At 35.9% G+C, this 144,179-nt stretch overlaps 9 protein-coding genes and 1 long non-coding RNA gene across 10 annotated transcripts; 6 read left to right on the top strand and 4 right to left on the bottom strand.

Annotated features, from left to right (window-relative positions):
• Positions 1-2,808: 2,808 nt before the first annotated feature.
• Positions 2,809-5,262, bottom strand: LOC141607757 (uncharacterized). Its single transcript, XR_012526945.1, has 3 exons — positions 4,960-5,262; positions 4,753-4,861; positions 2,809-2,938 (listed from the first exon to the last, which is right to left on the bottom strand). It is a non-coding gene; the product is annotated as an uncharacterized LOC141607757 (long non-coding RNA).
• Positions 5,263-5,860: 598 nt separating this feature from the next.
• Positions 5,861-6,373, top strand: LOC141607170 (uncharacterized). The gene has a single exon (XM_074426529.1). It carries the CDS (start codon positions 5,861-5,863, stop codon positions 6,371-6,373), a length of 513 nt encoding a protein of 170 aa, XP_074282630.1.
• Positions 6,374-15,398: 9,025 nt separating this feature from the next.
• LOC141607171 (putative mitochondrial protein AtMg01250) lies at positions 15,399-15,938 on the bottom strand. The gene has a single exon (XM_074426530.1). It carries the CDS (start codon positions 15,936-15,938, stop codon positions 15,399-15,401), a length of 540 nt encoding a protein of 179 aa, XP_074282631.1.
• A 1,135-nt stretch (positions 15,939-17,073) lies between these two features.
• LOC141607172 (uncharacterized) lies at positions 17,074-19,967 on the bottom strand. The gene is made up of 3 exons (XM_074426532.1): positions 19,424-19,967; positions 19,197-19,252; positions 17,074-19,050 (listed from the first exon to the last, which is right to left on the bottom strand). Exons 1-3 carry the CDS (start codon positions 19,965-19,967, stop codon positions 17,074-17,076), a joined length of 2,577 nt encoding a protein of 858 aa, XP_074282633.1.
• A 5,292-nt stretch (positions 19,968-25,259) lies between these two features.
• Positions 25,260-28,650, bottom strand: LOC141605252 (ATP synthase subunit delta', mitochondrial-like). The gene is made up of 2 exons (XM_074423948.1): positions 28,230-28,650; positions 25,260-25,829 (listed from the first exon to the last, which is right to left on the bottom strand). The coding sequence occupies exons 1-2, from the start codon at positions 28,464-28,466 to the stop codon at positions 25,485-25,487; spliced, it is 582 nt and encodes a 193-aa protein (XP_074280049.1). The 5' UTR covers positions 28,467-28,650; the 3' UTR covers positions 25,260-25,484.
• Positions 28,651-64,302: 35,652 nt separating this feature from the next.
• Positions 64,303-66,842, top strand: LOC141607173 (uncharacterized). The gene is made up of 4 exons (XM_074426533.1): positions 64,303-64,448; positions 64,531-64,598; positions 64,691-65,572; positions 65,680-66,842. The coding sequence occupies exons 1-4, from the start codon at positions 64,303-64,305 to the stop codon at positions 66,840-66,842; spliced, it is 2,259 nt and encodes a 752-aa protein (XP_074282634.1).
• Positions 66,843-66,868: 26 nt separating this feature from the next.
• LOC141607174 (uncharacterized) lies at positions 66,869-68,980 on the top strand. The gene has a single exon (XM_074426534.1). It carries the CDS (start codon positions 66,869-66,871, stop codon positions 68,978-68,980), a length of 2,112 nt encoding a protein of 703 aa, XP_074282635.1.
• Positions 68,981-75,826: 6,846 nt separating this feature from the next.
• On the top strand, positions 75,827-79,320 carry LOC141607175 (replication protein A 70 kDa DNA-binding subunit B-like). Its single transcript, XM_074426535.1, has 10 exons — positions 75,827-75,976; positions 76,341-76,608; positions 76,755-76,854; positions 76,941-77,068; positions 77,156-77,234; positions 77,315-77,426; positions 77,643-77,821; positions 77,941-78,064; positions 78,223-78,275; positions 79,257-79,320. The coding sequence occupies exons 1-10, from the start codon at positions 75,827-75,829 to the stop codon at positions 79,318-79,320; spliced, it is 1,257 nt and encodes a 418-aa protein (XP_074282636.1).
• Positions 79,321-80,500: 1,180 nt separating this feature from the next.
• Positions 80,501-84,547, top strand: LOC141605254 (putative disease resistance protein RGA1). The gene is made up of 2 exons (XM_074423950.1): positions 80,501-84,032; positions 84,123-84,547. The coding sequence occupies exon 1, from the start codon at positions 80,689-80,691 to the stop codon at positions 84,028-84,030; it is 3,342 nt and encodes a 1,113-aa protein (XP_074280051.1). The 5' UTR covers positions 80,501-80,688; the 3' UTR covers positions 84,031-84,032; positions 84,123-84,547.
• Positions 84,548-95,304: 10,757 nt separating this feature from the next.
• Positions 95,305-106,790, top strand: LOC141605253 (uncharacterized). Its single transcript, XM_074423949.1, has 2 exons — positions 95,305-95,737; positions 105,303-106,790. Exons 1-2 carry the CDS (start codon positions 95,513-95,515, stop codon positions 105,438-105,440), a joined length of 363 nt encoding a protein of 120 aa, XP_074280050.1. The 5' UTR covers positions 95,305-95,512; the 3' UTR covers positions 105,441-106,790.
• Positions 106,791-144,179: the final 37,389 nt, after the last annotated feature.

A 144,179-nucleotide genomic window follows, 5' to 3' on the forward strand; every position in this document is an offset into this window, starting at 1 on the left:
TATTGTCGACTTAGCTAAACGATAGGATTAGAACAATTAGTAATCTTCTTGACTCCTTGTGGGATCGACCCTCTATTTTGCACAACGATAAATCATGCACTTGCGAGGTACTATTTGATAACCATCAAGTTTTTGGCGCCATTGCCTTGCTACGGGGGGTGCCATGATTGATGTGAAGAATGGAAAGCTTTCTCTACAAGTGGGTGAAGAAAAGGTAGAATTATCTTTGAACAAGGCCATGAAGGAGCCTTCGGAAGAAAAGTCTTGTTACATGATTGACATGGTAGAGGAATGGGTTTATATGAAGAAATTTGATGAAGATAAGGGTTTGCAAGGATTCCTTGAGGGCAAGGTAAAAGATTGCAAAGAGCACCGGGAGTATGCTTTAGCCATGGAAGCAACAATTGAAGAAGACCCAGACAAAGAATTTGAGAGCTTGAGAGGAGATGGTAAAAAGGAAGAGAGATCCACGCCTTCTCAAGTGGAGTTGAGACCTCTTCCCTCTACTCTTAAACATGCTTTCCTTGGGCCTAATAACACTTACCCTATTATTGTCAATAGTGCACTCAATGACACCGAACTTCAAAAGTTACTTGATGTGTGAGAAAATATAAGGATGTCATTGGGTACTCAATTGATGATATCAAGGGGATTAGCCCTTCTTTTTGCACTCACCGCATTCATTTGGAGGATGAGGGTGCATCTTCCATTGAGCCTCAACGCCGCCTTAATCCCGCAATGAAAGAAGTGGTTAGGAAGGAGTTGTTGAAGCTCTATGATGCGAGTATTATTTACCCTATCTCCGATAGTGCATGGGTGAGCCCGGTGCATGTTGTGCCAAAGAAGGGCGGGGTCACGGTAGTCACTAATGTCAAGAATGAGCTAATTCCAACAAGAATCACAACCGGGTGGAGAATGTGTATAGACTATAGACGCCTCAACAAGGCGACTTGGAAAGACCATTTTCCCCTCCCTTTCCTTGACCAAATGTTGGAAAGACTTGCCCAACACTCTCACTTTTGCTACCTTGATGGGTTTTCGGGGTTTTTCCAAATCCCGATTCACCCTAATGACCAAGAAAAGACCACCTTCACGTGCCCGTTTGGCACCTTTGCTTATAGGCGCATGCCCTTTGGGCTATGAAATGCGCCGACCACATTTCAAAGATGCATGCTAGCTATATTTTCCGAATATGTTGAGGATATAATGGAGGTGTTTATGGACGATTTTTCCGTCGTAGGCACCTCATTTGATGGATGTCTAGCTAATTTGAGTAAGGTCTTGAAAAGGTGTCAAGAAACCGGTCTAGTCTTAAATTGGGAGAAATGTCACTTCATGGTGACATCCGGGGTTGTTTTGGGTCATGTTGTGTCAAGTAAAGGCTTGGAAGTTGATCAAGCCAAGATTGAAGTGATTAAAATTTTACCCCCTCCCACGAATGTCAAAGGAGTTAGAAGTTTTCTTGGGCATGCCGGTTTTTACCGGAGATTTATCAAGGATTTTTCTTTGGTTGCCCGACCTTTAACATTGTTACTTGGCAAGGACGTGCCCTTTGAGTTTACTAATGAATGTTTGAATGCTTTTAATAGGTTGAAAGAAGCTCTCATCACCGCTCCAATTATGCAACCTCCCACTTGGGGATAACCTTTTGAGTTGATGTGCGATGCTAGTGATGTTGCGGTTGGAGCGGTGCTTGGACAAAGAAAGAATGGCAAACTTCATGCCATATATTATACAAGAAAAACCTTGGATGAAGCTCAAGCACACTAAACCACCACCGAAAAGGAGCTTTTGGCGGTCATATATGCTATGAACAAGTTCCGTTCCTACTTGGTGGGCTCTAAGGTAATTGTACACACCGATCATATGGCATTGAGGCACTTGCTAATTAAGAAGGAATCGAAACCACGCTTGATCCGGTGGATACTTTTGCTCCAAGAGTTTGATATTGAAATTAGAGACAAGAAAGGTGTGGAGAACGTAGTAGCCGACCATCTCTCACGGCTATTCCATGAAAATGTTAAGGATGGGTTACCAATTGATGACTCCTTGCCGGATGATTAATTGTTCGCTCTTGCTCTAATGGATGTTCCTTGGTACGCGGATTATGTCAACTACTTAGTATCCGGGGTCATCCCACATGACTATGACTCACATAAGAAGAAGAAATTATTTCATGATCTAAGGCAATATTTTTGGGATGAACCTTGCCTTTACAAATCATGTGCGGATGGGATAATTAGGAGGTGCATTCCAAGTGAAGAGGTGAAGCCGATAATATTTCATTGCCATGATATGCCAAGTGGAGGGCATGGGAGTTCAAGGAAGACCGCCGCAAGGGTGCTCCAATACGGTTTCTATTGGCCTACCCTATTTCATGATGTGGCAACTTATGTCAAAGGGTGTGATAAGTGCCAACAAAGCGGCAATATTTCAAGGAGGCATGAGATGACAATGAACTACATCCTATAGGTAGAGTTGTTTGATGTATGGGGTATTGATTACCAAGGCCCCTACCATTCCTCCTATGGATACGAGTACATACTTGTGGCGGTAGACTATGTGAGTAAGTGGGCAGAGGCTGTCACACCCTTAAATCTAGCCTAATTAATTACAGAAAAACTGGTAGGATATGTTTGTAATTGGTTCAACTAGCCAAAAACCTGTAATTTCAAAAATTTTCCTAAACCAATCACAACATTTCCAACATTCCCAAGAGGCGGGTGCCAAAACCTGCAAAGCTAACGAACTACTTTACATGCCATAGCTAAATAAGAAAATAGAATGATACAAACCAAAAATAGAAAAGGGAGACATATGTCCCTTCAAATAATATACAAGACCAAAAGTTAAAAGGTTTACTAATAGAATAGCCAAAACTAGGTCCAAGGTTCCTTGCTCACTAGCTCGTCTGTGACCCCAACAAAGCATCAACAACCTGTCAATCGCATTTTATACAAACACGAAAGCCACAATTCAGTGGGGAGTAACTTCGAGTCCTCCCAGCCACGAATCGTCAAAATTAATGTAACATGTAGTAAAACATGTAAACAAGATGATAATTAATCTAATTATCAATTATTCTAACATATGAGCCCTAAATTGACCAAACTAGACTATCATGTGAAACATATAACAAATTGTAATCCAAACTTTATCAATTGTAACCGGCTTACATCTCACCTATTACAATTCATAAAATCACCATACAAGAAAGGGCAATATATCAAAGACAGGCATAAGTTCTTAGTACGGTCAATAGTCACTTTGTAACTCGAGTCTATACCACGAGGTAGGGAAGGTAATCGAACCGGTATCTTGGCTCAGCGGTTAATATTAATAAAACATGGCCAAGACACAACACAACCCTAGCCTAAAATCTGCGCAGACCTAGATATGCGGATACGCACCACCGCACCCAAGACCCACAACCTTTTTTAAAACAAAGTGAAGTGAGTACCCTAAGGAGTCCACCAAAGGGTTGGCTAGTACTTAAGCTGACCACTTACTATCAAAATAAGTAACTGAGGTCATGCCCCAACTTGGATATAAATCCACTAGTCAGGAACACAAAGGCTATCAAGCAGTGAACATATACTCGTCAAAGACTATAAAGACCTATCTATGATGAAGGCCGAAATACTCACCTAGGACTTAGTCCCAGCTAGTCCCAGCTTGAATACTTTAGCCCACACCACACAAGACTCACCACACAAGTCAAGTAAGACACCCACTTAACCATAAGAGGACAAAAAGTCCAACTTACCAACCTAAATGCTAACATCCTATCATGTGAAAGGCTATATAAATGTCTATTCAGCAGATAATCCAACAGTATCCTCAATACTAATTACCAATTTTAACAATATTAACCATATTAAAGGCTTCGGGGAATCTAGGGCCGTTTTTACAATATAAGAAACTACTTAAATTCAACTAACTACACATGTGAAATAGAGATATAATAAATGGCCTAAAGCAAGAAAAAGGCCGATTATCTAATTCATTCAACCGAATTTTTACCCGCAACCCCACTGCGCGACAGTACGTTAAATTGCGGGTGACCAATCACTCAATTAACTGACATAGCATCAGTCAAAGGGACTAAGGCTCAGTTTTCGGCACAATCATCAAAACATGGCAATTATTGCTATAAAATTTACCTTGAGCCTAATCATTACAATTTCAACTTATAAACTATCCTAACATGTGATAATTATCAATATAAGCTAAATTTTACCAACCTCATTATCTATACTACTAACATTATTCATTTTAAGCCATTTTATTACCATTTCATTTTATAACCTATACTAACACATGCTAACTACCAATATAAGAATAATTTCTTCTACTAGTATGGTTCAATTTAAAAGTGTACCCAAATGTGACTTATACAACTCTAACATTAATTAACCCGAAATGACCAATATTGTACGAAAAACCGCGAAACAAGCACGGACCAACCCGGCCAACCCCAAGGCCGGCCGTGGGCTGCCGTGGGCCTGCCGGTTGCTGGCCGTCACCCCTACACCACCATTTTTTCCATTTTTGTTTAGTAAAAGACCGTCTGAACACTAATTAATCGTTCCCAATTCAACTTTGTTAATTTAAACTAACAAAAGGCATAAATTAAGCATGCATGCAACAAATTTTAACATGTGAAAACTACTACTCAAACAAAAATCACCAAACATACAAAAACAACAAAGCATGTGACGACCTTTCGTCGAGTAACTCGAAATATGTTACCTTAAGCTAGAAAAAGAGCAATTAGCACCTTAAACCCAAACCCTAACTAGCAACTATCCGCTTTCTTCGACAATATACGAGTCCCCAAACTCGTCTTCCAATTTTTCACCTAAATAAACAATAAAAACACAATATATAAGCATAAATACCGAATTTACCGAAATTTCGTCTTAAAACAACTTCAAGAAAACTGAAATTAAAACATACAAGGTGGTAGATCTCGACGAGAGGATTCCGAAAATGTAAACTTTGCGAAAATCCGAGTAGAAATGAGGGAGATGTGACGAAAATGAGCTTGATATTGTATAAGGATTAATGGTGTTTGTTTTTTTAGGAAAGTTGATGATGATGAACACAAGAAATCAGAAAAAAGAAAGGTAGGGGGAAGGGGGTGCCGCGTAAGGGAGAAAGGAAAGGAGGAAAGGAAGGAGCGGGATTTTTAGTCGGGATTTTTACGAGTCGGGTTTGACTCGTTTCGATAATAATTAAAACCGTAGGTCAAATGCAAAATCCGACAAGACCAAAGTTCTTAAACACGAGATTACAAGAAAATTGAATACTCATACGACCCATTTCCAAATTCGTTTACCCAACGTTCAAAAGAATTGTCATTTTCCCCCCGATACGCCCTTATTTCGAAATAAAAAGTTTTACACGGTTTAAACTATTTTTAAACATTTCGAAACTATCAAAATAAATACTTTTCTTCAAAATATAGTAAAATTATATTTCTTTGAATTATTTTTACTTTAAATACTTAAATATCAACTTTTATTTGATTAATAAATTATTTTCGAAATATATTAACGGTCCGAAATTACGGGGCGTTACAGAGGCTATTCCTACCAAGGCATGTGATGCCAAATCGGTTGGCAAGTTCTTGAAAAATACTATTTTTCCAAGATTTGGAGTACCAAGGGTGCTCATAAGTGATAGAGGTTTGCACTTTAATGAAAAGACCTTTGAGGCTTTGCTCAAGAAACACGGGGTTCAACATAGAAGAAGTCTTGCTTATCACCCCCAAGCAAATGGGCAAGTCGAGGTCTCTAACCGGGAAATCAAGTCTATTCTTGAGAAAACCGTGGCGAAATCGCGAGAAGATTGGTCAATGAAGCTAAATGATGCTCTATGGGCGTACCGTAGTGCCTACAAGACTCCTATTGGAACTTCGCCTTTTAGGTTGGTTTACGGTAAGCCTTGTCACCTCCCCGTTGAATTGGAGCACCGTGCCTTTTGGGCGGTAAAATTATTGAATTTTGACATGAAGAAAGCGGGAGAGAAAAGGCTTATTGACATGAATGAGTTTGAGGAATTTCGCCTCGATGCTTATGAGAGTTCAAGGATTTACAAGGAGAAGACAAAGAAGTTCCATGACAAGGTTATTTTAAGAAGGAAATTCAAGGTGGGAGACTTGGTTCTCCTTTATAACTCAAGATTCAAGTTATTTTTGGGGAAGCTAAAGTCAAAATGGTCGGGACCTTTCACGGTGGTCCGAGTTTTTCCCCATGGGGCGATTGAAATATCCGATGGAGATCAAGCTTTCAAGGTAAACGGACAAAGGCTCAAGCATTACATTGCCGGGGCACCCATCATGAAGAACATAAGCTCCATCGGTACTTAACTTCTCTATACTTGATTGTATTTCTTGACTACGTCGAGCCTACGACATAAAATAAGGGCGCTACATGGGAGGCAACCCATGGAATTTGTATATAGTATGCATTTTAAGTAGACAATGAGAGTTTTGGAACCATATTTTGTCCACTTTGGATTGGTGACAGAGGTCACATTTGAAGAGAACAAGCCTTATTTTCGTTTGACCCGAAATCCCGACATGATGCGTCGGCGTAATTGTGTAAAACACGAATCCCAAGGTCAACAAAAAATCTCGATTGCCGAGTTAATGAAATTGAACAAGTTGAAAGAAAGTTGTTGAAAAAGAGCTGAATGTTGGGTTCTGCCGGTAGGCCGGCAGCCGGTGCCCCTATCGGTACCGAGACCAAATTAATTTAAAGAAAATTTGAAGAGTGTTATGTTCTGCCGGTAGGCCGGCAGCCGGCTCACCGGCAGAGAACACATGATATTGCTAAAGACTTGATGAATGCTGATAGGGAGTGTGTTTTGCCGGCAGGCCGGCAGCCGGCCCACCGGCTGGACACACCTGAAGACTTGAGGAAATTTATTAACAGTGAAGAGGAGTGCTCTGCCGGTAGGCCGGCAGCCGGCTCACCGACAGGGCACACATATCAAAGATGTTGAGAAGCTGAGCAAAATGAGTGAAGTAGTGTTCTACCGGTGGACCGGCAGCCGGTTGGTCCACCGGTAGCGAGAACAAAATTTTTGGAGAAAAAAATCGAAAAATTTGAAAAATGGGGGGTGTGCTCAGCCGGCAGGCCGGCTGCCGGTCTTCATACCGGCACAACACACCTAACAGACCCGATAAACACAAAAAAAACCCCCAATTTCTTCATTTTTTCGACACATTTCTCCTTCATTTCTCCACCATCTCTCCTCAAAACTCCGTCTAACTCCCTCAAATCTCAACCTATCTTTAATTAAACTCCACCAAATCCCCTCTAATCTTCACAATGGCGGGAAGGAGAACAAGAGCCGATGTTGCAAGGGACCAAGCGGAGTTAATCGCGCGCGCCGCCAACGCCACCAACCCCGACCCATATTTTCCGACAGTGGAATTTGCCACCCAAACTCAAAAGGGTAAGTTTATTCTCTTTAAAAATCGTCCCCTAACCCCCACTAAGTTTCTACATCATCCGTCCTTATCGGCCCTTGGGTTAGCTAGAGAGACGGAAGCTCTTTTTACCGGGGTAGGAATGAGGGAAATGTACACCATGCATGAATATACTTACCCCCGGCTCACATGAGAATTTTTGAGTAGTTTACGGATTAGCAAGCACCGACAATCAAATTTGGTGGCTACCCTTAGTTTCCATCTTATGAACCGGGACCACACAATTTCATTGAGTGGGTTGGCTAATATGTTTGGGTTAGAAAATGCCGCATCACATAACCCACGCGCTACTTTTTATTATTCCCGAGTTTGGAAGGCAATTTCCGGTCTAGAGGATAAGGTTGGGGTAAAAAGGGCCGCCATTAGTTGCCACAACCCCGTCATTTGGGTGTGGCATAGATTTATGGGACACACTATTCTTACGGTGGATAAGCCGTGGGTATTTCGGACCAATGAACTTGAAATTTTGAGGTCCTATTTGTTTACAAAACCCACCGCCTTCAAGATTAATGTGGCTAACCACCTTGCAATTCATTTGTCAAAAATTGCCAATTCTCCGGGGCAAAAAGTCCCAATCCATGTGGGTGGCATCATCACCCGTATTGCTCGAAATTTGGACCATCCGGTATACCTTTCTACCATGAATTGGATACTCGGGGAGACTTATTTGACCAAGCATTACTTGACCACCAAGCTTGAGTGGCTTAAAGTGAACCCCTTTGACGGCCGAGAGTTTTGGCAAATCAACTCTAAGAATTCAATCCCACTCCCAAATGTCACGGCAATCAAAATTGAGAAAGACAAAGATGACTACCTCCTCCAAATTGAAGAGGAACCACCCACCGACCAACCTCCTCCTAACCCTCCACGTGTGTATTCACGGGATCGTAGAGTGGACACTCCTTCCTCCCTCCAATACACTATGCCACAAACTCACCAACCCCCACCATGTCAATTCCAACCCTGTGAGGGGTCCTCCTCGGGTCAACCTTCTTACCCTCCCTTACCACCTTCCCTTACCGAGTGGATGGAGAGGATGGACATTGCCACGGCCAAGGCCGCGAGTGAGAGAGATGTATTGGGGCGGAAATTGGACCGTATCTATTATGATCAATCCACCGTTTCCTACCCGGTCTACGATGACTTTTGTAGACAGGATTACGTCCCATTTGATGCCCCTCGCCCCTCCTACTTCACATGGCCCGACGGGAACTATTCTAGTGCGGATGGGAAGATCATTCACGGAGGTCTTAACCTCCAATCGGACTACTTCTCCGCTCCCATTTTCCCTCCTAGGCCCGAGTATCAACCAGAGAGGCATGACGCCCATTGGGTGGGGGGCATACGCCCTTACTTTGCTAGTGACGTGGGTGCTTCGGGGTCCGGTGGCGTTTTTATGGAGGATCCTTCGATGGGAGGTGGCGGTGGCGTGATGATGATGAGTGGAGACTTCACGGGAGGTCTCATGGGTACCGGCGGAAGTGGAGGTGATCACACCTTCAACCCCGATGACTTGATTCAAGGCTCCGAGTATGGTACCGAAGAGAATGATGATGATGATGATATGGACTCCTAGTCCCGAGGGCCGAGTTGGTGGCCCAACCTCCTCCTTATTCAATCCAAAATGACAAGTATGATCTCTCCCGTAATCCAAATTCTCTCATTCATGTTTAATTTTTCGCATGCATTTAGCTTAGAAATTCACATAGTTGAATTCATCTAGGTTTGCATTAGCTTTCAAATTTGTAATATAATGTCACATTTAGCCATTGCATTCACATAGTATACCTTGCATTGTAATTCAATTATTGCATATAGAATAGAGCATGCATTGCATTCTATTTTAAAATCACAAAAAATTTAAAAATGACTAAAAAAAACCAACAAAAACATGTTCTTTTATTTGTCTACATGCTCTCTCATGTCTATAAATAAGTATGGGGATGGCCTAAAAAAACAAAAAAAAAACCCCAAAAACATGCATTTTAATCTTTATTTCCCTCCACACATTTATTTCCATTTGGAAGTAATGTAAATCAATAAGTGTGGGGAGGAAATTCATATATTGAAAAATACCAAAAATATGTTATTTTTTATTTTCAAAAATAAAAAAAAATACAAAAACATGTTCCTTTCTTTCCTTATTCACTCCCTATGCTTTTGTCCATTGAGGGCAATATACATCTCAAGTGTGAGGAGGAAAATATCCACTCTTGTGAATATTTGTTTATATTTGTAAATACTTTTAAATTTGATAAAATTACAAAAAAATCCATAGAAAATTGAAAAATTTCAAAAATTTACAAAAACATTTGCATTGTGTATATATGTCTTATCTAACCTTTGGCATAGCGCATTGAACATTTGAGGCAAAAAGGGAGCTAGAAAACCGCTTGGTATAATCTTTCCTATCTCTTACTCCTTTTTACTGTTCTTTCTTTTTGGTATCTCGGATATTTTGAAGAAGAATGGGAATTTTGTTGCCTTGGGTGTCTCCTTGGGAGACCACGTGGATTGTTGGTATTGATGCGTGCTGCTAGGATTAGATATTGGTTGCATGTCTATTTTCACGTTCTTTTGATTCCCGCTTGCATTTCGTCACATGTGCATATGTGTTGTGTTTAGACTTAGTTGTACTTTGTTTGTAAATATTTTGCATAAACATGGTCGAGGAAGGGAATCAAGTACCCCCGTGATGAGTTATGTGTCCAACTGTGCCTCTCCTCTCCTCGTGGCTCGCACCCGTGGCCTCTTAGTTAGCCGAGGGAGGTGGGCTTGGCGATGAGTTTAGACCGACCTTGTGAGACCTAGGGCCGTAGACTAGACCTTAGGCTCGACTTAGCTACTCAAAGGTAAAGGTAAAGCCTCCTAGGATGGGTACATCTATACCCGCCCTCATCTAGGTTTGAGAGAGTAGGCCTCCTCGCAAGGCGTGTCACATCAAGACGCATAAGTGTGTCATTTCGTCCTTAGACCATGAAATTGTATTACATTTCTTTTATGCACATGATATGAAGCAAAAATCCGTTTGCATATGAACCTCACTTAGCCAAATAGCCTTGTTTTCTCCCCTCCATTATATCCCTTTTTGATTCACCCCTTTGAGCTTTAGCCTTTCCATTTGGCAACCCACCAAAATAGCTACATTCCATAACCACCCTTCCTTAATCAAGAATTGGTCGGTTTTGTAGTTATGTTGTAGGAGGTGATTTGGGTCATGATGGTGGATAGTATACTTGTCCACTCGGGTCAAAAGCTTGGTGTTTTCGGCATTGTATATAAATAAGAGGTTTTGAAAAAGAAATGAAAAACAAAATAGAAAAGTGAAAAAGTCATGAAAAATCGAAAACAATGAGTCACTTGTGTTGTATATATGTTGTCAAGAAAAGAAAAAGGCAAGCAACACCCCTCCTCATCATTAAACGGGGTAGAAAAAGCCGTTGCTAAATAAAAGGGCAAATTGATGTTTTTCCAAAATGAGTTGGGTTTACACAATTTTTGCATGACTTGGGAAACCGAGTCTTTGTTAGGGTGTAGACATTTCCATTTGTTGAAATAAGGGGAGTACTTTTGAATTTTTCCAATTTGAGTTGGGTTTATGCAATTTTTGCATAGTTTTAGTGATCCATGCTATGTTAGGGCATATACGTGTCTCATGTGTTGCAATAAGAAATGGGTTACAATGTGTCGATAATTCTTGATTTGAACTCCACATATCCAAACGGTGCTTGCACCAATCCCGTTTTGTCCTACTTCCTAGCCCTGTTACAACCTTTGGTTCATATCGTGTGCATTTCCATTGTTTGCATTTCATTGGACATAGGATGGTCTTACACATTAAATTGCGGGCACGTTTTCGCTAGTCGAGTTAGGAGAGTGATTTTGGATACAATTTATCACAAAAATCACCTTGTTCTTTCATTGAGGGACGAGTGAAAACCGTGAGGATGTCGTTGCCTAGGTCCCCGTAGTCATGGGTCTTTTGGTTGAATCTCGTGTCGGTTTTGTAATTTTCGGTGGACTTGCCTACTTCCCCTTACCCCGCTCTTGAATGTGTTTCTTGAGTATTGGTCACACTAGGGTTGCTTGAGCCATGCTTAGGGGGTTGGCACCTCCGTTGGAACTTCTGAGACGGTACTCCCGACCAGGACCGTGTTTTGTTGTTTGAAAATCCGGCCACTTAGATGGAGAAAGTGGACCACTTTGTTAGATGTATTCTATTGTTTGATTATGTGCTTCCATGATAGATGCATCAGAATTTTGTAGCAAGACCCAACTTGCCTTGCAATAGGGCACTCTTCCCTCATGGGTGTCAAATTGTGAGTTGAAGGGGCGTTGAGTACGCTAATACTCATTCGGATATTATTTTAGAATAATTGAGTGATGCTTATATTGTGCACGCACTCTCAATGGTTATTATAGTTGTCTCTTGTGCATTGCCTTTGGACTTACTCGAGGACGAGTAAGGTTTTAGTGTGGGGAGGTTTGATGTGCGATTAGTTTACACCTTTTTACTTCCCGTTTCCCATGCATTTTGACCTCGTTAGCACGTTTTTAGGTTACTCTCGCTCATGTTTTGACCCTCATTCCATGTACCTCGATATTACGACTCCCCGTGATATTTTGCAGGGAATTAGCCTTGAAAAAGGGAAGACGGAATGAAACCCGAGTGAAGGAGCTAACCCGTGTTAGCTTGAGAAGAAAAAGAAGTGAAAGATGCTGAGAAAAGTGTTCTGCCGGTAGACCGGCAGCCCGTCTAGCCACCGCAGAACACCCCCCCCCAATGCCAAGAAAAAAAAAGGAAGAAGGATGCTGAAGGCTGTGTTTTGCCAGCAGCCCGACAGCCGGTCCACCGGTAGAACACAGCAGCTAGAGTTGAATTGGAATTAGAGGAGAAAAAGAATTTGGCCTCGCTACCGGTAGACACACAGGTAGCCGGTCAACCGGTAGAACGCAACATATGAAGAGTTTAAAGACTGTGTTTCGCCGGCAGGCCGGCAGCCGGTCCACCGGCAGAACACACTTGCCAGCTATTTCCAAAATTTCCAATTTCAAATTTTTTTGACCTCGCTGCCGGTAGGCAGACCGGCAGCCGGTCCACCGGCAGGACGCAGCAGCTGACGGATTTTGGGCTTTTCTCCTCTTTTCTTCATAATCTTATGAATGAATATAAATACCCCCTCCCTTAACCATTTGTACACACAACCCTAGATCTAAATTAATTTCCTTTTCCAAGTTTGAGTCTTGTTAATTACATTGCTAACCTTTCCCTAATTAGAACAAGTTCTTCAATTATTACATCATACTTAGTAGTAAAAATTGGGTTGTAAGAAGATTGAAAGTTCCTGCTTCCTTATTGTTCAATCCAAATTCATTTGTTTCTATTGAGTTGGTATTATTTCTCTTCCTAATTTCATTAGTTTATATTTGCTTTTCCATAAAGTTTTGTTTAATTGTTTATGTTAAATTTCCATTCTTGTTGTTTGATTGTTGTTATTTTCTCTCTTGTTCATCTCTCCTTTGTTCATCTTTGTTATTTATACCCAAAGATTGAGTCTTTGATTTCCTTGTGTTAAAGATTGAATCTTTGAGTTACTTGTGTTAAAGGTTGTGTCTTTTAGTTCAATTCTCATCATTATTAGATTAAATTATCTTTCCTCATAATTATTGTTGATTTATTGCATGATTAGTAGTAGAATTTATTCCCCCACCCTGTTTATGCTTAAAGAAACCATCTTTGTTGCTCTTCTTGCTTTTAGAAACATGATTAGTGAGTAGTCTTTCACTAGGACTCGGTTTGACCCGATATGAGTAACTTCACTAATTGATTCTCATAAAGGTTAATTGTTTGGGGAAATTGGTGAGGGTAGTTTAGAGGAATTACATGGTTTAAGGATCGATTTTTGAGTAGTGTCGACTTGTAACCCTTGTCCACCAACGAGAGTTGGTTAGGTTGTAAATTGGGTACCCGGAATTTGTCCTTGTCACCAACCAAGGTTGAGACCGAAATGGAGAACCGAGGGAGGGTGCCTCTAGACTAGCGTTTGAAATCGACCCTCGAGAGAGGGAGTGGGATGACCCGGATTATGATGAGTACTTAATGACCTCGACCAAGTTTTTGACCACCTTGGGAATGTGCACGTTTTCGGGGTTGTTGGGTGTTGAGTTAGGGATTCCGACTTTCGAACCCGAGAGGGGGGTTGGTGGGTAGTGCTAGTGTCCTACTTCGAACCCAAGAGGGGGGTCTTAGGCGAATTAGAGCCATCTCCTCCTCACCTTGCTACCCTTATGATTAACTTAGGGAATTAATTGTGTGAAGTTATGAATTGTTTAGGGGAGAACCGAGTCTTAGGCCTTTAAATTATTTGATTTACAACTTATCATTTCTTTTTGCTCATTTGCCTATTTCTTGTTTAGTTTGAATTTCATTTTGTCTTTGGTAGTTTTAGTATAACAAATTCATCCCTTATTGTCGACTTAGCTAAACGATAGGATTAGAACAATTAGTAATCTTCTTGACTCCTTGTGGGATCGACCCTCTATTTTGCACAACGATAAATCGTGCACTTGTGAGGTACTATTTGATAACCATCACCCACGCGGCCACGCCTTCACCTACCTTCGCTCCTGCATCAACATTGATCTTCACAAACCCCGCCATAGCCAGCCTCCACCTCTCATTCGAATTAACAGCCGCACCTTCACACCCTCCCCCTCCTCGTCTCTTCTCCATCGCTAAACTCGTATTCATTTCATACCACACATCCATAACCCTCCCAACCACTCTTCCCGGGTCCACCACTACTCTATCAAAGACGACCGTGTTTCGGTGTTCCCACAAGGCCCAACATCTTAGCATGAATTTACCACACTCCTCGATATTAAAATCTCTCCTACGATACTCAATCCATTCCTGAACACTACCTCCGATACTCTCTTCTTCGCAGCGAGCTTAGCCCCATGTCATCCCACACCCATTTTGCCACCCCACAATCCCGAAATAATTGAATACAAGACTCATGGAATGAAGAACAGAAAAAATAGGTATCAGACTCACCTTTAACTCGATATGCATTGTTGTCCGTTGTCGCCAGCGCTTCACTACACAATTGCTAGAAGAAGAGCTTTACCCGAGGCCACACATGAATATTCCAGAGACGATTCCATAACCACCGCTCCCTCTCCCAATCCGAAGACCTACTCGTGTCATTAGCCTCACCCGCCAAAGCCGCATAAGCAGACTTCACCGAAACCCCCTCCTTCGTTAAATCTCAATACCACATATCACACGACCCATAAGCACTAAGACGTATATTCATGACCCGCTCCTTCTCTAAAGGCAAAAGCAAACTCTCCAATTTTTCCACGTCCCATCTACCACCATTTGGGACCATAAGCTCGACCACAGTCATGCCCTCGTTACCCACCCCACACGGAGATATAACCCGTACCATTTGTGTCTCGGAATCTAAGCTTGTCTCCACACTTTCGTGTCGTGCCCATCCCCAATTCTCCTTCGCATTCCGTGTCCCAAAACCCCTCGACCCTCCACAATACTACGCCAAGTATAGCTTGGACCATGACCTAGTCCAGCCTCCATAAATTCGGTATGTGGGTAATATCTCGCCTTCATCACCCGAGCCCATAGACAATTAGAAACAGTTGACAAACGCCAAGCTTGTTTTCCCCACTTTATTAAAGAGCTCAAAATGTCAAAACCCGAGCCTGCCCTCTCTCTTAGAACGACAAAGTTTTTTTCACGCTACCCAACAAACTCCACGTCGCCCCTCAACATGTCCCCACCAAAACCGCGTCACCATGGATCAGAGTTCATTGTAGAAGTTAGATGGAATTTTACACACATTCATCACATAGGTAGGTGAATTGGCTACAACCTTTATAAGAACCTCCCTACAGCCCTCGACAAAATTTTCCCACGCCAACCTTGTAATTTTTTGCTAAACTTATCATGGAGAATATCAATGATAATCTTCTTAGAATGCCCAATGATAGTCGGCAATCCAAGATAGCACTCATGGACCTCTACCACCGCCACTCTAAGCCGCTCAGCAACACTGCCCCTCACCCTATCCGACACACCCTTACTGAAGGAGACCGTGGTCTTGTCTAAATTCACTAGTTGCCCCGACGCCATTTCATAACTCCTAAAAATATCGTTAATGACATCCGCTTCAGCAACTTTTGAACGGACAAAGAGAATGCTATCATCAAAAAATAGGTGAGAAATAGTTGGAGCACTACTCGTCACGCATAGCCCATGGATGGTATTCCTCTCAACAGCTCTCCTTATCAAATTTGATAAAGCTTTTGCGCATAATATGAATAAATAAGGAGAAAGCGGATCACCTTGACGCAACTCTCTATTCGGTCTAAAAGTTTCAGACGTTGCACCATTAACCAACACAGAAAAAGCCATCGAAGAAACACAGGGAAATTATTAGCGATTCTAAAAGGATTGTCTCATCCTATAAGACGGCTCCATAGAAAATTTCAAGTGATTCTTAGCGACTAGTAGTTTGATCTAAGATTGTTATATAAATAACCGTTGTACAAAGAAAAAGGGATTGATTACCCTCTCCGCCCGGTTAATTGTTTCATTTGGTTTTGGCACAAAGATCAAAGAAAAAGGAAGGAGCCAATTATTAGATGATAAGTGGATCAAATTGAGTGTGATTGATCAAATTGCTCATCAAATGCATTCCAAAATATAATTGAACAACAATTGACTGAGACACCCAAAATAGAATAGGACAACAAATAACCGGGACAGAGGGAGTATATTACAAAATTAATAATATAAAAAAAATGCGGAAACGCCGGGTTCAAAACTTGATAGAGGATTCAAAGTGGCTCTAGGTTTGTGTGGTCTTGACTCTTAAGTCTGGACTTGGATGGAAAATATTGTGCAGAGTACTGAGCTGAATGGACTTTTGAGACATGTCACTCTCATATTAAAAATTTTCCCGCCAACTTAAACCCTAAATTGATACTAATACTTTAATAACACTTCCCATCATTGCCTTTTATACGGTCTCCTTCTTTCCAAAACATGTATGAAATCTTTTCCATTTTCTTTCTAACATTTTTTTAATATATTTTCTCATATAAAATCTCATCTAATTGAGATCATAATATTATTATTAAATCATTCATTACATTTTCCATTGTTTCTGAGTTTTAACTTTCTAATCTTCTTCATAAATAATTGGAGTTTCTACTTTTTAGTATGTATAGATCCCGCGCAATAAATCCGCAGTATTTATAGAGTTTTACTTTTTAGTGTGTATTATTTATTCATTCTAAATTTATACCATAATTTTTTATATTTCAACTCAGTATTTTGATATGAGAAAAAAATTTACAAAACTAATAAAAAAAAGTTGAGTATATCATGAAATCTGTATTTTAATGATTTTTTTTTATCATAAAGTGTTAATATTTGTACTCCGTATTGTTTTTTTGGTGAAAGGTTAGAAATTCTCATTAAGCACATAAACAAGCTATTACAAGACTACCAAATATGGTACAATTTAGAATTATGAATCAAACAATTAATATTTAATTGATTTGATCCACTCTTCATCACTACTTCTCTTAGTACATTTTAGCCAATAGATTGATCTAAACTTAAGCAGCCGGCAAATTTGTTGTATGACAACTTCAGGACGCAGTAGAACCCCATCCAGCCTTGCTTTATTGCGTTGTAGCCAAATAGCATAAAACAAAGCTTGAATCCAGGCGACAATAACCCTTTTCTTCACTTTTGCCCAAGGTTTGGAATGAACCCATTCCAGTAAATTAGTGTCAGGCAGATGCATACGAATTTTGCAGCTTAACAGATGTATCAGTTGCTTAGTATAGCAGCAATGTCTAAACACACGATTATGAGTCTCACAACCATTACCACAAAGGAAGCAGTTTGCATCAACAGTAACTCCCAAGAGAAGCAGTTTATCCTTGAGCCTCAGAGCATCTCGAGCTATCAACCATTTAATGAAATTATGTTTTAATATACACCAAGAGTTCCAAATCAGCTTATCCCACGTGACCAAAGGCTGTTTCTTCCTTATCCACTGATAACCACTCGAAGGAGAGTACCCATATGGCATAGGTAGCCACTGACCAGTGTTTGAAAAACCAGCAGCAAACTTTAATCTAACTTTGGAAATTGTCTTCCAGCTCCAAGAAGAGTCTGGTTTGGGGGTGTACTCAGTCCAGTTAGCTCCTTTCATATATACATGGTGTATCCATTGGACCCAAAAACTACCTGGTTTAGTATAGATCCACCAGGATAGTTTGCAGAAAGCAGCCAGATTCCATGCATAACTATCTCTTATGCCTAAGCTTCCTTCACATTTTGGCACACAAACTTTCTCCCAACTCACCAAAAGGACCCTAAGGTATTCAGTGGAGCCATCCCATAAGAAATTCCTGCAGAGGGCTTCTATTTTCTTCAAGACTCCTTTTGGCAATACAAAAATATTTGCCCAATAAGTATAGAGAGTAGAGAGTACAGAATTCACAAGAGTTAGCCTGCCAGAGTATGAAAGTTTTTTAGCAGCATAACCTCTAATTCTTTTATTCACCTTTTGAATCAGAATAGAGCAATTTTTAATAGACAATCTACCAACAGAAATGGGCACTCCCAAATACTTGAAGAGCAATGAACCTTCAAGAAATCCTGAAACTTGCAGGATATCAGCTTTAACACTAGAAGATACACCATTAAAGTAAATGTTAGACTTCAAAGTGTTCATTTGAAGTCCAGTAGCAACAGAAAAAGTGGCAAATGCTCTTAATAGGATCATGATAGATGTAATATCACCCTTAGAGAACATAAAAAAATCATTCGCAAATATGAGATGAGATAATCTAAGATGATTGCATAGAAGGTGAAACTTGAATGGCATAGTATCAGTCACATGAGTTAATATCCTACTCAAATATTTCATAGTGATGGTGAAAAGCAAAGAAGAGATGGGGTCTCTTTGTCTTAGTCCTTTTGCTCCATGAAAATAGCCAAAATTTTCTCCATTAAGGACAAGTGAGTAGGAAGTAGATTTAATACAAGTCATAACCAATTGAACAAATTTTGCTGGGAATTGTAAAGCATTAAGCATCTGTTCCACAAAATCCCAATGAATAGATTCATAAGCTTTCTTCAAATCAATTTTTATCAAGCTTCTAGGAGAGATAGCCTTCTTGTTATATAACCTCACAATATCTTGACATATCAGAATGTTTTCTACTATGCTCCTTCCTTTAATAAACCCCCCTTGACTCTTGTTAATAACTTTAGGCAGAACAGTAGATAATCTAGTGCACAAGATTTTAGAAATAGCCTTGTAGAGAATATTACAGCAAGATATAGGACGAAATTGAGTGACATTCTGAGGTATATTCACTTTGGGGATCAAGGTGATGAAAGTATGATTCAATTGCTGCAAAAGTTTACCATATTGAAAGAAATCCAGAATGGCTTCACTTACCTCATCACCAATTATTGGCCATGCATCTTTTAAAAAGCACTGGAAAACACATCAGGCCCAGGAGCCTTATGTCTGGGAATAAAAAAGATGGCTTCTTTAACTTCAGCTTTAGTAACAGGTGACAAAAGAATCTGGCAGTGAGCTGGTGAGCAGACATGCCCCAACTGGACCACAGAGGTGCATACCTTACTGACAGTCCCAGTAGTGACCAAAAGCTCCTTATAATATTGCAAAAGGCATTCTGAATTTGAGCTCCATCAGTATGAGGATTACCATGAGTATCTTCAATGAGAAAGATCTTATTCTTTGTATGTCTACCTTTCAAAATACTATGAAAGTACTTGGTATTATTATCACCATGATTAACCCAAGTAGCTTTGTTTTTTTTGCAAAAGGAAACTGTCACAAGCACTTTGAAGCTCTCTGTAAATATTGGCAGCAGTCCTTTCTTTCTCAATTAAATCAGGATCATTAGGAGAAATCTTAAGATGGTCTTGAATACTATCTAAGACTTTCCAAGCATGAACAACACTGTTTTCAATATCATCAAAATGGTGCTTATTAAGGTTCTTCAATGGATTCTTCACACTTTTCAATTTCATAACAACTCTGAACACTTTAGTTCCCTGCCAGTACTTATTCCACTGATGTTGAACACAGGTGTGAAAATCAGGAATTTGGCTCCACATATTGAAATACTTGAAGCTTCTTCTCCCTTTCATACAACTAGTAGCCTCTGTGACAATACATAGTGTATGATCAAAGAGACCTTCATTATAAAAATGAGCATAAGACTGATATCTTTGTTGGAGCCAAGCACTATTAACTAGTACTCTATCAAGCCTGGAATACACCCTAGTCTGAGGATCCTGCTTATTATTCCAAGTGTAGAAAGATCCAACAGTAGGGCTATCCAAGAGATGGCAATAATCAAGACAAGCTTGGAAATCTTCCATTTCTTCCTCAGTAGATTGACCTCCTACTCTCTCATTGTAACACCCCCATACTCCAAATGCCTTACCAGGACCACTTAAGACATGAGAATGCTACCATCTCGGTTACCCGAGGCAATATATATCAAATAGACAATAAAGAAACAAACTTTAGTAAATAAATTTAAAGTGATACATGTCCAAAACCAAAATTGTTAAAGAAAATACATCTGTTTCTCAAAACTGTCAAATCTCCATCATAACTCCACACACCTGACTACGCACTAAAGTGTGTAGTCCTGCCAGAATACTTATCGCAACAAGTATTCCACATCGCCAGTAGGGGACCGCAGCCGTTCCCACCTAAGCCCCGCTTATCTCATCCGAGCGATAATCCAAGTTCATAAATGTGCACATTCCCTCTGTGGCGGGTTCCACAGAGGGCGAATCAAGGCCGGGAAGCCACTCCCGCAAGTGACTCCACTCAGCCGATGGCGCACCTCGAGAATCACAGACAAACAATCAAAACCAACTATACAATCAACAATCACCAATTCCAATTCCAATATGATATGAATCAACAACAATAGACAACATTATGTAATCAATAATCGAGTAGGGAAACCCTACCTGGAATAAGCAACCACAAGACTGTCACGGCAGCTAATCAGTAATGTTCCTCTATGAATCCTCCTCCTACAACACATATTCATATAATTATCACCTAATAAACATAATACACCCAAAACCTCCAAATCTACCCAATTAGGGTTTTAAACAAACTCAACTAAACATTATAAAAATTGTAAAGGATCTTACCCTTGACAAGACGAACTCAACGACGTAAAGAACAAGACAATCCGACGATCCTAGCCCTTGGGATTTATTAACAACGCGAAGAATAATGTAACGTAACTCCTTTTTCTCTCTTTGAAAGGTTTTAGAATGTGAAAAGTGATTAAAAAGAATGACGGAATCCTTTTATACTAATCACGCGTTATTAACAAAACCCGACTAAAATAACCCGTAAGACTCACTTACTCGATCGAGTAAGTCGCTTACTCGATCGAGTGACCCTTACTCGATCGAGTACCCAACATACTCGATCGAGTACCCATCAAGTAGCCTACTGTTTCGTATAAAAACATACTTACTCGACAAAGTAAGCCTCACTCGATAGAGTACCCATAGACATAGAAAACCATAGTATTACACTCAGAGGGGTTCAAAACACAATTAAAGTCCCCATAGAGAATCCAAGGAGCAAGAATACTGTCTGAGCAGCTATTCAACTCATGCCATAATGACTTCCTATCAGTTGTATCATTGTGTGCATATATCATTGTGCAAAATAAATGGAAATTGGAACTAATTTCATTCACTTCCATGTGAATTAGTTGAGCACTATACTGGACAAAATGCACATGAAAAATAGAAGGATTCCACAGCACCAATACTCTCCCTAAAGGATGGTAAGATGTATTAGTAGATAATGACCACCCATCACACACATTTGAACTAACAGAATTTAGAGACAAAGGTTTTACCTTTGTCTTAAGGATACCAAATAAACCCACCTGATGAAAATGTAGAAACCATTTAACTTGTTTTTGTTTGGATGGGTTATTCAACCCCTAATATTCCAAAAGCCAATGTTATGCATTACTCCCAAAAGGGAGTAACACATTACCATTAGTACCAACTCCAACCCTTGGTGTTACACTGACCAAAGCATTGCCAATTCCAACTTTGGGTGCAACATTATTAAGAGCATCCTGAAAAGTATATTGGCTTAGAGAAGTAGACGTTTTCCCTGCTCTAATAATTTCTTGTCTTCTTAGTGTAATTGGTGGCCTAGCAAGAGTATTAACTTGTTTAGAATTACCATCTTTAGACCAAGTAGCCTGAAGTTTATGTTGTAACTCCTCAAGGGTTTTAGTCACTGCAGGAGTAATAGGAACAATCACAGTAGGAGACACTGATTTAGGACGTACAATAGTAGTAACAGCAGCAGAATTTGGTTTTTTTGGGATCCATTGCTAGGTTACAAGGACAGGTTGACCAGAAGGCTTAGGTTTAGGCTTCCTGTAGTTTTCAGTTTCATGTCCTGTACCCCCACAGACCTTGCATAAGATTGGTTTCCACTCACATTCAACCACAATCTTAACAAGTTTCCCATCCTCATCTAGGAACTTAACCACATCAGGAAGCTTTTGACCAAAAGGTACCTCAAGTAGGACACGAGCAAACCCCAATCTTGTTTTTTCCATAGTAGAGACATCACTACGAATGTACTTACCCACCAAGCCAACTATTTTTGGTAAACATTTACCCAAATATTTCAAGGGCAAATCTAATAGTTTAATCCAAACTGATACAGTCTTAACATTTTCTTTTGTCAACTCAACGCTTTCAGTCCAACTTCGCACAATAAGAGGTTTATTGTCAAACAAGTAGTGACCTTGTCTGAGAACAGCCTCTTTACTTTGTTAATTCGCAAAACGAACTAGAAAAATACCATTGGGCAGAAATGATACCTTATCAATGGAGAAATTCACCTAGATACGTCTGATAAAACCTTCAACCACATCTAAAGGTGGATTAGCACCTAAAATAAAGCAGTACACTGATGGCTTTCAGTAGTTAAGTTCCTCCTGGACATCCTCAGCAGTGAATGGTAGTAAATCTTTAGTCTCTTCGTCAATACTGGTTAAAACTTGCTTTTTCTTTCCTTGAACAATCCATTCTTCACCACTTTCATTGATGTCCACAGACTCAAGCTCAAATGGACTCAAGCCCACTATTTCATTCACATTCTTCACCTTATTGACGGCCGATTTCGATGGGCCAGTTTTTTTTGGGTTATTTAGGATAGAGGTAGACGAAGAAGGAATATTTTTTTGGTTCTGTGTTGATTTGGAAGCAGAATTTGATTTGGTCGAGGTAGATCTCGCCATTATTGAAGACGGCGCACAGAAAACCTAGAACTTTACCGTATTTTCAGAGCTTTTATTTTTCTCTCTCATCAATCTCATATAATGAAGTTGTCTCGTTCCTCATATTAGCACAAAAGCGGTCTTATACTCCGTATTTTATAATTGCGTTCCCACTTTTATTTTTATTTTTATTAAAACATTATAATTTAGAATTTAATGAAGAAACTACACTCTGTTAATAATTTTTTTATTCTTAAATACATTATCAAATGAATGAGTTTTGATTTATGCTACGACTCTCAAAATATGAGTTTACCCATTTTAATTTATCTTCTTATTTTTACTCTTAAGATCTATTTTTCCCGTTGACAATATAAATTACTGACCAAAGATCTATTTGGTTTTGCCCCGTCTCATTGCCTTGAAATGCAGTTAGCCTTCCTTATGATGGAGATATATGTCTTAATAATAAAACGGGTCAAATATCGTCCCACATGGTCATATAAGACAATTTTTTTTTTTTGCTTTCTCAATGTATTTTGCGTTTGTCTTATTCCTTCCACATGGGTATATACCCTTCTTAAATGAGAATTTACCTTTCAATATAATCATGGCTAGCATTTTGGAATGCAACATTTCAATACGTATGACACATAGGGTAAGGATTATGGTTTGCAGAATTTGCTTATTTTCATCTTTAATTATGTATAAACTATAAACATTTCAATATGTATCATTTATAAGTAGAATTTACTTGCATTTAAAATTATTAATAGGCTATAACATATAGGATAAAGATTATGGTTTGTAGAAGCTCAAATCAAAATTATGGAACACAGGTAGACCTGGCAAACAGATCGGGTCGTGTCGAGTTCGTGTTCGTGTCACATGTAAACGGGTCAAGAACCCTTCAACCCAAACCCGACCCAATTAAATTTTGTGTCGTGTTCGTGTCGACCCACTTACATAAATGGGTCATCAAGCCTCAACCCTAACCCGTTAATTTCGTGTCGGGTTCGTGTCGGGTTTTCGTGTTTTGTCTATATTTGGAAAGTGTAAGTATATTTATGCGATGGAAAATCAAGAAAAATTATGATTAATTTAGTAAATAGGTCATTCGTGTCGGGTTCGTGTTTAGAGAGCTCAACCCAAACCCGACCCAATTAAATCTCGTGTCGTGTTCGTGTCGACCCACTTACATAAATGGGTCATTAAGGCTCAACCCAAACCCATTAACTTCGTGTCGGGTTCGTGTCGTGTTTTCGTGTCGTGTCATTGTTTGCCGCCTCTAAACACAGGTACACGCATGATATGTGACAAAAGTTTGAACATATCTTCACAATACGATGGTAGCTATTAATCATTAATATACAATGTTTTAAGTATAACAAATTTTAAAACTTATTTTTATATTTTATCTATATATATATATCCGTGCAACTTTACACGGGTCCTAAGCTAGTTAATAATATAAAAAAAAAAAGAGTTTTTTGTCAAAAACTACCTAAAATTTACCTCATTTTCATAAATACTACCTAAAGTTTTTAATTTTGCGAGAAACTACCTAAATTTTCTTGACTTTTGTCGGACACTACCACATTGAAAAATCCGATCAAATTAGACAAAATTCTAACTCGAAACATTATTTTTGGCATTGAACATACATTATTTACTATACTTAACCACCGCCAACTGTTTTGATTAGCTACTAAAACATTTATTTCAATTTGTTTTACTACAATTTTGACTAGTTTGGCCGAGATTGTGGCTAATTTGGACAAAATTAGATTAATTCGATTGGCATTTTGACTTATTTGTCGGAATTTTTAGTTAATTTGGAAAAGAAAATTGTCGAATTTGCTCATTAATTGCAATTTGGTAGTTTTCGACAAAAGTAAAAAAATATTAGGTAGTTTCTCGCAAAATAAAAAACTTTAGGTAGTATTTATGAAAATGAGGTAAATTTTAGGTAGTTTTTGACAAAAAAACTCTAAAAATACGGAAACGTCGGGTTCAAAACTTGATAGAGGATTCAAAGTGGCTCTAGGTTTGTGTGGTCTTGACTCTTGAGTCTTGACTTGGTTGGAAAATATTATGCAGAGTATTGAGCTGAAGGGACTTTATTTCGCAATAGTAGTTGACAAACAATTTTACGTACCCAAAATGACCCAACCCGAACTAACATGTTCAGAAGCAAACCCGAATGACCCAGTTATTAAGTTTACGCACAGATTTCGAGTAATGAGATCAAGGCAGGACGCGCTCAGTGCATTGCAAGCAAAATTCTAGTTAAGACAGCTATTCCGCTGATGAAATGTAAAATTAAAGGACTGTAATAGCTTCAAGTAAAGAACGCACTGAATATATTTGCTTGAATAGCTAATTAGAGACAGGCCGAAATCATACTCTATCGAGAGAGAGCGTAATCAACAATATACAAGAATGTCATTTTTGGATTTATTTCTACATAGAGAGCATGATACTGCAGGAAAATTACCATTTGACATTTTTCAACAAAAGATCCATGATTTCGTGTTATCACAGAAACTTTTGCGGAAGGGGGATAGGATTGGAAATCTGTTAATAAGACGGGCTTGTTGCACTGTTAGCCAATGAGAGCAGAAGATAGAGCAGTGTGAACATATACACCTACTTGTGCTTCGACTTTCTCATACTCACTAGTGGATGAACTTAGCTTCTGTGAGAAGTCAGCAAGTCCCTTCTGAACAAGGTCTGGATCGATTCTTTCGATAGGCACAGATTCCTCTGCAATAAGATCGGTAACTGAATTTGGATGTGTTAAGGCAAAGCCACCGCTGATGAAGTACTTTGTGGTTTCATTCCCTTCGTGTAGAGAGAGAACCCCTGGGTTTAGCTCTGTCATGCTTGCCATATGGCCTGGGAGAATGCTCATTTGCCCGGTTGTCGCAGGCACAGTTATCATATCGACCTTTGAGAACAGTCAGAAACAAAGAAATGTGAAATTACTGGAACACTAACGAACACTAGCAATAGAAGCTGCAGGATTGCAATTAAGATCGTGGTTTAGTTATAACACATAGCAACTAAGATAGCTGGTATCTGCAATCTGCATGTACATGGGAATGTTACACTCAAAGACGGACAATGAAAGGTAGAACTGTCACTAATTTAGAGGTTCTATAGGCTTTAACATTATCTGCTAGCCAGCAAAAGACTAAAAGGCGATAGCTTCACTAAATGGCGAGGTCTAGCTTATCTACTGTAAATTCCGCTGCAGCTTAAATGCAGCAAAAATGAACAGCAAGTTGCACAACTAATACTCCGTATAAGTATTCAGCACATTAAAAAAATTGCAAATGCAATGATTTGTTAAGATAACCAAAATAACATAAGCATCTTGAAGCTGATAACTCAAATATCTCCCTCAATCAGCTGTCTAACATGATGTGACAAGTTGCGAATGATCTGAGGAAACTCAGAGTCACGAAAAAGGTAAGCAATGTAAAAGAGTTGGATACAAGATTGCATGTTCATTAACCAGACATATATACACAAAACATTTTCTTTGGTGCTCTGAGGTTTGAGCTAATCTACTCTGATGTCCCAAAATTTCACTAATTCAACTTTGATAACCTCAGGGTTAAATTGTATTCAATTCTGGTCAACTAAAGTTCAGTATATTGTATCGCAGAAAAGGAATTGCAAGCCACATCAACAATGAATTTGAATCACAATTTCAAGAGTTAGACTAGAACAAATTTGTTTCTAGAGGGCTAATGAGGTTTTGATGTTGAGGGCTTTTGAACCAAGATCATGAGTACGACCCTTCAATGACTTTACCACCTAGGTAGCTGACATCTGCACACTAGGACACAATGGTAAGATCCTACAGGTAGCTTTCATTTGAAGCACTTTGACGACTACATGAGCTAATACACCATGTCAAATGTTGCCGAGTGCAATGTAAAATTCAATAAGTTATACATTAAGCCTCAACATCATATGCTGACAACCATAACTAGCTTACAAACTAATTACAGTTTGCTTCTACCGTAAAGGTATACAGAGCTTCACAATTGGCATAAATTTTCGAACTCTAGAGGACTTGCGGAACAGGAATAATAAATCTAATCATTTGACCAACACATTGTAAACAACCTCAAAGGACGCAGATAGTTTTGTAAAAGCAGGTCACTAACGTTATAGTGAATGCGTATCAAAACTTATACGGAAGCACCAAACAACCTCAAGAATCTCATAATTTGCAAGTTGATAAGTTTTGTAACTGTTCCTATCTAAATTAGTCAATAATTTATCAAGGAAAATTAAACGCTTATCAACAGGCTCGACTATACACATTTCTCTATTTGAACAATGCATAAAGCTTTCAGCTTCCAAAAACAAAAGTTAATCATCCATTCATCCTCAAAATGAAATTTAACACCCCTACTCTTTCCACATTCCTTCGAGAATACACAAACATTTTCACCGAATGACGAATGTGTCTAGATTAAAATCCAGGAGAACCAGGAGTCCAGGACCCCCGAGATTTTCCACATACAAAGTTTGATGAAGGAGAAAAATAAGCACAAGGAGGCAGAATGAATATCTTCACCTCAAACACCCCAAATGATATCGAACAATCCAAACCAAAAAACCTTATGAGCATATCATGATAACATACATTCAAACCAGTCAATGAGAGCACGAGCGAGTATTGTACGAGACAGTCTCACAATTGAGACCATCTTTGTACATACCACAGGAAGATGTGCTCATCTACAAAATGTCAACCTAATAAGTTACCCCAGTCCCCAAACTCCATCATCATTCAGAAAACCTAGCAAAATAGTAACACCTGATTACTCATCCTTTCCAATCATTTGTTTACCCTTTTTTATTCTTTGAAAGGCGTAATTTAATCAAAGATAAACAAATGATTGGGGCGGAGGGAGGGAAGTATCATTTCATAAACTACCCACAAATGTCAACCTAATAAGTTACCCCAAACTCCATCATCATTCAGAAAACCTAGCAAAATAGTAACACCTGATTACTCATCCTTTCCAATCATTTGTTTACCCTTTTTTATTCTTTGAAAGGCGTAATTTAATCAAAGATAAACAAATGATTGGGACGGAGGGAGGGAAGTATCATTTCATAAACTACCCACAAATGAGCCAAAATTTCACCACAAAATTAAAACATCACATTATTAATCAAACACTAACCCAATGCAATTAAACCAAAAAAGAACCCAACTTTAAATTCCGCACTAACATAACATCAACAACATTGGAAACAGCATTATTCAATTGCCTGAAATCAAAAAAATTGAAGTAAAAGAAGACGATTAAGATTATGCTACCTGTTTAGTGGAAATATCGAAGGAATAACGAAGATAAAAATTGATAGTGAGCTTATTAGGAATCGAACCCGGGAAAGGAGGTTTAGGCTGCATGAAAGTAAGAGGAAGTTTAGGTGGGTCAGTATTTGGCGACACTTTACTCCACGCTTCTACAAACATTTGCGACGCAGTGGGGACGGTAGAGAACCGCCGGAAAGTTCCGGCGGTGTTGAGGAGACGGGTGGTGGTAATAGACATTGTTACGGTCGGAAGTCGCTCGGATTTGCAAGGTCGGAGAAAGAAGGAGACAAAGGGTACTACTACTAAACTACAAAATGTGTGTGTGTGTTGTTTGTGGTTTTGTTGTGGTATGTGTGGACTTATAGGTGGGATTTTGGTTTTTTGGTTGTTGTTGGGAAGTGGGTTTGTGAGTGATATGATATGATTGGGACTTGGGAATGCCATATGTGTGGGTGGATATCCTACAACACAAATTCTTATTGAAGACATGAAATATCCGTCACTCTTGAGTGACGGATACCATTTTACCTCACAAAGTACCCATTTTTTCTCTCTCTCTGTAACACTATTCATGTGGTCTCCTTTCTCCACTAACCCATTTTGTTACCATTTTAACTCACAAAATATCTGGCACAAATGGTAACCCGTCACAAGGGAGACCAATTGATCCTACAAATGGATAATGCATTCTAATTTTGGAGGTACATACCAATATACCATATGGCTAGACTTGGTAAATGGGTAATTCAGGTTGAATTTGGGTCGGTCACTTTTAAATCGGGTCATTTTCAGGTTAATAATTTATCAAGTCATTTTTCAGAAGTGTTATTTCGGATCAGGTTGTTCTACGTCAGCCTAGGTCATTTCGGGTCAATCATGTCAAGTTCGGGTTTAACTTTTCGAGTCATTTTGGGTCTCGGTTCAGTCTTTATCGGGTCGGATCAACTTTGATAGGCCTGCATATGGCCATATGTGTAAGTAACTAGATCGAGTTTATCGGCTCAGTTATAGTGAGCTTAAACTCGGTTACGGCTATAGTGCGGCTAGGACTCGATTTGATCTCGTGTTTGAATTTAAATTTGATTTAGTTAGGTTTAAGAAGAGTGTTCAATTAGACTTATTTTTAGCAGGCGACTTTAAATCGTTATGATTACTTATAAAGCAAGAGAGAAAGTTATAAAATTATTACGAAATATAATTTGGTGCACATTCTCGATTTTTAAAAATATCTACAAAAATATAAGTGCATTTATTACTTTAGAAAATGACTCAAGGTGTTGTAGCTATAGCTATATAAGGACAACATTTTATTTAAAAAGTACCAACATCAATTCTAAAGTCCCGTATTTTGTGTTTTGAGTCACTATCCATTGAAAAGGAAGGTCCAATTAGGTCTTTATGCAGTTGGTATTGTTTTGTATTATGGTAATTGAGTGGGATGTGTCGAGTGCGAAGCTCATATGCAAGTAATGCAACTAGAGATAGCCAACTAGTGTCTTAGCTCTTTCTGTTGGATGCTAAATCATGGGTCAAGCCTCAAGAGTCCTATGAGGTAACTAATATTTATCACGACTCGGCGTGATCGTCTACTTACATTAATTGTACGGAGTATAAAGCAAATCATTAATATTATACATATAAAAATAGTGATGTATTATTGGAGTCCAAGAACAAATAATCAATATATCTATCTATCTATATTAATAAAGGAAGCTTTTTTCGAGCGATTATAGAGTCTCCAACCTTTACGAACTACCTAAAATACATTAAAATAAATTATTAAATATAGAAAACTCAATAATAGTTGTTTGGTTGTTAGCAGATCACCGAATAAGCAATTGAGTACTACTACAATCCTATAATTAACATACTTATGGTTATTGCTACCTTTTGTGTGTAAACATACGTCAGACCAATCCCAAGACAATTTGAACACTTATACATAATACATATATATATATATATATATATATATATATAGCATCTTTTTATCATGGATATCAAACGTGATTCCATGATTCAAATAATTTCTTTTCGTTGTGTTCTTTTACTATGTTCGTTTAGCCACATGTTATAGAACTTGCTTTTATGAGTAATTAATTATTAATGGTTATTGTTATACGAGTACTTTTTATCGTATCGTATTCACTAACAAACGTTATTGTATGTATATGATGCATGTTGATGATACATTGTGTTGAGAATATTATGAAGAATGAAGCCTTTGTTCACCCATCGGCCTACCCCATAAACTAAACAAATGACGCATCATCGTGCCAAATTTGAAGCGCCAATTGCAACCAACACAATGGTCTTCTTCAGCCTCACTCCATTGGGTTCACTATGTTGCTCATTAGATTGATCCTCATGAAATTCATTTGCCTACAACTGGGTTGGTTAAGCCGCTAAAATTAGTGTGGATGGGATTTGAAGAGACAAGTGAAAGACTTTGTTATCATATAAGATGAATAAGATAAGGTAAAAGACCTATGATTTAAATTTGTTTATACGTACTTTGTAATATTAACATGTAGATCTTAATTCTTCATTTATATTGCCTTAAATTTGTTTTTATGATTGTTTTCTATTGACTCAAACTTTGCTTTGAAGGCTTGAGTAATTTTTTTGGTTACATGTTAATTTAATCAATAAGTTGAAATTGGGCGAGGATTCACATGTATTTTTTTTTTTTTTGAAATAAGGATTCACATATATTTGGTTTCTCTTTATCAGAATTTTGAAGATCTTCGATGAATCCTTCAACAATAAGGGCCATTTTGTTTAATATTTTTCCCATATACTAACCCGGTTAAGTAAGAAAATATGAAAGAGTTTGGTTAAGTGGATGTTTTTTTGGCAGCGGGTTGAGTGGATGCTGAAGCTGCAAAGAGCAAAATTGTACTATTTTTATTAGAGATAATCCATCCATATTCTCATTAAAAAATGATTTTTTGGGAGCTCTAGGTCTCATTGAAAATTGGGTATCCACGTAATAGTAGAGAGTCTATATTATTGAAATTTCTTAAGTTTTATTTTAATAAATCACACAAGAGCTGGACTTGGACTTGGAGATAAAAAATGATATATTAAAATATTCCAATAATTTACTTGATTTGGGTAACTTATTATCACAATTAACTAAATATTTGTTATTTTAGTTTAATTAAATGTACTAAGCCACATCCTAATAGGATTGATTGAAAGAGTAGTCGGCATTGTCTCTCTCTCTCAAAAAACTCTCTCTAAAAATCCTAGCCTCCATCAAAGTTTACGGGGCTCTCATCGATTATCAATTGATCGATGATAAGCCCCAAAATTGTTTCAAATTTTAATCAATAGTATGCATATTTATCTTCTATTCAATAAAAGTCTCCCTTTTGGTGGGAATCGTTTTTCCGTCCCTTATTTCAGGGTTTTTCCATTTATTCATGGGGTTAGTTTTATCAGTAATATAGTCAAGAGTAATTCGTTGATGGTTTGCAGCGTGTTCTTTCAAAGGGTAAAAGTTATTTGTCAACGATCTTTGGAACCAGTCAGACATAAATTTTATCTCATAAATCAAATGAAGGATCCCCTCAAAAGCTACATGAAGATAGCGATAATAGGACGAGCCGAATTGTCAGATGCTGTTTTGAAATCCATAGTTTATAAGAAAATTATTTTTCTTTGGTTTCCATTAGATTTGTTTTCGATTATACTTATTCTTTGTAAGTGTCGTATGGCGTTCTATTAATAAATTGTTCTTTTCTCTCAAAAAAAAAATGTACTAAGCCACCCAGTATCAAGTTAGCTATTAGGCTAAGTAGCTAATTAATAATAAGCTTTCTAATATAGCACTTCTATTACATCATTAATAGCTAACCGACTGCAATATAGGTGGGATAGTCAATTTTTTTTTAAATGAAACTCTTTAGTTGATAATATATACGTATATAGTGTGTATACTATTTACTTCAATAAAACAAAATCTCTAGGATTCCTTCCACTTGAACCTATGTATACAATCAGTAGGATAGGTTGCTAAAATTACAATCACCAATAATAAGAGAAAAAGGATTGTACATCAGATGTACTACATCATACTTAATGACTTTTTGAGTTTTTGTGTATTTTTTTCGAGTACTATAGAGTTTATAAATTACATTTTAGTTTTATGATGTCAAAAATCAAATTTTTTTTGAGCTTATATGTAATTTTTTTAGAGTTATAATGTAATTTTTTGAGATTAAAGTTTAAGTAAATAAACTCAAAAACTTTATAATAAAACTCGAAAATTTTAGATTAAAACTCAAAAATTTTATCTTATTGCTCAAAAACTATACCATCTGATGTACTACATCAGATGTATAATCCATTTACCGCAATAATAAGTTACTTATCATATACGTGATACCTCCATACCTATATATAGAGTCCTTGAAGGTGTGGACGCAATTTAAGGCACGCTTTTATTTTAGAAAATGAGCTTGATGAACTATGTTTCGATTTTAAATTTTATAAAAACTATTTGCAGAATACAAGGTCATCTTCTTAATAAATTGATAATACACCTTGATATCTAACAATCACGAAGTACTACGTTTTACACTAAAATATATTACAAATTGGCCCGTGCATCGCACGGGCATTAAATCTAGTCTATATTAATAAAGGAATCTTTTTTCGAGCGATTACAGAGAGTCCAGCTTTTACGAATTACCGAAATTTAAAATTAACTAAATAATTAATATTTATCTATAACAACCGCATAATTAGCAGAGTTATAATCTAATCTAAACACAATTATAGAGTTATAGTTGTTGTATTACACCTTGCCTGATCCCTATAAATAAATAAATTGTTCATACAAATAAATTCTTCATACGTACTCCTATCTCTATGTGTTATTTTTTATGTTTTCATTTATCAATTGTTTTTTATAATTAATATGCTATTTAGTATTTATGTTATACTTTGTGTATGCTCAAGTTTTACGGAATCTAAATTCATAAGTTGTTTTTTGGCAGGAAGTTGGGACCACAGGAGATCGATTAGATGCGCGGGATATAATTATCATTCGTTTGGTGCTATTATTGGTGATTAGCATTTGTAAAATAAGATGATTATTGTAGTTTTTATAAGATCATAGTACTTTAGTATAAATATAACATAGGTTTAATTGTTCATTCAACAAATTTGACGTCTTTATGTTTTTTGGAGCCTTTCCCCCTCCCCAAATACATGTATATATTTTTTTGTTATGCTTTAAAATTACTCCTATAATTTATTGCATCTGCTGTTTTTTTGTCATCCATCATGGCCATGATTTGATGAGCTTTGCCGATCATGTCTACATTGTTTCACAGGACTCCAATATGGACAATCACGCGTCGAAAATCGTATACTCGATGTGTTGATGGAGTAGATAGCATTCAACACATAAAATCTACTCGCCAGTAGTCCAGTACCATGTTTCATTTGTAGCTAAGATTATTGATATTGTTATGTACGAAGGATTATATATAAACATAAGTTAGGCTAATTGACACATGATGAAAAAAGAGCTTCTTGCTCAACCCCGGAAGCTAGGCCGTTCAAACATTGTTTTGTGACACACTGACAAGTGACACCCACTCAGATTAATGGGTAATTGAATTGAATTAGTAGTAATCAAAATATACGTGATAACCACAAAGCTCATCCTCCTATGTTTGGACCGTCTCCCCCGAACTATTTATCAATAGGAATATGCAATCAAGCTAACTTGGTAGTCGAGTAATTTGAAGTACAAGAGTAATAAAATTGTAAACAGTTGGTAGTCGAGTAAGTTACACTACAAAAGTAATGATATTGTAAACGGCTATCACGATATGCCGAAAATCTTCGAGAAAAGATGACCAATCTATCTATCTATGTTTTTTTGAGCGATTACAGAAAGTTCAACTTTTTTGAAGACTTTCGAGATAGAAGATAAGATAATAATATAATTATATAATTATCTGACTATTCTTAAAAGATTGTAAATGAGAATAATCTCAATTAACATGTTAATAGTCATACGTTATTTGGTTAGTGCAAGAGTAAAACAATTGTGAAGTTACATAATAGGATCGAAATTACTAAATACGCAGAGTACTAGAGTTTCTATAAGCTCAAAACACAAAAAACTAATCTTTATGGCTTAAGATTTAAGAACATCACGAGAAGACCAATTTCTATATAACTACAATTACTTCATTGGGTATTTCTTTTTAACTATGTTTGTGCTTTGTGAGTTTAGATCCGGTGTGAATTTTTTTTTTTGAGTAATGATTATCATTGTTTTCAGGTATTAACGTACATTATTTGTATATACGATGCAGGTAAACGATAAATATAGTCGTACTTAATAAGAACTTATTGAAGATCATAATACATATTTGACTTTAGTAAAGGTTGAAGGGACATGGGAATTTAGAGATTTTGTTATAAAAAGATGAATAAGATAAGATGGCCTGAAAATACATGGGATTAAAAGGCTTTGTTATCGTAAGATAAGATGAAAACGGTAATAAAAAAAAAACTTGGTGCTTTAAATTTGATCCAATAATTTTTTGTAGACTTTTTAATGTTACGAACCAACCACTTCTCATTTAAAGCTAGGTCACAAATTTATTATTTATTGTTATTCATAGATATGTTTGAGTTTTTTCTTTTGTTACAAATTAATCTAATTAGCAAGATGAGATTTAGTCATTTAGGTGAAACTTCAAATAAGCGTTGTTCCTCTTTATTTCTCTTTATCATATTTTTAAAATTCTTCAATGAATTGTTCAGCAAATAGGCCATTTTTGCTCAATCTAAACTCATAAATGCATTTATATACAAGATTTAAGAGATTTTACCGTGAGAAATAGGTGTTAGAAAGTTCATTTAAATTTTCTTTTATCATATACGTTAATTAGTGTCCTTTTAACTTTAGTCTTTGTGGTTATTAGCTTTTGTTCGACTATTCGAGTAAGAAATATTAGAAGCAGTTATGTGACTTATGTCCCATGCACCACAATATTGAATTTGAGATTGTACGTGAGATTTGTGGTGGATGGGCACTATTATTGAAAATTAGGATGGTTGTTAGAGAGATTATTAGAGTCTAATTGTAAATATATTATAATAAAATTTATATATTTATATATACTCCTATATTAGAGTATCACGTTATTTCATTTAATTGTGAACGAAGACGTTCTTTGAGACTTAATTTAAGGTCATTTCAATTCAATTTAGCTCTATTAAGTTCAGTTCATTTCAATTTTATTCAGTTTAGTTTAGTTTAGTCCAGTTAAGTTCTTCTCTTCACAAATTAACTCTTATTTCAGTTCAGTTCAGCCCCATTAAATTCAGAATTCAGTTGATCTCTATCAAATTCAGTTTACTTCAGTTCAGACAGTTTCAGTTCAAAAGAACAGGGCTTAACTAAGGCTCTACTTAATGGCCTAAAAAACTTAGTCATTTTCTAATAGGTTCTATTTGGAGGCCCGTGCATCGCACGGGCATTAAATCTAGTATATATATAAAGTAGAAACTTTTCGAGCGATATTAGAGAGTCCAACTTTTTTGGAATTCCTAATAAGTGTAGATTTAGCTTTTTTTCTTCTTAATAATTTATGATAAAATTTTCCTAATCATTTATGAGAAAGTAATCCTAATAGGAGTAAATCTAATATTTTATAAGAAAAAAAATACTAATGGAAATGGATCTAATAATTTATCGATTATTCTTTACTAACATAATAATAGATTATAAAGAATATTTATTTTAAAAATATTTGTATAAACATATAATTAATCTTTGTGAGAAAAAAAAAGAGATCCTAATTTCTTACAAATATAAATATTGTCAAAAATCTAAGTTATTCGATTTTAACTATTTGGTGAAATTCATGTAGTAATAAAGATAATTTTATTTAGAAATTTTTTTATTATAACCAAACCTGTAATTGTCTTACACAAAAACCTTAGGAAAAAGCTAAACTTTATTTAAAAAAAAAATACTTCATGAAAAAGTAATATGTCATAATAGGAAAAAGAGGTCAAGAATGATATTTACGTGGCATTTGATAGAGAAAAATTTCTACAATGACAAAATTAGAAATAAAGAACTTCAACGATGGCATGAAATAACTCTGACTTTCTATAACGTATCAAATTTGTATGATTAGATTACCAATAATATTCACAAAAGATTAAAAAAAATTGAGCTACCATTTAAAAATATTAAATAAGTCTCATATCGATTTTGTCAAATGAGCCAAAAAAATTAAATACAAATGAACAAAGTCAGGAATTTCGATTTTATGCAGACTAATAATTCAAGAACCAGTTAACTATGAATAAATCAGTGTAAATATATATACAAATTGTGAGAACTATATATAATCTACTATTATATCACCGTTTTTTTTTTCAAAGTGGTTTCAAATTCATATCAAATCCATAATAGATGTTAAAAATGTATTGAACTGCGAAATATACAAAATTATGCGGTTAGATCAATTTTTACTTTTTAAATTCCAATTTTTCTATGTATTTTTATTCACTTAATTATTTACCGCGGTTTGCGAATGGCTGGTTATTACTTTGTCATGTATTGATTGTATATTAAAAAGTGCAATAGTTTTTACGATAGCTTTTCAAAGGTGTTTTTTTTTTTTGAAAAATTTCCATTTTGGTCCCTGAGATTTGGGTTAATTCCACTTTAGTGCCATGGGGTTTGCATAATTCCACTTTAGTGTCCTAAGGTTTCGACTACTTCCACTTTGTTAACTTGAGTTTTGAATAAAATTTCATTTTGGTGGCCTAAAATATTTAATAGTCAACTTTTATCTTAAGTACTTATATTTTCAATAAAATGAAGTGCATAATTGGATATTAAACTGCATACAAAATAGTAATATTGCAAAAAAAATGCCTGATTTATTATGTTCAAAATATTTTTTTAGTACTCCCTCCATTATCTTTTATCTTCTCATTTCAATAAAATTCTCCCACATATATTAGAGAAGTGGTCGGGTAGATAAAAGATGGTAGAGGGAGTATAAAATACTAAGAATATTATGTATAGCCGTATAGGTCATCACTTAAGTGGGAAGTAGACCTCAAGACACCAAAGTGTAATTATACAAACCTCAGGGCAGTAAATTAAAATTAGGCTAAACCTTAGGCACCAAAGTGGAAATAATCATTTTTTTTGTTGAATATAAAGTACTCCTTAGTGTAATAAATTGTTCATTTTTTTGTTGAATATAAACTATGGGGTATCCCATAAGGGTTTAGTTGAATATAAAGTACTCCTTAGTGTAATAAATTAGGTCAAACTTCAGAGTTTGACCTTAAGATAAAAAACCTAATTGCATATATATTGGTTAAGAAGAAAAACGACTGTACGCATATATTTAGTAATTTGAAGCAATTTTCTTAAAATTGAAAGTATTTTTGAAAATTTGTTCATTTTGTTATTATAAATAAAGAGTAGAATAACAATATAAGATAACGAGACTTGATTTTGTGAATAGATAACATTTCAAATAAACAAAAATGAGTTATATTATAATTTTAATAGAATTAATCTAAAACTAATCTATTTTAAGAGTAGTATCATAATATCCTACTCCCTCGAATCCACATAAAACCCCTGATTTGTTTTTTGGAGGTCAAACTTTGCAAAATTAGAATGGCAATACCGGTAAGACTAGAATAAACTAAAAACCAGAATCCTTAAAAAATTTAGACCTGAGATCGAGACGGAATTTTTATTCCGGTTCCGGCCCGCTCGAATCCGATCCAATTTCTAGAAATGCACACCTCTACTCTATACATGCACAGCGGATCAAGTCGAGCTAGGGGAGAAGGCTCGAGCTCGCACCACGGGTTCGGGGATGGGCGTGCTTAGGCGGGTCGGGCTGGGGTGTTGTGGCCCTTGACATGTCTGATTGGGGGTAGGCTAGCAGGTTGGGCGGGTCAGGCGAGCTTGGATGTGTTTTTTTTTGGGTTTAGGGTTATGGGTTATTTTGGGTGTGTGTAAAATTATTGTAACTCCTTAAAACGATATCAAATACTTTAATTTGATATTATTTTTCAAGTTACATTAATTACGATGCTACATATCTCGAAAGATTCAAAGTCCACGTATTTCTTCACTTACCTTTATGAAGGATTGGCGGGTGTTGGGCGGTGAACGATGATCATTCTTCACCGTCTTTGTCAGGAATTTCCGCAACAGATGAACCATTGGTCGTCAATGATTCATCCTCTTCACTTTGTTCTTCCTCATCCTTAGCTCATTGACGTCTTTTCTGCTTGATCTGAATCTCTTTTGCACACACATTTTGACGGTAATTGGGTCCAAGCTTGATCTTTTTTATTTAGTACTGTCCGACTTGCACTAAAAGCGGACTCGGACGCAACGGTGGAAACAAGTATTTCTAGTACAACCATAGCAAATTTGGATAGTATGGGAAATTGAGCGGAGTGATTACTCCACCATGTTAAAATATCGGGTTGTTTCCCCCTAACAGAATAATGCTCAAATTTGAAGTATTCACTAATTACATAAGCGGTGGAAAAGGTTTGAGAAAAATAATTAGATGTTCTTGGTTTTTTAAAGAAATTTGAAGCTAATTTATGATCAAAGGTAGTATTAGTTGACATTTTAATCTTCATAGTGCACTCCACGCATTTCATTTTCATAAACAACATAAAGTTGGTGCACAACATTCGTAGCATAATGAACATCGACAGTCGGTATCATATGTTAAACCTAATGTCTCGTAATAAAAATCTAACGTGTCTTTTAAACCACTAGCTTTAACATTTGGATCAAATAGCAAACCATTAGAATAAACAGTGGGGAACTGAACAAAATAGCTAACCATTTTTTCTTCATAGCATCTACAATCGGTCTTTAACTGAAAATTCAAGGGCGATAACACCTATCTAAGAAGAGGGGTGAATTAAATATTTTAAGCCTATTTGAAAACTTTAGACACGAGATTGAATTGAAAGGACAATACTTTGAATAATTGAAGGATGATACTTTGAACTATTGGGTTAAAAGTATACAAACACGAATTCAGCTCAGTATACATCATAGTGAAGTAAACAGTAAATCAGAGTATAAAACGTACGAAGATAAGAGTATTAATGCAGCGGAAAATAAAAGAAAATAGATAAACAAAACGATATTTTTAAAATTAGTTCGACCCTTATTCCGAGCCTATGTCCAACATTATTTTATTGAATCATATATAAATTTACCCAAACAACTAAATCTCATACAATAAGATAACTCCTCAACCTACTCAAGTTGCATTTGCTCAATGTAACTCTACTCGAAGTCTTCTACTTCAAGATTTCTACTTGGGATAACTTTATCCAAATGACTCTTGTTTAAGATAACTCTACTTCAAGACTTCTTTGCTTAAGGCAACACTACCCCAAGATATACAAGTACTCCGTATTAGTTACTCCCTCAGCCACAGTCAATTATTATCACTTGACTTTTACATAGATGCTCATTTTATTTCGTTAATATCTTTAGCTACGTAATAGTAAAAATTATAAAATTTTAATATTCTTAATTAACAAGATCTCACATGACTATATTTTATGCTATATATTGAAATTTATTTTGAAGATAATCGTCACTCATGAATAGTGCTCAAAAAGCAAATTATAACAATTGACCGGGATGGAGGGAGTATATGATAATACGGAGTATGAAATAGGGCCGTTACATACTCTAAACGTTGCTAGGATTGCTGTGTTACATAGCAGTCTTAGTCATAATCCAATTTTATTTAAAAAAATGTTTTTTTTCTGAAATGGTATTCCATATTCACAAATTCTCATTTGTGAGTCCAGGGACGGACGGATCCAGGATACTAAGAAAAAAATTGCGGACAATATTTATACATTAAAATTTTAATATCGTCAATACATAGTATAGAGTAATATAATTGTTCCGGGTGTAATTCCAGAGCAGTTATTTGTTACCACCCGTGCTTGTAGAATGACGTCTTTGATTGAATCTCCCTTTCGGTCTCCTGAAACAATGAACAAACTGAGGGCTCGGCTTTGGACCGAGCGAACTCACTCCGACGCTCAAGTCAGTAAACTTAAAAGGATTAAGTTGTGTTACTTGGCGAACTGTATATTGTAGAGAGATAAGGAAGATATTACCAGATGAATAGTGACTCTTAGGTTAAATTCTGGATCCTCTCCTCAATGAGAGTTGAGGAGTATTTATAGACTTTCACCTTTTGTCACGTAGTGGCCAAGTGGCAGAGCAGGTGGAAAGTCTGTTCTACCCTCGGCCGAGGGACCCATGGCAGGCCGGCGGGCCCTGTTGACTCGCCGCCGAGGGGTCTTAGATATGAGTTCGCGGATATGTGCCTCGGCTGGCTGGCTGCCGTGGCCGAGACCCAAGTGACAGGCCGACAGGCCTCGTTGCTGAGGCTGTCTGAGTCGTTGACTTGCTGTGGATATCTTTGACCTTGCTCAATATGTTGACTCGGTCAGAGGGTGCAGAATATGCCCCATCAATTTGCCCCCGGCGTAGTCTATGCCGTGGTATGGGCTCCGATGTATGTTGAGCGTATATTCTGCGCAAGTAAAAATTTTCTTTCTCGGCCTCTTCTACCTCGGCTTGGTTCTGCTTAGGCCGTACCATATCCCCCCTCCACATGGATGTGGAAAAGAGAGTGACGTTGGCCGAGACCAGGGTTGAGAGTACCGGTTGTTTTTGATTGCCCCCGGCCGGTGCTACCTAGCTTGGTTGATCATGTGGCCGTCGGAGAACAGATATTTAGGAATTTGTTGAGGAAGATGAATAGGCGGAGAGATATGAAGGGGCGTGTTGAAGACGCTTGGTCACTGTTGCATTGATTGACGTTCAACTGTTGCGACGATTGACATTCCGTGGTTGCATGTCTGACACGTGTCTGTTCGCTGATTGGCTGACGTTTCATGGGCTGTGCCCTGATTGGTCCTTCTTCATGGGCTTTCCCCTATAAATAGGGCAGTTAGTCCCTGAAATTGGCCACCAATTTCATTCTCTCTAAAATTTTCTTCTCTCTAAACTTTCAAGGGCTTCTTTCTCTTCTAATCTTCAGAGTCGTTGCTTCGGCTAGTGCTTTTCTTCGAGATAAACAAACAAATTTTTCTCAATCTCTTATTTTGTTAAGTAATTGTTGCTACCATGTCTTCTGCTGATGCCAGACCTAGTAACCGTGCGCCGGGGGGTTCCCCGTCGCGTCTTGATGAGGAGGAGATACTAGACGCCATCCCGCTGAGGTCTGGGGGCCCTAGGTTTCCTTCTCCCGAAGTTGATCCAAAAGCTTTGGAGGACTGGGAGGATGACGAAGCCGGTGAAGACTTTGATGATGACGGTGAGGAAAGGATTCCTTCTGGTGATGAGAGGCCACATCTCCTGGATCACGGCGAGGCCTGCACGACTGGTCTTGACCGTGCCTGGACCAATAAATTCGCCAGTTGTTCCGGTGAAACTCTTTTCGAGGGTCATTTCTACTTCGGTGATGGGTACAAAATTGTTATCCCTGAGGAGGGTCAAGCGGTCTGTTGCCCTCCCCCGGGTCATATCGGCGTATATATCAGGCACCTGGAGTATGGGCTCCGGTTTCCTTTGAATGAATACGTCGCGGCCATCATCAAAGCTATGAACGTCGCTGTGGCTCAACTGCATCCGTTGGCCATTAGGACGATAGTTGGCTTCGTGTGGCTCTGTCTCTTTAAGGGGGAGGCCCCTACAGTTAACTTATTCCGCCGGCTTCATCATCTTCGGTCGTCGACCCCCGGTAAAGTGGGGTGGTACAGCGTGCAGATGGAGTCGGGCTATGTTTCCGTTGATAAACTTTCCTCCTGCAAGGACTGGAAAGAACGGTGGGTGTATGTTAAGGTGCCGGATGACTATCCGCTGCCCCGGTCCTTCCAGTACCAAGTCAATTTGCGGTGCGAGAGTAAGGCAGAGCATGACAGATGGGTAACCCGGAGTAAGCTTAAGATGGACGCTTCGAAGGTCTATCTCAATGCGGATGAGGAGCGGGCGGTGCAGCTGTTTGATGCTGAGAAAGGATGGGTGCCCCCGACTCAGATTATTCTTCAGGATGAGCTGCTTTGCCGCGTCGGCCTCATACCGGCCCTCAACCAGGGTGAGTAGGGTCGGTGTGAGGCCCATCTTTGCCTGTTATGCTCCTGTTTTTAGAGCTTTGTTTTACTTCTCTGACGATCACGGCACTGACCGTGGCCGAGGTTACTGCTTAATATAGATACAGCGTTTCCCCCAGCGTCGGTCTGGACAGAGTCGGGAGAGTCTGCAGATGAGCTTTCAGTTGTTTGAAAGCTGTGCTCTGTTCCTCCCCCCAGCAAAAGTCTTTATTCCCCTTCAACACTTTGAAGAATGGGGTGCTCTTGTCGGCTGACCGAGAGATAAAACGGGCAAGGGCCGCCATCCTCCCGGTCAACATCATAACCTCTTTTCGATTCCTCGGCTCCGGCAGGTCCAGTATTGCTTTGACTTGGGGTAACCCGAAACGAGTTATGACGTTCTCCCAGATTACCTTTCTTACGGCCGCCGTGGTCTTGGCAGGTACCGCTACAGTTTCAACCTATTTGGTGAAGTAGTCCACGGCGACAACCAAGTACTTTCTTCCTCCGGATGCCGTTGGAAATGGCCCTAGTAGATCCATCCCCCACTGTGCAAAAGGAAGGGGACTGAGTACCGGCTGCAGGTCTCGGGAAGGTGCATGTATCACCGGAGCATGCATTTGACAGTTGTTGCACTTTCTGGTTTTGTTTCTGGAATCCTCAAGCATGGTGGGCCAAAAGTAGCCGGCTCGGAGAGCTTTGTGGGCTAGTGTTCTTGCCCCCATGTGATGACCACAGATGCCTTCGTGAATTTCTGTCAGAATTAGCTCCGCGTCGGCTGGGCCGACACATTTCAAGAGTGGCCTTGTCACGGACCTCCTGTACAATTCTCCTTCAAACACCAAGTACCTTGCTGCAATCCTTTTTATCTTCTGCGAGAGACTGCGATCCTCCGGTAACTCATTCATCAGTTTGTACTTCATTATCGGAGTCATCCACGTAATAATTTCAAATGAGGCATAGAAGTAATAGCATATGACAAGCCACTCACACCCAGTCACCCACACCAGCGGCCTTCCTACCATTGTGGGTGTAGGGTCTCGAGACCCCACAGGTTTTTGTAATCTTACCGTATAGAAAGCGACTATGTGTAAAATTGTACCGGTTATGGATGCAAAGACTTAATCACGAAGTAATTCGGGGACACCGCTTCTTATTTAAGATCGTTTTAACTTAAGATGCTCTCACATCCAATTAAAATAGATGGGTAATATGGAACAGTAAGTCTCTCTTATGACGAATGTATTCGTCGTAATCTTGCGACGGATCAAGTAATATCCATATGGGTAGATAAGATAAAACAAATTGCTACTCCCTATGCACTCTATTTTGTCTTTATCTACCTTACATAAATACTCCCTCCAATTTCCTATTATCTTCCCTCTTTCCTTTTTCACACAAGTTTGATTATCTTTCATCTTTCCTTTTTTGGTAAATTTCATTCAATTTTTTATTAATTTCTTTCTTCTAAAAAATTTAAAACTCTCGTTACTTTATCTATTCTTTATTCATCATTCATTCTTTATTATTTTCTCTCACGTATAAATTTCACAACTTACAATACTTTATTCTACTTTATTCCTTTTTTTCTTCCCCTTTCTTAATTTTTGTCCTCAAAAAAAAGGGGAAGATATAAGGAAATAGGAGGGAGTAGTACTTAATCCATCGTAAACTTACTATAATTCTATAAACATGTCCGTCACAATTTACCAGGGCAGATATGGGGGTGGACAGTGACTAGTGAGGGCAAGTGCATCACGTGAGAAAAAGAAAATCGAAAATCTGAAAAAAAGATAGAAGGAAAGACGCGCGATACAGTAACACAATTACAACTACACAAAATAAAACCAAACGTTTCAAATCCCTAAGGGAGTGTTTGGTTCACGCATGACTATGCGTTTGAAATCAGGAATCATGCTTTGGGTTAGAACTTGATACCTTATACCTTGTGTTTGGTTCAATTTTGGGGGTATGGGGTTAGAAACTAATAAAAGCTAAAAAATCTTCAAAATACAATATTTTTAATAATAATTTTTACACTATTAAGTCATGTAGAGAAAATTTAATCAAATCCTTAACTCCTATAAAAGTTTATACTTGAAATAACTGTAGCTATGAATAGTATTACCTCAAGCTTCCCCTCTGCCATTGGATTTTCACCTTCTGATCACAGCCCTCCATTTCTCTTTTACTTCCTAACCACTCCTTTACGACATACCACTCTCATCCACTACTTTCCAGCTTACTCCTCCTCACTCCTCAATAATTCATCAATGCCTCTGGCTTTTGATCGTTCCTTTTATGATGGTAACAACTCTAGCAAGGAGATCTCTCCATGGAGTTTCTCACCAGAGATATTTGCTTCTTCATATCTTATTCTTATTATGAGATGTGCGTTGCTTTTTTTGTTGTTGTTTCGATTTGATGTCGGCATTGTTAGGTATCATGATTTCATTGGTTTCGATTGGGGTTTATGATTAGCTTTGTCTTTGAAGGTATGTTTTCTAATTGTGTTCTGATTGATTTGAACGATGATTTAGATATTATACTTATCATATTTTATGTTGCTAATTATGTTGTGATCTGGTTTGAACATCAAGTTAGTTGTTTATTGGTCTATTTCATTTCATTTACTGTATTGATTTGTGCTTTCTTTTCATTTAGGGTGATTTTATTTTTTGATTTTAAATTTTGTAGTGTGCTTGGACTTCTGAGGATGTGACCACCTGGGTTGGGATGTGGATGGTAGATCACGGGTCCCATCGTTCTGACCTCCTCTAAAAGGTTATTGGCAGGTACGGCAACAGATTTGTTGATATTTGGTGATAGCAACTGTACTTTGGGGTTAATGTGATTTTTATATTGTTGGGTACTTACAGGCTTGGATTGTTGGTTTGGTGGTTCTCACCCTACCTCTCCTTGAAGGCGCCTTCTTTGTTATTGTTTTCATGTAAACATTAGATAAGGTATATCTTTTATTGATGTTTATATTTGCTTTCACCATTGAACTGCGTGTATATTGGGTCCTTTCAATCATAGTTCATGTGTTTTTGTTCATTGTATAATTTAATTACGTTGACAGAGTGACAGGTTGTTTTATTTTCCTTTTGTGATTTAAATGTGCTTTGAATTACTAGGAGGCTACAAACTAGGCTTGGATTCTTAAACGCGAGTTGGCTCTGCGGTTGATTTCACCCTCCTCTTAAAGGTTATTAGTGGTTCCGCTAACAACTTTGTTGATGTTTTTACCTATGTTTGATGTATTCCATGACTAATGTGATTGTTGTAATTGTTGGCATTTTTCAGGGCTCATCTTTTAGTCGGCCATATTCAAACATGCCTCTCCTTGAAGGTGCTTTACGCTTACCCTCCGTGATTTGGGTTTGGGCGTAACTGCTTTCCTACCTATTGATGTTTGGTATGGTACAGGTACATCGTTTGTGTGGTTGTTGTTTTCTGAAACCTCCAGTGGTTTGGCCTGTCTGCTTACTGGTCTATGCCTGCAGTTGTTTTTCTTGTGTCAGAAAGGTTCTTTATGGTAGCAACACCGTCTTCGTTTGTGGTTACCTTTGGACTATTAGGTACGTGTTCAATTGTACAATTAAACCTAGGGCTCATGTTGAATTGTTTATTGGGTTACTTGATTACGTGGCCGATACTCATTTTAAAACTGTTGTTGTTTCAATTTGCTGTTGGCATTGTTAGGTATCAGAATTTCATAGTTTACGTTTTGGGTTTACGATCGGCCTTGTCTTCGAAGGTAGGCCTTCTAATTATGTTCTGATTGATTTGGATGGTGATTTAGGTATTTATTTGTCCATTTCATTTCATTGTCCGTGTTGATTTGTACATTTGATGTTTTGGGTAATTAGTTTTTTTTCTTTTTTTGTGGTTGAAGTTCTGAGGAAGCAACTACCTGGGATTGAATTTTGGATAAAGGGCTATGACTTCAGTTGATTTGGCTTTTTCCGAAAGGTTAGTCACGGTTACAGGAATGCCTTTGTTGATATTTTTATGATGCTTTCTGTGATTTCGGATTGATGAGATTGTTGGATGTCATGCTGCCTTTCCTTGGAGACGCTTTCTGTTTTATTGTTTTCACTTAGGGCTTATAGAAGGTTTTTTTGTTTTTTTTTTCCTCTGACCAAACAGATACGTGTTTGTTTGGTCCTTTCAGTTTATCGTCGTGTTGATTTGTTATACTGTGGTTTAGGGGTGATGTGATTGTTGGATGTTTTCAGGCTCACGCCTTTGGGGGAGGGGGCGGATCATGCTGCCTTTCCTTGGAGGCGCCTTCCGTTTTATTGTTTTCGTTTGAGGCTTACGGAAGGTATACTTTCTATTTATGTTTAAATTTGCTTTGGCCGATCAGCTACGTGTTTATTTGGTCCTTTCAATTCATAGTTGTGTTGATTTGATATACTGTGGTGTTTAATTGACGTGATTGTTGGGTGTTTTCAGGCTCATGACTTGGGTTGAGAGGGCTCATGCTGCCTTTCTTTGGAGGCACCTTCCGTTTAATTGTTTTCGTTTAGGGCTTTACGGCAGGTATATCTTCTGTTTATGTTTTTATTTGCTTTGAGTACTAGGCTACGTGTAAATCTGGTTCTCTCAAATTGTCGTCGTGCTGATTTGTTATACTGTGATTTTCGAATGATATGGTTGTTGGATGTTTTCAGGGTCGCGCATTTGGTTGGGGAGGGGGGCTCACGCTGCCTTTTTTTGGAAGCGCTTTCCGTTTTATTATTTTCGTTTAGGGCTTACGGAAGGTATATCTTCTATTTATGTTTAAATTTGCTTTGACCGATCAGCTACGTGTTCATTTAGACCTTTCAAACCATCGTCGTGTTCATTTGTACATTTGGCAATTTACTAACGTGGTCGGGTATCACTTTGGAAGTTATTTTAGAAAGAAAAGTGCTTTGAATTACCAGTATGCTATTACCTGGGGTTGTGATCTTGATCATGAATTAGATTTAAGCAAAAAAAATAGTTTACGGGGTATGTCCTGTGTTTTATTCTGTTGGGTAATGTCTATTCTGTTTTTTTACTTTATTGCGTCCTTAGTGAATTACGGGTTTTCATGTTATGTTGCTTTGGCTTAACAGTTGTTAGAGAATTCTCCTTGTTTAATCAGATTTCTACTTCAATTGAGAAACTTTAGGGTTTTAATTGTGTGAGGTCACTGTAGGAGTAGTTTATAATTATTCATCTGCTATTGTGGATGGTTAATGTGTACCTTCCGATCTTTTAAATTATTTTTTGTTGTATGCGCTTGTATTTCTGGGTTTGCTGTTTGCCTCTATTAGGGGTTAAAGACTTAAAGTCACAGACTAAAATCCTATAATAGGTTAGCTGTTGTTTACGCTACTTAGCGAGCACGCCTACATTTGGTGATTTTACCTCCGTATTAAGGTCGCTGGCAGTACCAACAACGGTCAGTTTATGGTTAGAAAGTGCTTATTGTGTATTGCGATACTTGTTGTAGGTGGTATCGCAAACTGTCTAGGGAGTTGTGAATTAAGACTGGCTTATTGCACTCTTCTGGTGAATTGTACTTTGTTTGTTCTATTTCTTTAGAATGAATTTGGATTTCAAGATTAATTAAAGTGGACCAGAGCCTCATTTGGGGGAAAAAAAAATAAAAATAAAGAAACAGCCAGACATTATAGGTGCAAAAATACCAGACGTTATGGTGGCCTGCCCCAATTCGAAACAAATAACATAACTGTGTATTTGTTAATCTGGAACAGGACACAAGACATAGTGTGCTAGAAGTTTTAGTGTCTGAAATAGTTTAGCATTATTTGTTTCTTTTGCTAAATGCCTATTTGAGTGCTTGTGTTGGTGATCATAAGTTATCTGTGAATAGACCTATGCCATTGGTGAAGTATTTGTGTGTTGGGATTTTGTTTTTGGGGGTTTGAAACCTCAAGGAACTGAGGGTACCGACAGGTGTCTAGGTCGTGAACACTTTCCGTTTTTTTATTTTAAAAATTTCAGCTGTTACAAGCGACGATGTGTTGGCCTTAATGTTCAAGCATATGTTTTTTATTAGATCTTAATTTGTCAAGGTTATTGAGGAAGTTTGTATGTTTGTACTTGGTAATTTAGGGTTTTGGTAGTGCATTTTTAGATGCTGATTCTGCTCAGTCTTAACTGTGGTATCTTAAAGAAGAGCATTAACTTACTTCTGTTGTTTACGAGCTGTTGTGTACTGTCAGATTTGCCTCCTATGTTCATTTTGCGGTTAGTACCTGTGGTTTGAACGTGTGTTTTCTCAACTGTGATATCCTCATAGCTTGAACGTCAAGATGTTTTATTCTTTTGTAGAAACTTTGAACTTGGTTATGCACGCTCTCTTGCTTGTGGTTGTTCCACCCTGAAGCCCTGCATGCTTAAAGTGCTCTCATTTTGCGGATTACCTGACGCACCTCCTTTGTATACGTGTGTCCTTCTTTTAACCGTTTGTTTTTTTACTCTTAGCTTTTGCGGTTTGAACCACAGGAATGCTAGCCTGTACGGCTTACACGCAGCTACAGATGAAACTGTTGTTATCATTTTTGTTACGGTTGTGATTGTTGTTTCTGATGTTATTGTTATTTTTAAACTTTTGTTGTTTTACATAGAGGGCTAAAGAGACAAAGACGGCCTTCCGAATACCCAAGTATCTTTTCTATTTAGAAATGACAGTGACTGGTAGTCGCCTGCACGTTATGCTGTTTGTGGGTACATTTTTGAGGGGGGAATTTAGTGACAAACAAATTTCCTGAACTTTCAGGGGTTTCCTAACCTCTTTCTGTATGTTATTCCTCAGTATTACAACTTACCTGAATATTTTGAGAATTGGGCATGATTTTTGTGTGGTCACTCCTGCCAAGAATTGACTGCCTGTTACTTTTCGAGACCCTGTCCGATTGACAACAACTGTTATTTGTGAATAGAATTAGCCAGTTGTTTATCAACTAACAACGGTAAACCCAAACTGCACTATCTAACAGCCTTTGTTTGCTGAACCCAAAACCAAGAAAGTTTCTACATTTTTTGGGGGGTGGGGTCTTTAAAGGAAATTTTTTTTTTTAGGAATTAATTAATTTACCTGCTCTTTGACCTCTGTAGTGTTTTGAAATAGAAGTTTTTCTGGTGTTTACCAGTTCGGGTGAATGTGGTACTAGAACAGGCCGCTAAACCTCATATGTTTACAGCACGATGCATAAGCGATACCCTGATGAGTTCGACTAACAGATTTGAGTTTGTGCCTGCAGGTATGCACTCTATCGAAGTATACACCGCCCAGCTGCAAACCGTAGTTTACATTCCCACAAATCTTCTGACGCTAACATTCAGATGTGTGGAATGCAGATAAAGTTACAAATAAAAAAACTCATGTTGTCTAAGCAAGCCACTTTGCAACTTATCTTGTAAATTTGGAACCCGGAGTGATATGTCGACTTTATCAGACAGGTATTTATGGTGCCCCCAAAAAGGGGGTCAATGTGTATTAATCGTGCTTTTTTAAAATTTATTTTAAATACACATAAATGGAGTAATTTTCCATATTTCCAATGGAGCCAAAGACTCATTACTCTTTGGTTATGGAATATAATGGAATAAATCATAATAGCTCACCAAAGTGGTTGCGTTTCTTTCTTTTGTGAAGTAGCGGTCCTTCAATGTAGTTTTCGACGCAATTTTCATCTTGGGTCATTTGGAAACTACCTCTTTGTGTTATTAACACAGGGGTAAACTATAATTGAAGTTTTGTTCTTTGCTGTTAATTGTTCTTTGTGAATAGCCAATTTTTTTAAAACTTTTTTTACACACTTCTCATCATCCTGCAATTTTTTTAAACGATGTTGAATGAGAAATCGTGTTTTATTGACACTTTTACTAATAAATGGTGTCCTTTGCTTATGGTTAAGTTCAAGTCATTATCAAGCAGGTATGTAATACAAATAATGATATACTATTTATTGTGAACTTTATGGTGGGTGTGCATTGGTTTTTGGAGTGGTTGGATTTGTTGTAAGGAACTATTGAATCCCACCAAGAAAACCTCGGTTACTTGTTTCATTACAACCTGGCCGTTTATAAAATCACGAGCCGGATGGCGGATGGAAGAAAGTTAATAAGAGTTAACTCTTGGATGTGCTGCACCTTAAAAGTACCCCAGCCTTCTTGGTGAGCTTTCAATAGTTCGTAAACATTTCTTGCCACGGTATTGCTTGAAATACTTGATGGTTGCATTTGTAATTTGAACTATGTACTACAATTTGGAGACCTGTATCAGCTCGAAATAAAATTCAACCTCTACCTCGTACTGCTTAGATTGCTTTAGAACTGACATCTAGAGTATGCAGGAATTCCTGGTGGCTTGTTTTCTAATTGTTTTCCGCTCTTTTTGGCTCTTCTTTTACTGTTGTCTTGAATGTTCCGTTGAGTCAACAAATGTTTGGGTGGGTGGGAATGTCATATTACTGTTGTTCCGTGAGCGCATGGCTGCATTATATGTGTATGTCTATCAATGAAGACCTGGATCCTAATTATACGCCGTTCATCTGCTACAATGTAAGTTTTGACTCTTTATTCCTCATCTATTGTACTTACAATGGACGTACATTTTTGTGTCTGTGCACACATTGCTGGTGACCATCTATGTACGGCAAATCATTTTATTTTATTGGAAAATTTATGATAGGCCGCCTCAACGATCAACACTGAAGAGGTACATTTGGCGATCAACATTTGCAAGCCACGACCTACGGCTTACTATGTGTGGTACGAGCAAATGAAGAATGTATTACCTGATTTATGAACAACGCCGCAATATTTTGACATGGAAAGCTGACACATCTTATATTATGCTGCACAACTGGTATCCGTGGTTTGTGACTCCTGTAAACTCTTGTAAATAACTGTAATGCACCAACTGCTGTATGTACTTAAAACATATCGCTATGACACCATCGAAGTTTAAGCTTGAATTACTAAGAAATTGATCAAAAGAAAAACCTCTTTGAAGTGTACATTAAACATGTGTTCCATCACTAATGGTTGTTCGTATCGGGCAAGCACCTTCTAATGATTAGATCCCAAATAAGTAGTTTTAAGAGCATTATGTAAAGGAGGGAAATGAACTCAACTTTTGACTTCTGCTTTCTCGAATGGGCGACGCCATTGTTGCGCTTGACTCCCCATTTTCTAGAGTTCTGCTGTCTCTAGGGCAAGCTCCCAACCAAAACTATTTATGCATGCCATCCGGCTTATAAACAATCCTAATTGTACTGTTTAAAAATTCCTCAAGTTAAACGCTTTTTTACTTGTCTTCCTTTTGGGTTTTTTTTTAAAAAAAAAAAAAAAAAAAAAAACAAATACATATTCATTTGCAAATGGGGAATATGGTCTGACAAAGATTAAACGCTTAAAAAAATACCTGGCCATCTATAATTACCAGTTACAAAATTTATAAAATAGTTGATTTAATTCCTGAGTTGAGATGTTAAACAAATAGATTAGCTTAAATTGGAAACCAAAAAAAAATGCTCAATTAGACATCAAGCATTCCATGTTGTATTACTACTTTTTTACAGACCCCCAAAAAAACGGAGAAAGAAAAAAGAACAAACTAAGGGACATCTCTCGAAAAATTAAAACTTTATTTTTTATTTTGTAAAAAATAACCCAAAAAAAAAAGGGTATTGATAGACCAACCACGATTGTACTCCATGATTGTACTTCTCAGTTATTATCTTAATAGAGCAACCACGATCAAACAACTGGGATATCGTTTATCCAATCTTATCCAATCTTATCTGTAATCTAGATAGACCAAACACTATCAAACAACTGGGATAATGTTTAACCAAAATTATTCAATCTTATCTGTAATTTATAGAGACCAACCATGATCAAACAACAAAGATAAGTTAAAACAAATTTATATGTAATCTAAATACAACAAACCCTAATTTCTTCTCTATTTAAAGTGAGCTTTACCAACCCATAGTTTGCACACACCCCCCCTTCTCTTCTTTATTCACTTTAAAATCTCTCTTATCAATTTCTTTATTTTTCATTATGCCTATGAATAATGTTGAAGAGGTTCATTATTTGCAAAATAAAATTGATGAAATTGTTAATGGATTCAAGGGATTATTCCACCGTCTAACGATAGTGCTGAATAATGACGTTATTTGGAACTTCTTGAAACAAGGAGAACCTCGTCTCACGTCATTAGCACTAATGATGGGACCTCGTTACATGCTCAATAATCCACACGTTCCTGATGAAAACATAACGGAAGGTACAAATATGTGTTATAATTAAATCGTTATAATATATAGTTTAACTCTCACTTTTCTTAACTTTATATGTTTATGTTCTTATTTAGAAATTGTTATATTGAAAAGGAATGAATTAAGCAATCTAGAGGCTGAGGTTATTGAGTTATTCAAGAGGTGTAAAACAATCATCCCTCCCATGACTATACATCACCTCTGCTCGGCCACTGGTGAGATATTCGCAGGCCCGCTTGAGAAGATCGATTTATACGAGATTTATTTCAGTTATCTTGAGGAGGAGTTATGGAAGCCAAAAGATTCTTCATCAGAAGGTTATTCCACTGGCTAAGAAGTTAATTAGTGGCGTGGTTATGTTAATGGTTGAATTTCAAGTTTGATATATGTTGTTGCCATGAGTTGTCACCTTTATTTATGTGTTATCTTTATTTCCGTCAGCTTTAATTAAGTGTAAGCTTTATTAATTGTCAGTATTATTTATGTGCTGTTGGTTACTAATGTAATCGTTTTTTATCAATGAAAACTTTTATATCAATGTAATCATTCCCATCATTTGGTTTTTTCAGCTGAGATTAAAAAATTGCTGATTCTTAAACATCAATTAACAAAATGAATATTTAAGAGAGTTAAGAAAAATTAAAAAAAGGAAGAGAGGAAAAAATGTGGATATATGTCAATATTACTACCTTTTTGGAGAGAAAATAGAAATACAAAATATGGTGTAATTATTTTTTTCAGAAAAAATTATTACATATTAAATATTACAAAAAATATAAAATAGGTGTAAAATTAATTAATTAAGTAAATGTGTATGAAAAATGCAACACAAATACACTTCATATTTGTAGAATAAAAACTAGGAAAATGCAGTTAAAAAAAAAGGGTCCACAAATGATATAATAAAAAGAAGTATTATATAATTAAAAAAACTATTATATAACACTGCATATTCATTTAAATTATTTCTGTACAACTAAAAGAACTATTGTATAATAAAAACAAAAAACCATAAAAATAATAGGGTGCTGAAAATTATATTAAATGGTTAAGCTTAAAAAATAAAGCACGTCCTAATATACCATATTAATAAGCCATTTTAAGAACCATATGATCGAGAGGAGATCCTCTCCATTTCCTTTCTCTCCATTTCCTCTCACAATCTCCTTAAATAATAATTTCCACTTTCACCCTCATTTTCCTTTATTTTTATGCGTAAATTTAGAACCGTTAGATGTTGTCAATATACGATCCGAGCCATTAATAGGTACTTGCCTCTCCATTTCTTTTGAGGCATTCAACTTCCCACTACCATTATCTATCTAATAAACTATTCATAGACAACCATACAAGAACACTTCTCACTCAATATATAAGTGTAAATATATTCTTGTGGGATCTTATTTTATTTGTCATTACCAGTACATTACGAATATTTTAATTTTGGTTGCTTTTCAAATATGTACCTAATGATATTTAACGCGTAAAAGCCGTGTTGGCAAACATAAAAAAACACACACAAAAAAAAAAGGTACTGTCGAGTTGGATGGAAGGAGTCATAGTTACTTTGCCAGCTATAATTGTTTCTGATGATTAAATTTTTAAAATGAGTTAACTATATGAAAAGTAGAACCAATTGAGTATGAATGAACAAATTAAACCTCAGATAATATCTTTAAATAGAAAGAATAACAAAGCAACAAGACACCCAAAAATAGAAAAGGACAACAAATGATTAGAACAGAAGGAGTAAAAGTTAGCATGAATATTTGATCACCCTAGATTATGTACAAAACACAAAGCACAACGACATTAATTTGATGTGCCGCAACTGTTCATACGAATGACTAATGAGCTTTCAAATCCCAACTAACCACAAGAAAGGATAGAGTTTTGCATTACTCTGCCGTCTTGAACATCAAAAGTCACTATTTAACATGCAAATATGCTAGCTTTCATCATTACTAATTAATAGCTCATCCATCTAAACTTCTTTTTAACAAAAACTTTCCAAATCACAAGATAATCAATTAATTCTATTCTAAATAATTTATATTTGTTGGTGTTTTTTTAAATTTTTTTTTTTAAAAATAAAAAAATAAATAAATAAAAAAGAGGAGGAGACATGCCGAGGTTCAAATGCCCAAGGCCTGTTTACGTAAATAAAGCGGACAAGGATGCGTTCGTCAGAGATTACAAAAAATGGAAGGAAGGTAGGTTTGCTGGTAAAGATATCTTTTCAACTAACGAGGTAAAAAAGGAGATCACAAGTGGTAATGAAGAGGCACATGAATTTCTAAGTTTAGAGCATGTGGTTTCTGATGTTTTTAATAGGCTTGACAATCCGGGGAAAAAAAACATGGCTGAGGTTTGCAGATGTTGGGCTAAGTGGTTCATAATTGGCACTGACACATCGAAGGTCGATCGTGATTATAACTCGCAATTGGCAAGGGAAAATGATGGGAGAATGGTTTGGCTGTACAGGGAAGGCAGGTTAGTCCAAAGATTCTGTGCATGTAACTACCGCGACACTGTGAAGGAAAAGCGAGCATTTCACAGGAGGTTGGAGAAGATACGAGCGGCCGAAGAGAGGTATGCTCTTGATGTTTCTGAATCATCTGAGAGTGAAGGGTACTACGACTCTGCCTAAGTGTCAAGATGTTGCGGAAACAGGTCTGTTTTTCAGTGTATTACTTGTTTAAATATCCTAACCTCCAGTGTCGACGGTTTGCATGTAAAATCTGTACTTATGTGGGGTGATTGCAGGTAGTTATGCAATACTATGCAGATTAAAAATTGCCAAATCTCCTAGGCTTGTTTTTGTTTTCGACATTGGCCATTTTGAACTTGGATTATGATGTTTAATAAGTGTACGTCTAAGGTTGTTTCCTAAAACAATGTTAATTAGTAAGTCTGTAATTTCAGTGTATATAAGCATCTGGCCTGCAAGCTTTTATGCAGGTGTAGTATTAGCAGCTGTTTTTCGCTTTTTGAATAATATGCAGCAAACTTTCAGCTAAATGCGATTGGTTACATTACATGTCACAGTGTTCGTTTTGCTGTATCGACGGTAGTGCACAGAATACCCTTGAAAAGAACGATTGGCGTCTACTTAGCAGTAAGGATATAATATACTGTGTATTTTCGACAATAACCTATAGTTACCAATACAACCTGTGTTGACAATCCTAATAGTATATACTAAATTTCTTAGGAATCATTGATGTGCCAAAATTATAGGGGTAAGCTGGTCACTTTTGTTGTTAATGAGTGATTGAGTAATGAGTTTATTGTCTAACAACTTCTGTTAAACTACAAAAACTTCTAATAAGGATCAATGGAAGTTGATGAATTAAACTACCTTGACTGTTTCAATAGGAAATTGGATTATGATTGATTTCTAGGCAATAATTGGATACATATGAAGAGTCAGTTTATAGACATGGTAAGTGGAGTTTTCAGTTCTAAACACAATTAAAACAAAGCTATCTTAAAATGATTGTGATTTATAGACAAAGTCTTTGAATTCAGATCACAATTCAGTTACAGCAAAGTAGTTGTTTAATTGCAGAACATTAGCTTAGGCAGCTTATAATGCTTTAAATTGAATAATTGAATTCAGAGTGTAATATTAAATAATTAAGTCGACTTCATCATTATCTATCGCAGTTACTTTCGATATTATTTTTTGTTAAGATGTATGTTAACATATACAAAATGCTACTTGTGGAATTAAAGGTACATCTAACTGGTTCGTTTAGAAAAATACTTGAGGTATGATATTAGGCCAAACAAAGCTATATAGTTGAGTAGTCACTGTTATTGTTTTTGTGGTTAGCAGAAGGCAATAGCATGGTATGGCCAACGCCAATTGGTGACGTTATTTGGTATTAGTAAGCCTTTTAAAATTGTTACGTTAAGAGATACTTGCTATAGGGAAGATGTTATTATCCATATGGAATTAGTGCTTTTAAGGTTGTATTTACTATTTCAGATGTTTGCCTAACGATGTCTTATTCATGTTTTTCTTCGAATGCATTGCTAGAAGTCTGCGTTTCCATTTTTTAAAAGGGGATTGTGTTTAGCGCCATTTACATTCTATTTAAATGCTGTGATAATCCAACTCACCTTCAGAAACGTTTCATGTGCGCTCAATTGTTTGGGACAGATCGTTTAAGGTGTCTTGATTATGTTGTGTTCATCTAAGGTTAATATCATTTAGAGCTATGTCACTTGGGTTTGAATTATTACAGTTATCTGCGTTGTTCTGACTCGTATTTGGATTGTGATAAAATATAACGAGCATTTCCAGTAGGTGATTTATGTCGATCAAATGCAGCCTAACTAGGTATTAAACTGGCGTATTATTGAATTATAAACAAACATATATATTGAAATGTCAGTGTATTTACTAGCCAGTAACAATATCTCTACTGCTTATCTTCTGCATTGTATTCTGTCAAGTTAAAACAACAGCTCTAAACATTTGCTTCTGGGAGAACTTTTATATTTGCGATCTCAGATATATAAGCCTCCATGTATTTTATGGATAGCAGGTCAAAGGGACTTAGTTGTTATTATTATTAGGAAAAATGCACGTGATGCCCTTGCAGTTTCAATTTTTGCCCGAAATACCCAATTTTATGTTTCGGAAATCTTTAAGAGGCTATAATTCGTGTCTACGAGTTCATAAAATGTTTTTTTATTTTTTTTTTAAAATTAATCATCCTTTCGAGAAGTACAATTTCAAAAAAAATAAAAAAAAAAACAAAAAAAAAAAGGAAAAAAAAGGTTGGATCCCGTGTCTAGGAGTTTTTGTACGTCACAATTATTTTTACCAAACGAACTTTGAGTGACCATATCTCTTGTTCACGAATTCGACATTGACAAATTTTTTTATTCAAGTCGTAGTCCTCGAAAAGATAATCTATTTAGAAAGAAAAAAACCCAAAAAAAAAAACACGTTCTGATCTTAAAAACACGAGCTATAGTCTCTTAAAGTAATTTGAATTAAAAAAAAGGGTATTTTGGGCAAAACATCAAAGTAAAAGGGCACCCCGTGCATTTTCCTTTATTATAATTATTATTATTATTATTATTGTTATTATCATTAATATTATGTTTCTTATTATTATTCATATTACTATTATTATGATTATTATTATTACTATTATTGTTATTATTATTATTATTATTATAATTATTATTGCTTTTACTATAATTATTACTGTTATTTCTATTATTATTGTTATTATTCGTAACATTATTATAAAGTATAAATGTTAACAATAGTCTTTCTAAATACTATGGTAATCATAATATTCTTTTTTTTTTTCAAAAATAGTCTAACATTCAACAAAGTCTAACGAATTACAACAAAGAAAATAACTCGCGCTTTCGGATATCTAAGAAAGAACTATTAACCTAAATAAAAATACGCGACTAATATTAATCAGACCACAAAAATGAAATCAGAAAAACAAAATATATACCATTCAGATTAAACCCAATATTAATCAGGCAACACGGGACTAATAGAAGAACAATGAATAAGTAATCTAAATTATACAATATTCAATGGCCACAAAATAAGATTGAATAAATATTAAGGAATGAGATTAAGAGGGAATAGTAACAGACAACCAAACCAACATAAATAATGAATCTGGCTGGAAGTTGGAAAGATAAGGTATGAACATAGCAGTACAGAGAATTGGGTGAAAAAGTGATTGCCTAGATTTCATGCGTAAGGGTATATATACCATTCAGATTAGACTCAATCAAAAGGCAAAAAAAAACAAGAAAACAACTAGGGAAAAAAAAAAGAGGAGGAAATGGGAGATCAATTTGTATACCCATACACATGCATCCTTGCTAATGTGTCAGGAAAAATGGAGGGGGATCGATATGTACCAAGAAATTTAGAAGCATTACCCAAAATTCTCGACGACCATGGGTATACTATAGAAGGATTAACCATTGTCAATTGCACAAAAGCAGAACATTTCAGTGGTATAGTTCGGATTGAATTTGGAAGTGAAGATGACTCATGCAGACTAGCATTCAAATTGCAAGAGAAATTTGAATCAGTAGGACGTGGCAAACAAGATTTCTTTGCCGAATACAAACCAAGACACGGACCATATCTATGGGTGGCAACAAAAAGGGATGAATACTACTTTCCTTGCACACCAATGTGTAAGAAGGTCCCTTACATATTGCGACAACAAGGAAGGCAACTCGCTGATAAGGACCAAGTTTGCATCTACAATTGCATTAATCTGAAACTTTAAGATATTAATTTATACTATTATTGTAAGCACTTTAAAGCAGTGCAATTCGTGGCCTTATATATATCGTTCATCAATTAGTGGATGTTTAACTGTGGTTTAAATATGATAGCTAAAGTGCAAGTTAATGACCTGTTATGTTTATATTTCACATTCCAAATTTACTTCAGATTAGATTAGATGCGCGTAGTAGTGCACGTGTATGGTAGTTTTACTTAAATATTTTGTCTTCTAAAAGACACCCGTGCTATCCCTTTACGCCTGAATGTTGGGACATACACCCATATCGCTGTTTTTGAAGCCCGCGCATACTTAACATATTATTCGTAACGCCCTTAACCCATCCTTAAATTATTTGGAACTGTTTCTCGTGATTGTTAGAGTTGTACGAAACTCACATACCGTTAGATTAGGTTTATTGATTTGCAGGGAATAGAGTTAAATTGTTGAAAATATATTTTCACAATTGGTGCATCATACTTGCTTGCTTTACATTGATTCTATTGCTCTACATTGATTTTATTGTACATTGTGAGTGTATAAAAATACGCAGTCAAAACCATTTAAAAAGTATATGAGAATATACTAATTAAGTATCCTTCACTTAAATTAGCAATCTATGTATATAAAACACACACACGAAAACAAAAAACAACGACAAATAAAAAAAAAAAAGAAAGAAAAAGGCAGCTAAGTAGGTGATTAGATTTAAAATGGAATTATATTAGTCAGTTACAAAAGAAAAGTGATGCAATTTACAAAGTTTTAATTTATGCTAACATCCTAAACTTTCAGTAGTTTCCAATTTGCAACTTTTGTATGGTTTTTTAATATTCTGCTTGTAAAGATGAAAATAGGTCAAGGTTAATAAGGTGGGATTAAGAGAAAAATCGGGGCGTAACTTAATTAGCACGATCATTACTTGGCGATGGTCTTAGAAAATTAGTTGATCGAAGCAACGAAATTTCAAGAACTAATCCTCTGTACATTCCTTTTAGCAGTTTTGCAACTTGAGCTGTCCCACAAAAGCAAGGTTATCCAAAATCAGCTTGCTTGTGTCACCAAATCAACCAAACAAAGAAAAGTCTTACAATAACCCCACACAACGACATCAGACAATCATACACAAAGAGATACAATTGCCATTCCCTATCAGACTATCACTAGACCACTTAACAGTGCACATGGAAAACACAAATCCCAAAATTGTGCAAAACAAATTGTGGACTGCAATAAGTAATTAAGATCACCATGAATTAAGGGTGGAAATTGTACAACAGACGTGACGGCATGCTAACAAATCTTTGGCCACCAACAGCCAGTTACTACAATAAGCTTACATTCTAACTAACTCTTTCCATAAGAAATACGCCTATATGTTTAAAGTCATTCACAAATAGTCTCGTTAAAGACAGGTCGGACTAAGTGATGGGTAATGCCACTCACAAAATGAATAGGATGAACTAGGTGGGGGTACCTCGATGTGCTCCTCTCTCTCGTCTATTTAGGTCATCTGTTTGAGAACATGGTATCCATCGCTCCAAAGCGACGGATACGTGCCGTCATAACTGAGGTCTTGTGATTCATTACTAAGAACACTTAGATTGTATATATAATTACATACATTAGCACATATAGGATCCTTGTAATTACTATGAACTCTAAATTAAAAGATAAAATGTAAAGCTCTTAATGACACAATTCATTCAAAACACAAACAAAAAGAAAAATAATAGGTTACTCATACAACAACCCAAAAATAAAAAACATAAATAAAGAACGATAAAAAGAAACACACAAAACGGTAAATGTCATTGCCCTAAATTGATTCGGTTTACTCAACTGCAACGAGGCCAGCGTTAAACAAAGCAATTCGAGCACTTATTCCTTTACGAAACGTTTGTTAGTAATCCATAATGATCAAAAGCTCAAGTTTCATATATTAAGGTCTAAAAAGGAAAACAGCAACCCGACCCCCGTAAAAAAAAAAGCAACACACACACAAAAAAAAAAAAAAAAAAAAAAAAACACGCAGAAATAAAATTGTAAAACACGCACACATACGTGCCCAAAAGGGAAGTAAACAGATAGTAACTTAACATTAAGTAGATACTTTGTTACTACTAGCCATGCGTTTAGCTTAAACGCAAACCTAACTGATCTAAAGTATTTCTTAAACATAGATTGTTCGAATAAAGTAATTGTTATAAACTGATTAACTTGAAAGTTGCACCTGTACTTGGTTAAATTTACTTAGAAACGACTAATGTGTTCTTGTGTTATCTCTATATATATAGAGAGTGGGTAAGAGAGAGGGACAAAGAGATGTGTGCATACTTGTTAAAGTACTAGAACCTTAGTGAAAAAAAAAAAAAAAAAAAAACAAGAGAAAACTATGAGTGAAACTAACCCAACAGAGAGTGTATTGGGTAATGCATCAGAATATACACCACCATCTCACTCAGGCTTAACAAAGGTAATTTCTGTACATGTTATTACATCTAAATTTTTAACGTTTGTATGTATTCATTAGTAGCAGCTGCATTCTATAAGTTAACCTCGATTGTTCTTTATTTGCACTCCTCTAAACCTATATGGTTATGTTATGATGTTCAGTTTCCCTGCCTGTTTTTGTAATAATGTGCATCTTTACTACTGAGCGATAACATTATGCGTAAGGTTACTGTATGTGGCTTGCTATGCATAGTGCAGACCAAATGAAATAAACTATATGAAATGACCAAGGCAAACAAGGAATAATGTGCTTTGATGTTGGGAACTTTGGACATTCAAATTTAATTTGAGAGAAATTTGCAGTTTTGTTAACATACATGAAATGATTTGTTATGTACAATAAATTTATAGGTATGTGTATGAGAGTTCAACTGATCAATCAAATTATTAAAAATAGACAACACGATTAAAAACGCCTAGAAATATATTCATTTTAAGTTTGAAATAATCAATTCTAACTGTTTAAATTTAAGTAGTATACTACCATACTTTTAAAATAGTTCTGGTTTTAATTTAGAAACATAGTAATTGCTGTGTTTGGTAGTGTATCAAGTGCATTGAAACGTGCAAAACCCAGCTGATGGGTTGTGTTGTAAAATAACTCGCATATAGGAAAAAAGTTTTAAAAATATATGCGTAATTCCTACATCTAAACTCTTCAATTTGGACCTACTTGTTTAACTTGGACCCCATTACCAGTGACATGCTTGCAATAACCTTCGTTCCACTCATCACATATTTTGGGTAAGTTACTTCACAAAACAGTCTACATATTCCGTTTCCCAACAGATAGAACAGCTGCTATTTTAACAACATTGGCAACAGCCCTTATTAACAAAAGATTTAATCAAATTACAGGGTTTAGGTCCTGCACCTACACAAGTAATAATACCTTTCCAATCCTTGATTGAACAAATAGCCGAATGTCTAAGTTTCTCAAGTCCTGAGTATCGGTATGTTAATAGGACCAGTAATAGTGTCTACCTTTCGCTCCGCACAGAAAGTGCGCCAGTAGCTTTAATCTACACTGGTGCTCCAGCATTAACTCCTGAAGAATCCTGTGAGCATGCAGCAATGCAAGCTGTTCGTGATATCATGACCAAGTATAATGTTACGGTTAAGGATTTTACCTATGCCAAGAGAAAACCGATGCAAAGAATGGGTGGGCTGTATAAATTGAAAAAGCTAGAGTTAGAAGAACTTACAAAAGGCCATAGAAACACCCCACTAAATGAAGAGCCCTTGGAGGCCAAATCAGGAACTCCCAAGATTGTAACTCTTGATTACGTTTCCCTATTGGAGCTTCTAACCACAAAATTCCCAATCCACTTTGCACGACACCGCTCTCGGGCATGCGAAAGAAAGGTATACTGCATTTATAACTGTGTCCGTTCCAGGAATGGTAACTGGAAAGAAGGACTTTGTGAGTGAATGCTTCAAATTTCCTGAAGTCGCAAAGTACGACGTAGCCAAGAAGGCAATTGACTACATTGTGCCAATTTTAAACCTTGAGATTATAGATGCAAACTACGATACTCCTGACACCAATCGTATTGCCCTCGACTCAGCCCTAGAGCGAGAAACTTATCTTGCTACGAAAGCGCGGCTCACAGGCGTAGAAGAGGAATTTGAACCATCATGCTTGTTTCTTGAGGAAGGAGCCACAACTCCACGTTCTGCTGACTTTCAGATCCCTCATCCGAAAGGCCCTCCACCTCCGCCTAAAAAATTGAAGTTGTGTCAGACTTGCACGCATAAGGCACATGTACGCCCTGCACGAGCCAAGCCTCCTCGCTATTTTAGAGTTTCAAAAAATGTGGAGGCAATGTTTGACCGTTTCAAAAAGGCATAAGTACACGGTCTACTAGGAATCTCGCTAATAATAAAGACCAAAAATGTTTGGTTGAAGTTCTATTTTGGCACCAAGTGTTTAATGTGCAGGTTAACAATCGCACAAGCCTTGAAATTTCGAAATCCTGCTAAATAGGATTATTTTGTAACCTTTTGACACTAAGACAGTGTTTATGTATATATGTTGTACTTATGTTTCCATATGCTTGTACTGTGTTTGGGATGAACGGTTATGTTCCACAAACCTTGAAATTTCGAAATCCTGCTAAATAGGATTATTTTGTAACCTTTTGGCACTAAGACAGTGTTTATGTATAAATGTTGTACTTATGTTCCCATATGCTTGTACTGTATTTAGGATGAACGGTTTTGTTCCCTACTACTTGTTATTTGTAAATTTATATTTGCATTTCTTATCTAGAAATAATGCATTCGTCAACACTACTGAACTGACTGTAACATCCTTTCAGCATATATTTACAAACTGAAACTGGTTACCACCCATTTTATTGGAGCCCCTACTCCTACTTAAACAAAACGTCTATAAATAAACTTATGACTGCATAATACAAATAGGAGATACAACCACATTTAATTGTTGAATTAACACAGATCGTATATAAAATGACCAACCGAGTGAATGAAGTTTGTAATTCTGAACTACATATTTAGACCGAATTCTAATATATTATGTGTTTTACTTTAAATAGGTGATATGTATATCTACATGAAAGGGAAGATACCCTCTTTGAAAGTAGTAAAGCCCTAAATACTTTAATGCCGTTGTTACAGTCGCGTTTTATTGAAGTCCGTGCTTTGAACTATCCCCCAATCTAAACCAGTTTACCAACAAACTCTCTCTGTTTTACGGTTTTGTTTGGAAATGTGATTCGAGTCAACCCCCCCTAACACTTTCATTTGCAAACTTACAATCTCTAACTTATGTCGTTAAAGAGGCAAATATGTAGGTTGTCAAAGAGCCGTGGCACAAAGACAACCTGTGCCATGGCTATAACGCCTTCTGCACCAATTAGACACTCAAAACGGGCCAGAGCGACATTCATAAATGGCGACCATTCAGGAACAAGGTACGATTTACAGCGGACAATCCTTTATGGGTGGAACTTAATAAACAATATATTTAACTCTATGCAATGTCCAATGCAACAGTGTAGATGGAACGCCTCTACAATCGCAACCAAAGAGGCAAAGAAGAACCCGAGCCCGTCGACAAACAGGTGAATAACGTTTAGATACTGCTGCTCATGTTACTGGTGTATCGTTATAAGATAGTGTTAAGCTAACTCCTTTCAAGCTACTATTCGCACAGACTTACCTGCGGCCCACGTTGCACACCCCTTGCCTACAAACCAGTTGAAACTTCCACAAAGTAAAGTTTGCACTAAATGCAATGCCCTAAAGATTGCATATGAATCCCCATTATTCTGCTGTGCTGGTGGAACAATCCACTTGCCTACAAATGCATTCCCTCCTGCCTTAGCACGGCTGTACACTTCGCCTGACGAGGATGCAGTTCATTTCCGTGCATACGCAAGAATGTATAACAACTTATTTGCCTTTAGCTCATTTGGTGGAGATTATATAGCATCCACTCGGAAAGGTATTTATGTCTTTCAACTTCATGGCCAGATATATCATAACGTACCTAAATTGCTTCCCGATAATTGTAAACCCAAATATTTGCAGCTATATTTCTATGATGGTCAACATGAAGCATTGAATCGCATTAGATGCTTCCCCGAAGTCAGAGGGAATATCCTTAACACCCTTATACAAATTACAACTGACAATCCCTATGCACGTTTCTTTCGCTCCCTAAGAGAACTACCCATTAATGAAAATACCCAAATAAGAATTCACAGAAATCCTGTCCTAGACCAACGAGTGTATAATGCGCCCACATCTGATGAGGTCGCTGTTATTTGGACAGATAACTCATCATCTAGCGAGTCTAGCACTCCACATATAATTGTGACTGCGAAGAATAACCAATCCCATAGAATAATGCATTACTATGGGTGCTACGATACTTTGCAGTACCCATTACTTTTCCCATACGGAGAATGTGGGTGGGTGCAAGGGCTTCAAAAGTTAAACTCAAATGCAGCCCAGAGAGGGGCCAATGTTCATAGTAGGATATCTTCTGAACTTAGCCAAACCGTCGAGTGCCTGTTAGAAGATGAATCGAACCGTATGTGACGTTACCAGTAAAACTTACTTACATGTTAATAGATTTTCAAAAAGTAGTAAGAAGAGTGGCATCTGCATTAGCTAATTGTTTATACATGTCAACGACAGGTGCCGTACAAATATATGGGCCAAAGTCGAAGTTCGTTTCATGCCGCCGGTATTATTGTTACAAATTGCAGAACTGTCCCGGGAATATGTTACTTAGAACAGGACGGTGTTTTCAGCGGTACGTGGTTGACATGTATGTTAAGATCGAAAATACAAGGCTTGATTATTTTCGGAACAATCAAGAAACGTTAAGGGCTGAGTTATACCAAGGAATTCTTGATACTGTTGGTGCAGGCGAGCATCGCGCGGCGAACATTGGCAAGCGAGTTATTTTGCCACCGACTTTCTTGGGAGGACCCCGGGACATGAAAAAAAGATATCTGAACTCAATGGCTCTTGTTCATAGGTTTGGAAAACCAGATCTGTTTGTCACCATGACATGCAATGCTAACTGGCCTGAGATAAAAGATCAACTAGCTTCAGGGGAGGAGGCTCATAATAGACCGGACTTAGTAGCTAGAGTCTTCCGTGCTAAGCTTTTAGCGCTGAAGAAACAAATTGTAGAAAAGCAAATCTTTGGCGAAGTGGCTGCGTACGTATATGTAGTTGAATTCCAAAAAAGGGGTCTCCCTCATGTGCACTTCCTTATCATTTTGAAAGATGGGTATAGGCTGAAATGCCCAGCTGATTTTGACAAATTTGTTTCTGCTGAAATACCGTCTATGGCAAACCCATCCCTTCGTAAGACTGTGCTTAAGCACATGATGCACGGTCCTTGTGGCAATCTTAATCCTGCATGTTCGTGTATGAAACATCCCAACACACTAGGGCGCTGTAAATTTAATTACCCAAAGCCCTACACACCTGATACTATAATTAATGGTTCTGGGTATCCGGACTATAGGAGACGCAACACAGGCGACGTGGTGGTTATACGGAAGCACAATCTCGACAACAGATGGGTTATCCCTTATAACCCATACTTATTGTCACTGTTCGACTGTCATCTGAATGTTGAAGTATGTTCAACAATGCACGCAGTGAAATATTTATATAAGTATATATACAAAGGCCATGACAGGGTATCCTTTAGTTTAGCTGAAGGTGAAGAACCTCAAGCAGTAGATGAAATCTCGCAATACCAAACAGCTTGTGGGTATCTCCATGTGAAGCAGCTTGGCGAATATTTGGCTTTGATCTATTTGAGACACAACCACCGGTGATGCCCCTCCAGGTGCACCTTCCAAACATGCAGACAATACGCCTCAGGCCAACAGATAATTTAGCTGATCTCATTGCTGATGAAAAAAAGAGCCGCACACCTCTAACTGAGTTTTTCAGGACAAGTGCAACCGAAGGATGCCCCAAATTGTTGTATGGTGAATTCACAGAGCATTACCGTTGGGATACGGGGTCTAGAACTTGGGAAAAGAGGAAAAACAAAGTTATTGCAATTGGCAGACTGGTTTTTGTAGCACCAGCCGAAGGTGAGAGGTTTTTCCTAAGGCTGTTGTTACTACACATCCGAGGTCCCACCTCATTTGAGTATCTGAAAACGGTGGATGGATACGTGTGTGCAACATTCCAAGAGGCGGCCTTGCGACACAGGTTGGTTGAAGAAGAGGATGCTGCCGAATTATGTATGGCAGAAGCGTGTGCAATACAGATGCCTATTGTACTTCGTCGCCTTTTCTCAACATTACTAATTTTCGCCCAACCAAAGGACCCGTCCTTGTTATGGAGTACACACTACGAATCGTTGTCAGATGATTTTAGATTTCAATTTCCTGACGACCCACTGAAAATTAGTCAGCTAACAGCACGTGCAGTCGAGAGGTATTTAGAAGCCATGGGAAAGACAATGGCAGAGTTTGGGCTGGATCATCTAGATACCTGCACTGATGACGACGCTCGACGTAATAGAGATATAGTTGATGCTCTGGATGCAGCAATACCTGAAGATTGCAGATTGTGTAAATCTCTGTTAAATCCAGCTCAAAAAGACGCATTTACAACAATTATGGGACACATACAGTCGTCGAAACCAGGGGCATTCTTTATAGACGGACCAGGGGGCACCGGTAAAACTTTCTTATACAAAGCATTGTACGCTGAGGTGCGCATGATGGGAGAAATTGTCTTACCTACAGCGTCTTCAGGAATAGCTGCAGCTAACATACCCGGCGGGCGAACAACACATTCGCAGTTCAAAATACCCTTGGAATGTGACATATCTCTGGCATGTGACGTCCCCAAACAAAGTAGCCTAGCTGCATTGATCCGTTCAACAAGTTTGATAATTTGGGATGAGGCTTCAATGTCAAAACGCCAAAATATTGAGTCTCTAGACCATCTTCTTCGAGACTTGTGTGACCCAAACCAGCTTTTTGGAGGAAAGGTGGTTGTATTCGGAGGCGACTTTCGGCAAACACTTCCTATTCTACCTCGAAAATCCCAGCATGAAGTCGTAGAAGCAAGTTTGTTCAGCTCACACCTCTGGCCAAGGCTTATTAAATTTAGCCTGACTGAAAACCTACGTGCTAAAGATGATCCGGAATTTGCAAAGTTTTTACTTGCACTTGGCAATGGCGAGTTACAAACGAAAGAATGTGAGAACATAGAACTTCCTGATGGTATTGTCAGAGTTCTGGACCAGTCAAGTCCAAATCCAATTGCTGATTTAGCGGCACTTGCATTTCCAGAATTAGCATTTGGGACCTTTGATCCTAACCTATTTACAGATCGAGCTATTTTAACACCCTTAAATGACGATGTTGATGCGATTAATGACGCTCTAATTGACCAATTCCCAGGACAATCTGTAACGTACACAAGTCACGATTCAATGTTAGATAACACCTGTGCAGTCTATCCTGCTGAGTTCATCAACAAATTGAATCCGGGGGGAATGAGTCCTCACAAACTTGTACTTAAAGAAAATTGCCCCGTTATTTTGATTCGGAACCTCCAACCATCATTTGGCTTATGCAATGGTACACGACTAATATGTAAGAAGTTTTTACCGAACACAATTGAATGTGTAATTATGACTGGGCAAAACAGGGGAGACACCGTGCTGATACCACGGATCAAACTCCGCCCAGCTCCTTCAGCTAACTATCCTTTTCAATTTCAGAGGAACCAGTTTCCATTGAAGCTCGACTTTGCAATGACAAATCAACAAATGTCAAGGTCAAACTTTAAGTCAGGTTCTTTGTGTACCTACCTCGCCCGTGTTTCTCTCATGGACACTATACGTGGCACTATCCAGAGCACGGAAAGCAAAAGACGTTACAGTTGTCGCAGCACCGGGGCCGGAAACAGTTCCTGCTACCTTCGTCAGAAACGTCGTATCATATGAAGCTCTAACCCTTGCAGGAATTGTACCACTTTCTACCATTTAAAGGTAAACTATCACATCGACTTACTTCCCGAACATTACATCTCTTGACGGATTATTGTTAGGAATTTAATCACAGCTAATATTAACGAATTTTACTTGTATTGTAGAATAGGCTCTGAATAGACAAGTAGTGTTAATTCTGTACACCTGGAGCTACAAACTTCCTGAACATTATCTACGACTTACTATGCACAAAGATTTGCCATGTGAAAAAAGGCGCCACCTTAGCTTTGATTGGACCAGCGCTATTTGGTGATGACATCCCAGCTCAAGTGTTCAGTTGCCAGATATGCCAGCTGCTATAAACTATAGTCCAATGGACGATGAATTAGCTTTTGGAAATATGTATGCGTAACCAACAACTTAAAACCACAGTGGTCTACTAAATATTTGTGTGCTGAAAAATTGAACGATTAGGCTGACCACTAAATAGAAGTTCGATTCCATAGAATGCTTATATGAACAATGAACTTCTCCTCTATGTAAACCAGATATTAGGCATAATATTAAGGGTGATATTTTATGAAGATGTAGATTTTAGTGATTTCATTCCCAAAAAAAAAATACTCCCTCCAATTTCGTTTATTATTCCCCTTTCCCTTTCCATCCATTATTCTTATTATTCCCTCTCTCCTTTTTGGGTCAACTTTGTATGGCGCAAAATCAGTTTAATGCAGGATAATGTGTATTGTATACTCCAAATTGATTCACTCATTTCTCATACCAAAAAAAACAGGGGGACAATAAATGAAATTGGAGGGAGCAATTATAACCAGACCTCCTAAAAGGGTATTTTGATCCTAAACAGATGGTACATCAAAAAGTTAAACGTAATTGTGCATGTATATGTGTACAACTACTTACTAATCATAAATATCTAATGTATTAATGCCATTATAACCTATATATTGCCATTCAAACATAAAATTACTAATATCCATCCTACCACAACAAGACATAGAACTGCAATATCTTGTAAAAAAAAAATAATTAAATTATAAAAAAAAAACACGCAAAAAAAATGCGGAAACTGGACCAATCAATATACAGGAAAACAACTTTATACATATTAAAAACGAAGCAACACACACAAAAAATCCAAAAAAAAAGAAAAAAGATTTTAAAAAACTAACAAACCAACAACTACATAGGTGTTAATTGTTAATCATATATGCCTTGTTAATTGTTAATTGTTAATCATATATGCCTTGTTACTAAAAACTTAACAAACCAACTAACAAACTAACAAAACAACAACAAAACCACGAAAAAAAAAAAAGAGATATGCCTTGTTAATTGTTAATCATATACTAAAATTAATAAACTACTTAGTCTAAATACAATATTATCCAGAAATAACTGTTTACAGTACAATCAACTATTCCTACTAATTGACAATTCCACCCAAATAGCCCACCTTACCACAAAAAATATTTGATTTTAAAAGTACAATAGCTCTACATACCACATATATACAACTACCCTCACTAAAATTCTTCCCTGAATATACTCCAACACTCCATAGGTCATAGGCATAAAGCTAATGTCAGTAACACAGTCCAACAATGTGCCCCTCTGTCAGTCAAACAATATACTAAAAGTATAAACCACACCACTCCTCAATATTGATCTTCATAAAAACAAGTTAAGCAAAGCTTACAAAACAAGTCTGACTGGAAGAATTAACTGTGATCTTACGCTCTTCCTTCGACAGGAAACAATTCTAATTACCAACTGTAAGGAGGTAATCTCTTTAAAACTGCTTTTGCTTGCAATTATGTGTATTAGAAAGTAACTGTTTTAACTTTCAGCTTCTGTAATAACATGCATGATTATAATGGTAACTTCACAATGATTAGATTTGTAATATGTTGTAGTTATGCTATAGAATGTCCTGCATCAATGGCGTTAATGCTATTTATATACAAACATTTAGCCTTTTTAAATTTTAGGGCTTCTAAATTCTAATGGTGTTAGAAGTAAAATCAGGTTACCCTTGTTGTTCTATTTAATACCTTCCAGTGTACAATTGTCAATCTGCTTAACAAAGTTTTCTTTCAAACCAACAGCAGTAAGATACAAGTTGAAATATAAACTTATCAGAAGTAAAAGACAATTCCACTGTCAACACATTCATTACATTTACAGTGTACATACTATATTGTTCTGTATTTTATGTGCTATTAGAATCTATGAAACTTTCAGATAAAATTGTGCCTTCATATAACTAGAACTTGAGCATTGTTGTTATATTTCAATTTGCAATCATATCCTTTAAAAAACAGTACCGTCCTTCAAAAAATTCCAGCAATTGTGCATCTAATTTACCTGAACACTTGCTTACATTCTCGCGATGATGCTTTATATACCGTGCACCGTTTATCATGACTGAAGGCAGAGTATATTTAGATGAGTTGAACACCAATAGCACAAATTACAGGGTCAAGGTTAAGGTTTTGCAAAAAGGGAAAGCCCAAAGATCTCCAAAGGATGTCCTCTATCAGACGGTGGTACTGCAAGATGATAAGGCAAATAACATGTCTATTATATTTTGTATATCTTGCATACCAAGTTTATAGAAATGCCACTGTGTGTTATTAATTACCAGTCATCAATTTGTTATTTGTGTACTTAAGTCGTCTATATAGCTTTGTTGGATTTTGTCTACACTGAGTTGGTTATGTAAAACTTTTAATCTCAGCTTACTTTACATTTAATGAGTACTTTCATGCAGATGTCACTGCGTTTCACGTGCTGTATTTACAGAAACACAAATAATAGCCATCGCTTTTTTTCGTTTTGCCAGCGTCAACTATGAAAACTACTTGCCGTGTTTCAAAAAACGACCCTTTTTTTAACAAAATAAAACCCCAAAAAAAAAAACAAATATCTTACTGAGTTTGAGATATCTCTGTACAGGGACATAAAATGCGGGGAATTCTATTTGGGGATCAAGTTGCAGCTCATGAAGAAGCAATTATGTGCAACGGAGTATATGAAATTGCAAATGCCCCAATCAGGCCAATGCAGGACCAATATAGGCGAGATCCTGCTGAAGTTCCATACACAATGGGTTTTGGGAAGCAGACACTAATCCGCCCGCTTGCAACTACACCTGAGGCCTTACTTCCAGAATACCAGAATGTTTCCCAAATACCCAAAACAGCAACACCTTACGACATTTTTGGTAAAAAACTAATGTGCAGAATGACTTCACTTACTTACATAATGTTTCTGTTTATTAACCCTAACAAAAACGATGCTACCAGACGTTGCTGGAATCCTGTTGTATGTCGAACCGGTTGCGCGCGAAGTTCCCTCCAAGCAAGGCCGCAAAAGCACTGTTAGGGAGATGGTTATTACTGACCCCAGGTAACGCTTGTTGCATTTTTAAAAACATACCGGACATACCGACCTCCCAACTAACTAACACTACCACTTATGGCCCAGTTCTGAACAACCAATTGTAGTCTCGGCTTGGAATGATCTTTCAGAAGATGAATGTGATAAGCTGACTTCCATAGTCGATAAATTACCTGTAATTGGCTTCACAGCTTTACGGGTTTCCAGCTATAAAGGTATAACCTATAACAGTGTCAAAAGGTTTATCATGTTCCAATATATATGCTGTATTAATCTAAGAATCATGCAGGCTTCTCATTAACATGCACCACGTCAACCATAATCAATACGGATCCTACAGGTCCTAAAATTACTGCCCAGATAGAATGGTATGATCTCTTCGGCTCTAAACCTAAAACATTATTTGCCAACTTCATTTTCAGTGCTTAGTTAAACACCACTGACTTACTAATCACAGTTATCTTCTGTAGGAGGGACCAGAACAGAAACTCCCTGAAAGATTTACAGTCAAAAATTTACCAGCTCAGAGACCCAGACACACCTACACCTCTAATTACGTTGGGTAATCTCACTAAAAAAAAGGTATAAACAAATGGCTTGCAAGTGGTCATCTTAAGAAAACAATATGTTATATGTACACACTTAATATTAAGTTGCCCTTACGTCCACTGTCTTACATTCAATATCTAATGTGTAATTCGCAACAGGCAAGCAAGACGCTTCAGGACGAGAGGTACCAATTGAACGTCACAGTGCCAAAACCAGACCTGCAGAAAATTAATGCGTACTTAGGCTGTTCAAACTGTGGTAAACGTACTGACTATGCATCTGGAGAATCTTTCAAATGTGAAACATGCACTAAAGAAGGAGTGCTGTCAGAACCAAGGTAGACTACACGCACATTTCCTGTAAATGACACACTCAAAGTGTTTAATGATCAGACTTTTCTATATTAGTAACTTATACAATTTAAACGCAGGATTACATTCAATTGTGAAGTCTCAGACGGAACTGGACAGATAGAAATAACAGCATTCACAACAGATGCAGTTGCAATGTTCCAGATGTTGGCTGCAGATATATTCCATATGAAACATACAGTACGTTATCGCATTTAAATAGTGTCTGCACTTATAACACTACAGAGCAGTATCTGACATTCATACCAGCTGACCTCTAAACGTGAATAGCAGACAAATGAACAACACCATTTAGGACCCAAAAATTACAACTTTAGTTATGTCTTCTCAAACAAAACTGTAACAAACATTTTGAATATCAAAAAAATACCATGTGCCATTGTGGTGGAGCGACTAAATCAGATAAACAAGTAGGCGGGTTCAGCCAGATTACTGAATTAACATCAAAACATCAGAAAACATAAATGCTTACTTTAAAAAACATTAAAGATTCAATTAAAGAATATGTCCTATTTGTAATATCTAAGTTGAGCTATTGTCCTCTCTTTCAGAATGACAGTATAACCTTCATGAAAGCTTGTGAACCTTTAAAGACTGGGCCCTTGGTAATTGAAGTTTCACCAAAGATTGCGCTATCAAGAAACAATATTTTGCAATGGGCTCTTCGTAAAATTGTTGCAGTTCCATCGCAACACAGAGATGCGTCAGAACAATCAGAAGCAAACACGGACGATCAAAACAGAGATCACAGTTCAAATACTGTACCGATCATGGTCAGTTCAGATCAGCCAGCATCAGTAGCCAGAAAATTACAATTTGAAGAAACAGGACAGGCCTCTACAAACCTAACCCTGGTTGATATTGCAGTGACTTCCGACTATACTGCATTACGAAAGCTTCCTGCGTCAGTCGTTACAAGTCCTGAAAACATCCAGTTGCAGTCTGAAGCTCCTACTGAAACTGACGATAATGAAATTACTGATCCACCTGATGTCTCTACTAATACGACTAAAGCGCTTTCCATGCCCACAACCCCATTGCTGAAACCACCCAAAGCTGAAAAAGCTGCTTCATGCACTCCAGAAACCCCAGCGCAGGGCACTCCAAAGCGCAACACTACCAAGCAGGGTTCTGGATCGCCTACCAAGAAAAAGAAAAACACCAGCAGCTCAGCTGCAACCCAGTAGTCCCAGATTCTAACACTTCCAAGCTGTACGTCTGCAGCATATATGTAAATAGTAACTAAGACTGCCTGCTCTACTTATAAAACCTTGACAGTGCCCCTCCTATCCATTTCTAGAAAACGGAATGGTTGTGTAGAGGCTATAGGGCGCCTCTAACATTTTGGGAACACTTTTGCATACATAGCATTGTGTTCCGACCAAAAGCATTTCGATTTATGCTTTTGGGGTTAAATGTACTATTTTGGACCTATGCTTCCAAAAAATGACAAAAACAAAAAAAAAATATTGTGTTTAAGTAACTAATTAACGATCCAGTCCAAGTTTCTTTTATGAATTAATCATGTATATTGTTCCACTTAAATAATCATGTATGCCTAATAATTACAAGCTGAAATTTCATAGATAAGCCCTATGAAAATAATGGTTTCATTTAACGTGTAATTTACTTTCTAAACGTCTGCCAACAAAAACATTTGACAGAACTTTCTAAATTGGCCTGCCCTTTCACTGGTATACATTCATACGCTTTACAAACAGGCAGAAGAAAGTTAGCATTGTAGCCAGACAAGAAAAAAAAAACAAGTAAGAAAACAGTAACAATGGCACCAAAAATAATTAAAACATTTGACACTGCACAAACCAGATGATTCGATTGACAGTTGCACGTACATCTAACCAGTCAGTTGGAGACAAACTATATATCTTACCTTCAAAACACAATCCCCTGAATTAAGCAAAAGAAATGTACAACTCAAAAGATAATATTCACCACAATATCTAAAGAGTGTATGATTAGACCTTATAGAACATGCATACATACAACATAAATAATGCATTAAACAGTATTAAAAAGAGATTAAACATATTACATAGAACGATATTACAGTGTTCTACAACAACAAAAGAAAAAACAATAATATAGATTCTAATCTCGTTTACTAAACATAAAAGCTCAAGTATTGTTCTCAGCTCACCACATACTACACACCCACACCCCCACCCAAAAAAATAACATAAAAGCACTATCATAAAATTCAAAGATCTAACCACATATTGTAGAAGCAGTCTTAAACATCTTGCTCCAGCTTATCCAAGGTACATACATTTTTTCCCTGTTATTCTTCAAATCAAATCGATAAGGCTAGCAGTCAGTCACAAATAAACTTTTATGTAGTTTATTGCAAAAATACTGAATCTAAAATCTATCTAAACTTTTCCACTTTTTTTACTAGACATAGCTGAATAGTATCTACATTATATGTGCTATATATTGTATCTGTACATCAAAGGAGTCATACCAGTATTACTGCTCCAATACTGAAATAAAGCAGATCATTATGAGACCTTTGAGGAAACACATTAGGGAACTCTCTGGCACAACTGGTCCGTACACTATTAAAGCACGGGTCATTGATATAACAAATGTGCGTTCAGCAACACCTGGAAGCCCCTTAGAGTACCAAGAAATCACCTTCCAAGATGACGAGGTATATTTCAGATAATTTAACAAGGTTTCCTGATTAACAAAACTATCCTTGATAGCTAAACTATAAGTAATTGTTTGCTAAACGACTAAAAATCAAATTAAAATATTGCCTGCATTATATTTTTTTGTTGTTATTTTGTTGAACTTCATCCTCTTAAAACTTATACTGTTATGTTGTACGCTGAACATAATTGTGTTTAATTGTTGGTCCTTTACATTTTCCCTGTGCATGACCAATTGTCCCTAGATTTACCTAATCAGAAGCAAGGGTTCTAAAATCAAAGCTTTCATGTAATGCATACTCATATGTACTTTACCTTAACCACATCCAACTACAGTAATAGGAAACGTTCCTATCCGTGCAGGGTACTATTATGAAGACCTACCTCTTCAATGAATCCTTAGAAGCATTTGAGGATATTATGCAAGAAGGCAACGAATACGACATTGCTAACGCTAGAATCGAACCAATACGTACAGACAGTTCAGGAAGTTCGGGAAATCAAATTTATGAAATTGATTTCAACATCGACACGATTATCCAACGTGTGCCCGAACTAGAAGTTCCTAATATGCCTAATTATGTGTTAATTGGAACTATCCCTAGAATAGTATCCCTCGATGTTCGCTACGGTAAGTTACAGTACCATTAAATATACAAACCTGTTCCAACTAATAATACACATACAATAATATGTGAAAGAAAAAAAAGATAAACAGGATAAAAAATAATAAATACATACACCCAATCCGCCATTTAACTATATCTACAATCCCAGATGTCTTAGGAGTTCTTATATATGTGGACCGACGTTGTAACAATATTAACTACAACTGTAGAACCTCAGATGCTTGTGAGGTTGTAATTGTTGATCACAGGTAAACTTTTAATTGATGATACCAAACTATGTATATAAAGGCCTATACAAAGTCAAAACTTTACAAACGTCTCTTCCTACATGTAGTCATCAGCAGGTGATGATGATAACAGCTTGGACAGACTTAGCCATACAAGAATGTGCAGCATTACACTCTGTTGCAGCAACCTTTCCAGTAGTTGGCTTTACAGCTCTGATGCCCTCATACCAGAAAGGTTCAATCTGAAACTTGACACGTAAGTATATAGCAACAAAAAATATTGAAACTTACTTACAACAGATTATGATCTCATATATTGCAGGCTTCTCACTCATAACAACTCATGCATCGTTCATTATCTTAAATCCACAAGTAGAAAAAGCCGACTCACTTAAGACTTGGTAAGTACGCATTGAATGATTTGAATGACTATATGATATATTTACTTGCTATATATATACATCTATTTACATTAATACAGGGCTAAGGAAAACGAACACATGCTTAATGCAAAGAGACAACAGATCTTCGAGTGTCGCCATCCAATGCTCACACGCAAGATAACAACAATTGAAAATCTTCTCCAAAAGAATGTAAGTTCCATAAAAACGTTACCTACATATTACACCGAAACACACTATTAAATGCAACAACCATACTTTATGACATCAACACTCATCACCAACCCAATGAGTGTACACAATATATCAATACCGTTTTGAAAGGTATTTATTTTACGGAACATTAGCATTTCTCTCACAAACACGAATAGATAGAAAGTATTGATTAAGAATTGGTACAAACTACAGGCTTACAACACTTTACAAGAAGAATCCCACTGGTTGCACGTTAAGCTGAACAATTTCAGCAAATACGATGTACGCCTGTACCTTGGTTGTAGCTTTTGCGGCACAAGCAGCAGTCAACCTAAGGGCTCTGTATATACATGTGCTTCATGTTTAACAGCAAATGTCATCTCAATTCCACGGTAATAATTCAACAATGTAGATTACCCCCCTCCCCCCCTACACACACAAACAACCAAGTAACAACACTATAAACAAAACTATTATGGCTTATTGACTATACTCAGGTTTGCATATACAGAATGAGAACGACATTTGAAGCAGCAGATGCATCTGGAAAATACACTCTAACAAAGCAGCCCACTACCAATTCAGAAAAGCTTGTACAAATGGAGGCATCGAACTTGTATGACATGACTGTGCAGGTAACAACATTACTATACACAGTACCTTGTATGTTTGCTGTCTACCAAGGCCAACTACAAGCCCATAATAAGTGGATTATATTATAAGATACCTCATACCTCACTTTTTTAAAAAATTGAACGGCTTACAATTTATGCATACGTTTTGTGATCTGCAGGAACGGGGAAACTACCTTGAGTACATCGAAGACAAAATTCTGAAAACCCATCTGTATGTACAGGTCATCCCCACAACAGCTCTTTCTAGAACACAAAAACTAGAGTGGGTGCTGCAACAAGTTTGTCTAAACTAAAAAAGCAAGACGTTTCAAAGCTGCCTTGGCAAATTTTGGCGCACTTTTGGAACCGTTTCTTTTAGGATTAACGACAGACGTCTAATATTAAGGTTGCACTTTATAAACTGTAAAGACTTAAAACTAATTAGCTTTTGACAATTACAGTTTTTTACAAATCAATAGCTGCTAGAGGCGCAGTGTCTAAAATGTATAAATAACTAATCTTTCTAAAAATAGTAAGGTGTTTCCTCCTTAGAAGCTAACTACACTAACAGTATACCTTAAGTAAACGGAAGAACGTTCACACGAATTGGGGCTCCGCGCCCGGTAGGGCGCGGCGCAACAACTAGTATATAAAAAGTTTTTTTTTGCAATTGTTTTCTATTACTTTTTAATATTTCTAATTTGTTATCATGGGTATCAATCTCATACCCACACCCTTCTTGGGTATGAGAAACACCCATACCTCATAGGTTTAAGATACGATATGAAACTTTTATTTTTGTCAAACAAACACATGGTTCCAAACCTATATTGGATGAACCAAACACCCCTAAATACAATCACCCACTCCCACCTGCCGCCTCACTCCTCGGTCGTCTGCCGTCCACGGTCCACCGCCGGTCTCCTCCTACGTACACCTGACGTCCATGGTCCACCTGCCGGTATTGGTAAGCTAATTTTTCCCCAAATTTGATTATTGAGAATTTGATTGATTGAATATTGATTGGTTAATTTCTAAATTGCTATTATTGGTTTGTTAATCTATTTGTATAATAGTTTCGATTGAATAATTGGTTAATTATCTCATTTTTTCTCAAACCCTAAATCACACCCTTACTTAGCAATTAATTTCGGTTTGTAGAACACTTATTTGAGTTCAATTTTTGTACTTTGAATCTATGACTTACTTGTAGTTTAAAGGCATCGGTTAGCTGGTATATTCTTGTGGCGAAGTTACCTAGAGTATTGGTAGTTTGATACATACATATAAAGTTGGGAAAATGCACGCGGTGCCCTTGAAGTTTCGAATTTTGCCCGAAATACCCAATTTTTTGTTCCGGAAAACTTTAAGCGGTTATAGCTCGTGTCTACGAATTCAGAAAGTGATAATTTTTTTTTTCAAATCGATCATCTTTCCGAGAACTACGATTTGAAAAAAAAAATTGTCGTATTTGGATTCCGTGGCTAGGAGTTTTTGTACGTCAAAGTTTCTTTTACCGTACAAATTTTGAGTGACCATATCTCTTGGTCACGAATTTCAAACACGACAATTTGTTTTTTCAAGTCGTAGGTCTCGAAAAGATAATCAATTTGAAAAAAAAAATCGTTACTTTCTGAGCTTGTAAACACGAGTTATAGCCTCTTAAAGATTTCCAGATCAAAAAATTGGGTATTTCGAACAAAACATCAAAGTTCAAGGACACCGCGTGCATTTTCCGAATTTGTAATGTAAGAATCCAATTCTTGAATTTATGTCAAGACACTAATGGACTACATAGAAGCAGCCAAAACAGGCATATGCCATTACTGTTGGTGGTAATAAACACAATGAATTGCTCAACACTGTTTAAAGGAATTTGCTTTAAGCTTTCATTACACCAATTTAATCTCGAGTACACTCAAAAGAGCATTCCTAGTAATTTCTTCAGTATGAAGTTTCACATATACCTTAGCTAGGAAAACGAAATTGAAAGGTAACATTCTCAAAAATTAAAGCTAAAGCAATAAAGATTAAAGTACTCTTATCATTTGACATTAAAGTACTCTAATACGGAGTATCATTTTAAAGATTAAAGATGTTGGACAAACTTTATCAAACTACCAATGCTCTAGGTAACTTCGCCACAAGAATATACCAGCTAATCGATGCCTTTAAACTTTATATGTATGTATCAAACTACACATCTATTTTAATTGGGTGTGGGAGCATCTTAAGTTACAGCTAGTCTTGCTATAGACGGATATATCCGTCTATAGCTAAAGACGGGTCAAATTGCTTGAAAGTGGTGACATTTTTAGCCCCACCACCCCACTTGTTGCTTGTTCTATTCTTTAATTATAAAAGGATATGTGCCGATTTTGCTTAAGACCAAATAAGAAGCGGTGTCCCCGTATTACTTGGTGATTAAGTCTTTGCGTCCACAACCGACATATCACTACAGTACTCCGCGTTTCACGGCACTAATTTAGTACGGAGTAATAATTGAAGTGGTATAATTGTCCATCTCATTGCGCTCATTTCTACATCATCATTCATATTCTCCTGCTTATTTCACAACAAAGCTACTATCACACTCTTATTCTACCATACATCTTTATTCTCCTGCTTATTTCACAAAGTAGGCTATGGCTGATTTAGGAACACTGATCACTATTGCTGATAAAGTATTTCAACTATTACAGTCTCCTGTCCTCAAAGACATGAAGGACTGGGAATCCGATCTTAAAAAGCTGAACAAATCCGTCTCCTTCATCAAAGACATGCTCCTCGATGCGGATACTAAACCCGACCTCTCCCATGGAGAACAACGTTGGGTTGATGAGCTGAATCAAGTTCTTTACGAAGCTGATGATCTCTTTGACGAGGTCATCACTATCGCTAACCAAAAACAACTTAATACTCATTGGGATCTCTTAGATAAGGTGAGTCGTTTCTTTTCTTCTAAGAATCATATTCTTGTTAGTTATAAAACTTGTCAAGAGGTTAAAAGTATTCAGCTAAAGTTAGATGCTATAGCTAAGGATCATGCTAGATATGAGTTTAAGGTTGACTCTCAGGCTACTTTGAAAAGAAAAGAGGACACTTGCTCTTTTTTAAATGCAACCCATGAGAATATAATTGGAAGGGAGGATGATGTGAAGTTTGTTGTGGACATGTTGGTTAAACCTAATAATGTTGATGATGAGGAGAATGTTGGGTTTGTTGTTGTTGTGGGAATAGGAGGGTTAGGGAAAACCGCACTTGCTCGACTTGTGTATAATCATGATTTGGTCGGAACTAGGTTTGAGAAGAAGTTATGGGCATGTGTCTCCGACCAAGATGGTAAAAGATTAGACGTGCAATCCATTTTAGGTAATATTATAGAGTCATCAACAAAAAAAAGTTGTAGTGATATCTCCACTATGGAGTCCATGCAAACAAAATTTCAACAAGAATTGAAAAATAAGGTATACTTGCTTATATTAGATGATGTATGGACCGAAGATCCCAATGAGTGGGAAAAGTTGAGCAAGTACTTGACAATTGGTGGTAGGGGAAGCAGAGTTGTAATTACTACCCGTTCGGAGAAGACAGCCGAAGTGGTATTAGGAAGATCTACTCACTCTAAAAAGTATATGTTGAAAGGTTTATCCGATGAAAATTCCTGGCGTTTGTTTTTGTTGACGGCATTCAAACGAGAATCAGATGAAACAAACAACCATGAATTAACTACCATTGGCAAAAAAATTGTTAAAAAGTGCTCCAATGTTCCTCTTGCTATAAAAGTTCTAGGAACTCTTTTGTATGGTCAAACACAAGATAAATGGGAATCATTTGAAAAGAACCGATTACCTCACATTGAAACTACCAATAATCAAATTATGTCTATCTTAAAGCTCAGTTACAACAATCTCGAACCTTGTGTGAAGAATTGTTTTAGGTATTGTGCTTTATTCCCTAAGGATTTTAGAATGATAAAACGAGTCTTGATTAGTCTTTGGATGGCACAAGGATATATTGGTGATAGTGAGGACTACTTTTTTATCCTACTAAAACGGTGTTTTTTTCAAGATGTGGTAATAGATGAGTTAGGTGATATCGTATCATTTAAAATGCACGATTTAATGCACGATCTAGCTCAAGAAGTCGCAGGGGATGAGATTATTGTGGGAAATAGTCTGCCAAAACCCTTAAGCAAAAAAGTTCGCCATTTATTTCTTGATGGGGAAGAATGGGCAAAAAGCTCATTCCCCGAAGGAAATATTCGTACATGCTATATGAATACAAAGATCGACTCCCAATTGGTGAAACCTCTTATAGAAAATTGGCGTTTCCTTAGATCGTTACGCTTATATGTGCCAGATGCCAAGTATTTGCCCAAATCAATTGGTCAGTTGCTACACTTGAGGTATCTTGATCTCTCTGATAATATGAAACTCGAGAAACTCCCGAATTCAATTGCGAAATTACATAATTTACAGAGTTTGATTTTGTATGGGTGTAGTAGGCTGAAACAGTGGCCAAAAGATTTTTGCAAATTGGTTAATCTTAGGCTCTTGAATATAGGTAATTGTGGTGGGTTGCCTTGCATGCCTTTAGGCATTAACCAGCTGACTAATCTGCAATACCTAACCCGCTTTAATGTTGGGAAGGTGAGTTCAATAGGGAAGCAATTTGGAGGACAATTGAATGACTTAAAATTACTTGTTAATTTAAGAGGTGAACTTCAAATCACGATCCACGAAAACCTCGTAAATAAGATGGAAAATAAATGGGAAGGCGGTTATTTGGAGCACATTATGAATCTGAAGGTCATAAAGATATTTTTAAGTTATGAACCCAAATATGAGGCTCTGATCGAAAAGCTGAAGCCAAATCGTAATCTGATGCACTTTGAGTTGGAGTTATATTATGGTACTGAAATTCCAAGGTGGGGAAGAGCTCAGGATGACTGGGCAATCACTTTTCCTAATCTCGTCAAAATTGAGCTTGGGCAATGTCAGAGGTTGCGCGGTATCCCATTGTTAAGTAATTTGAAGCATCTGAAAACCTTGTCTCTTTGGTTGTTGAATAATTTGGAGTACATGGAGACCAATGCAATTGGCGGCCGAGGCTTTTTCCCATCCCTCGAGTTTCTCAACCTCGTGGATTTGAAAAGGCTCAAGGGATGGTGGGGAGGGGTTGGTGAAAATGATATGCCGCATTGGCAACCATCATTTCCTCGTCTCTGGACAGTGGTAATCCAATCATGCCCCAAGTTGACATCTCTTCCTCCTTGTCCGAGCCTAGAATCACTAGAGGTAGAGAGCAGCAACAAGGCGTTTCGGATATTACCAGCTCCTCAAGGATCTGCAAACTTACATGTGAGAGTAGATAGTGTGGGTTATCTCACCACTGTGCATACTACGCATCTAATTACCAGAATCGAGATACAAAACGATTATAAATTGAAGAGGCTATCGGAAATTGAGGAGGTGTTCAAGAGCTGCTCTTCCTTACGAAGCCTTGAGATTGAGAAATGCGCAAAACTAACAAGTGTTTCAGGAGCTTTGGAGCATCTCACTGCCTTGGAGTCACTAGTATTGATGGCTATTCCAACTTTAGAGGACAACGCCGATGACATGCCTTGGAGATCCCTATGTCACAATCTCCGTTCCCTCTGGTTAGTGTCTATTAGATCTCTGCAAATGCTGCCTAGAGGGATGAAGCACCTAACCGCCCTTCAAGACCTCCAGATTAGTGATTGTAAATCGTTGAAAGGGCTACCCGAGTGGATAAGCTGCTTAGCATCGCTTCAGTACCTCATGATCGATTCTTGCCCCGAGCTCAAATCAGTAGGCACAATTCAAAACATCACTTCCCTTCAGAAACTTGAGATCCGAAACTGCCCAGACTTAAGAGAAGCATGTGAAGAACCAAGCGGCAAGGAGTGGCCCAATATTCGACATATCCCTCACATCCATCTCCCAGTAGACGGGAATAAATGAAGGTTGAGGCTATTCTAGGACATTTTGAAGTTGTTTTATGCGCTTTAGAGACCGTCAAAAGTTATAATTGACTGTGCTATTGTTTCTGTCAGGCTGGTCTATCCATGGAACTAGGAGCATTCGTTGCTGGTTTGCTTCTTGCAGAAACAGAATTTTCATTACAGGTCGAATCTGATATAGCGCACCATATCGTGGAGACTTTTTCATGACGGTAGGTATGGATCATAGTAGTTAACAAATTTGGATTTGTTGCATTTGGTGAAGCTCTGAATCAGGTAGGAGTTTCTACTCGTTTCAGTCAGTTGGGATTATCATGTAATTGTACTGTATGACTATCTAATTCTTAAGAGTTATTTTTCCGTTTGTCAAGCGCAGCTAATGAAAATACCACAGGGTAGGTATGTATCTGAGTCTAAGGCACAGTTTGTGTTTTTTTTATCATGATTTTCTTTGTTCAATTTGGATATGGACTTCAGGTATCTTCAAACATTGTGTGTGGAAAAGGTCTGTTCGAATGTATTAGAGAGTACTGGTATGTCTTTCACTGGGAAAGATAAAATAGGCGAGTGAATGGAGGTTAAAATTCATCTTCAGTAGCGGCTGCTTTCGCTATTTATCCGACCATCTATATTGTTATGAAATTGTTATGATGGAGAATAGCAAAATAGGACTAATTTAACCGGTTTGTTAACATAAAGCTAACGGGGTAAAGTTGCCAACACTCGACTTCGTTTACCATGCAATTTACAAGAGCTATCGAGCGACTGGGGTGGGCAATACTTTGTGTATCGTAACTACAATACACTAAAGACTTGATACAGCACAGCCACTAGACATGAGATGGCACCTAAAATTGAACTTCTTTCAATTTCAGATGACGACTGAACAAATACAACATGACGATATCAAAGTGATAATGTTTTGTGTATGTTTTTTTGTATATAAATTAAATAAAATAAGCTAATTCAATATTTTACGAATCGACTTTTAATATTTCCTAATATTGTTTAACAACTTCAACAACTGTAGTATAGACAACCGCAAACACTACCGCTGCAAGTTAGAAAAATTAGATACCGCATGCTAATTATTTTACTGATCAATTATTATTTATTGGATGAACATAAGTACGCACCTTTCATCATCGACATATATATTGGTAAAATGCTTGATTAATTAGTGCCGTACTAATCAATGTTGATCGGATACTTTTGTACGATAATAGAGCACAAATTATTAAGTTCTAATCTGGGTAATTAAGGAGATATGGTAACTGTTGTGCGGAAGCGTGAATATTCCGTGCTGGGCTTATGCTGCGTCTGTGTCCACTGTCCATAATAGTACGATATTGTCCGCTTTGGGCCAAGCCCTCACGGATTTACTCTTGGACTCCTTCCCAAAAGGCCTCCTACTATTATTTTTGTAGACACTTATAAAGATGAGTTTCCATCTTTATTCTACCGTTGTGGAACATGAGTTTGCACCCTGTTGGACTTTTAGTCCTAATTAATTGTTTTGATAATGACAGTAATGATTTGTATGTGAACTTAATATTATAAACATATGCGTGTAATTGTGTGCTTAAGTTTTAATATAGAAAGGAACAATTACAATGACGCAAGCTTGAAGTATTGGACCAAGGAGGTTTTACTTCAAAGACATTTGATCGTAATGTTCAAGATCAAGACCAAATAACAACCACGAGACTCAAGATGAGAGACTTGTGAAGAGACGATTCGTTTACTGAAGATCTACTGAAGATTAGATAGTATAGGTCGTCATCCGGTAATGGTTTTACTTTGTTTGATTTAAAGGACAGTGAAAGACCTCATAGCCATAACTTCATTGATAGACAAAAATGATGCGTTAATTTTTGGAAAATATATTTTTAAAGATTTATAAAGATAAGAGAGTACTTATTTAATTGGAATTAATTAATAAGAATTTAAGTTGAATAAACTATTGGTTTGTAACACGATATTTATGTCGTCATGCAACCTAGGGTTTTAACTGAATTTTATCTCGATTTGTTGTGGACTATGGAAGCAAGAGGGACCGAATGGGCCGGCCGAACCCTAGTGGCCAAACCCTAGGAGGCCGAATTCCTCCATCCCTTGCCTCTTACTTGTTCGTCAAGTCATTTAGGGTTTTATACATTCCAGAATATTCCTAAACCCTAATTCTCTACAACTATAAATACTCTCATTCATTCATCATTTAAAAGTGACACACATCTACACTTTTAGAGAGAAAAATATTTTAAGCAAAATTCTTTGAGCTTTAATTCTTATTTTATAATTTGCTTATACAAAAGTTGCGCATCAATTTTGTCAATCACTCGAAAAAAAATCGTTATAGGATACTAAGTGCACAAAGATATTATACTCACTCGCATAACGTGAGATTAGTATTTATCGTTGTACTTTTCTTATTAACGTAAGAGCAACCTAGAATATTTAGCGATACTCAATCTGAGTTATAATCATATAGTTGATTATACGAGTGGATTGATAATTTTTGTAATCCGTAGAAAGGTACTAAAAATTATTAATCGAGAATAGTGGACGTAGGTTTCGACTTGTGAAACTGAACCACTTCAAAAATCTTGTGTGTCTCTCTTCTCTCTCTTTTTATTTTTGTTATTTCGATTTTGCGCTTATTATTAGTAAATTAATTAGTTGATTTTAATCAATAAAATCAAACAATTAATTTTACATCATATATTTCGAAAAAGTGGTCATCGTTTTAATACTCAATTCACCCCCTCTTTCGTATTCGATCAATAGACTCCTCAATTGGTATCAGAGCCTCGTGCTCTTGATAGCCTAACAGCTAGAGTCTGATCTATTTTTTTTAGTCTATTTATCTTTTTTCCGCTGCATTTATTTTTTTTATCAAATGGATTCCAAACACCTTAAGTGTCCTATATTCAATGGGAAGAACTATGGTTTATGGAAAAATATGATGACCCATTTCATTAAAGGAAACGACTGGGAGTGTTGGTTGATTATCAAGAATGGTCCGAATAAGATCTTACTTGCAACCAATAATGGCACTACCATCGAGAAGAAAGAAGAAGACTATATTGAGCCGGATTATAAAAAGGCTTAGAAGAATTCAAAAGCAATAAGCTTATTGCAAAACGGTATGATTGCTACTGAATTCGATCGTTTCTCAACCAGTTCATCTGCCAAGGAAATATGGGATGGTCTAGAATTAGCCTATGAGGGAACCGCTGTTGTCAAAAAGCAACATATGGCATTATTAATGCGAAAATACGAACTGTTTGCCATGGAGCAAAACGAGTCAGTTGACAGCATGTCCTCTCGCTTTTCTAGCATCATCAATGAGCTAAAGAATTTAGGAAGAACTTTTGACTCCGAGGAAATTGCTAGAAAAATTCTCCGAAGTATGTCTCGCAGATGGAGACATAAAGTGTCTGTCATAGAGGAATGTAAGGACCTAACTTCATTATCCTATCAGGAACTACTCGGAATCTTAATGGCTCACGAGATTACTCTGAATCAGGATGAGGAGGAAGCTGGCACAAGCAAAAAGATGGCCTTACAAGCTGAGTCTAGCAAGATTAATGATTCTTCAGATATTGAAGATGAAACCGTGTTGTTTGTTAAACGAATTAGGAAAAAGTCCTTCAATCAAAATCAAAATAAAACAAATAACAAATCAAAGCAAACTCCCAAGAAAACTTTTGAGTCAAAAGGGTTCTTCTCAACCGTGGATGCTTCAAGTGTGGTGATAATGATCATATGATCAAAGATTGCCCCACATGGAAGAAAAAAAAAGGACAAAGATCAACGTAACAAGACAAAGAAGGAATTTAAGCAAGTTCTGATGGCATATTGTTGGGGAGACTTGGACTCTGAAGATGGCGAATCTGAAGATGAAGAAGAAACTGCCAATATTTGCCTAAGCAGCGTCAGTCTTGACCTATTCTTCGACAGCGACAATGAAAGTAATGCTTCAAATGCTGAGATGTGTCTTGTTGGAAATTCAGATTCAGATTCAGAGGATGAAGAGGTAAGTCTTCTTGAACTTAAAAAGCAAGTTAAGAAATTTTCTAAGAGTGCTTTAATTAAGACCTTTGAAGAAACCCTTGATGTTTGTCATGAATAGAAATTAGAGTTGAAAGACCTTAAGGAACAAATTCTAGACATTGCTGAGGAAAACCAACTTCTAAAAGCCAAAGCCAAAAAGCTCAAATCTAAAGTTATGGCCACCCCAGTTATAACTTCAGACATGACAAATGCTGAGAAAAACGCTCTTGAATCAAAAGTTAAGGATAGTGATGCCATAACTTCAGAGCTCAAACTCAACATTAAGCATCTTCAAGCTAAAGTTACAGCTAGTGATGCTATAACTTCAGAGTTGAAGAAAGTCAATGAGATTTTAAAAGATGAACTTAATGGCAAAGATAGTGTGATTTCCGAATACAAGAGAGAAATTATATTTCTCTCTAAGCAATTGAAAGAAGCTAGTGATAGTATGTCTAAACTTAAGGAACAACATGAAAGTGAGAAACGTGTCTTGAATGAACGTTTTGAAAAAATTCGTGAAGATTTTGAGAAAGGTAACTCTTCCAAGGATTCAAATGTAGATCATTCGAAATGTGAAAAAGAAATTGAGTCCTTGAAAGAATTACTCTTACATGCACGAAAAGTTCATGATAAATGGGAAGGAAGCACAAAAGTTTTAAACTTCCTCACTGAACAATCTGATAATAACATGAAGATGGGACTTGGTCATGAATGCTATAACCGTAGAGACCATGATAAATACAAATCTAATCCTTCTGATCACGATTTCAGAAAAAGAAAATATGTTAATCTTCCAGAATACTTGATTTGCAATTACTTTGGGCTCTCTTGACATATTCAAGTCAATTGTGTCAAACTTGCTTTGGATAAGCTAAATAATGTCGAAACTGCTAAGACTTGTGATTTCATAGTGGAAGATGATGTCTCTACTATAGATGAACCTAACGACAATGAAGAACGCAATAACGAGCTTAGATGGACTTATGATATGGCTTTTGATTACTCATCTGTTCCTTCAAAATCAAACAAAATGAATGAGAATCGAAAGCATACATTCAAGCCTAAAGTTCATAACTCCAAACCTAGAGCGTCACATGAAGGTACTAGACCTAGAGCTACTTTTGTTAGAACAAAACCTACAGTACCTTATATTCCGATTGTTAGACAAAGACCAAGACAACCCAATGTTAAAGCCAAACGGATAATAAGACAAGTATGGGTTAGAAAGGATCAAATATATAGAGTCACTAACCATAAAGGACCCAACTTAGCTTGGGTACCTAAAAGTTGTATTTGATTCATTTGCAGGTAGCAGTGAAAGAAAATAATCTATGGTATCTCGACAATGGATGCTCGAGACACATGACAGGAGACAGAAATCTTTTTCTTTCACTAGAGCCCTTCTTCGGTGGCAAAGTTACCTTTTGAGATAACAAGAAGGGTAGGATTATTGGAGTAGGAAAAATTGGAATTTCAACCTCCCATTCAATCAATAAAGTATATCTGGTAAGTGGTCTTAAACATAACTTACTTAGTATTTCTCAATTATGTGACAAAGGAAATAGAGTTATTTTTCATGCCGATGTTTGTCGTATCATAATTGAAGGTACTAGTAATGTTTTACTTGAGGGTCATCGTATGAGGAATGTGTATATGATTGACTTAAATGTTGTCAATACAAATTCCTTCTCGTGTATGAAAGCAACCTCAGACGAGTCTTTCTTGTGGCACAAGAGGTTTGCACACATTAGTCCAACTATTTTAAAGAAACTTAAGTCCATGGATTTAGTTGAAGGCTTGTCCTCAATTAAATTCGAACAAGAGACAATGTGTGACTCATGTGCCCGTTGCAAACATGTTAGATCCTCATTTAAACCTAAAAGAGTAGTTAGCACTAATCGACCACTTGAGATGGTACACATGGATTTATGTGGACCTATGAAAGTTAGAAGCCGTGGTGGATCAAAGTATATATTTGTTCTAGTTGACGATTACTCAAGGTATGTCTGGCCAATCTTTCTTTCCTCTAAAGATGAAACTTTCGATGAATTTGTGGTATTAATGAAGCTAGCCCAAAATAAATATGACAAAAAGCTTATTTCGATTCGGACGGATCACGGCACGGAATTTGATAATCAATTGTTTATAGAATTTTGTAGGGAAAATGGTGTGGAGCATAACTTCTCCGCACCACGTACCCCACAACAAGCTTGATCTTTTTCATTTAGTACTCTCCGACTTGCACTAAAAGTGGACTCGGACGCAACGGTGGAAACAAGTATTTCTAGTACCATAGCAAATTTGGATAGTATGGGAAATTGAGCGGAGTGATTACCCCACCATATTAAAATATCGGGTTGTTTCCTCCTAACAGAATAATGCTCAAATTTGAAGTATTCACTTATTATATAAGCGGTGGAAAAGGTTTGAGAAAAATATAATTATATGTTCTTGGTTTTTTAAAGAAATTTGAAGCTAATTTATGATCAAAGATAGTATTAGTTGACATTTTAATCTTCATAGTGCACCCCACGCATTTCATTTTCATAAACATAAAGTTAGGTGCACAACATTCGTAGCATAATGAACATCGACTTTTGTATCATATGTTAAACCTAATGTCTCGTAATAAAAATCTATCGTGTTTTTTAAACCACTAGCTTTAACATTTGGATCAAATAGCAAACCATTAGAATAAACAATGGGGAACTGAATAAAATAGCTAACCATTTTTTCTTCATAGCATCTACAATCGGTCTTTAACTGAAATTCAAGGGCGATAACACCTATCTAAGAGGAGGGGTGAATTAAGTGTCTATTAAAAATTTTAAGCTTGTAATTAAGCCTATTTGAAAACTTTAGACACGAGATTGAACTGAAAGGACAATACTTTGAATAATTGAGGGGATGATACTTTGAACTATTGGGTTAAAAGTATACAAACACGAATTCAGCTCAGTATATATCATAGTGAAGTAAACAGTAAATCAGAGTATAAAACGTACGAGGATAAGAGTATTAATGCAGCGGAAAATAAAAGAAAATAGATAAATAAAACGATATTTTAAAATTAGTTCGACCCTTATTCCGAGCCTATGTCCAACATTATTTTATTGAATCGTATATAAATTTACCCAAACAACTAAATCTCGTACAATAAGATAACTCCTCAACCTATTCAGGTTGCATTTGCTCAAACTAACTCTACTCGAAGTCGTCTACTTCAAGATTTCTACTTGGGATAACTTTATCCAAATAACTCTTGTTTAAGATAACTCTATTTCAAGACTTCTTTGCTTAAGGGCTAAGGCAACACAATGGATCGGGTTCGGGTCGGGTGAAGCCTCATTCGTCATCCATCCGTCCTTTTAAAATCTCATCCAACCCGTCCGTCATCCGTGAAACATATCATCCGTCACCCATCCATCCATCATCCATGGATGAAACGGGTGGATCGGGTGATAAACGGGTGGTGTGTATTTATATATTTCAAGTTAAAAAAAATGATGATTTTTTTTTTCTCTAAAAAAATAAAGTTAGATAATTATTTTAGTTTAACTTTCTAGTGGGTAGGTTCACAAAATATTTATATTGAGAGTAGAAAAATATGAAAATTTAAATATTTTATATCTTAATAATGTGTTATATGTAAAAACAAATTAAATAAAAAATAATAAAATCGGGTGATGGATGGATGGCGGGTGGATGGCGGGTGGAATTTGTTCATCCAACCCATCCGTTTCATCCGTCATCCATCCATCATCCATTTAAATCGGGTTTTCATCCATCTTTTAGGATCGGGTGGATCGGATTTTGATGGATGCGGGTGAAATTGACATCCCTAACCCCAAGACTTCAATATATAAGTACTTCGTATTAGTTACTCCCTCAGCCACAGTCAATTATTATCACTTGACTTTTACATGAATGCTTATTTTATTTCGTTAATATCTTTAGCTACGTAATAGTAAAAATTATAAAATTTTAATATTTTTAATGTACTCAATAAGATAAATAAAACAAGTTCTCACATGACTATATTTTATGTTATATATTGGAATTTATTTTGAAGATAATCGTCACTCATTAATAGTGCTCAAAAAGCAAATGATAATAATTGACCGGGATGGATGGAGTATATGATAATACGGAGTATGAAATAGGGCCCTTACTTACTCTAAAAGTTGCTAGGATCGCTGTGTTACGTAGAAGTTTTAGTCATAATCCAATTTTATTTAAAAAAATGTTTTTTTTCTGAAATGGTATTCCATATTCACAAATTCTCATTTGTGAGTGCAGGGGTGGGCGGATCTAGGATACTAAGAAAAAAAATTGCGGACAACATTTATACATTAAAATTTTAATATCGTCAATACATAGTACAGAGTAATATAATATAATTTCAAAGAAGTCATAGAAGTAATAACATATGACAGGCCACTCACACCCACAAGCCACACCAGTGGCCTTCCTACCATTGTGGGTGTAGGGTCTCGAGACCCCACAGTTTTTTGTAATCTTACCGTATAGAAAGCGACTATGTGTAAAATTGTACCGGTTTTTACTATGTAAAACCCCGTAATTTTTATGGGTGATTCTTGAATTTATGTCAAGATCCTAGTGGCACACCATGTAAATTTGTAATGTAAGAATCCAAATCTTGACAAGAATAGTACATGACTTATTACTCGTACTTACTAAGACTAATGGACTACATAGAAGCAGCCAAAACAGGCATATGCCATTACTGTTGGTGGTAATAAACACAATGAATTGCTCAACACTGTTTAAAGGAATTTGCTTTAAGCTTTCATTACACCAATTTAATCTCAAGTACACTCAAAAGAGCATTCCTAGTAATTTCTTCAGTATGAAATTTTACATATACCTTAGCTAGAAAAACGAAATTGAAAGGTAACATTCTCAAAAATTAAAGCTAAAGCAATAAAGATTAGGGATGAGTAAAAGAAGGGGAAGAGCAATGTACCTTTGACATTAAAGTACTCTTATATCATTTTTTCCTAATTCATACTCCCTCCTAGTCTGAGTGTTGGTTCCCTTTCTTTTGGGCACCAAAATTAAGGAAATGAATTTGGACCACACAAAACACCATCCCACATGTAATTGGATTTTGACCACATAAAACTTACCAAAAAAAGAAAAAGGAACCAACACCCGACTAGCATGGAAATGGAAAGGGGAACCAACACTCAGACTATGAGGGAATAGTTTCGAAAGAAGTTGGACAAACTTTATATGTATGTATCAAACTACCAATACTCTAGGTAACTTCGCCACAAGAATATACCAGCTAACCGATGCCTTTAAACTACAAGTAAGTCATAGATTCAAAGTACAAAAATTGAACTCAGATAAGTGTTCTACAAACCGAAATTAATTGCTAAGGGTGTGATTTAGGGTTTGAGAAAAAATGAGATAATTAACCAATCATTCAATCTAAACTATTATACAAATAGATTAACAAACTAATAATAGCAATTTAGAAATTAACCAATCAATATTCAATCAATCAAATTCTCAATAATCAAATTTAAAATTAGTTTACCAATACCGGCAGGTGGACCATGGACGTCAGGTGCACGTGGGAGGAGACCGGCGGTGGACCGTGGACGGCAGACGACCGAGGAGTGAGGCGGCAGGTAGGAGTGGGTGATTGTATTTAGGGGTGTTTGGTTCATCCAATATAGATTTGGAACCATGTGTTTGTTTGACAAAAATAAAAGTTTCATACCCATACGTTAAACCCATATAGGTTTCTCATACCCAACGAGGGTGTGGGTATGAGATTGATACCTATGATAACAAATCAGAAATACTCCCCCTAATCAATATATTGTTCCCATTTGATATGAGCACAATACTTAAGGAAAAATATTAAAATAGGGAGTTGTGTAGGGTTGGTGACAGGTGAGAGGGATGAATTATTAGTAGTAAATAAAGAATTATGGGGCCAAAATATAAAGGAAAGTAATAAAATAAGAGTAAAAGAGTTGTGCGGGGTTTGGTGATAGAAGAGAGGAATGAATAAAATAAGAGTAAAAGTTTCTAAAAATAAAAAAGGGAACTTTAGTTGAATAATCCGTTTCGGGAAAGATGAAACATTATAGTGACTGAGAGAGAGTATTAAAAAGTGATAGAAAACAATTGCAAATTTTTTTTTTATATATTTAATTAAATTTTCTCTACATGACTTAATAGTATAAAAATTATTATTAAAAATATTGTATTTTGAAGATTTTTTAACTTTTATTGGTTTCTAACCCCTACCCCCAAAATTGAACCAAACACAAGGTATGAGCCTGAGATATCAAGTTTCAACCCGATAACACCCAAGTATAATTCCTGATTTCAAATGCATAGTCACGCGTGAACCAAACACCCCCTTAGGAATTTGAAACGTTTGGTTTTATTTTGTGTAGTTGTAAATTGTAATTGTGTTACTGTATCGCGCGTCTTTCCTTCTATCTCTCTTCATATTTTCGATTTTTTTTCTACGTGATGGTACTTGCACTCACTAGTCACTATCCACCTCCCAATCCGCCTTGGTAAATTGTGACGGATATATTTGTCGCAAGCTTATGAGGGATTAAGTACTACTTATATAACATAGATAAGACAAAAGTAGAGTGCATAAAGGGTAGCAATTTATTTTATCTTATCTACCACATGGATAGTACTTGATCTGTCGCAAGTTTACGGCGAATTCGTCTGTCACAAAGAAGACTTACTGTTCCATACTCCCTCTCATCCATACCAAAGATTACAGTTGCTTTATCACACTTGTCGAGGCACGTTTTGTAACGTGCATATCTTTAGTTACACATTATTAAAAATTATAAAAATTTGATATTCTTATAGGATTTATGACGATAAATCAAACAAGATCTCACATGACTATATTTTGTCTTATAGATTAAGAATAATATCAAAGATTCCCTACGACCATGAATAGTGCCAAAAAGCAAGTGTAACCCTTGGTCTGGATTGGAGGGAGTATTACCTTTGAACTTGCATAAAAACTTCAAACTCGATACCCTCACAACCTCTTTATTTACACATCTATTTTAATTAGGCGTGTGAGCATCTTAAGTTAAGACGATCTTAAATAAGAAAGTGTCCCGTATATTACTTGGTGATTAAGTCTTGCGTCCACAACCGACATATCACTACATCACTCCGCGTTTCCCGCACTAATTTAGTACGGAGTAATAATTGAAGTGGTATAATTGTGCATCTCATTGCGCTCATTTCTACATCATCATCATATTCTCCTGCTTATTTCATAAGCTACTATATCACTCTCATTCTACCATACATCTTTATTCTCCTGCTTATTTCACAAAGCTATATATGGCTGATTTGGGAACAAAGTGTTTCAACTATTACAGTCTCCTGTCCTCAAAAACATGAGGGACTGGGAATCCGATCTTAAAAAACTGAACAAATCCGTTTCCTTCATCAAAGACATGCTCCTCGATGCGGATACTAAACCCGACCTCTACCATGGAGAACAACGTTGGGTTGATGAGCTTACTCAAGTTCGTTACGAAGCTGATGATCTCTTTGACGAGGTCATCACTATCGCTAACCAAAAACAACTTAATAAGTTCGCCAAGAAGGTCTTAGATAAGGTGAGTCGTTTCTTTTCTTCTAAGAATCATATTCTTTTTAGTTATAAAACTTGTCAAGAGGTTAAAGAGTATTCAGCTAAAGTTGGATGCTATAGCTAGATATGATTTTACACAAATTCTCATTGATGGCAGCCATATTTGGTCTTCAGCTGAAGACGGGCCAAATGTCGCCATTTTAACTACAAAATGTTACCATTTTAATGACAAACTATTATAGCTTTAAAAATTATTTACCTTAAAATGGTTACATTTTCATCTTAAATGGGTGACATTTTGCCCGTCTTCAGCTGAAGACCAAATATGTCTGCCATCAGCAAGACTTGCTGATGATTTTAAGGTTGACTCCCAGGCTACTTTGAAAAGAAAAGAGGACACTTGTTCTTTTTTAAATGCAACCCATGAGAATATAATCAAAATTACACGAATGGGCCTAGGCCAGTTCATGTAAATCACACGAATGGGCCTAGGCCAGTTCATGTGGATTACACGAACTCGCCCAGGCAGGTTCATGTAAACTACATGAATCGGCCTAGGTCAATTCGTGTTTTTTACACGAATGGACCATTTTTTAATTTTTTTTTTTAATTTTTTTTTTACCATTGTGTTCGTCTCGTCGAGTTAAGTGATTTGAAAAAAAAATCGTCAAAATCGGACACCCGAGCACAAAGTTATGATCGTTTTAACTTTTTTGGTTCTTTAATCGTCAATTTTTGTCCAATTTAAATCGCTATTTTGTATTATTTTGAGACGGTTTTGTTTTTGTTAATTTCTGAAGCGGTTTTTTGAAATTTTAAATTTAAAATCGAAAATGAGTAAAAAGGAAAGTATATGGGATTTTAATTACTCAAGGGCAAAAAGGTAATATTTAGGGGCGAGATGAGTAAAACTAGGGGCGATCTTTAGCAAACCCGAATATAATTGGAAGGGAGGATGATGTGAAGCTTGTTGTGGACATGTTGCACTACTACAGATACAGGCTATAACAACGGTTGAAAACCGTTTTTATATAAAAAAGCGGACGTTGTTAAAGCGTCCGTTGTAGAAGGTTTTAAAAACGGTTGGTTTTATTAAGGAATCCGTTGTTAATACTATTAACAACGGTTTTAAGTATAGAAACCCGTTGTGGAAAATGTGACTCAGTTTTGGGGGGAAAGTTATAACAACGGGTTGTAATATACAAAACCGTTGTTATAACTAAAAACAACGGGTTTTTATAAATAACCGTTGTTGTTTGTTCCTAAAAAATAAAAAAAAATTAAATTAAATATTACTAGATGCATGCATAACTACGGCCCGTTATAATACCGATGCATGCATTATTACTGACATCCCTGTGCATATGAACGGACAATATGGAATGAGAAGGGTTAGTAATAAGATTTGAATAACCAGAGAGAGATATGATGATGATTATGGCACAATTTCCTAACATATGTATTAATTAAAAAACAACTCAAACCACACATTGCTTAGTATAAATATATGCATTATCTCAACTAACATTCCACTATCTCACTATACATCTACAAACCCTAACTGCTAAAACAAACTCCAAATAAACCCTACTTAATCTTTCAAACAAACTCCAAACTCCATCAACAAAATGAATGATATCATCCTTAAGACTCTTACTATGATCGAGAACAACAACAGTTTCATCCGCCGGTTGCTCCATATTGAGGAAAGTTTCAGGAGCTAACTTGCGGATGCTCGATCCATATTGAAGGACGCCAAAGAAGATGGCTTGACAGAGCAGCATCAGTTGCAGCTATATGACGATATAGCAATGAATCAATAACTAACTCCAAATAGCCAAGGAGGAGAGGACGGATATCATAGAGGAGAATAAGACTCTCTATGAAAATATAAGAATTGCATTTTTATTAATGTAATTTTTTTTTTAATTTATGTATTTATATATATATATATATACCAAATTAAACGGATCTTTTTACAGTACCAACATAGTATAAGAACGAGGTCGCACACCCAAGTGCTCATTACAAGTGATTGGGATATTACCACGAAAGTGTTTAATCTGAACTGGTAACAAATCGGAGATGACAAAAAAAAACGCCTAGCGCCTATTCACGGCATAACGGCAAAACGGTGCCTCTCCTTCCATGTTATCAATTCAGATTGAACAAAATGTGTACCCTCACTAAACCTTCTTATTTTATGTTGATAGGTAATAAAACCATCTTAAGATAATAACATATACATGGTTAAATATATAACTTAATCAAGTGTCGTCATAATTCAACAAAGGATTTAGCCTATTAGGCTCATGCTTTGAGTAAAGATATATTTAAATTAAAAACAAAATTAAAAACAATAAAACTTACAAACTTAAGTTGTGCTCAGAATGGAAGACGAACGGTTGACGAGATTTTATTAATTTAAGAAAGAAGATTTACAAGGGGGAGAGAGAAAAACAAGAGAGAGGGGTAGGAGAAGCTTTGCCTTAAACTAAAACAAATGCACATTTATATAGGCAAAAATAAAAACTATTCACAAAACAAAAGATTATTCTTGTAAGCTATATGAAAGCTTTTGAAATTAGTGCTTAAGACTATTGACACTTTATTAGTGCTTATTGCTAGTGCTCCATTTGCTAGTGCTCTATTATTACGGCATGCGCTTTGACAGTGGTATTTCTATTCCACTATTTTCCCTTTGTCTTTTGGTTTGACATCTCTGGCCTTTTTATTGGTTAGTTCTTCTTCTATTAATAATTGAACTTCTATCTCTGCTTCCATTTCCTGAGCATCTTGAAGAATGTCAAATTTATTCTTGCTATTGGATGCTGTAGATATTGCCATTGATACATCGCTTGTCTGGGATTTACTATCCTCATGCATTTGTCTTTGAGCTAAAGCCCTTTACGCCAATCTAGAAAAATGGCTAAGAATTTCAGACTTGATTTATTTTCTACGAAATAATTCTTCAGATAACTGGTGTTCTTCCAATTCACCAGATTCTTCAGCATTGAAGATAATCAGACTATCAATCTTGTCTTGAATTAAATTGATTGTGTAAATACAATTTAACTCATTTGTATCTTTATCTTGTCTCATCATTGCTTCCCAAAAGCGAGAATAAGATTCTCTTTTTAAACAAAATAATTTGAGATCATTATATCCTGTTTTGGGGATAAATTTCCAAATCCAGGGAATAGAAAATTCAATAAAGAAATTCAATTGAATAATTCCAGGAATATCATCCTGATCAGTTTTTGGAAGCAAATCTTTCCATTCATTATAAAGATTTTTAAACATTTGTGGCAGAATGTCTTCATTAGTTCCATAAAATTGCCACCATTTGATTAACCAATTTGGTAAATTTTGGTCAAAAACTTTCGGGTAAATTTTTATTAGCCATGTGTGGCTCTTTGTAGGGTTTTCATATAAGAAAACTTTGTCGAAAGCCTGGATATAATCCCAGTAATTGTACTCAACTTTGACATTATTTTTGTTTATCAAAGTTTTGGAAGTAGATGGAGTTATTCCCCATTCTTCTATGGATATTATCCTTTTGATATTAATTTTTGAAAATTTCCAGAAATTTTCTGGATCTTCCCAATGAGAGAAATTGCATTCATTATCAGAAAGAATTCCTTCATAAAAACCCCGACTTTTATAAGTCTCCATAGGGTACTGGTTATTTGTTAAATAGCGGTTATATAATAACCAGGGATTATCTTCCCATTTTTTTTTTCAGAATTCTGGAGTATAATAATCTCCCTTTCCTCTGGTGATTTCACCATTTTCTCTTTTTCATCAAGAGAATCTTTCATAATTTTTTTGAAAGATGGAGAACTTATATTAAGTTCTTTTTGTTTCCATATTTGGAATTCATCATATTTTTCTTTTGTGATATTATCACATAAATTTTTGGCTATTAGCCTTTTTCCCCCATATTGTGCCAAGGTATTACTTGGTCTTATATAACCAGATGATGAACCTGGTTCTGGGTTATTCCCAGCTTTGATAATTTCGGATGATTGTCCTGGGTTATTCCCATATCCGATAATTGAGGATGATTGTCCTGAGTTATTCCCATATCTGATAATTGAGGATGATTGTCTTCCTCTCCCTCTATTAGAAGGATGCATAAAGAGGCCGTGGCCGCTTTATGCATCCTTCTAATAGAGGGAGAGGAAGACAATCAACCTCAATTATCAGATATGGGAATAACCCAAGACAATCATCCTCAATTATCGGATATGGGAATAACCCAGGACAATCATCCGAAATTATCAAAGCTGGGAATAACCCAGAACCAGGTTCATCATCTGGTTATATAAGACCAAGTAATACCTTGGCACAATATGGGGGAAAAAGGCTAATAGCCAAAAATTTATGTGATAATATCACAAAAGAAAAATATGATGAATTCCAAATATGGAAACAAAAAGAACTTAATATAAGTTCTCCATCTTTCAAAAAAATTATGAAAGATTCTCTTGATGAAAAAGAGAAAATGGTGAAATCACCAGAGGAAAGGGAGATTATTATACTCCAGAATTCTGAAAAAAAAAATGGGAAGATAATCCCTGGTTATTATATAACCGCTATTTAACAAATAACCAGTACCCTATGGAGACTTATAAAAGTCGGGGTTTTTATGAAGGAATTCTTTCGATAATGAATGCAATTTCTCTCATTGGGAAGATCCGAAAATTTCGAAATTTTCAAAAATTAATATCAAAAGGATAATATCCATAGAAGAATGGGGAATAACTCCATCTACTTCCAAAACTTTGATAAACAAAAATAATGTCAAAGTTGAGTACAATTACTGGGATTATATCCAGGCTTTCGACAAAGTTTTTTTATATGAAAACCCTACAAAGAGCCACACATGGCTAATAAAAATTTACCCGAAAGTTTTTGACCAAAATTTACCAAATTGGTTAATCAAATGGTGGCAATTTTATGGAACTAATGAAGACATTCTGCCACAAATGTTTAAAAATCTTTATAATGAATGGAAAGATTTGCTTCCAAAAACTGATCAGGATGATATTCCTGGAATTATTCAATTGAATTTCTTTATTGAATTTTCTATTCCCTGGATTTGGAAATTTATCCCCAAAACAGGATATAATGATCTCAAATTATTTTGTTTAAAAAGAGAATCTTATTCTCGCTTTTGGGAAGCAATGATGAGACAAGATAAAGATACAAATGAGTTAAAGTGTATTTACACAATCAATTTAATTCAAGACAAGATTGATAGTCTGATTATCTTCAATGCTGAAGAATCTGGTGAATTGGAAGAACACCAGTTATCTGAAGAATTATTTCAGGTAGAAAATAAATCTGAAGCTGAAATTCTTAGCCATTTTTCTAGATTGACAGAAAGGGCTTTAGCTCAAAGACAAATGCATGAGGATAGTAAATCCCAGACAAGCGATGTATCAATGGCAATATCTACAGCATCCAATAGCAAGAAAAAATTTGACATTCTTCAAGATGCTCAGGAAATGGAAGCAGAGATAGAAGTTCAATTATTAATAGAAGAAGAACTAACCAATAAAAAGGCCAGAGATGTCAAACCAAAAGACAAAGGGAAAATAGTGGAATAGAAATACCACTGTCAAAGCGCATGCCGTAATAATAGAGCACTAGCAAATGGAGCACTAGCAATAAGCACTAATAAAGTGTCAATAGTCTTAAGCACTAATTTCAAAAGCTTTCATATAGCTTACAGTAACAATTACTGTTTTGTGAATAGTTTTTATTTTTGCCTATATAAACAGGCATTTGTTTTAGTTTAAGGCAGGCTTCTCCTACCCCTCTCTCTTGTTTTCTCTCTCTCCCCCTTGTAAATCTTCTTTCTTAAATTAATAAAATCTCGTCAACCGTTCGTCTTCCATTCTGAGCACAACTTAAGTTTGTAAGTTTTATTGTTTTTAATTTTGTTTTTAATTTAAATATATCTTTACTCAAAGCATGAGCCTAATAGGCTAAATCCTTTGTTGAATTATGACGACACTTGATTAAGTTATATATTTAACCATGTATATGTTATTATCTTAAGATGGTTTTATTACCTATCAACATAAAATAAGAAGGTTTAGTGAGGGTACACATTTTGTTCAATCTGAATTGATAACATGGAAGGAGAGGCACCGTTTTGCCGTTATGCCGTGAATAGGCGCTAGGCGTTTTTTTTTGTCATCTCCGATTTGTTACCAGTTCAGATTAAACACTTTCGTGGTAATATCCCAATCACTTGTAATGAGCACTTGGGTGTGCGACCTCGTTCTTATACTATGTTGGTACTGTAAAAAGATCCGTTTAATTTGGTATCAGAGCACTATATATATATATATATATATATATGATAATGATTTAATTAACCTTATTTAATTAACCAGCCATCAAACACCTACACAATAACTTCCATTCCTCATCATATTACTATTACTATTATTATTATTATTTTTTTTTTTAAAAAAAAATACGTGCAGCTTTCATTAAAAGCTTTAAGATAATCATATAAGAAAAATCAATCTAAAAAATGGGAAAACCCAATTGTATGTTATAAATGTAATAAGATTGGTCACATAGCAAAAACATTGTTGGGTTAAGAAAAAAATTTTTACTCTTAATGTTGATGATAAAATTAAAGATGAGCTATATAAAATATTTCTTACAGATAATGAATTAAATAGTTCTAGTTCATCTTCTGATAATGAAGTAAAATTAATAGATGAAGATTCATATTTATCTGACTCTTCTGATACTACTAGTTCAGAATGTGAACCATGTTCCCAAAATAAACCATGTATAAAAGAAGAAAATGATCTTTACAATTTGATATTCCAATTTGAAGACAATCATATTCATGTGTTAGAGTCTCATCACTGGGTTGAAGTTCTTCAAAAAATTAAAGATCCAGAACCTAGGTCAAAAATTCTTGATATTATGGGTGAAGAACCTAGTAGTTCTAATAATTCATTTTCTTTAAAACCCCAAGGTAATAATGAACCTTATACTATGAATGAACTTTTCAAAATAATAAAGCATAAGAAATTAAACTCTACACCCACATCTTTACAAGATGTTCTTAAAGAAATAGAGAATCTTAAAACAGAGATTAAAGATATTCGTGGAAAAGCAAAGAAACAAGATATAAGAATATCTAATCTTGAAATGTTACAAGTTTTTGATGAGGATAAAGAGTTAAATAATAACTTAGAAAATAATTTAAGTGATAACTTGAGAAATAGTATGGAAAATTGTAAAAATATAGAGAAAATTGAGGAATCAGCAAAAATGGACCAAATAATTTCTGCATAACCCAATTCAGAATTTTTACAAACAATAGAATCTGTTATTCACCAAAAATGGTACATAAAAATTAATTTAAAAATTAAAAATTATTTTACAAATGATTTGATTGCTCTTGTAGACAGTGGAGCTGACTTAAATGTTATTCAAGAAGAATTAATACCAACTAGGTATTTTGAAAAAACCTCGCATACTTTTTATCATGCAGGAGGAGATAAATTAAATATTGAATTTAAAATCCCTAAAGCTTACATCTGTGTGGATAAAAAATGTATTCCTTCATCTTTTCTATTAGTAAAAGATAAATTAACTACTCCAGTTATACTAGGAACTCCTTTTATTAATCAACTTTATCCCATAAATCATGTGGATAATGAGAAAATTATTGCTACTTACAAGGAAGACCCTATTACTTTTAAGTTTATTACAAAACCTATTACTAAGATTTTACATCAAGTATATGATCATTTAATAAACAAAGAAAAACAATTAAATTTTCTAAAACAAGAAGTTACAATGTTAACTCTTGATGAAAAATTACAAAATCCTAAATTACAAAGTAAAATTACTTTTATAAACAATACTTTTGCCACTACAATATGTGGAGATCATCCCTCTGCATTTTGGGACAGGAAAAAGTATGTTGTAACCCTTCCTTATGAAGCGGATTTTGATGAGAAAAATATTCCGACTAAGGCAAGGCCCTGTCAAATGAATTCAGAATATTTAGCTTTGTGTCAAAAAGAAATAGCTTCTTTATTGGATAAAAAATTAATTACTGCCTCTAAATCACCATGGTCGTGTACGGCTTTTTATGTTAATAAACATACAGAGCAAGAAAGGGGTATCCCTAGGCTTGTTATTAATTATAAACCTTTAAACAAGGTATTAAAATGGATTAGATACCCTATACCTAATAAAAAAGATTTATTAGACAGATTATATGACTCTGTTATATTTTCCAAATTTGACTTAAAATCTGGATACTAGCAAATACAAATACATCCTGATGACAGGTATAAAACAGCTTTTAATGTTCCATTTGGACAATATGAATGGAATGTCATGCCATTTGGCTTAAAAAATGCTCCTTCTGAATTTCAGAAGATTATGAATGAAATTTTTAATGATTATGTGGACTTTATTATTGTCTATATTGATGACATATTAGTCTTTTCTAAAACTATTGAAATGCATTTTGAGCATTTAGATATTTTTCAAAAAATTATCATTAGAAATGGATTAGTAATTTCTAAACCAAAAATGATGCTCTTTCAAACCAAGGTAAGATTTCTTGGCCATAATATAGAAAAAGGAAGTATAATTCCTATTAACAGAAGTATTGAATTTGGGTCAAAGTTCCCGGATGAAATACTAGATAAAACTCAGCTACAAAGATTTCTAGGAAGTCTTAATTATATCTCTCCTTACTATAGGAATGTTGCTGAAGATACAGCTATCTTATATGATAGATTAAAAAAGAATGCAACTCCTTGGACAGAGAACCATACTAACGTTGTTAGAAAAATTAAAACTAAGGTTATATCTTTACCTTGTTTGTCTTTAGCTAACCCCTATTGGGAAAAGATTGTAGAGACAGATGCCTCAGAAAATGGGTATGGTGGTATATTAAAACAGATATAACCAACTACTCAAAAAGAGCTACTTGTTCGATTTTATTCAGGAAAATGGAATAAGGCTCAAAGCAATTATGCTACTATAGCTAAAGAGGTATTAGCTATTGTTAAATGTATTTTGAAATTTCAAGATGACCTATACAATAAACCTTTCATAATAAAAACTGACTGTAAAGCAGCAAAATATATGTTTACAAAAGATTTTAAGCATGATGTGTCAAAACAAATGTTTGCAAGATGACAATCTCATTTGGCACCCTTTGATTTTCAAATTATTTATAAAAAAGGTGAAGATAATCCTTCCTGATTTTTTAACTAGAGAATATTTATGATCAACATATATCAGCATTATTTACAAAGAGTAAGACCTATGATCAACATTACATATCAGCATTATTTACAAAGAGTAAGACGCCATAGAATGATAAGATACTCTTATTGTAACTTAAGGCCAAGACCTAATTTTAAGCAATCCTTAAGGAAAAGACTTTCGGCTTATTATTTAGACTGTAAATACAGTACTCTAGAATTATATCGTTTACAAAGTGATGAATGCATTGAAGGATTTGTATATAATTAAAAATTGTCATATACTCTTAATTATGTATGTTTCCTATTCTTATGCAGAAATATTTCAGATGGAATTATCCTCTTATAGAGGAAGAGAAAGAGGAAGAGGACGAGGAACCTCTTCTAGAGGTCGAGGACGGGGACAAGGACCTAATATCCTTGTTCAATATGGGAACCAAAGATTGGTTACAATAGAAGCTAATAGATCAGAAATTGAAAGGAGACCGGATATACCCGGGAGTTCATATTCGTACTCATCAGCAGTACAAGCCATTATTAAAAAAGAGGATGATATGATCCTTAATGATAAGGAAGAAAGAGTTATACTTTTTCTCAATGAATCTGATAAGAAATGGGAAAATAATCCCTGGTATCTCCATAAAAGATATCTTGGTAAACTGGGTTATACCCAGAAAACATATAAGTACAGACTCTTCTATGAAGAGATTCTTAAAGCAAATGATTGCACTATTAAACACTTTTATACAACTGGTGAGAGTTATAAATTCTACAAAATTATTATTGGGAAAATACATCCCATCAATGAATGGGGTATATCTCCATTTGAAGAAAAACCGATTACCATAAATAAGGTTTATATGAAATATAATTATTGGGATTATATCCAAGCCTTTGATAAGGTATTATTATATGATAATGAATCGCAAACTCATACGTGGTTTATTAAAATCAATATGGACAATATGGATGTTCCCTCTTGGTTTATTAAATGGTGGAATTTTTATGGTACCACCCCAGAAATTCTTCCAGAACTCTTTAAAGAGTATTTTTGAAAATGGCAAGGGCTTAAGCCTACTGGACAGGATTATATTCCTGAAGATTTAAGATTTTTTATGGAATTTTCAATTCCGTGGATTTGGGGAGCTGTTCCCACAACGGGTTATACCCAAGACTTATTTTGTCTTAAAAATAGGTCTTATTCAAAATTTTGGAAAACCATGATGGAGGTAATGGTGAGCTTAACTCCATCATCACTATTAATTTATTAAAAAGTAAGATAAACTCTTACTTAGAAGATAAAGAAAAGGCTGATAAACAGCAAAGAGGGAAAGAGATTGATGCTGTTGTCAATCTATGGGCTGGAGATTCCCTTGATATAGAAGAAATGAGTGAAGATGAGATTAACGAGGTTTATCAAAAAGCCTTATTAAAGACTCTGAAGAAGAAAAGAGATGAAAAAGCTTCAACTTCAGATGTATCTATGGCTTCACTCCATAGCCAAACCTCATACAGCAACCTGATGCAAGATGCTCAGGACCCATATAAAGATATTTTGCTTTGTAAAGAAGATAAAAAATCAGCCGAATGGATTGAGGGTAAAAAAGGGTCCTGACTTTGAGATTATCCTATTTTTACTATTTTGCATAGATTCATCTATACGACAGACTTTCTGCTGTAAGTGAGTTAATCCCTCAATTTTTTCATGTAAAGAACTTAAATGTTCCCCAACAATATATAACACTAAATTAGCATAATTATTTTGTTCTATTAGCACATTTAAGTGTGTTGCTTTTATTGGTGATGCATCATCTGAGGTTTTATACAATTTTGATATCGCAGTAAAACCACATGTACTATAATGAAATTGATCTAATGGGGGATAAATACCCCTTATTGTTTTGTTATCAGGTAATTCATATGTTCTTTCTAGTACAGAAATATGAGGTTTTATAAACATAGAATAAAACCAAATTCCAAAATATATAATTTTATTATGAGAAGAACAATACTCATAAAACTCATCCTGGAGTTGTCTTTGCTGGTCTTTATTAAAAATTTTAAAAAACCAAATTCTAAATTTTTTCCATGTAGGTGAATTAAATTCATTTTTTATTATACATCTAGCTTTGCTTCCAAAGCTAAAATCTATTTTTTCCCTTTTATCTTCCATTAAGACAATTGTAGCTCATTTGAGACAAGGTCTCGAATTGGGGTTCATTAGTATGACCTCTTATAATATTATCATTATATTTTTTAATTTCATTTGTTCTAACTTCTTGAAGATTTTCATCTTCTTCCTCTCTTATCTGAGAAGTAGAGGCTATAGAAGGTATAGGTCTTTCTATTTCATATTCTAGAGGAGAAATAAATGATTTTACAGAGTTAGATCTAGAAATTCTAGAAGATTTATCCTTTAATAAAGGTATCTGATTTTCAAAAATCAAACTAACAGATCCATCACCTGTTTGTGAAACATTTAATAGATTTGTATCAATTATTGGTCTTGGCTTCATAGCTCTTTCTATTTTCCAGTTTTCTGGAAAAGTTATTTCTTCCCATTTTATCTTTCTTCTTGTAGTTATATTTGATTTAGAAAAATTAGACTCAATAATTATAGTCTCATTTAAATTTTTATCAGCTAGTTTACAATGAGGATTCATCGTATACAATGGTTTATAATATATTCTATAACAAATACAAATTACTTCTGACCCTGGAGCATAATGATAACCATGGGTTTTAACATTTAAGGTCAAAGTATCTAGAATGTTACTATCTGTTAAAGAAACTGTCAAATTTGGATAAACATCAAAATATACTGGTCCATGTGCCAAACTAAATTTTATTATTCCCATTATAGATGATTTAAAATCTAAATTTCTTCCATCTCTTAAAGCTGCTATAAAGCTTTCAGGTAATCCTTCTAACGTTAAAGGCTTAAAAGCTATTTGAACTAGCCCTATATGAATAAATCTATATTCCTTTTTCCTATAAGGTTCTAAATCTTTATCATTTAGTAATTGTAAAAACATTTCTTCATTATCTAAAGAAACAGATTCTTCTGTAGTTTTTACTACTTGTTTTAATCCTAAACTTTCGAAAAAGCCTAGCTCATATATCTTATTAATCTCAATCTCTGGAATAGTCCATTTATTAAGCAGATCTAAATTTTTAGGTATATCTACCTCATAACTTGCACTGTTTTTAATAGTTTTCTTGCTACCAAGAACATGCTTTATCAGACTCATAAGGATAGAAGGGTATGTTGAACTATAACTTTCTAAATTTCCTTAATCTTTACCTCCATGGCTCTGATTGAGTAGTTGGTTCTATTTTTTTTAATATACCACCATACCCCTTTTCTGAGGCATCTGTCTCTACAATCTTTTCCCAATAGGGGTTAGCTAAAGACAAACAAGGTAAAGATATAACCTTAGTTTTAATTTTTCTAACAAATAAGTTAGTATGGTTCTCTTCAAGGAGTTGCATTCTTTTATATATATATATATATATATATATATATATATATATATATATATATATATATATATATATATATATATATATATATTAATTATGTTTATCTTGCTTCTTCATCTTGCTTCTTCTTTGTTTTACTAGCTAATTATGCGAACAATACTTAAAGAAATAACATAACGGTCGATAAAAACACATACATGCAAATGAAATAATAATTAGAAAAATAAAATAATGACGATGAAAGACGATGAAACTAACAGTGACGGAGATTTACCTGATAATTAGAGAACGTAAGAGACGATGAAATCAACAGTGACGGCGAGAAGATAAAGCGCCGATGAGAAAGTGAGAAAGAGACGATGAGAAAGAGAGAAAGAGACGATGAGAAAGTGTGTGTTTTGTGTTTGTGTTTGTCTGCTGTGCTTGTGCTTGTGTTTGTGTATAAGGTTTGTGTTTTGTGGCTGCAGCAGACTTGTGTTTGTGTGGTTTATAGTATGGAAGGTATTGACAACGGTTAGAAAACAACAACCGTTGTCAAATAAGTTTTAACAACGGTTGGAAAACAACAACCGTTGTCAAACAAGTTTTAACAACGGGCATCAAAAGTAACCGTTGTGATTACTTTTCACTAACTTTGCGTCAATTTTGCGCCAAATTATTAACAACGGTTTGGCATGTGTTACCCGTTGTTAAAACTTAAAACAACGGTTTTTCTAACAATAACCGTTGTAATTTATTTTAGTAAAATTCGCGCTATACATTCTACAACATCTATTGTGATTTTCGTGAATAATCGTTGTTAATTGGGCGTTGTAGTTGCCTGGATTTGTAGTAGTGTTGCTTGAACCTAATAATGTTGATGAGGAGAATGTTTGGTTTGTTGCTGTTGTTGTTGTGGGAATAGGAGGGTTGGGGAAAACCGCACTTGCTCGACTTGTGTATAATCATAATTTGGTCGGAATTAGGTTTGAGAAGAAGTTTTGGGCATGTGTCTCCGACTAAGATGGTAAAAGATTAGACGTGCAATCTATTTTAGGTAATATTATAGAGTCATCAACAAACAAAAGGTGTAGTGATATCTCCACCATGCAGTCCATACAAACAAAACTTCAACAAGAATTGAAAAATAAGGTATACTTGCTTATATTAGATGATGTATGGGCCGAAGATTCAAATGAGTCGGAAACGTTGAGCAAGTACTTGACAATTGGTGGTAGGGGAAGCAGAGAGCTCAAGTGGTATTAGGAAGATCTACTCACTCTAAAAAGTATATGTTGAAAGGTTTGTCCGATGAAAATTCTTGGCGTTTGTTTGTGTTAAAGGCATTCAAACGAGAATCAGGTGAAACAAATAACCATGAATTAACTACCATTGGCAAAAATATTGTTAAAAAGTGCTCCAATGTTCCTCTTGCTATAAAAGTTTTAGGAACTCTTTTGTATGGTCAAACACAAGATAAATGGGAATCATTTGAAAAGTCTGCATTCATTAGTGTGTAGGTGTTCTCATATAAGTATGGTCAAACACACCTATCGAAACATTGTACTTGCTTTCTCATACAAGTATTCAAAGCTATATACAGAAAAAATATAGATGGAGTCATACCATCCAAATATTACGAAAAAACTGGTACCAAATTATATGGTGCTAATAACAGCCCATTAAAGATCAAGTATAAAGTTCCTAAAGCTCATATCATTAATAAGGATTATTCCTTTAAGAATAATCTAACTGTTGTGAAAGATGTTTCGGAAGATTTAATTCTTAATTGGAACACCTTTCCTAACCCAAATTTATCTCTTTCAAGTAGATAACTCTGGGATACATACAAATATCTTAGGAAAAGAAATAACATTTGAATTTCTTACTCCTATTGCTCAAAAGGATATTTCTTTACTTCAATCCTCTAATATTTATCAAAAGATTAATACTATTCATCAAAAGCGTATTCAGATTAAAAATTTGAAGGAAGAAATTTCTTATGAAAGGATTGATGAAAAACTTCAATCCCCTGCAATTCAAAAACAGATTGATAATATTGAAAATCTAATTAAAACAAAGGTCTGTGCCGACATTCCCAATGCATTTTGGGAAAGGAAAAAACATGTAGTCACACTACCAAACTTCAATCAAAATACAGTTCAGACAAGAAACATTCTATAAAAGAACTAGGATGTTTCTGTGAAGCATTCGGCCTTGAAAAGGCTCAAGCTCCTTCATAAAAAAGGAAAGCACATAAAAAACAAAGCAGTTTCAAACGTCATTCAAAAGAACGAAGTTCTCCTTATTACAAAAAGCCTAATAAATACAGAAAGAAGAAGTTTACACCTTCTTCATCAAAAGAAATATCTGCTATCGATGTGGTAAAGCAGGCCATAAAGCAGATAAATGCACCACGAAGAAGAAAATAAACGAATTATTTCATAATGATTCAGAGCTTTGTAATAAATTATCAAAGCTTCTTCTTCAGTCTTCTTCCACTTCTTCTGAGGGGGAAGAACTCGACATAGTTCAAAACTCATCAGATTCTGAATCTTATGATTCAACATCATCCTCCCCTATTCAAAAAATTAATGTCATTTCTACAAAAGAAGATAACAACAAAGATAAGGAATTTCTCTTTGATGTTATAGACAAAGTAGATAATCCTGACATTAAAAAGGATGCCTTAATTCGTCTCAAAAGTCTAGTCTTGAAAGATCAAAATATTTTACCTTCTATTATTGAGCCATTCAGTATATCAAAACTTTTTAACAAATATCTTTCAACAAATGTTAAAGGAAAGTCACCAGTTGCATTAGAACTAACAGCTTCACCTGTTAAACAATGCAACAAGAGATTAATTCATTAAAAGTTCAAATTAATAAAATCCAAAATTATTTGGAAAATCTCAGAATCAGAGATCTTGATATTGAGTCGAGAATTACGTCTCTGGAAAAATCACGATTCATAACAAGTAACCCAGAGCAACAGCAAGATCCTCAATGATCATCAAAAGACGATTCAGCTGATGACAATGAATTCGTCAAAACCATTTGTAAGATAAAATTTCAAAAATGGTACAGCGTAATTACAGTTAGGGTTAAGGATTTTACCCTTAAACTCATGACACTACTTGATAGTGGTGCTGATCAAAACTGTATAAAGGATGGAGTTATACCATCTAAATATTATGAAAAAACTGGTCTCAAATTATATGGTACTAATAACAGCCTATTAAAGATCAAGTATAAAGTTCCTAAAGCTCATATCATTAATAAGGATTATTCCTTTAAGAATACTCTAATTGTTGTGAAAGATGTTTCGGAAGATTTAATACTTGGAACACCTTTCCAAACACAAATTTATCCCTTTCGAGTAGATAACTCTGGGATACATACAAATATCTTAGGAAAAGAAATAACATTTGAATTTCTTTCTCCTATTGTTCAAAAGGATATTTCTTTACTTCAATCCTCTACTATTTATCAAAAGATTAATACTATTCATCAAAAGCGTATTCAGATTAAAAATTTGAAGGAAGAAATTTCTTATGAAAGGATTGATGAAAAACTTCAATCCCCTGCAATTCAAAAACAGATTGATAATATTGAAAATCTGTTTAAACAAAGGTCTATGCTGACATTCCCAATGCATTTTGGGAAAGGAAAAAACATGTAGTCACACTACCAAACTTCAATCAAAATACAGTTCAGACAAGAAACTTTCTAGAAAAGAACTGGGATGTTTCTTTGAAGCATTCGGCCTTGAAAAGGTTCAAGCTCCTTCATCAAAAAGGAAAGCACATAAAAAACAAAGCAGTTTCAAACGTCATTCAAAAGAACGAAGTTCCCCTTATTTCAAAAAGCCTAATAAATACAGAAAGAAGAAGTTTACACCTTCTTCATCAAAAGAAATTATCTGCTATCGATGCGGTAAAGCAAGCCATAAAACAGATAAATGCACCACGAAGAAGAAAATAAACGAATTATTTCATAATGATTCAGAGCTTTGTAATAAATTATCAAAGCTTCTTCTTCAGTCTTCTTCCACTTCTTCTGAGGGGAAAGAACTCGACATAGTTCAAAACTCATCAGATTCTGAATCTTATGATTCAGCATCATCCTCCTCTATTCAATATATTAATGTCATTTCTACAAAAAAAGATAACAACAAAGATAAGGAATTTCTCTTTGATGTTATAGACAAAGTAGATAATCCTGACATTAAAAAGGATGCCTTAATTCGTCTCAAAAGTCTAGTCTTGAAAGATCAAAATATTTTACCTTCTATTACTGAGCCATTCAGTATATCAAAACTTTTTAACAAATATCCTTCAACAACTGTTAAAGGAAAGTCACCAGTTGCATTAGAACTAACAGCTTCACCTGTTAAACAAATGCAACAAGAGATTAATTCATTAAAAGTTCAAATTAATGAAATCCAAAATTATTTGGAAAATCTCAGAATCAGAGATCTTGATATTGAGTCAAGACTTACATCTCTGGAAAAATCACGATTCATAACAAGTAACCCAGAGCAACAGTAAGATCCTCATGGATCATCAAAAGACGATCCAGCTGATGAAAATGAATTCGTCAAAACCATTAGTAAGATAAAATTTCAAAAATGGTACCGCGTAATTACCATTAGGGTTAAGGATTTTTTGATCTTTTAGGATTAAAGATTTGAGAAGTAGCTTGGAAATATTGCCTTAAGCAAACTAGCAACAAAATCTAAAAATAAGTTGTAATCAAAATCTCTGTATCTATATTCAATCTTCATTGTAAGTTTTATTTTCATTTTCAATCCTGTAATTTTCAAAGTTTAATTTTCAAAGTTTAATGGGATTTGCCATCTATGTTCCATTCATGGAGGGCATCCGGACTATAATTTTTTGATTGAAATTTAGACCTTTCTTCATATTGAAGATCAGGAGGAGTAGGTCGAGGATAGTAATTTCTGGTGGAAGTATTTTTCCACGAAGATCTTATTTTATTAAGATCATTGTTTTCTTGAAATTGATTTTGTAATTGATCAACCTGAAGATTTGATTCAGAAGGTGAATCAGAAGAGTCAGAATCACAAGAATCATTCTTCTTTATGACTTTGATTTGTTTTGAAGATATATCTTCAAGGCTTCGAGATATTTTTTGAAGTAAATCAGCATTCTTGCTGTTGCTGAAAGATTCAGCTAAAGATTGATTAGTTTTATTAATAATTAAGGAAGACTTTGTGGCTTGAATAATGGTTGAGAGTTCAATTCTCTGGGAAATCTAGACCCCGCAGTAGAACTGGATTTTGCTAGTTCTAATGAAGATTTAGACTCTAGCTTGGTAGAAATATGGCTGGTTTGATTAGCTATAGTTTGAAGAATTTGATTTGTGTAGTTGTTTTGTTGATAGACTTTCACAATATCCTCCACAACTACTGCTTCTTTAGGATGTTCTATCCTACCCATTTTAAAAGGAGTAGCCTCAAGATTATTGCCCCCAACCGAAAATGTAAAGGCTGAAGGAGGAGGATGAATAGAAGTGACAATTCTTCCATCCTTCATATTCCAATTTTTTGTTAATTGTGTTTGAACTTGAATGAAAGATTGTTCATAGGGATTTTTAATCCCATTTCTAGAACAATAAAGAGAGAACCAGGTAAAAAATGGAATATTGAGTGCTAGTCTTTCCATATCAGCCTACCAATATTCACGGATTTAATCTTTAATTTTTTCTTTGAAAAGACGAAACCAATCTCTATTTTGATTATTAGCTTCAGACATAAAATCTTCCCGAAGAAGATCTTTATCAATTTGGAATTTCTTTTCAGTAGTAATAACCTTGATAGAATTAAAATCTGACAAGGTTGGAGATTGAGGAGGAGATGAAGTTGCTTCATACTCCGAAATCGGAGATTTGAAATGGACCTTATAAGTCAAATCAGAATTTTCTATATTAGAAAAAGACTTTCTTGAAGGAGCATTATGAAAGGATGTAGATGAGGAAGATGCTTCTCTAAACGAATTAAATCGTAAGAGAACTCTGTTATCATCTTCTATTATAACATGTAAATCTTTTTTGATCATATTTGGAGTTGGTAACTCCTTTGGAATCTGTAGTACTTCTGGAATAGAAACCTTATTCCAAGGAAGTGCTCGTGCTGTAGTTACTAAGGATTTAGCTTTATTATCTTTTGAATGGACTTCTAAGAAAATAGTTTCTTCCATAGAAGATGATTCATGAATAAATTTTGGACTAACTGTAGATGACATAAGTTTGAAATAAATTCTAAAGACTATTGCAAAGTTTATAGAAAATTCTTTGAATTTATTATCCAAAATATGAATATCTAAAACTAATGCATCTTGAATTAATGGGTCATGCAAATCAACTGAAAAATCAGGAAAACAGTTGAAATAAACAGGACCATTGCAAACATTAGTTTGAATTACTACGAGTAACGAGTCTTTATAAGCTTTAAGACGATTATCTCTTAAAGCCATAAAGATTGGTAGATCAACACCTTTGTGTACCAAAGGTTTGATAGCTACTTGTACTAATCCAAAATGAATGAATCTATATTTTCTTTGAATATAATCTTTTAAACTAGTTTGAGATAATAAATGCAATGTTTCTGTGGTATTATAAATACTTCTTGTTTCTTCATGAGTTCTTATAGAAAATGCCGTTTTGAAATCAAATGATCCTATTTTGTAAATTTCAGTGGGATTTTCTTTTGGAATATCCCAATTTGAAAAATCAACGGGAACATTGATTTCATTGCTTTCAACTGTTGTTAAATCTCTACTTGTTCCTATTGGAAATGATCTTCTTAGCCAATTTGCCAGAAAAAGTTTTGACACACAATTGAATGCAGACTTTATGCAGACGGGAACAGTGGGATCACCCTACCGGGAACACCTAGACACGGCTTACCAACGGAGTTACTAGGGCTGACCAACACCTTACCAACACCTACCTAAAGGTGACAGACACTGTATTCTTTGAGCCTTAAAATGGCTCTGATACCAAGAAGGAGCCCAGGTACCAACAGAGTAGTAGTAGAAATAAAAACGGTTAAAAGAAATGAGATCAATGAAAGCAGTTGATTTAAAATAAACTTTGAAAATTAAACTTTGAAAATTACAGGATTGAAAATGAAAATAAAACTTACAATGAAGATTGAATATAGATACAGAGATTTTGATTACAACTTATTTTTAGATTTTGTTGCTAGTTTGCTTAAGGCAATACTGCACTCTAAAAAACTTGATGATCTTGAATGCTGAGGACGTCCGTTTTTATAGGCAGTCTTCAGAGGTTTTAATGATGATCTGCTTTTGCGTTGTTGACATCATATTCGCAGGTGAATTAGACCAGACTGTAATGAATCCTTCTGGAAAGAGAAATTTATCTCTGGACTTCCTAATTTATTTGCTCAAAGAATCTTCAGGAAATTAAAAGAAACCCGTGGTACTGAAGATGTCCAATACAGAGAAATAACCTATGGGCAATTATTTGCCTTTATTAAGAACCAAGGTTTATCTCTCTGTGAGGAACTGAAACTTTAAATGAAGTATAATAATGAAAAGAAGATATCAAGAAGGGAACTAGGATGCTTCTGCGAAGCATTTGGTATTGAAAAGATTCAAGCCCCTTCTTCTAAACATCGCAAACAAAATAAACGATTTAAGAAACATCGATCCTCTCAAAAACTACCTTATCAAAATCCACATCCGTATTACAAAAAACGCCATCCATCTAAACGAAAGAAGCCTTCAACCTCGAATTCCAAAGAAATTATCTGTTATAAATGTGGCAAACCTGGCCATAAAGCAGATAAATGTTTTACAAAACAAAAAATTAAGGAATTGTTTCAAGTCGATTCCCTGCTCTGTAGCAAAATTTCCAAGCTACTTCTCAAATCTTCATCATCCTCTTCTGAGGGGGAAGATGTGGTTGACCGCATCCAAAGTTCTTCGGATTCTGAAGCTTATGATTCAGCTTCCTCTTCACCTATTCAAAAGATTCAAGCTATTACAGACAAAGATACCAAAGAGTTCCTCTTTGACTTAATTGATTCAATTGATAACCCTGAGATTAAGAGAGATGCTTTACAACGTCTCAAATCTTTAATCCTAAAAGATCAAAAAATCTCTACTACTGAACCAATCAGCATTTCCAAACTTCTCAGCAAATGTCCTGAGAATCCTATCAGGGGAAAATCTTTTATAGATCTAACCTCTTCTCCTACTAAGCAAATGCAGCAAGAGATTAACTCTCTAAAGATTCAAGTTAATGAAATTCAAAAGTATCTTCAGAATCTTGAGATTAGAGATTTTGAAATACAAACTAGATTAACTAATCTAGAAAAATCAAAATCCTCAGAAGAACCAAGATCTTTTGAAGAAAGCACTATTAAGGCTAATGCTAATTCTGATGACATTGGCTCATCTAAAAACGATAAAACATTCATCAAAAGTATTGAATGTATAAACTTTCAAATATGGTATTCTATAGTTACCTTTCAAATAGGAGATTACAAAGCTAATCTTTTGGCATTAATCGATAGTGGTGCAGATCAAAACTGCATTAGGGAAGGTATAATACCTTTTAAATATTGTACAAAAACAAAAACTCAATTGTATGGTGCTAATGGAAGCCCATTACATATTGAACATAAAATTTCAAAAGCAAAAATCATAAATGATGATTATAGTTTCAAAAATACTTTTATAGTCGTAAGAGACATAAAAGAGGACATAATTTTAGGAACTCCGTTCCTAACTCAAATTTATCCTTTTAATGTTGATAATAAGGGTCCTCATACAGACATTTTGGAAAGACATATATCTTTTAAATTCATCAATCCTATGATGCAAAAGGATATCTCTCTTCTTCAATCCTCTACAATTTATCAACATATTAATACTATTGAACATAAAAGAAAATTAATATCTCAACTCAAAGAAGAAGTTTCTTATACTAAGATTGAAGAAAAACTTCAATCACCAGCTATACAGAAGCAGATTCTTGATTTAGAAGAATAATTCAAGAATAAAGTTTATGCTGATATTCCTAATGCTTTCTGGGATAGGAAGAAACATGTTGTCAATCTTCCATATATCAGAGACTTTTCTGAGAAATTAATTCCAACAAAAGCACGTCCTATACAGATGAACGCAGAACTCTTAGAAGTCTTCAAGAAAGAAATTCATACTCTTCTTGATAAGAAACTCATAAGACACTCCAAGTCTCCTTGGAGTTGTGCAGCATTATTATTATTGTTATTCTTATTCTTATTGTTATTGTTGTTATTGTTATTATTGTTATTATTGTTATTATTATTATTATTATTATTTTTTTTTTGTAAGAAAGTTAAACTCATTTTATTCATCCATATAGGGAAAGAAAAATGAGAAGGGAACTTACAAAAACCAATATCCAACATGGACTAACAATACGAAAATCTAAAAGCCAAAAGAAAAAGAAAACGAGAACACAACCATTAGGTTCTAGTTGCCAGCCAGTTTTGCATTCGTCGATCCGAGTTGTCCGAAAACCTGAGCTTTAACGTTTGCTGAAGAGAGGTAGCAATCTGGGCAGGAGTATTAGCAGCTCCTCCGAAGATTCGAGTGTTTCTCGCATTCCAGACTTCGTAGACCATACCAGCTACACAGCTCGCGGCCACATCGTTCCTCTATTTTCGCTGTTTACCTCCTCCCAAAAGCTGGTATAAACAGTCTTTTATATCGTATGCGTCCCCTAAAACCGAGGAACCAAGCCAGAGAAGCATGGAGTTCCTCACCTGGAGCGAGAAAGGGCACCAGAAGAATAGGTGCTTGTGGGACTCAAAGGCGTTGCAACAGTGGCAGCACCAGTTGGTGTGGAAGAAACCTCGCTTGTTTAAGTTGTCAACAGTTAGGAGTTGACGTTGCCCAGCTTGAATGGTGCACAGACGGTGCTTGGGCAAGATACAGGGGGCCGTGAGGGCAGCAACCCACCTCGTGGAGTGTCCCTTATCCCTAAAAAAGTGGTACGCCTTGCCAACACTGAACTGACCGTGAGTGACGCAGGCATTCAGCATCCGTTGAGCATTTGCACTTGAGCCTGCAATTTCAAGAAGGAAATTTTTCGTTTTTATAATATCACGCCAGCTTTCGGCGTGCCAACTCCTAGACTGAGCTTCCCAAATAGTGTGGTCTCTATAGTTGTAAGTACGGTTCCAACGGTCCCATATTCCGTCTCTGTTTTGAGTGAGATGCCAGACCCACTTGCTAAGGAGCGCTTTATTCCAGCTAAGCAATTCCTTAACATTGTATCCACCCTCTAACCAAGGCTTGCAAATGGAGGACCAACCCTTGAAAGTCATCCGTCTCTGCTTACCAGAAATCCCCCAAAAATAGTCCTTACAAAGTTTGTTAACTATTTTGATGATGTGGGAAGACATGAGCAAAACAGAGCACCAAAAGTTTTCCAAGCCAAAAACGACCGCGTTGATGAGCTGAAGCTTCCCGGCATAGGAAAGGAGGTTGCCAGACCAGTGGTGAATAGAGCCCTGAATTTTGTCAATCATGATGTTGAACATGCTGGGAGAGAGGCGCCCGGGATTCATAGTAATGCCAAGGTAGCGGTATTATTATTATTATTATTATTATTATTATTATTATTATTATTATTATTATTATTATTATTATTATTATTATTATTATTATTATTATTATTATTATTGTTATTGTTGTTATTGTTGTTATTGTTGTTATTGTTGTTATTGTTGTTATTGTTGTTATTGTTGTTATTGTTATTGTTATTGTTATTGTTATTATAAAATGCGCGCAGCTGTCATTATAATAAAAATAAAAGGTTTACATGAAATTGGTGGGGAGCCGAGAGACAAGCTGGGCTCCCACACCCTTAGCAATAGTAAAGCTAATTCGAGTAAAAATGTAAGCGGCTACCCGAGCCCCAAAGATCCCGAGATACCGAGAATTTCGGATCCGCTGAGCAAGGCAACAAAGATCCGAACTCAACTTCCCAAGTGAAGAGAAAGAGAAAGGTAGGAAACCATAACCCGCTACCGCGCACAAATCCCCATACTTAGCACACTTTCGCCGAGCAAAGATCGGGCGACAACCCGCCCGCACAAAATCCGCCAACCCGATCCGAGTCAAAGGTGAAGAACCCACAGGTCGACGCACACATCACGCCCCCGTCCCAAGAATAAAGCAATAAATCCGCAGGACGAAGAGAGCCACCATGCCCATCAACCAAACCGATATCAACCTCCTTCCCCGCAAAATACCAGTTTATAGCAGATGTCGAAAAGAGTGTCCCGACAAGGTTATGCCGATGTTTAACGCCCACAAGACCAAGACAAGAAACAGCGTGGTCCCCAAAAACATCCCAAAAAAACCCGAGAGCAAGCAGGACAGGGGCCTAGATACCGAGAATAACGGAACACCCGTGCGATACCCCAAAGACACTACGGTAAGTCCTCCCGTTCATAGTCCGCCCCAACCCCGAGATAGAACCGCACGCAACCAATCGGAGGAGTGAGAACCTGCCGAGACCGCCATAGAGCGATCTCGGCGAGGTGTCAAAGAAAAAACAGACTACGAGGCGGAGCAACCGTCGTGAAATAAATATCTCGCCAATTTCTTCATAAGTTTGGGGGCGCAATTTCACTAGGGTGACCTAATATATCGAACCCGTAGTCGCAGAAACACCTGTGCGGCATCATCAAAAGCAGGGCCAGCAGCTACAACACGAGAAGGGCCGAGGAGCTTAGCCTGCAAACCAGCAGACTGCAAGCGGGACGCAATAAAAGCATAGAACAAAACATCTCCGGCCGCATAAACACCAAGGCCACCCAGATGAAAAGGGAATGTAGCAAGGCGCCACTGCCAATCCCCAAAACCCGGCCCTGATGCGGTGACAATACGTTCCAAGCTAGAACGCAGAGCGGCATCAAAAGGAAGATGAACAGACCCAAAAACACTAGGGGAGCAAGTGCGAAGAGAGAAGTAGAGCTTAGATATACCAGTACAAGCTCGAAGAAGAAGCAACTCACACTGCGGGTCCTCGATCCTCGCAACCAAGTCCATCAGCTCAATGGTCTTAGTTACTCTCGTCGCCACAATCTCACTGCTAAAACCAGGACAAGTCTTCGACAGTCCTCCCAAAATCGTAACACCGCGCAATGGCCGAGAAATAGAAGTGGGGAAAACCCCCGGAAGCCGGCTCCGTGGATCCTCAACAGGCCAAAAGACCTCCGTCTTGGAGACATTTAGGTGTAAACCAAAACGAGGGCCATCCAACCTAATCAAGTCCAACACCTTCCCCACCTCCAAAGTATCTCCCACAATGGTGCCATCATCTAAGTACCATGCCTGCAAAGTGAGGTCAAAAGTGTCCCGGATCTTGCAAACCAAAGGATGCAAAACCAACGCGAAAAGCAAAGGCCCCAATGGATCACCCTGCTGAACACCCTGACAAGACCACAAGCAGTGCTCCCCATAAAAAAGGCGGGCCGGGCTGGAATAACAAAACTCCACCCAACGGGAGAGAGCTGGGCACCGACGGCGGACCTCCTGAAGCATGGTCGAACGGTCAACAAGGTTGAACGCATTCGAAATCAACCAAAGAACATAGAAAGCCCCACTGTTCCCCCGAGCCTCAATGAGCCTGTTCAAGGCATGCAAGATAGCCTCTCCTCCACCGGACACACCCACCCCGAATCAAGCCCATCAAAATAAGAAGATAAGGACGGGCCAACCATAGAAGCACCAACCTTAGAGACAAGCCGTCTCCGGACACCGTCCGACAAAGAATAGGGACGAACTCCACCACCCGGTTTAACGAGTGGTGTGAGAGAGGCGCTGGCAATGTACTCACCCCGAGGAAGAGGGCACCGACCCTCAAGAAAAAGATTAACCACCCTAGTAATAGAAGTGATCAAATCATCGGAGATAGCCACGGCGGCGCCACTCAAACATCCATAAGGTGTCAAGGCACGAAAACCATCCCTCCCACAAGAAGTACCACGAGGGAAGCTCCGAATCATATCCAAGACCACCGCGGAAGAGGCAACCAGAGGATGATGATCCCCCGGACGAGGAGGCAATGAAGGAGGTGGGGCGACAGGATGCTTCTCACGCAGGGCCACGAGAGTGGCATCGGAGTAGGGGCGACCCCAGAGGAAGAAAGCACTCGTACGAGAGATAATGGCCATCGATATCTTCCGCCGGCATTGGCGGAGGTTAAGGTCACTCAAATCGAGATCCTCATCCACATAAAAAGAAGAAGGACCTCATCAAAGCACTCCCGTAAAACAACCGCAAACCCCCCCCCCCCCCAGTGTGTCCCCAAGCAAGAATAGCCCCGGCAATACTCTCCCCCGATGCCGACGCCGAATAGCAGACCGACACTCATGATTACTCCGAGGAGCGAAAGTCCTGAGAAAACAAAGAGGTAAAGCAAGCAAACGAACCCAGCGGGAGAGATCACTAGGGGCATCAAAAACCGCATCCAAGGCCCCTTTCAAAGCCCGAGCAAACCCAAGACGGCACTTAGGAGGAATAGATTTCACAAAGGTGCGAAGGCCCAAAGACAAAGAACGATCCAACGAAGATATAGACCACTGAACGAGCTCCACACTATCATCAGAAGAAACCGAAGTAGAAGGAGCCAAAGGTCTCGGAATACCATGAATATGGAAGGAGTAAATGCCATCAACACACTCCGGATGCTCCACAATATCACCCCGATTATGCCGACATCTAGCACCAAGAGTATGGATCATAAAACACACCCCACACAACCAGAACCCCATCCGTCTCAAAGAACTCTCGGCGTTGGAATAGACAACAAACTATCGAAAGAGTCTCGCCGCGTAAGGTCCAACGCCCCTTCATGACAATGTCGGTCCTGCAAATGTTTCTTCCAAGCTGCCTTTGTAAGGCCCTTACCGAAACCATCCCGACACCCATGAAGACTCGAAAAAGGACAATGATACCGTACAAGCTCGGGCATTAAAGGACAGATAACCCAACACCCTTCCTCGCGCAAGGCGGTATTGAAACACCTAGGGCGACCAACACACCAACCACAAAAATGGTTGACAACAACCCTAGAAGAATCGCACAACCCGGATCCCAGACCAACGCCACTACACCTACACACAGGAGGATGCAGCGGCCATCCACTGTACCAGGGCACCACCGGACCACCGTCGGAAAACAGAAAACAGCGAGAAAACAAAAACGGAACCAAAAAAGGAAACGAAATCAGAAAAACTCACCGGCAGGGGGCAGCGCCGCCAACCACCACAGCAATGGCGACGACTTGAGGTCAAAGAGCCAATGGGTGGTGGCGCAGGACAACAGTGGCCGCAAAAAAAAACGACAAAGCCGCCTGAGAAAAGAAACGCTGCACGATAAACCCCCGCAACCCCGAAATGCACCGCGAAAACAACCACCTCTCCTTCCCCTGACCGGCGACGTGAGGTCCAAAAGGTCGACGTGGGGTGGATGGCGGCAATCAGCGGTGGAAGAGAGCACAAAACTATGCCCTAGAGGAGAAACACGATAACCTGCCGTTTCACAAAACCGCCCTAAAAAATCCACCTGAACCCTAACCTGAAACCTAAAGCCAACGATAAGAATGGCCGGCGTGAGGCGGCAGTCCTGGTGGTGAAGAAAGGCGCGGCAGTGAAGACGTTGACGGCAGATGGACGTGCGTGCGTGCTGATCGCTGATCGCCTCTCCTCTCCTCTCTCTCTATTATTATTATTATTATTATTATTATTATTATTATTGTTATTATTATTGTTATTCTTGTTCTTGTTCTTGTTCTTATTCTTATTCTTATTCTTATTCTTATTCTTCTTATTCTTCTTATTCTTATTATTCTTATTATTATTATTATTATTATTATTATTATTATTATTATTATTATTATTATTATTATTATTATTATTATTATTATTATTATTATTATTATTATTATTATTATTATTATTATTATTATTATTAGTTAAGTCATAATTCAACTTTCTTATCTTATGAGTTTACACATATTTAATACAAGTAAGTCTACTGTAAAGAACAGTATGATTGAAGAGGTTGAATATCCTCAGAATCTAGATTTGCTAAATAAATGGACTATTCCAGAAGTTAGCAAAAGAACTATTTATAATTATGGATTTTTTGAATATATTGGGTTAAAACACAGAGTTAAAACCACAGAGGAATCTATTTCTCTAAATAATGAAGAAATGTATCTCCAACTTTTAAATAATAATGACTTAGAACCACTTAGAAAATCTAAATATCAATTTATTCATATTGGTTTAGTTCAAGTAGCTTTTAAGCCATTAACTCTGGAAGGATTACCAGAAAGTTTTATTGCAGCCTTAAGAGATGGCAGAAATTTGAATTGGCAAAAGTCAATTATTGGAGTTGTTAAATCCAGTTCGGCTCATGGTCCAGTCTATTTTGACGTTTATCCAAATTTACAGTTATCTTTGACAGATACTAATATATTAGATACTTTAACTTTGATGTTAAAACTCATGGTTACAATTATGCTAAAGGATCTGAATTAATTTGTATTTGCTACAGGATTTATTATAAACCTTTATATACGTTAAATCCTCATTGTAGATTAGCTGATAAAGCTATAAATGAAACTATTATTATTGAAACCAATTATAACAGATCTAATATCACTACTAGAAAGGCTATTAAATGGGATGAAATATCTTTTCCTGAAAATTGGACAATTACTCAGGCTATGCCTCCTCAACCGATTATGGAGACTAATTTACTTGATGTACAACAAACTCTTGAAGGAGCTGTTACTTTAAATTTTAGTAACAATCATATTCGACCAAGAAGTAGTACTTCAAGAATGACTAGATCTTTTTCTAATATGACTTTTATTTCAGCCCTTGATCAAGATTTAGACATGCCTAGTACATCTAGGTGTTCAACTTCTCAATTAAGAGATGAAGATTTTATTGAAACAAATGAAGATGTTTTAAGAATGCATTCTGATAAAATTATAAGACGACATCCTAAAAAGGAAGCAGACACATTGTCTCAAATGAGTTATACTGATGATTAATAAAACCTTATTAGATTTTTCTCCTGGTTCAATAACCAGAAAATTCATTAGTAATGAATTTCAATCTCCTATTTGGGAAAAATTTAGAATTTGGTTTTTTCATAATTTTGATGAAGAACAGCAAGATATCTTGCAAGGTGAGTTTTATGAATTCTGCAAGTCAGTAAATGAAACTATTTATTTTGTCCCTTGGTATTGTTCAACTTATTTATATAATCATTTAACTATCCTTGAAAGAAATTTTGAACTTCTCAATGGAAATGAAGTTAAGGGAGTCTATCCTCCCCTTAAAATGTTTAAATTAGATGGGTGTTCTTACATGCCCCTTTCAAAAATTTATGAAAATGGAACTATTACTACAACTACTGGTCATTTAAATTCTTTAATTGAGCAGAATAATTATGCTAATATATGTTTAAAAATTCTTGGTGAACATATTACAGATTTACATCATAAAACTAATAAAGTCATTAATTTACTTAATCAAATTATCCAGAATACCAAAGCTGAAGATCATTCTTCTTCTTCACAAGAACTGGTTCCTATTATCAAAAGTCCTCCTGAAATAAAAAATTTTAAATCACAATCTGATATTGAAAATGAAAAGCTGATAAGTAAGTTAGCTGAAAAGATTTCACAATTAAGCCTAAATACTTTAAATAAAGAATTATACCCAGATTTTAAAGATAATTTGAATGTTGTCACAAGGAATAAATGGGGTCAAAAACCTATTAATACTTTGTATTATAATAAACGACCATCACCTGTAGATATTATGCAGGAAGAAAACGCTGAAATTATCGGTAACAGTTATCGTGGAATTGATATTTACGAATGGAATATAAATTATTTTGCTGAAAAACAAATTCATAACCATTGTCATAGAATGCTTATGTATTCTCAATGTTGTAAAAATGCTGATAATAGTGATTCTAATGTTGCTAAAATGATAATATCAGGATTTACAGGTCAACTTAAAGGATGGTGGGATAATTACCTCACTGACGCTCAAAAATTGGCTATTATTACAACCACAGAAATTAAAAATGAAGTGGTCATAGAAACTGCGGTTTACACTTTACTTGTTAATATACTTGAACATTTTACTGGTCAATGTAAGAATAATTATGATTCAACAAGAACTCTTTTACAAAATTTTAGATGTAAAACTTTAACTGATTTTAGGTGGTATAAAGACACCTTTCTTAGCAGAGTTATGCTTTTACCTGAATGTAATAGCTCTCACTGGAAAGCCAAATTTATTGATGGTTTACCACATTTATTTGCAGAAAGAATCAGAAAAATTCTTCGAGGAGATAATCCTTCTATTTATTATGAACATTATAATTATGGTCACCTTATTAAAGCCTCATTTGGCGAAGGTATAAACCTTTGTAATGAGATTAAATTAAATCAACAACTCAAGCACCAGAATATTATTGAAAGAAACCAATTAGGTGAATTTTGTGAACAATTTGGTATGGATATGCCTTCTACTTCTCGTAGAAAACAACACAAAGGTAATAATAAGACATATTATCCTAGATATAAAAAGAAAAGATATTCTAAAGAAAAATTAGAAGAAAAAACTCATCGAAAAAATCAAAGACAATTTCATAAAAAACATTACAGAAAAAGAGATTATGTACCTTCAAAGGAAATAAGATGTTACAAATGTAATAAAAAAGGTCATATGGCAAATAATTGCTGGACCCAAAAACAAATTAATAATTTGGATATAAATGATGATCTTAAAAACAATATTTCGAAATTATTTCTTAATGAACAAGATTTACAAAGCGAAACTGAAACTTTGTCAGATGATTCTAGTAATTCCAGTAATAATTTAAAAATTCTTAAAGATGATTCTTTTTATACAAATAGTAGTTCTGCAACTACCAGTTCGGAATGTGAACCATGTGGACAAGGAAAAGTTTGTATTAATCCCAAAAAAGATGAATTCTTTAATCTCTTATCCAATTTTCAAGATGCAAAAATTCAAGTTCTCACAAATAATAATCGGATGGATATGTTAAAAGCTATCCCAAATGCAGAATTAAGATCTCAAATTATTGAAAATATACCTAGCACTTCTCATAATAATTTTGAATATGACAAAAATAAGAATTTTACAGAGGATAAACCTTATTCCTTAAATGAAGTTTACAAACGTCTCCAAAATAAAAATAAAACTTCTAGTCCTTCTTCTTTACAAGATATTTTGAAAGAAATGGATAATTTAAAATCTGAAATTAAACATCTTAGAACTGAAGAACAACGAAATGATATAAGAATTTCTAATCTTGAAAAACCTTTTATTTTTCAACATGATTTGATAAACAATGATCAGGAATCTAAAGGTAAAAAGGTTGATAACCAAGTTATTCCTATCCCTGACCGTATCCCTAACTTAGATGGTAAAGGTCAAGCTATGCAACTTGTTGATACACCCCCAGAAATAGACAGAAATAAAAAATTTCTCCAAACCATAAATATGGTTGCTGGCCAAAAATGGTATGTTAAGATCTTACTCAGAATTAATAATCAATTTTCTAAAGAATTTATTGCTTTAATTGACACTGGAGCAGACTTAAATGTTATACAAGAAGGAGAAATTGATTCCAGATATTTTGTTAAAACTACTCATAGTTTATCTCAGGCAGGAGGAGATAAATTAGATATTGAATTTAAACTCCCAAACGCTGATATATGTGTTAATAACACCTGCATTCCTTTAAGCTTTCTTTTAGTCAAGAATAAACTCTCAGTTCCTATTATTCTTGGAACACCTTTTATAACAAAAATTTATCCTTTTACTGCAGATAATAAGAATTTAACTGCCAATTATCAGGGAAAAACTATTACTTTTAATTTCATCATGAAACCTTTTATGAAGGCTATAAATGAAATTTATAGTAAAATTTCTTTAAAAGAAAATCAATTAAGTTTTTTAAAACATGAAGTTAATATTTTGACTATAGATCAAAAGCTAAAAAATCCTAAATTAAAACAAAAAATAATCGATATTGAAAACCAATTTTCTCTATCTATTTGCAATGATCATCCTAATGCTTTTTGGAATAGAAAGAAGCATATAGTAAATCTTCTTTATGAAGAAGATTTTAGGGAAGAAAATGTTCCTACCAAGGCTAGACCTTGTCAAATGAATTCCGAATATTTGGAATTTTGCAAAAAAAGAAATAAACTCTCTTATAGAAAAAAAAAACTTATTGGACCATCCAAATCACCATGGTCATGTACAGCTTTTTATGTTAACAAAAATGCTGAAAAGGAACGAGGAGTTCCTAGATTAGTTATTAATTATAAACCTTTAAATAAAGTGTTAAAATGGATTAGATATCCAATACCTAACAAAAAAGATTTATTAGATCGTTTGTATAAAGCACTCATATTTTCTAAATTCGATTTAAAATCTGGTTATTGGCAGATTCAAATTGACCAATGACAGATGATATAAAACGCTTTTAATGTTCCTTTTGGACAATATGAATGGCATGTTATGCCTTTTGGATTAAAAAATGCTCCATCGGAATTCCAAAAAATTATGAATGATATTTTTAACAGTTATAGTCATTTTATCATAGTCTATATTGATGATATTTTCGTCTTCTCTATGAATATAGAAGAACATTTTAAGCATTTAGATATTTTCAAAAAAATTGTCATATCTAATGGTTTAGTAATTTCTAAAACTAAAATGTCTTTATTTCATACTAAAATCAGATTTTTGGGTCATAATATTGAGAAAGGCCAAATTATTCCAATCAATAGAAGCATTGAATTTGGATCTAAATTCCCAGATGAAATTACTGACAAAACTCAACTTCAAAGATTCTTAGAAAGTCTGAATTATATTTCACCATATTATGATGATTTGGCAAAAGATACAGCTATTTTATATGACAGGTTGAAGAAGAACCCCTGTGCTTGGTCTAATGATCACACTAAAGCTGTCAGGAAAATTAAGAGTAAAGTTATATCTTTACCATGCCTTAGTTTGGCAAACCCTCATTGGGAAAAAATAGTGGAAACAAATGTTTCAGACGTTGGTTATGGAGGGATTCTTAAACAAATTGATCCCAATAATAAACATGAATTTTTAGTCCGATTTTATTCAAGAAAATAGAATTCTGCACAATCTCATTATGCAACTATTGCTAAAGAAGTTTTAGCCATAGTTAGATGTGTTTTAAAATTTCAAAATGATTTATATAACCAAAAATTTACAATTAGAACTGACTGTAGTTCTGCGAAATTTATGTTTCAAAAAGATTTTAAACATGATGTTTCCAAACAAATGTTTGCAAGGTGGCAAGCTCATTTGACCCCTTTTGATTTTGAAATACATTATAAAAAAGGATCTGATAATCACCTCCCTGATTTTTTAACAAGGGAGTATTTAACTCTATAAGAGTTTGTTATTTGTTTCAGGAATGGATTTTGGTCGAGGTCGTGGCCGTGGCCGCTTTTCTTATCCTTCTAATAGAGGGAGAGGAAGACAATCATCCGAAATTATAAGATATGGGAATAACCCAGGGCCAGGTTCATCATCTGGTTATATAATACCAAGTAATACTTTGGCACAATATGGTGGAAAAAGACTAATAGCCAAGAATTTATGTGATAATATCACAAAAGAAGAATTTGATGAATTCCAAATATGGAAGCAACAAGAACTTAATATAAGTTCTCCATCTTTCAGGAAAATTATGGAAGATTCTCTTGATGAAAAAGGAGAAAATGGTGAAATTACCAGAGGAAAGGGAGATAATCATACTCCAAAATTCTGACAAAAAATGGGAAGATAATCCCTGGTTATTATATAACCGTTATTTAACAAATAATCAGTATCCTATGGAGATTTATAAAAGTCGAAATTTTTATGAAGGAATCCTCACTGATAATGAATGCAATTTTAAGCATTTTGAGGATCCAGGAAATTTTTGAAAATTTTCAAAAATTAATATCAAAAGGATAATATCCATTGAAGAATGGGGAATAACTCCATTTACTTCCAAAACTTTGACAAGCAAAAATAATAGCAGAATTGATTACAATTACTTGGATTACATCCAGGCTTTTGACAAAGTTTTCTTATATGAAAACCCTACAAAAAGCCATACATGGCTAATAAAAATTTACCCTGAAATTTTTGATCAAAATCTACCAACTTGGTTAATTAAATGGTGGCAATTTTATGGAACTAATGAAGATGTCCTGCCACAAATGTTTAAAGATCTTTATGATGAATGGAAAGAATTACTTCCAAGAACCAGTCAGGATGATATCCCTGACATTATTCAAATGAATTTCTTTATTGAATTTTCTATTCCCTGGATTTGGAAGTTCATTCCCAAAACAGGTTATACTGAACACAAATTATTTTGTTTAAAAAGAGAATCTTATTCTCGTTTTTGGGATGCAATGTTAAGACAAGATAAAGACACTCATGAATTAAAATGTATATACACAATTAATTTAATTCAAGACAAGATAGATAGTCTAATTATCTTTAATGCTGAAGAAACTGGAGAATTGGAAGAATACCAACCATCTGAAGAATTATTTTAAATAGAAGACAAAACTGAAGCTGAAATTATTAGCCATTATTCCAGACTGTCAAAACAGGCTTTAGCTCAAAAACAGATACATGAGGATAATAAATCCCAAACAAGTGATATATCAATGACAATGTCTACAACATCTAATAGCAAGAACAAATTTGACATTCTCCAAGATGCTCAAGAAATGGAAGCAGAAACAGAAGTCCAATTATCAATAGAAAAAGATATAATCAATAAGCATTCAAAGGCCAAATCAAAGGACGCCAAATCAAAAGATAAAGAAAAGATAGTGGAATAATAATTCACTCAGACGCATGCAAAAACAGTGAAACATTAGCAATTTTTTTAAGCACTCATAAAGTGTGGTTATTTTTTAGAGCTTTTACAATTACTGTTTTGTTTTTCAGAGCTTTTGTAAAGCTTACAGTACAATTACTGTTTTGTTAATAGTTTTTTACTTTTAGTTTTGCCTATATAAACAGGCATATGTTTTAGTTCAGAGGCAGGCTTCTCTTACCCCTCTTTCTGGCTTTCTCTCTCTAACCTCCCCTTGTAATCTTCTTTCCTAAATAATAAATCTCATCAACCGTTCGTCTTCTATTCTGAGCACAATTTAAGTTTGTAAGTTTTCTTGTTCTTTAATTTAAATATTTTATTTTACTCTAAGGATGAGCCTAATAGGCTAAATCCTTTGTTGAATTATGACAACACTTGATTAAGTTATATATGTAACCATGGATGTGTTATTATCTTAAGATGGTTTTATTACGTATCAACATAAAATAAGAAGGTTTAGTGAGGGTACACATTTTGTGAAGGAAAGGTGGTTCTATATTCCTAACAACATACTCATATATGTATAAATTTAATTTGTCATAAAATTAACTAATGATCTTATGCATGCAAACAAAAGATATAATAAAGGAGAAATCATGTTCTTACATTGATATTCGGTATATATGGGCACAAAAGAGTTCTCCTTCTCTTTTGTTCTTGAGCTATCCTTAATGGAAGAACAAAGACCCAAGACCCAAGTGTAGGATCTCTCCCAAGGCTTTATACCCAAAGCTTTCTCTTAATTAAAACCAATATTATGAAGACTAGATAATATTAATTTAGTAAGAAAATTGAACCAAAAATATTGGTCTATGGAGCTCTCAATCACACGGTTTGAATGAGAGGAGAGGAAGAGTTTGTTTTGCTTTCTTAAACACTAAAGTTTCAGCATGCTTCTTGAATGAATGAGCTAGTGTATATATAAACAATTAGGGGCAAAATAAGATGAAAAGTCATGACCTTTCAACTCCCCTTAAACCGTGTAAGTGGAGAGGAATTTGAAGAGTTTTTGCTCTTCAATTTTTCAGCACAATGATTAATATGGATCCCATATTATTATTGTCAATTTGTCAATATGTTACATGTCATATGTCACATAAATTTGTTATGTATTTTTAACATATTAAAAATCAACGTATTAATTAAAATACGTCATATACAAAAAATCGACTTAGTAATTCATAATTACTTGTACCAAAATATTTTGCCAATCATAAATCACAACAACTTGTATTTATAATTATTCATTCAATTTCAACTGTTTCCTTAAACAATAATTTCATCTGAGTAAAGATACAATTCGAATACTCAGACCGTATCTCATTTAAATGAGACACGTAAATTTTACTTCCAAAATCGTCCGTCAATTTTCAAGTAATTTAATTAACTCGTAACATTATACGATTAATTAAATAATCAATTAAGAGTGTTGCCCTATAGGTATGACCTAGAGGATCAACTGATCACCACCGTCGCACGACAGTAATGTCAAACTCTAGTCAGCCAATCATTACCGATATGTGTGGACCAGTTGACAGTAAAAATACTTCCCAAATGTATTCTTTAAAATGAGATTTAATAATGATATTTAAATCATATGATCGCACTGTTGTTGAGGACACATTTCCCAACAATCTCCCACTTGTCCTCGACAAGTGTGCGTCACCAATTCTCTTGTCCTATTACTATCTCCCACTCAATGCAAGGTGTCTTTCAGGTCGTACTTGCAAGTGATCATATCGAGAGTGGTTTCCTCGATCTGGAGAATAACTGATTGACCGGATTTATCCACCATGGATACATTCCGAGCGTGGCCACGCATTTCCAGTTCATTACTCCTCGAGTGGCCCTGAGATATTGTTATAACCCTGACAAAGGGGTGGACAATTCCTATCGCACTCATTCCCTTCGACTAGCCACAGCCATCATAACCCAAAATATGCCCATTTGACCCCATTTACGAAGGTCGTAGTAACACAAATCAAAGTTAATCTGAAACTGTGCCATCTTAGGAGAATAGTCTTTAGTCAAAAGAATCGACTCATTTGAATACTATAGCAGCTCTCGCCACGACCAGGCTATATAAATTTGCCAGAACTCTATAAGCGGTCATTAGGCCCGACAAAGTGTTCCTAACAGTCTACCTATGTGATCGACTAGTCATCTCACATGACTCTATGGCACTTGAACTTGCCATCAATCGCATCACACTCTAGTCACTTCGAGACGTCACCTCATACAAGTGACTATGGGCGAATACAATGTTAATCCGTGTTCACTTTAACGGGGTTCAATTGTCTCTACAACCCGTTTGGATGTAACAAAGTATAAAAGGAGTTTTTAAAGAAAAACTCGAACGACAAATGCGATTATCACATATGAATAGTCAATGCCTGATTACTATTTCATGTTCTATAATCTAATTTGATTTTGTACGTAGTTGTTTATTTCAACTCAATTGAAATGACATGACTCATCATGTTTAGCCTTTGAGAAGGCTTTGGTTAGTAGGTTTTATCAACTTCTTGTACCTTACTCAACCTTACTACATACTCGTTTTCCTTTGTAATGTATACATTTGCATTACAAAACTTTCTGAGTACGTGTCGAGATCCAATCAAGACATAGGCCCTCTAGCCTAAGAATAGCTCCCACTGTTTTCACAGTGTGCGGGACTCATCCTTCTTGCACATCTCATGATTGCAAGTGTACTCAATTTCCGTTATAAATATCTCTCATTGTTCTTTATTGCCTAGAACGATTCTAGAAAATCTACTTCTTAATTTATTATAGCCATAATGGTCTCTTAACCACCCTAATGTGTTTTGATTATGGTTTTGTCGAAACCATGCGCAATCTCAATTGTCAATTGTCACTTGTGTAACACCCTTACACAAAATTGCATCATAAACACTTTGCTTTACTTCCTTAATGCTTCTGCAAGCACTTAAGGGTAATCTTCATGGCTTACTTGATAAAGATTTCTTAAATTCGATTTTGAAAACAATTCATCATACTCAAAGTATATGAAGTGTTATACATCATTACTCATTTAATTGATCCGGAAATGAAGCAAATGGAATCAATCAAATATGTTCAATTTAATTGAACTAGTCATGAATCTTATCAACATAAGACTTCTTATTGACGCTAATATCATGTGGATTTATCTACATAAATCTAGATATTAAAGATGTATTATATTACTCCAAAAGTCTTAAATCATTCTCAATGATCAATATGTCATCCACATATCGGACTAATTAAAATTTTCGTAACTCCCACTAAACTCCATGTATAAAACAACTTCTCGTCTTATCGAGATAAGTTTTATAACATGATCAAAACATTGATTCTAACTCATTGATGTCCTACTTAAGACCCTCTCTTAAGTTTCACATTATCTTAGGATTGCAAGAATCTATAAAACTCATGACATGTATTGAATACATTCCTTCTATTGAAGAAGTGGGTTTTAGATTCACTTGCTGTATTCATATCCTCATAATGAAACACAATCCCTAAGAAGATCCAAATAGGCTTAAGCATTTCAACCAGTGCAAAACTCTTTGCTACCAATCTTGCTTTGAAATCTCTCTTTATTAGTGCAAAACCCTTTGTCACTAATCAAGCCCTTTTGTTTCGGATTTTCATGGCTCTAAGCCTTGTATTGAGTTGTGACTAAAACACTCTTATGTAAGTCATATGTTCATTACTTTCTAGAAGTAATCAACTTGAATCAAACAATTTCTTTTGTAAGTTATAAGCTCTTTACTTTCTTAAAAGTAGCTTGAATTCATCATCTTTAACAAGTGACGAATTTAACCTCCTAGGTTTTAAAGAAACAACGTCTTACACAACACGTCTCATATAGCCAAGAAAGACCTGTTTCTTGCGACATGACATTCTTTGTGGCTCTTGAATAATTTTCTCCCACTCTGTCTTCTAGAAATAAACTTGTATTTTAGAAAGACAGCTTCACGAGCCACAAACCCGGTGTACTCGTGATTATAATAAGGAAAAATGAGCATTTGTTTCTTGTGAAAACTTACAAACATGGTACCCTTACCATTTCATATCTCATATGATTCTATTTAGTGGAAAAATAATTTAGACAAAAATGATAAAATCCCCAAAAGTATCAAGTAACTCAAAGTAACTTGATTGAAGTCCAAACCATATCGAATAGCGTTTGATTTCTTATCCAACCACACATTATTCCATAATGCGTGCTGAGAGAGATTAACTGTGATACCATATCACATTTCCTTTGGTTTATATCAAAGTCTTCACTTTGATAATCCCATCACGACTAAATCGTGATTCCTTGAATTCTTTGAACTTCTTCAAAAGATTTTTCTATTTACCTCATCAACTTAAATCGTTGGTAAAAGAAAATGATCAACCTATTTTGGATCAATGATTTACAACCTCGATCTCCTTTTCAACCAAAAGGCACGAGACATCTTGCTTTGAATACAAGATACGCATATACCATTAACAATCTAATGGTTTCAAGAGTACTCGATAACTCTTTGCGTTCATCATTCCAAAATTTAAGGTTTAATCTTGGGTTACCAATTTGAGTCTTGCACCATCTTCATGATATATCATTCTAGTTTGGTTTAGAATATAATCACCTTGATAATGAGCTAGCCATACATCAAATCGTGGTGTATAGGGTCACAAAAGTGAAACCTCTTTTGTATCTTAACAAGTTGTATTCTTATTTAGAGTTCATGTACTTAATAGTCATAATTAAGTACAACTCCAAACCCAAAAACTAGATTTAGTACACAATGACTCTATCTCTCGACTTCATTGTTGCTAGTCGTCACATTCTAATCATCCCATGTATCAAACAAAATGATGAAAACCACCACTGGTTTCTAATATTGACGAAGTGGTACTAGCAAAATTTATGTTTAATCAAATAAACATTTAAAGAAGAAGATCCCATTAGATGTCCCACAACTAACTTGTTGATTCTTCAATAATTTGGGGTAGTTTCCTTTCTCGTGTCCAACATTTAAGACAATGGAAACTTTATCGGTTGGGATTGATAGGTTTAGTATCGCCATTCTCAACAACTTTACTTTTAACATTACCTTGTATCAATTCCATTATAATCTTTACTTCTTGAACCTCATCCTCATCTTAACGGTTTAAGAGAATGCTCCCACTCATTTCAATGAGTCTTTGCTTTGAGAAGCAAAATTGAATTCATGAAGAACACTCTTCATTTGTTCGTTTTAGTCTTAAAAACTCTCATTGAGGTGGTTGCGTTATTTTGGTCAATTACGAATTCTGACACCAAAACAATCATTTCAAGGTACTTAATTCTTTTAAGTACATGAAAATCAATCCATTGTAAGTAGATGTGTTAGTCTAGAATCAGAAACCTGTTTGATAATAGATAACTTTAATCTATACTCTTTGCAAGAGATCCTTAGCAATGGTTCATATGAGGTTTTAGAAGCAAAATTCAAATTTGTCTCTAGTTACGATGTTTTAATGGAGATTTTGAAAAATCGAAATGATATCGTATATGAATCATGGTAAAGAAATAGAACAATATGATAACGGAATAGTGGAAAACTTAACATTTATCGTTTTAAATCATACTTGTAAATAAATTAACAAGATATGAGCATTTATATAGTGACCTCTACCCAACTATAAAAATGATTCCGAGATCCAAATTCATATCAACTTGGGCACGGGGTAGCCGATGCAACCCTTATCAATATAACTCGGTGGATTAACGTTTAATCGATTCTACTTTTAGAACTCTCGGTCGATAAAAATTACTTTAATTCTCATCTTTAGCCCTAATGATGAGACTACGGTCAACAATACTTCCGTTGAGTTCAATCCAAATTTCGAATAAATGTGTCCATTATCCAAACCCACATTAACTTGGGCACGGGGTAGCCGATACATCCCTTATCAACATGAATTCGGTGGATTGACATTTATCACCCACTTCCCCTACGTAACAAGGTTTGTACCCCGGGGTAGGCCGAGCGCACTCCCTCACGAAATAGGTTTTCATGGTTTCTACTATTTGGTAAGGCTATATCTCAATTGATTGTTTTAGCGAGAGGTCATGTCAATTTATTATCTATCACGTTTTAAGTGAACTAAAGCGGTGAACTACGATAATTGTAATTGACACGGTCGAAGGACTCGAATAGGACGATGCATGTTTTAAGTTATGGCGATTTAGCGATGCATGCGACATAAATAAAATGCAAAACATAAAAAAATCCTAGTATGGCCTTCCTAGAAATAGAAAACTGATTAACTATTACATATTCGGAAACCAACTCCATTGGTCCCTTGAACTTCGGTTGTGGCACGCATCTCGAGGTAACACCGTCTTTATGTATCGCCATCTTTAGGAAATCCGTCTTTAGGAACTCCGGAATGAATTAAAATTACATAATGAATTACATAATTCCTATTATACATTTGTAACTATAATAAAATAAATTTATTAAATTACAAGACGGTGATACGAGATCACATTAAAAAATTACAACCGAATCGATATTCCCATACATTTCGGGTAATGCCAATTAAAACTAAGGCCATACTAAGCAAAATTACATAATTCAAAAATTATATAAATAAAAGACATTCAACAATTGAAATATGCAGCATTATAATATGTATGAACATGCCCAATTTTATGCTAAATCGCCTTTAAATTTGCCAATATCATATATTACTCGGTTTTTACGGATTTGCGTGATTCAACATTTTACAATCACCAAAAATACATAAATTCATATTTATGCATAAGTTAATTACCCTAACTGTTTAGGACTCAAAATATAGTCTTCACTAATAATTTGACCATAATTAACTCATATTTGTTCATAATGGACTTTAAAATTATAAAATAAGCTATAAACTTCAAATAAATCATAAAAATTTCAAATAAATTCAAAATTTGAAATTTAAACTCTTGAACATTCTGGAAAAATACCATGACACTCATAATGTTCAAAAACTTAGGTTAAAAATTTCAAAATTTTATCCGGAAAAACAATGTTGCGGTTTATCGGTTTTAACTAAAATAATCATAAAAATATGAGAAAAATTATTTTCACCAACTTTTCAATTTTAGATCTGAAAAAGATAATAAAAAGCAACATGTGACGTTTTTCCTTAGTCATAGAGTATGTTTTAGCAATTTTCACTAATTAAGTCACTATTCATGCTATTTTTCTTCAAAAATCCATAAATCATGCATAAAGACTTCAATATAGCCAATTATTTTACACACATCTTGTAAAATTGCATGTGACAACATACTAAATTTATATGACCAGAATCGAAATTTATCTCATATTAACCTATTTTTCACCAAAAAACGAATTTAATAATGAAAAATTCATTTTTCGAGCATAACAACTCATAAAATTATGAAAATTTCCAGATCATCTAATAATAATATATGTGAAAACATATCCAAAAAGAACTGGAAAATTCGAAGTTTAGCTAATTTTCGTCTAAAAATGGCATTTTTATCATAAAAATCACATTTTAATGCCAATATTATATAATATGAACAGTAAAATCCGTAAATAAACCAAAAATCCTAAAAATCATTTTAGGACCAGAAACTTATCATGCATGAATTAATTTCGTGATATATCATAATAACACAAATTCACAAGTTTTATATGTTAATCGTATAACTCGGAAAAACTATAACCGATTTGCATGCAAACAACCATTGCTCTGATACCAATTGAAGGAAAGGTGGTTCTATATTCCTAACAACATACTCATATATGTATAAATTTAATTTGTCATAAAATTAACTAATGATCTTATGCATGCAAACAAAAGATATAATAGAGGAGAAATCATGTTCTTACATTGATATTCGGTATATATGGGCACAAAAGAGTTCTCCTTCTCTTTTGTTCTTGAGCTATCCTTAATGGAAGAACAAAGACCCAAGACCCAAGTGTAGGATCTCTCCCAAGGCTTTATACCCAAAGCTTTCTCTTAATTAAAACCAATATTATGAAGACTAGATAATATTAATTTAGTAAGAAAATTGAACCAAAAATATTGGTCTATGGAGCTCTCAATCACACGGTTTGAATGAGAGGAGAGGAAGAGTTTGTTTTGCTTTCTTAAACACTAAAGTTTCAGCATGCTTCTTGAATGAATGAGCTAGTGTATATATAAACAATTAGGGGCAAAATAAGATGAAAAGTCATGACCTTTCAACTCCCCTTAAACCGTGTAAGTGGAGAGGAATTTGAAGAGTTTTTGCTCTTCAATTTTTCAGCACAATGATTAATATGGATCCCATATTATTATTGTCAATTTGTCAATATGTTACATGTCATATGTCACATAAATTTGTTATGTATTTTTAACATATTAAAAATCAACGTATTAATTAAAATACGTCATATACAAAAAATCGACTTAGTAATTCATAATTACTTGTACCAAAATATTTTGCCAATCATAAATCACAACAACTTGTATTTATAATTATTCATTCAATTTCAATTGTTTCCTTAAACAATAATTTCATCTGAGTAAAGATACAATTCGAATACTCAGACCGTATCTCATTTAAATGAGACACGTAAATTTTACTTCCAAAATCGTCCGTCAATTTTCAAGTAATTTAATTAACTCGTAACATTATACGATTAATTAAATAATCAATTAAGAGTGTTTCCCTATAGGTATGACCTAGGGGATCAACTGATCACCACCGTCGCACGACAGTAATGTCAAACTCTAGTCAGCCAATCATTACCGATATGTGTGGACCAGTTGACAGTAAAAATACTTCCCAAATGTATTCTTTAAAATGAGATTTAATAATGATATTTAAATCATATGATCGCACTGTTGTTGAGGACACATTTCCCAACATTTTGTTCAATCTTAATTGATAACTGTGAATGGAGAGGCACCGTTTTGCCGTTATGCCGTGTTTTGGCGCTGGCTTTTTCTTGTCATCTCCGAGTTGTTATCAGTTCAGATTAAACACTTTTGTGGTAATATCCCTATCACTACTAATGAGCACTTGGGTGTGCGTCCTCGTTCTTATACTATGTTGGTACTCTAAATAAGATCCTCCTCAGTTGGTATCAATTTAGAGTACCAACATAGTATAAGAACGAGGACGCACACCCAAGTGCTCATTAGTAGTGATAGGGATATTACCACAAAAGTGTTTAATTTGAACTGATAACAACTCGGAAATGACAAGAAAAAGCCAGCGCCAAAACACGGCATAACGGCAAAACGGTGCCTCTCCATTCACAGTTATCAATTCAGATTGAACAAAATGTGTACCCTCACTAAACCTTCTTATTTTATGTTGATACGTAATAAAACCATCTTAAGATAATAACACATCTATGGTTACATATATAACTTAATCAAGTGTTGTCATAATTCAACAAAGGATTTAGCCTATTAGGCTCATCCTTAGAGTAAAATAAAATATTTAAATTAAAGAACAAGAAAACTTACAAACTTAAATTGTGCTCAGAATAGAAGACGAACGGTTGACGAGATTTATTATTTAGGGAAGAAGATTACAAGGGGAGGTTAGAGAGAGAAAGCCAGAAAGAGGGGTAGGAGAAGCCTGCCTCTGAACTAAAACATATGCCTGTTTATATAGGCAAAACTAAAAGTAAAAAACTATTAACAAAACAGTAATTGTACTGTAAGCTTTACGAAAGCTCTGAAAAACAAAACAGTAATTGTACTGTAAGCTTTATAAAAGCTCTAAAAAATAACCACACTTTATGAGTGCTTAAAACAATTGCTAATGCTTCACTGTTTTTGCATGCGTCTGTGTGAATTATTATTCCACTATCTTTTCTTTATCTTTTGATTTGGCGTCTTTTGATTTGGCCTTTGAATGCTTATTGATTATATCTTTTTCTATTGATAATTGGACTTCTGTTTCTGCGTCCATTTCTTGAGCATCTTGGAGAATGTCAAATTTGTTCTTGCTATTGGATGCTGTAGACATTGTCATTGATATATCACTTGTTTGGGATTTATTATCCTCATGTATCTGTTTTTGAGCTAAAGCCTGTTTTGCCAGTCTGGAATAATGGCTAATAATTTCAGCTTCAGTTTTGTTTTCTATTTGAAATAATTCTTCAGATGGTTGGTGTTCTTCCAATTCTCCAGTTTCTTCAGCATTAAAGATAATTAGACTATCTATCTTGTCTTGAATTAAATTAATTGTGTATATACATTTTAATTCATGAGTGTCTTTATCTTGTCTTAACATTGCATCCCAAAAACGAGAATAAGATTCTCTTTTTAAACAAAATAATTTGTGTTCAGTATAACCTGTTTTGGGAATGAACTTCCAAATCCAGGGAATAGAAAATTCAATAAAGAAATTCATTTGAATAATGCCAGGGATATCTGTAACACTACGGATTTCCTTTGGAGCCTACTCGACCGAGTAGAGCCTACTCGGCCGAGTAGTGCTCTTTGTGTGAGTATTTCGATTCTGCCGAGGAACACTCGGCCGAGTATAGTGAATACTCGACCGAGTGTAGGCCACTCGGCCGAGTGTCGTCACACTCGACCGAGTGTCCGGTTTGGCGAGGTTATATTTCGACGGTTTGATTAAGGAATGATTAGGGTATTTTATAATTCCGCGTCGGTTTCTAATTTCACTTTTCACAGCGTTAACTTTCTACGTGCCCTAATCCTAACCAAATCATTCCCTAATCATCCCTTTGAGCATTTCGTAGCATCCTTGTGTCGATAATTCGCGGTGATTCTTCCGTATAAACTCTTGTTGCTTTGTTGGTAAGTCCTACCTTTGTAATTACTGTATCTTTTGGGTTACTGTACATTTATATGGGAAGGGAATGTCGGGAACTGTACAATGTGTAATTGTTTTGTGTGATCATTGTATAGGAGAAGACTTCGTAGAGGAGCCTTTTTGATTGTCCGTGCTTGCATACTGCTGTGATTGCTAAGGTAGGGTTTCCCTACTCAGTTGTTGTGCTTTACATGACATATTGTTGTGTTTATCGTTGTCTATTGATCATCGTTATATGGAGATTGTTGTGACCGTGTTGGTGTGAGGGGATTGAGATGACGGTAATGTCATGTGTTTGGGATTGTGGTGGAGTCACTTGCGGGAGTGGCTTCACACCCTAGTTCGCCCTCCGTGGAACCCGCCACGGGAGGGGATGTGCACATTAAGGGACAGGGATTATTGTCGCTCGTTGAGGAGCTGGACTAGGTGGGATCGGCTGCGGTCACCCATCGCGGCGAGGATTACCTGTGCGATGGGTAATCTGCGGGGCTACACATTTTAGTGTGTAGTCGATTCTTGTGTGAGCGGGGTGATTGGGAGTTGACGATGATCGGACGAGTATTGCATTTGTTTGTCTTGTTGTTGCATAATACTGACCCCGTTGTTGTTTGTGTAATCTGCGGTGATCCATTCGGGGATGGTGAGCGGGCTTGACAGTTACGCTAGTGAGAGCTTGGGGATTTCATTGGGAGAATTGCCACCACGAGTCATAGCATCACTTTGCGAGTCTTAGCGAGCTTCTTTTTATTATTAAGACTTTGAAGTTGTATTTCTTTAGACAATAATTGGGTTTGGAAATTGTAAACTTTGCATTTACATTACTTTAATAAATGTGCTCAGTTCAGACGCTTTTGATATGTACTAACCTCGGGCAACCGAGATGGTAACAGTCTTTCATACTTGGGTGGTCCTGGTAAGGTACCTTGGTATGAGGGGGTGTTACAAAGTGGTATCGAGCCAAGATTCCGGCACCTAAACAAATGAATTTAATGAACCTAGGGAGTCTAACTAAAATGAACCCGGGGAGAGTAGTTTGGAGCTACCGCAAAGACTCGGGAGACGTCCCGGAGTCGCATAATGGCCCTTACTAACTCGAGCCGGTAACTTGGGGAAAGTGTGATGAGGATTAGGCCTTGTATGTGTCTGTATGTGAAGATGCATGTTAGTAAAAGTCGATAATTGTATATATGTGTGATGAAATTCTTAACTGTTGTGATGGGAGAAGTAATTGATGAGACGGTTGTGATTTCAACGCTGGATGTAGCGTATGAATAAATTGGATGTTGGTATGTTTACAATATGGTGTTAAAGTTGTAATATATGTATCGCATGCTGAGGTGTTATAACATGGCTTTTGAGTTCTTGCGTAATTGTTATGAGAACACTGAGTATGATAGAGGGATCGTAAAGTGTTAACCTGTAAATAGTGTTACTCGGCCGAGCATGTTAGGAACTCGACCGAGTATTGAGTACTCGGCCGAGCATAAGAGAACTCGACCGAGTGTTGTTTGAAGGAAAGTAGCAATCGCTACTGTTTATGGTAACTCGACCGAGTATGGGGGTCCACTCGACCGAGTATGGTCCACTCGGCCGAGTGTCGCTACACTCGACCGAGTGCTCCTTTTTGTGTTTTGTTGTTTTGTCACTGGAGTCGATACTCGACCGAGTATCTGAGAGGATACTCGACCGAGTGATCTTTACTCGACCGAGTGTTATTTATACTCGGCCGAGTGTTCTTATGGCGGAGGGAGGTTAAATTTTGAGCATTTGTTTACGTTTCTTTCTTTCTTATCAGCTCAAAATGCCGCCCAAAAGAACTCCCGCACAGATCCAAGCTTCGGAGATGTCTGTTGACGAGGTTGCTCGCATGATTGAGCAACAAGAGGCTCTCCTTGAAGCTCTCAAAAATGTGGGAAAAGGGAACGAGAAGCCGATTGATGCAACCCAGCTTAGCATCAACATTGCTCGTTTCCACCCTCCCACGTATGACGGGGTAGGCGAACCAAAGCTGCTCGAGAAGTGGCACCGTGAGATAGAAGCTCTCATGGAAATGGTTAAGTGCCCCGAGGATATGATTGTTGAACAGGTTGTCTATTACCTAAGAGGAGAAGCTGCAGTTTGGTGGCAGAACGTCAAGGATGATGCTAGAGCTTACTACCAGGAGGAAGGGGCTATTCCGTGGTCTGGGTTGAAGAGCGCTATGAGAGAGCAGTTTGTGCCAGAGCATATCCGACACAAGATGAGATCCGACTTTGAATCTTTCACTATGTCTGAGGAGATGACAGTCACTGATTACTATCATCGATTTGTGGAGCTATCTTGTTATGTGGAAGATTTGCAGCTCGGACAGAAAGGTTTGGCTCTCCGATTTGAGAGGGGCTTGTCTGCTAAGATCGTGAGTCGTATGCAGGCTGGGGTTGCTACTGACCTCAAGGAAGTGTATCTGAGAGCGGGTCAAGCTGAGAGAATGGTGGATCTCTCAAGGGAGATTGAGGAGAGGACTGCTACCGAAAAGAGGAAGGCTGATAGTGGGAATAACAATCAGCCAACCAACAAGAAAGGGAATTTCAACCATGCTAAAGCTTTCTCTAGTGGAGCTGGTTTCTCTGGAGGTTCTCGTGGTTGGGGAAAGAACGGGGGTCGGGCTGTGAGTGACAACACCAACCTTACGTGTTTCAACTTGTGGTGGTATAGGCCACAAAGGCGGGAATGCACGAGCTACAAGCCCGGAATGGTTCGAGCTCGATCGGGAAATTTCTCTCGGGGGCCGACCCGAGTTTTGCTAGTAGCCGACCGGGAGGTTCATGGGGCAACGAGAGGTGGACGGGGTAACCGGGCGGTTACA

Source organism: Silene latifolia, chromosome 10 (assembly GCF_048544455.1).
Source record: "Silene latifolia isolate original U9 population chromosome 10, ASM4854445v1, whole genome shotgun sequence".
NCBI classification, from domain to species: Eukaryota; Viridiplantae; Streptophyta; class Magnoliopsida; order Caryophyllales; family Caryophyllaceae; genus Silene; species Silene latifolia.

What these genes read in the sequence shown, in the direction of transcription:
- LOC141605252 (XM_074423948.1), bottom strand. Translation starts at nt 28,466, where the DNA reads ATGTCTATTACCACCACCCGTCTCCTCAACACCGCCGGAACTTTCCGG. An exon ending in TCGATATTTCCACTAAACAG is followed by an intron (nt 25,830 to 28,229) that starts GTAGCATAATCT and finishes CTGTTCTCAAAG; the next exon opens with GTCGATATGATAACTGTGCC.
- LOC141607175 (XM_074426535.1), top strand. Translation starts at nt 75,827, where the DNA reads ATGAGACCTTTGAGGAAACACATTAGGGAACTCTCTGGCACAACTGGT. An exon ending in GCCGACTCACTTAAGACTTG is followed by an intron (nt 77,235 to 77,314) that starts GTAAGTACGCAT and finishes ACATTAATACAG; the next exon opens with GGCTAAGGAAAACGAACACA. An exon ending in AAAATCTTCTCCAAAAGAAT is followed by an intron (nt 77,427 to 77,642) that starts GTAAGTTCCATA and finishes TACAAACTACAG; the next exon opens with GCTTACAACACTTTACAAGA.
- LOC141607174 (XM_074426534.1), top strand. Translation starts at nt 66,869, where the DNA reads ATGCAGACAATACGCCTCAGGCCAACAGATAATTTAGCTGATCTCATT.
- LOC141605254 (XM_074423950.1), top strand. Translation starts at nt 80,689, where the DNA reads ATGGCTGATTTAGGAACACTGATCACTATTGCTGATAAAGTATTTCAA.
- LOC141607173 (XM_074426533.1), top strand. Translation starts at nt 64,303, where the DNA reads ATGTCGTTAAAGAGGCAAATATGTAGGTTGTCAAAGAGCCGTGGCACA. An exon ending in GGCGACCATTCAGGAACAAG is followed by an intron (nt 64,449 to 64,530) that starts GTACGATTTACA and finishes CCAATGCAACAG; the next exon opens with TGTAGATGGAACGCCTCTAC. An exon ending in GTTAGAAGATGAATCGAACC is followed by an intron (nt 65,573 to 65,679) that starts GTATGTGACGTT and finishes TGTCAACGACAG; the next exon opens with GTGCCGTACAAATATATGGG.
- LOC141607171 (XM_074426530.1), bottom strand. Translation starts at nt 15,938, where the DNA reads ATGGCTTTTTCTGTGTTGGTTAATGGTGCAACGTCTGAAACTTTTAGA.
- LOC141607172 (XM_074426532.1), bottom strand. Translation starts at nt 19,967, where the DNA reads ATGGAAGATTTCCAAGCTTGTCTTGATTATTGCCATCTCTTGGATAGC. An exon ending in TATTTACAGAGAGCTTCAAA is followed by an intron (nt 19,253 to 19,423) that starts GTGCTTGTGACA and finishes GCTCAAATTCAG; the next exon opens with AATGCCTTTTGCAATATTAT. An exon ending in CTACTGGGACTGTCAGTAAG is followed by an intron (nt 19,051 to 19,196) that starts GTATGCACCTCT and finishes TGTGTTTTCCAG; the next exon opens with TGCTTTTTAAAAGATGCATG.
- LOC141605253 (XM_074423949.1), top strand. Translation starts at nt 95,513, where the DNA reads ATGAGGGACTGGGAATCCGATCTTAAAAAACTGAACAAATCCGTTTCC. An exon ending in CCAAGAAGGTCTTAGATAAG is followed by an intron (nt 95,738 to 105,302) that starts GTGAGTCGTTTC and finishes ATTCTTATGCAG; the next exon opens with AAATATTTCAGATGGAATTA.
- LOC141607170 (XM_074426529.1), top strand. Translation starts at nt 5,861, where the DNA reads ATGAAGCTAAATGATGCTCTATGGGCGTACCGTAGTGCCTACAAGACT.